The 144,179-nt window shown below is 46.2% G+C and overlaps 1 protein-coding gene and 1 long non-coding RNA gene across 6 annotated transcripts; one reads left to right on the top strand and one right to left on the bottom strand.

The window, feature by feature from the left end:
- Positions 1–64,897: 64,897 nt before the first annotated feature.
- KLF4 (KLF transcription factor 4) lies at positions 64,898–69,809 on the bottom strand. Of its 2 annotated transcripts, XM_004479737.5 has the most exons (5): positions 69,211–69,809; positions 68,963–69,083; positions 67,299–68,289; positions 67,032–67,196; positions 64,898–65,961 (listed from the first exon to the last, which is right to left on the bottom strand). In XM_004479737.5, the coding sequence occupies exons 1-5, from the start codon at positions 69,213–69,215 to the stop codon at positions 65,786–65,788; spliced, it is 1,458 nt and encodes a 485-aa protein (XP_004479794.2). In that variant the 5' UTR covers positions 69,216–69,809; the 3' UTR covers positions 64,898–65,785. The 2 variants fall into 2 exon arrangements, with proteins under 2 accessions (XP_004479794.2, XP_004479792.2); XM_004479735.5 differs by having other exon boundaries at positions 67,032–68,289.
- Positions 69,810–70,046: 237 nt separating this feature from the next.
- LOC101420530 (uncharacterized) lies at positions 70,047–122,965 on the top strand. Of its 4 annotated transcripts, none has more exons than XR_009186940.1 (6): positions 70,047–71,559; positions 72,242–72,296; positions 72,525–72,735; positions 110,366–111,579; positions 114,283–114,639; positions 115,480–116,519. It is a non-coding gene; the product is annotated as an uncharacterized lncRNA (long non-coding RNA). The 4 variants fall into 4 exon arrangements; XR_009186943.1 differs by having other exon boundaries at positions 70,072–71,559; positions 72,086–72,296; XR_009186942.2 differs by lacking the exon at positions 70,047–71,559 and adding an exon at positions 118,841–122,965 and having other exon boundaries at positions 71,569–72,296; positions 115,480–115,657.
- Positions 122,966–144,179: the final 21,214 nt, after the last annotated feature.

Genomic DNA, 144,179 nt, shown 5'->3' with positions numbered 1-144,179 from the left:
TATTGTCATTTGGGACTTTACAGCTTTCCTGGGTCGGCTCCATGGTTCATGGAACCCAGTTCTTTTTTCTTGTTTTTGCTGCTACAGTTTTTTAAGTAATTGTCTAAGACTTTTAAAAAAATTATTACATGAAAATATCTCTATGCTATCCATTTACCTGATGGATAATTTGCTGGATATGACACACTGGATAAAAACACATATTTTCCCCCTACCAAACCTGGACACTTTTGAGCTTTCTGATCTTGGGTAAGGTACTTGACCTCTCTGACCTTCAGCTTTCTCGTCTGTGAAGATAACAACTCCTTTCCCGCTGGGTGAAGTAAGGTGATGGCATCCTGTCACAGTACGCAGGACCGTAGCTGGCATGTTCCAAGAGATTAAAAATGGTGGCCAGCCCAGAGCTAAGCAGTGGGACAGACAAAGTTAGTGCTTGAGTTTTCACTCTCCCTTACTGATCCTTTCCACCATCCTTTTGGGATTTTGACTCTTCTATGTCTCCTAAACTCAAAGGAAGATGGTATATTTACTTATTCCAAGACAGTCAAAGTGTCGCTGGGAATCAGAATATTTTGCAAGATTTAAAAAATATATATTTACAACAGAAAATTTCAGACATATACAGAACTCAGAAGAATACTTAACACACCTCCATATACCCAGGTACAACAATGATCAACCCATACACAGATTTATTTCATCTAAACCTCCATGCATTTTGTGTGCCCTGCTTCCCAAACATATTGGGTCATTTAGAAGCAAATGCCACATCTCACATAATCTCATTTATAAATATTGCAGTAGGTATCTCCAAAAGACAAGAATTGGGGGGGAAAAGCCATACCTAATACCCTAATCACACTTAACACATTAAAAATAATCTTAGTACCATCCAGTCAGTGTTTACATATCCCTAATTGTATCATAATATTGCACTTCATTGATGTATCTCTTTAGTCTTTTTCATTCTAAAGATTTGGCCTCTCTCTTTTGTTCTTCCTCTTGCAACTTATTTGCTGTTGTTTTCTTCCCCTGCAATCATTGTCCTATTATCCAGAGTTTGCCACATTCTGAATTTTTCTGATCGCAATTGTGGTACATTATTAAATGCAGAGGCTGGATTTTCCATGCCCTTAGTGCAGGCTATACATGCGGATTCTCAGGAAGGATTGGAGAATGGAAAGTTTTAGATCCCCCTGAGGAAGAAGCTTCTTATAGCACCAAGAAGTTTGCTGAATGGAATTTGAACAAGGATAATAATAATAACTCTGGTGTCCAAATGGCTTTAAAATTTGCCCAGAGTGGTCACATTGTTGTAGAATTTGAGAGAGGTTCAATTATTTGCGTATAGAAAGGCCAGGACTCAGGAATGATTTTGAGAAGGAAAAATGGTTTATTGACGGCCGGCCGGATTCAGGAGCTTTCTGTATCAAACCCGAGCCCTGAACAAGAACTTTGAGTTCCTTTTATACAGAGAGGAAGGGTCAAAATGTTCTTTGTTTCAGTGGTCAATAGGCTTGAATTAGCATATATCGTCCACATCCTAGGTAAGCTTTTAGCATGGACTTCATACATTCTAGATAAGCTTTTTTAGCACATTTGGTTTGTATTTTCCTTGAATATTTAAAGTTTATATAGTTTGCATTGCTAAACTGTTTCCTGGAACTGGAGTCGTTGCCATGGTCACCAAGGGCAGGACTGCAGCCTCTTACTGTCCCACACCCACAAGTCATAGACAGCTTAGGTTATCTACAAAGAGATGAAAAGCCTCCCACCAACAGCCCACATCAACATAAGTTGTGCTCTTTAGTCCTGCAATAACTCTAGGGTCGTGTTATGAGCACCTTTTACGTATGAAAAGACAAACTTATGGAAGTGGATGTGGCTGAAGTGGTTGGGCATCCACTTCCTACATGGGAAGTCCCAGGTTCAGTTCCTAGTACCTCCTAAAGAAGATGAACAGACAACGAGTAGACACAATGAGAGGACATGAGTGGACTCCATAAGCAGGCACAACAAACAGACAATGGGTGGAAACAATGAGCAGACAGATGAGGGAGCCATCTCAGGGGGAGGTAACTTGGCCTTAGAGAAGGTAAGCAACTTGGTCAAGATCATGGAATAAGTGGTTGAGCCAAAAGTTTCCTATCCCTGAAGGCATCTAGTAGAGCCTAAATTGCCATTTGGCAGGATATCCAGGGAGAAATTGAGACCTTGGATGGTGGCTCTCCTTCCCATCCCCCCAATACTAGGACTTTCCATCCATCCATGCATCCATCCATCCATCTATCCATTTACCCATCCAGCCAGCCATCTACCCATTGCCCTTTCCTTTGACCATCTGCCAGACAGTCACTGAGTAGGCACTCTGACCCAGGCACTGAGCCAAGTGAGAGGGACAAAACGATGAACTGGTTGCAGCCCCGGTCCTCTGGGAACTCACAGAGAAGGAAGTGGCTGATTCTACTAGACTGGGGGTGATCACGGTTAAGTGCAAAGACAAATGGGGAGGCAGAAGATGCTGATGCTGGGCCTTCCTGCCTTCTGCTCCTCCCCCCACACATGGACCAAAGGGAGCAAGCTCCAAGCAGGGCTTCCCGAGTGGAAAGGCTTCTTGGAGGAAGTGACTCCTGTGATGTCTGCTGCTGGACTCATAGGAATCAGCCGGGAGAAGTAGGGAAAGGACAGAAAGGGCATTCCCAGTGGGAGGAACCTCAGGGACAGAGTCCTCAGATTTGGGCAGGTGGGGCTCCCCCCAGAGGAGCAGCAAGTGTTTCCGAATGGCTAAGGTGGAAGGTGTGATGGGCAGGGACAGATGGAGACCTGGAGGCTCCACGCACAATTATTTTCCAAGGTCAACCCTATATTGTATCATGCCTATTAAAAGTCACCCACATCCGGTATTAAACGTGAGTTAAATATAGCTATGTAACAGTCGAGTCCAGATGCAAAGACCCTCGACATAATGTTACATTTTGCAGTCATTTAATTACACGTTTTTTTCATTTCGACTTGGCAGACTTCCTCTAGGTTTATATTATTTTGGAGAACATGCATCTAAGTGGAAAGAGAGGCTTGGGCAACAAAGCTTTTTATGGCTATACCTGCAGTGCCCAATTGATCCATTAGCCAATTGAGAGCAGGTCACGACACAAAGTGTGTCCTGCCAGGGAGCTTGGCATGAGAATCCTGGAAGGGTTTTAAGCCGGGACTGGCGTGGGCAGCCTGGGAGGGGGCATGGGCGGGAGATGTCTGGAGGCAGAAAGCCCAGAGAGGAGGCCCGTGCCAGGACCAACCCGGAATGCCCGGTTAGAAAGAAAAGCCTGCCTCCGCTCCCAGGAGACGTGACGCGCTTTTCCGCTTCCCGGGCCCTGCCTCCGCCAGGCGCCTGGCGGCAGAGGGGGAGCCCGCCTCCTGCAGAGGGCGCGGCAGGACAGCTTTTCCCGGGCGCGGCGCCCGCTAGACCGGGACTGACACGGCAGTGGGGCAGGGCTGGAGGCCAGCACGGGGGCAGGTCCCTGCAGGGGGCTGGCCCGGGCGGTGGGAGGAGGGCTCGGCCTTCCAGGGCCAGGTTGAGGCCGAGCGCGACAGAGGAAATGACCCCGGCTGCTTCCCGCCCTCGGGTGAAAGTTGGAGACAAGCCAGACCGCCTTATCTTACCCAAGAGGAAACTGAGGCCGGCGCTGGCGGCGGTGGCCTGGGACCCCCGAGCGTGTGCGCGGCAGGCCAGGCCGGGAGGCCGGCACTCTCGCAGTCCCGCCCGCCTTTAATGACCCTGGCGCAGCCCCACTGCCGTGGTCAGTGACGGCAAACAATAATAAAGACCGAGAGCTCGCGGCCTGCCAGTTTCCCGGGGCAAACGCTTTTCCTGTGCGGTCTCCTTTCCTTCTCGTAGCTTCCACCTGCCTATCAAGAAACCGGAGACGCTGCAGGTCAAGGCCATGCCTTGCCTGAAATCACACAGCTTGGGCTGAACCGAGCTGGAGCCCCAGCGGGGTGGCTCTGACTCAGGCTCGGTTGTGATGTTAAGAGGAAGACAACATTACCACCTGACCTATTCCCGAGAAATAGGCAATTGTGTCCAAGGAAGTGAGTCTCTAGAGCTGGAAAGTGGATTCGTATTTATATTTTCAATCAGGATGTTGTACTTGGTTGACCTTCAACCAGCGAGTTAAATTAACCAGGACACCTCTTGCCCCAAGCACCCTGGCTAATTGGTTAATGGAGACTTTGCCAGGCCAGCTGAGTGGCTTTGGAGGACAAAACAGAGTGAACCGCCCTGAGCAGGAGTCAAAAGCCAAAAACCCAAATCCTCGCATTTTGGGCAGGAAGGGCCCTTACAGCTCAATACTTAGTGGCTGCTGTGACTCAGAAAGGGGCTGTGACCTGTCCAGGGTCCACAGCTGAGAGGCAGATGCAAGGCTAGAAACTTTTGGGTCCAAACCCTTAATCTTGAGGCTTATAATCCAACTGCAAAGCAACAAAAGGCAGGCCGGTTATAGCAGGCCATCTCTAGCAAGCAGAGAAGGCAAAACAAAGGCTCCATGGGAAAGTGCATTTATGAAGTCACACAGGGCAGAATCTTGGCTTTGAGGATCTTGAAGGCAAACAAAGGCTCTTGCAGGAGGCCCCCTGTGTCCCCGGGAAGACCACGGTGACTGAATGTACAAGGTTTCAGCCCTTAAGGAGCTGACATTTCAGCAGTGAAGAAAGGCTGGGGGGAAGAAAAAGCAAACGCAGTGTAAAGAGAGAGTTAAATGCTACAAAGACAATAAAGCTGGGTAATAGGATGAAAGGGGCAGAGTAGTACTGCTTAGTTGTCAGGGATGAGAAATTTCAGTTGAGCTCTGAATGACAACAATGAAGCAAGTCACACTGGAAAAAAAAGCATTCTAGGCAGGGAGGAGGGCAAGTGCAAAGGCCCTGAGGCTAGGAGGAGGCTTGGCATGTTAAAGAAATGTCTAGAATAGTGTTGTCCAAGAGAAATACAATGTGAGGCACATATAATTTTAAGTTCTCTTACAGTCACATTTAACAAAGTAAAAAAAAAAAAGGTAAAATTAGCTCTAATAATGTATTTTATTTAACTGAATATATAAAAGTGCATTAGTAAGATTTTTACATTCTTCTTTTCCTACTAAGACTTCCAAATCTGCCGTGTTTCAGGGGCATCGTTCAAGTGCTCCATAGACCATGCACCTAGTGGCTGCTCATTGGGAGGCCAGTGGAATGGGCAGGTGCCACAGAAGCCTTGGGAGGGCTTTAAGCCATGGCTCAGAACTAATGGATGTGACGATTCTTCCCATCTCAGAGCTGGTCCTTGGAATCCCTGCAAAGACCTGGCTGCCTCCGGTGCAGATGTGGCACCTGGGCTCTCTGGCACAGGTCAATGCACACAGAGGGGAAAGCCCTGGCTTTCCTCCCCCACAAGGCATTTTCCCTCCCTCCCTGGAGTCTTGTTCTGGGAAAGCAGAGTGCCTGGCCCTAGGCCTGGAACCACTTTCCGTGCCCACTCTGCCAGGCCCCATTCCAGATGCCTGTTCTGCCCAGGTGAGGTGGGGCCCCTCTGCCAGCCTCCCGCCACGCCCCTTGGCCGTGATTTTGGTTTTCGGGTGTGGACAGATCTACATTCCTCTGAAGAGGCCCCTCCGGCTTCATCAAAGCTGGCGAAATCAACAATAGCAACCCAGGGCATTGGCCTGCTGTTCCTGGGAGCGCCGTCAGGGGCGCAAGCTGCTAAGGCAGTGTGGCTGCTACCCAGCGTCCCCCTTCCCCCTCCCCAGGCCCACTCCAGCCTCGCTGGCCCAGGTCCGGCCCCTGCCTCCCCCCATGATGTTCCTTCCACCAGCCTCACCCCTCACCTGGCTGGACCAAGCCTCCAGCATTTGCCCAGATGCCCTAGTTTTCAAGGTCTTGAGCCTGTCTGCTAATAAGGGGGAGAGGGTGCCTGCTGTGAGCAGACCCCAGACAAGGAAGGAGAGATGTGCCTTGGGAGGCCCCTCTGCGTGGAGTGATGATAGGTGGAGGTCGACGGTGAATTCAAAGTCTGTGCATTCGAGACTGGAGCCAGGAGCAAAAGAGATTCCTCTGTTTGAATGTTTTCATCCCTGGAGCCGAAATAACAGCAGAGGCCTAACTACCCACCTGGTGTGTGAGGTCGGGACAGGACCCACATCATAAAGGCTTAAGCAGGGCAGGGCCTTTCCCATTCCATGATGCAATATCGTCATCCCAGTAACAACCGTACTCTCCAAGCTGACATAGATATACAGTGGATGCCTTGCAACTGCCCATTTTACGTTTTTGTGCCCTCCAATGGCATTCCCAAAACATGGTAAGACAATGCCTTGACTACTGGGGACTGTAGGCCTTAGAGGGACCCAGAGTTGGCTAATCCCTAGAGGCATCCAGAGTTGACTGATCCCTAGAGGGCCAAGAGATTAGCAGGCTAATCTTGTGTCGCCTCTTGGTTCCCTCTTGGTTCACCCTCCCTCAGCCATTTGTCACCAAGAGAGGGCTGTTTGGGGTGTGCTTTCTGGTAGAGAGGTGGTCTGTGTTTGTTGGCCTAGAAAAACTGTCCCTGGCATGCACATTGCCGTGCTCTTATAAGAAAGCACCCAACTTCAGAAGTAGCTTCCCCCAAACAGCCCTAATGAAACAGCACAGGCAGCTCACTGAGGAGTATACTAGCTGACATTTCCAAGTTGGTTGTATTAGTCAAAGGGGTGGTGATGCAAAATACCAGAAATCTATTGGCTTTTCTAAAGTGTATTTATTGGGGTAGAAGCTTACAGTTACCAGGCCATAAAGCATAAGTTACTTCCCTCACCAAAGTCTGTTGCTATGTGTTGGAGCAAGATGGACAATGTCTGCAAGGGTTCAGTCTTCCTCTTCCTCTCAAAGCTCCATGGTTCCAGCTTCTTCCAATACCTGCTGTAGGCTAGGATAAGGCTCATCTCTCTTCAGGCTCAGCTGCTCTGCTCTCCACAAGGCCAGCTGTTAACTCTCAGGCTTAACAGCTCGTCTCTCTTCCTGGGGCCTCTGCCGTGTCTAGGGAGCCATCTCTATTCTTCTTTGTTCTTCTACTGTGTGTCTACTTCCTGGGGCTCCAGTTCAAAACTCCCACTTCCCTCCTCTGTGGTGTGGTTTCTCTGTGAGTCCCTGCCCAACAAATGGGTGGGGACTCAGCATCCTACTGCTGTGGCCCAATCAAAGCTTAATCATTATTAAATCAAGTAAAAGTGAAACCTCTGAATCCAATATAATCTAATATGCCCAGAGGAACAGGCCAGTTTACAAACATAATCCAATACCTATTTTTGAAATTCATAAACAATATCAAACTGTTATACTGGTGGATGAGATAGAATGACTGCAGTTACCTGGACAGATTCCTTGTAGGAGGATACAAAGAAATCAAGTCTTGGTCTGAGGAGAGCACATTGAGGAGGTGGGTCAAAAAGAGGAAAGTCAAAGAAAACAGTCTGGAAGTAGCCAAGAAAAAGTTTAGGATTTGGAGAGGGGAGGAAAGAGAGAGGAGCTGCCTTTAAATAGGTGCCTTCTGTACCCTCTATTGGCAGGGTATTTAGTCCCTGTAGTAGCCCTCTGTGGAAGACTGAATTATGCAACTCAATTTTGACATGTTCTTCATCCTAACCTGCATTCCTGTGGTGTGAGCCATTGTAAACAGGACCTCTTGAGGACCTTATTTTAAATGAAGTGTGGCCCAACTGAATAAGGTTGGGTCTTAGTCCAGATTACTGGAGGCCTTAGAAAGAGGAAGAAATCAGAAGCCAGGGAGAAGCCAGAAGTTAACAGGGACCTGCAAGAGAAGGGAGAGGGTATCATCATGTGACGGGAAAGCCAGCACCAGAATGCTACTGACCAAGGGAGAGAGTGTGGTCTTGTCAATGCCTTGATTTGGGTTTCTGGCTTCTGAAACCATGAGCAAATAAATTCCTGTTGTTTAAACCAATTTATGGTGTGGTGTTTGTCATAGCAGCTTGGCAAACTAAGATACCCTCCAAGGCAGATACAAGTCCATAGTGTCTGCAATTCCAAAATCCAGAAAGCTCTGAAAAGTGAAAACTTTTGTCACCTATTTGGTGGTAAAACCTAGTCTGAAATGACATGAATCTTTATTTATCCCACTCTGTGAATATTCATGTTTGCTGCAGAAATTGTAGCATGTTTGATTTTTGAGGAACCACTCCATACTTGAACGGGATGGTATATAAAACATAATGTGTACACTTACTTATTGCCGTTCTCAAATCTGAAACATTCTGAATTCCAAGATATATCTGACCTGGAGGGTTTTAGGTAAAGGACTGCGGACCTGCATTATCCCCATTTTACAGGCAAGAAATCTGAAGCTTAGGGAGGGAAGCTCACTGTCCTAGGTACCAAAAAGAGCAGAGCCAAGACATCACCCCAGCCCAGTTTTAAATAAGGGGTCTGTGATTCCATCATTCTGTTCAAAGGCTGAGATGGAGAAGAGTTTGCATGGGCACAGACGCTGAGAATTGTTCCAGAAAGCAAGAGACAATACCTTTGTGTATTGGTCTGTCAAAGCGATGCCAATGCAAAGTACTAGAAATCTATTGGCCTTTATAATGGGGATTTATTTAGGGATAAAAACTTATAGTTCTAAGACCAAATCAAGGCACCAACAGAGATGCTTTCTCACCAAAATCAGCTGTTGATCCTGGTGTGTTGTCACATGGTGAAGCAAGATGGCAGCCAATCTCTGCGAGGTTTTTCCTTCCTCTGGGTTTCCTCTCTCAGGTTCAGCTGCTCTGCTTCCTTCCCAGTATCAGCTGCAAGCTGACATAGGGCTTGTCTCTTGGACTTCTTCTCTCTCTGGGCATAGGGCTTGTTTCTTTCTGGGCTTTCTGTATCAGTCTTGGCCACTCCGCTCTCTTCCTGATTTCAGCTGTAAGCTATCAGGCAAAATGGTTCATCTCTCCCCAGGACCTCAGCTGTTTGACCATTCTCCTTTCTGTCACATGGCAGGATCAAAATTGACAGAACTCTTTCTTCCTGCGTGTCTGTGTGAGTGTCCCTTTAGATCCGACCCAGCAAGGGGGTGGGGACTCAACCTGAGTCGTGCCCACCAATGTAGTCAAATCAAAAGCATTGAGCATTCTTAACAGGTAATCTAATCAAAGCCCCCTCGACTGAATTTAATACAATCAAAGTGTATCACATGCAGTGGAATAGATTAGTTTACAAACATAATTTTTCTCTTTTTGGGATTCATAAATAATCTCAAATGGCCACATCTTGAGAGAGGTCATTATCTCCAGAGTGCTGGGTCCTGGGCTTTGGGCAGGCCTGATGCTTCAGGGCACAACGGCTCTGAGGTCTGGATCCAGAGATCATTAGCAAGTTACTCCATCTCACTGCACCTTGGGGTCTTCTTCAGTGATGTGGAGATAGTAATAATATGAACTTCCTAGAGCTGGTGTAAATATTAAGTAAAATAGATTTGAAAGCACTTGGCATCATGTCTGGAACCTAGTAACTGCTCAGTAAATATTAACTGTTACTATTATTCTCAAAGCAGGGCACACTTGCCTTTTGGAGCATTCTATACTACAGGACGGACATGTGAATCTTCTTGGATTGCCAATTTTACTTGTTTCAAAATAACTTGATCACTTTTCTTCTTAAAACTTGTAGATAATTTAGGGAATAGAATGAAAAAGTACATGAATAAAATATGAGATTTCAAGGAGTTTCTAGCCTTCTCAGAGTCTGCTGCTTGTTCAAGGTCCTCTAGCCATTTGGGGGCAAGGGGAGGGGAGGGAATGGATTGACTGTGAGAACATAGAGAGGCAGAGTTCAAAGAAAAACTGATGAATACAGGAAATTCTCCCAGAGGCCTCATCAGCCCATGTTCCTGCACTTAGTCCAGGGTTATAGTTTGATGAGCTTTGCAAACATAAAAATAGGTCCATCAAAGTTCTACAAGTCTTCAGAATACTGATATTCATTGGCACACTCATCACATGTGTTTTAGGTTCTGCGCTAGTCATTACGGCAGAACAGACTTCAGTGTGACAAGATTCCTGGCCTCGAGGTTCTCCTAGCTAAGGATGGGAACACAAATGTAAAGAGATAACAACAAGCATAGACTGATAAGTGCACAGGGTTGTGCTTGGAGTTCTAAGAGCACAAGCTCAGAGTTTGAGGAAGGGTGCACTCTCTCTGCAAAGGGTGGCAGAGTTGGAGAGGGCCATATAAAAAAGCAACACCTGAGTGGGATTAAGTGTGTTTTCACTAATGAGTGGTTCTGTAATCTAAGTATGCATCAGAACCACCTGGAGAGCGTCTTAAATCACAGGCGACAGGGCCCCACAACCAGTGTTTCTAATTCAGTGGGTCTGGGGGGGGCGGGGGCAAGAATTTGCATTGCTAACAAACTCTCTAGTGATGCTCTTCCCGGCCCAGGGACCATATAGAGAAGTGCTGATCTAATCAAGGAAGGGAGGAGGGGAGGTGGGCAGGGGGCAGAAGGGGCATGTCAGGAGGTGGGAAACACATGGGCAAAGGAATGGAGTGGGGAAAAGCAACCGGTATTTGGAGAGCTGTGAGCAAATCCGTGAGGCTTCAGTATGATGGGTAGCTAGGTGCCAGGTGATGAAAGGACTCATGTGCCAAGTCTGGAAGTTTGAACTTGATCTTGGAAAGTGAAGGGCAGCCAAAGGAGATTCTTGTGGAGGGAATAACATGAACAGATGGGCACTTCAGCAACATCACTTTGGAGAACAGTTGGTATGGGAGGGAGAATGGAGGCGGGGAGACTGTTAAGAGGCTGTTGGGGGAAGTGGATTTGGCTCAACTGATAGAGCATCCACCTACCATATGGGAGGTCCAGGGTTCAAACCCAGTGCCTCCTGGCCTGTGTGGTGAGCTGGCCTACGTGTAGTGCTGATGGGCACAAGGAGGGCCGTGCCATGCAGGGGTGTCCCCCACATACAGGAACCCCATGCGCAAGGAGTGCACCCTTTAAGGTGAGCTGCCCCACGTGAAAAAGCACAGCCTGCCCAGGAGTGGCGCCACACACACAGAGAGCTGACACAGCGAGATGACACAACAAAAAGAGACAGAGATTCCTGGTGCCACTGACAAGAATACAAGCGGATATAGAAGAACACCCAGTGAATGGACACAGAGAGCAGACAACGGGGCGGGAAGGAGGAGGGAAGGGGAGAAAAATAAAAAAATAAACATTTAAAAAAAAAAGGCTGTCGGATCCCACAATTCTTGGGTGGTTGGGACTCAGGGCCCTCGTCATGGTTGGAAATCAGAAACCTAGTTCATATCAAAATGACAATGACAACAACTCACTGGGCCGTAAGTAGTGGACAAGGGTATGCCTCACGTCTGCAGATCCTCCTGACAGCCTTGTAGTTAGATGTCGACATTAAAGCTCGGAGAAGGAGCCTGACCAAGGTTAGGGCACAGCCAACTTCAAACCCAAGGGCAAAGCCCACTTTTCCCCACCTGTTCACAGTCTCCCATGGTCTGGATTCTTTAGGAGCATATCTCATTCCTCCTGAGGCTTTGTGGCTGTGTCTTGTCTTTGGGGAAATACGTTGTGAACGCTCGGCATGGGTGTCATGTGGGTGTATATGGTGGGAGTGGGTGCTCAGCTTGTGTGTGTAGTGTGGGCATGTATGGTGGGTGTGAGTGCTCAGTGTGTGTGTTGTGTGGGTGTATACAGATATGTGAATGCTCATGAGTGCGGTAGAGGTGTATACAGCAGGTGTGGGTGCTCAGTGTGTGTGTGTGTGTGTGTCGTGTGGCATGTGTAGTGGTTGTGGATGCTCACTGTGTATGTCATGTGAGTGTGCATGGTGGTAAGTGCTCAGTGTGTGTGTTGTGGGTGTGCATAGTGGATGTGAGTGTTCACTCTGTATGTTATGTGGGCATGTACGATATGTAGAGTGCTCAGTGTGTGTCTTGTGGGTGTGCATGGCAGGTGTGAGTGCTCACTGTGTGTCATGTGGATGTGTGTAGTTGGAATGGGTGCTCAGTGTGTGTGCTGTGTGAGTTGTATGGGTGTATATGGTGGGTACAGGTGCTTGCTTGGTGTGTGTGTCATGTGGGTGTGCATGGTGGGTGGGGGACTCAGTGTGTATGTTGTATGGGTGTGTACAGATATGAGTGCTCATTGTGTTGTGTGGGTATGCACCAGTGGGTGTGAGTGCTCACTGTACATCATGTGGATGTGTGTAGTGGGAATGGGTACTCAGTGTATGTCATGTCGGTGTGTACAGTGGTGTAGGTGTGTACAGTTGTATGGGTGCTCAGTGTGTGGTGGGTGTGTACAGTGGTTGGGTGCTCATTGTGTGCTGGGGTGTGTACAGTGGTGTGGGTGTGTACAGTGGTAGAGCACTCAGTGTGTTGGGGTATGTACAATGGTGTGGGTATGTACAGTGGTGTGGGTGCTCAGTGTGTGTTGGGGTGTGGACAGTGGTTGGGTGCTCAGTGTGTGTTGGGGTGTGTACAGTGGCATGGGTGTGTACAGTGGTGTGGGTGCTCCATGTGTGTTGGGGTGTGTACTGTGGTGTGGGTGTGTACAGTGATAAGGCGCTCAGTGTGTTGGGGTGTGTACAGTAGTGTGGGTGTGTACAGTGGTTGGGTACTGTGTGTGTTGGGGTGTGTACAGTGGTGTGGGTGCTCAGTGTGTGTTGGGGTGTGTACAGTGGCATGGGTGTGTACAGTGGTGTGGGTGCTCCATGTGTGTTGTGGTGTGGGTGTGTACAGTGATAAGGCGCTCAGTGTGTTGGGGTGTGTACAGTAGTGTGGGTGTGTACAGTGGCTGGGTACTGTGTGTGTTGGGGTGTGTACAGTGGTTGGGTGCTCAGTGTGTGTTGGGGTGTGTACAGTGGTTGGGTGCTCAATGTGTTGGGGTGTGTACAGTGGCATGGGTGCTCCGTGTGTGTTGGGGGGTGTACAGTGATGGGCGCTCAGAGTGTGTTGGGGTGTGTACAGTAGTGTGGGTGTGTACAGTGGCTGGGTACTGTGTGTGTTGGGGTGTGTACAGTGGTGTGGGTGCTCAGTGTGTGTTGGGGTGTGTACAGTGGCATGGGTGTGTACAGTGGTGTGGGTGCTCCATGTGTGTTGGGGTGTGTACTGTGGTGTGGGTGTGTACAGTGATAAGGCGCTCAGTGTGTTGGGGTGTGTACAGTAGTGTGGGTGTGTACAGTGGCTGGGTACTGTGTGTGTTGGGGTGTGTACAGTGGTGTGGGTGCTCAGTGTGTGTTGGGGTGTGTACAGTGGTTGGGTGCTCAATGTGTTGGGGTGTGTACAGTGGCATGGGTGCTCCGTGTGTGTTGGGGGGTGTACAGTGATGGGCGCTCAGAGTGTGTTGGGGTGTGTACAGTAGTGTGGATGTGTACAGTGGTTGGGTACTCTGTGTGTGTTGGGGTCTGTACAGTGGTGTGGGTGCTCAGTGTGTGTTGAGGTGAGTACAGTGGTTGGGCGCTCAGTTTGTGTTGGGGTGTGTACAGTGGTTGGGCACTCAGTGTGTGTTGGGGTGTGTACAGTGGCATGGGTGTGTACAGTGGTTGGCGCTCAATGTGTGTTGGGGTGTGTACAGTGGCGTGGGTGTGTACAGTGGTTGGGCGCTGTGTGTGTTGGGGTGTGTACAGTGGCGTGGGTGTGTACAGTGGTTGGCGCTCAATGTGTGTTGGGGTGTGTACAGTGGCGTGGGTGTGTACAGTGGTTGGGCGCTGTGTGTGTTGGGGTGTGTACAGTGGCGTGGGTGTGTACAGTGGTTGGCGCTCAATGTGTGTTGGGGTGTGTACAGTGGCGTGGGTGTGTACAGTGGTTGGGCGCTGTGTGTGTTGGGGTGTGTACAGTGGGAAGGACTTCTGATCTCGGAGTCAGGAAAGCAGGGTCAGGAGTCCCAACAGCTGCTTCCTGGCTGCGTGATCTGGGGCCAGTCCTTTTCCCTCTCTGTGCCTGTAAAATTCGGGAGATAGATTAGATGATCTCTAAGCTCCTTTCCCACGTTGGCAGTCTGGGCTTTTTCCTTTTAAATGTACTGGATTGTGGCTTTTTCAGGAAAACGTCAAACACTTCAAAGGGTAGGCTTCGGTGTTTGCCAGTCACCTTTGTCTTCTGTCTTCAGCTGGTCTTGTCTACATTCACATGCAGGGGATTTTCTATGATGTATGCATTTGCTAATTTCTCCAGCTATATTTCCTTGTTTGTACCTGGTTGACTGTTGTAGAAACAGGGACTGTTTTTTTAAGCAAATATGCAGCCCCACGCCAACAGGAATATCCTGTTGACAGGAGACTGCTTTTACAAGGTACCAACTATTTGAAAATATTTGTGTATTACCACATCAGAATATTCTCCTGAAAAGAAACTACCTTTTCTAGTAACATCATTTTCTCATGTAATCATATTATGGGAGTTGATGCTCTTTCAAAATGAAACATCCAAGGTAATGCCATGTTAGCCCAGCTTCTTCCCCACCTTCCTGCATTGATTTTCTCCAGGGGTTACCTTGGGGTTCAAGGAATTTCTCATAAGATCTTACTCTCCTAGAGCTGCTGTGATTAAGGACCACAAACTGGGTGGCTTAAAACAACAGAAAGTTATTGTCTCTCAATTCTGGAAGCTGAGCGTCTGACACCAGGCTGTGGGCAAGGCTATGCTTCCTCTGAAACCCCAGAGAGTCTCCTTGCATCTTCCAGCCTCTGGGATTGGCCAGCAGTCCTGGGCGTTCTGTAGTACAGCGCTCCAAGGTCTGCCTCCATCTCCACCTGGTTTTTCCTGTCTGCATCTCACAGAGATGGTGGTCTCATCTCTGCGTCTGTCTGGATCTCCTCTCTCCTTCTCCTCCTCCTTTTTAAAAAAAGACTCATTGATTTATTTATATTTATCCCCCCCCCCCCCCCATGGATCTCTTGTCTGTCGGCTCATTGTCTGCTCATCTTCTCCAGGAGGCTCCGGGAATAGAACCTGGGACCTCCCACATGGGAGGTGGGTGCCAACAGCCTGAGCCACATCTGCTCCGTGTGTGCTGTGGTGTCTGCTGGTTTATGGCATCTGCTTGTTGCAGCAGGTGCGGCGTATAGCTCTTGTAGAGGGTGCAGTGTCTGCTCATCTTCTTTAGGAGGCACTGGGACCCAAACCCAGGACCTCCCATTTGGAATGTGGGCACCCAATTGGTTGAGCCACATCGGCTTCCCTCCCCTTCTTCTAGGGACACCAGTCGTATTGGATTAGGGACCACCTTATTCCAGTAGGACTTCATTTTAACTTAGCTGATTCCATTGACAATGGCCCTATTTCTAAATAAGGTCACATTCCCAGGCACCAGGGATTAGGACCTTATTTTGGGGGACACAATTCAACCCACAACAGTGGCTATGGGTTCAGAGTCAACATGGACTACCCTGCTTTTGGAGTAACAAAATCCTCCAAAGGAGTTTGCCATGGGGAAGTTCATGTCTCACACATCTTCTCATCTGATACACACCCAGCTCATGGAGCTGGACTGGGAGAGAGGAGTTGTCCAACAGGCCTGGATTTGAATCCCAAGACAAACACAATTTGGGTGATGGTCCCCTGGTGATGATTCCCTTTATTCAGAAAGAAGGCTAAACGGCCTCCAAATTTCTGAACAAAGATGAAGGCTTGCTAGAATGTGTCTCATTGCTAAGCAACTGTCTTCTTCAACATTGATGTGAAAGTGAAAGACCCTTAGACAGTGTCATTCATATGCTTTTGGGGAAATATTTAGAAGACACATTGAAGCTAGACGTGTGTTCATGTGTTTACAGGTGTGTTGAGCACTGCCTGAGTGCCAGAAGTATGCTAACTAGCTCTGAATATATGTAGGTTGCCACAGGAGAAAACGAGCCCACCATGCCTGAAGCACCCATGGGGCACACCAAGGGGTATCAGCCATGAACCGTCACAGATTGCCAACTGTAGGGACTGTAATGAACAGAAGGCTCCGGCGGCTGCTCTGAAATCTATCACTGTGCTTGCACTGGCCCCACTTCCCACTGGCTGCTCCCAGCCAATGACTGAGTGCATCAGGGAGCCTATAGCAGCCCCATTCCTGGAGACACTAGGCTGAAGAGATCAGCTCAAGAACTTTCTATATGGATTGAATCATGTCCCCCCAAAAAAGAGATGTTCAAGTCCTAACCACCAGTCCCTTGACGTGACCCAATTAGGACATAGCTCTTGGAAGATGTTATTAGATGAGGCCAAACTGGTTTAGGGTGGGCCCTTAATCTAGGATGACACATGTCCTTATAAGGAGAGGAAATTTGGACACGGTGAGAGAGAGAGGGAAACAGAGTCAGCCGTGTGACAAAGGTAGAGACTGACTTATGCTGCCACAAACCAAGGTGCGCCATGGATTTCCAGCCACCCACCTAGAAGCCAGGGGAGAGACCTGGAACAGGTTCTCTCCTTTAAGAGGAAGCATGGCCCTGCCAACAGCTTGATTTCTAACTTCTGGCCTCCAGAACTGTAAGACAATAAACTCTCTGTTGTGTAAGCCCACCTATCTGTTGTACTTTGCTATAGTGGCCTTGACACTTCCATAGACTGCATGGAAGTCTAAGATGCTCCCAGCCTTCCTTCCTTCCCTCCTTTACCTGGGATCAGAACTGCATTTATCCTTGTCCTTCCCTTAAGACCACTCGGGACCACTCAATTCCCACTCCCATTCCTGGAGCTCCCCCAACATCCCACGTCTTTCCTCACAGGCATTTCTTCTCATAGAGTTCCCACATGTTTAATCCCATCTTAGCATCTGCTTCTTGGAGGACCCGACCAGCCTGGACTAACTGAGATGAGTAAGAATTAGCACCTGCCCTCAAGGAGCCTGCGGTCTTCAACGTGGTAGAGCACAGGTATAAAGAGAGGATGAGAAGAGTGGCAGAGGACATTCTTCTCAGGCCATCATGGATGAAAACCCTGTGCCATTTAAGGCAAGGAAAGTAGGACTGGATAGTGATATGGCATGATACAAAACAACAAGACTCTGACCTCTTGGAAGGCAGCAAGGTTAGAAGTCAGGAACCAAGTGGAATATGGTTTAGGGCTCACAGTCAAAAGGCCTGGACTTTAGTGGAGTGACAGGGTCAGAGCCTCTCCAAATGAGTCAACAAGTCACTGTGTAGACCTGGTCAAATGACAGATCACATGCCTCTAGGGACAGGGAGCTTCTCCCCCTCCCTCTCAGGCATTGAACAGTGCTGACTTGTTAGCAGGTTCCTCTTGATATGGAGCCCACTTAGGTTCTCCCTTGATTGTTGTCCTGCCTCCTGGGGCCACCCAAGATGCTCTCTTACCTTTCCCACCCCTTCTTCATCTGCATCCTAATTTTTCTTTGCATTAGTTTTTGTTGTTGTTGTATTAATTGTTTTCATTTTAGCCTCATCCTGAAAGGATGCTATTTACCACCAAAGACAGAGTCTCTGTGGAGGGTGGCATATTACAACTCTCCCCTCTACCAGTTTTTGGCAGAAATACCCCAAACACTAAATTCTGTTGAAAAGTGCCTAGGTACCTGGATGAAAGGGTCAGGGAAGAAGGGAGGGTGTTAATTCTTCAAAAGTTGTACACTAAATGGTCTGAAGACTTCTGGGTACCAGTTTGCCATTTTATTATTATTTTTTTAAAGATTTATTTTTTAAAGTTTTATTTTATTTATTTCTCTCCCCTTTCCCCCCACCCCACATTGTCTGCTCTCTTGTGTCCATTTGCTGTGTATTCTGTGTCTGCTTGCATTCTCAGTGGCACTGGGAATCTGTGTCTCTTTTTTTGTGTGTCATGTTGCTGCATCAGCTCTCTGTGTGTGCGGCACCACTCCTGGGTGGGCTGAGCTTTCTTTGTGCAGGGCAGCTCTCCTTGTGGGGCGCACTCCTTGCATGTGAGGCTCCCCTATGTGGGGGACACTCCTGCGTGGCAGGGCACTCCTGGCGCATGGCAGCACTGCGCGTGGGCCAGCTCACCATATGGGCCAGGAGGCAGATGCTCTATCACTTGAGCCGCTTCTGCTTCCCCAGTTTACCATTTTTAAAACCTGAAGTCTCCTAATCTTTCCACTGAATGGAGGATCTTCATTCATACCTCATTTCCAAGAGCTTTATGATTCATGTAACAGCAGGTAGTGAATTTGAAGTCATACTTATAGGACTGGTTTATTAATTCATAAGCTTGTTATTTGTTGGCAAGAGGAAGACAGAGCGTGGCAATGACTCTTAACAAGGTGAATCCCCTAAGGGATCCACTTTGATAATTTAGGTGCTTCCTTTGCCCCCCACCATATCAGGAAGGCACCAGATCCCACTTGTATAGATGACCAGGCTTTTCCATCTGAAAGATATTTGGCCAAATGCCCCACAGGCAGAAGGAGAAAATACATTTTGATGTTGATACTTTCTTTTTACCTTCCATCTTCAAACTGCAGTTATGGGAAGTAGTGAGAAACTTGGACCTTGTTGTCAAGGAACCCAAATTCAAATTGTGGCTCTACTATCTTGGGCAAGCTATATCATCTTCCTGTGCCTCAGTTTCTTCATTTATAAGTTGGGGATAAAAATAATGACTTTTTCATAAAGTTGCATTAACAACAGCTAGAAATAACTGAGCATTTTCTCTGTGCCCAGCATTGTGCAAAGTTCTTTACATGCATTGACCCATTTAATTTTCAAGCCCAGGACACTCTAATTCCAAAGTGGATGATGCTAACAACACTATAATATCATATTGTATTAATGAGGAATGTCTGTAAAAAATGTAAGCCCCTGGTAAACATTCAGTAGGGTGTAGCATTTTCCCTCTGTTCCTTCTGAGGACCTGAAGTTCAGAGAGGTGAAAAACTCTCTAGAAACACAACACCAGGAGGCAATAAAGCCAGGGCTCAGGATTGGCTCTTTCTTCCCTAAATCCAGTGCTGTTTCCTTTATATTGAATGTGCAGAGGAGCAGAAGAAATGTGCTGAGAGGCAGAGAGGAGGGGCTTTGAGCTGGATTTTGAAGGAGGAGAGATGGAGGAAGGGCAGAAAGTTCAGTCCAGGGAAGGGACTGGAATGACTTCAAATATAAATGGATTAAACTTTCCTGTCAAAAGGCAGAGATTGGCAGAATGGATAAAAAAGCATGACCCAGCTATATGCTGTCTGCAAGAGACTCACCTTAAAGTGAAAAATACAAGTAGGTTTGTGGTGAAAGGATGGGAAAAAATATATGCTATGCAAGTAAATTATTTTTTTACACATTTCAAATTAAAGTTAATAGATCACAAAGAACCCTACATTAAAAAACGTAAAAAACATAAAGAACATAAGAGGTTCCCATATAACCCACTCCCCACCCCCCACCCCATCATTTTTGTAAATTGTATTTTTTGAAGATATATACATGACAAAAAAAGTTACATTAAAAAACTTGAGGTTCCTGTGTACCCCCCACACCCCCACTCCATTCCTCCCACACCAACAACCTTCCCCATCATTGTGGCGCACTCATCACACTTGGTGAACATAAGTATACTATTAACCAAAAGAGAGCTAGGATGGCTATACTAATATCAGATAAAATAGATTTTAAGTCAAAAACAGTTATGGGGGTCAAAGATGGTCATTGTGTACTGATGAAGGTGACAATTTAACAGAAAGATTAACAATTATAGAGCCCCAAAATGCATGAAGCACATACTGACATATCTGAAGTGTGAAAGTGACAGTTTTACATTAATAGTAGGGACTTTAACACACCACTGTCAATAATGGGTCAAACATCAAATCAGAAAATCAATGCGCAAGTACAGGACTTGAATGAAACTCTAAACCAACTAGACCTAACAGATATATACAGAACAGTACACCCAAGAAAAACAGAATACACATTCTTCTCAAAGTGCACATGGATCATTCTCCAACATAGACCCTATGTTGGGTCACAAAACAAGTCTCATTAAATTGAAAAATATTGAAATCATTCCATGCATATTCTCTGACCACAGTGTGTGAAGCTAGAAATTAGTAACAGAGGGAGACCACACAAAAAAAGTGCAGCCTGGCCAGAAGTGGTGCCGCACACATGGAGAGCTGATGCAGCAAGATGACGCAACAAAAAAGAGATGCAGTTTCCCAGTGCCACCTGATAATATAAGTGGATGAAGAAGAACACACAATGAATGGACACAGAGAGCAGACAATGGGGGGGTGTGGTAGGGCAGGGGAGAGATAAATAAAAATAAATCTTAAAAAAAAAGAGGGAGAAAGGAAAAATTCACAAATACAAGGAAATTAAACAACGTACTCTTAAACAACCAATGGGTTAAAGAGGTAATAAGAGGTGAAATTAGGAAATATCTTGAGGTGAATGAAAATGAAAATACAAATACCAAAACTAATGGGATGCAGTGAAGGCAGTGCTGAGAGGGAAATTTATAGCTCTGTTTACATTAAAAAAGAAGAAAGACTTAAAATCAGAGACCTAACCTAAAAACTGAAAGAACTAGAATAAGAAGAGCAAATTAAACCCAAAGCAAGCAGAAAGAAGGAAATAACAAAGATTAGAGCAGAGATAAATTAAATAGAAAGTAAACAAACAAAAAAGAGTCAACAAAATCAGAAGTTGATCCTTTATAAAAGATCAGCAAAATCAACCAACTTTCAGGTAGAATGACAAAGAAAAAGAGAGAGAGGAAACAAGTAATGAAAATCAGAAATGAAAAGGGAATGTTAGTCCTGACTCAAATATAAAGGACTATAAGTGGACATTATGAACAATTGTATGTCAATAAATTAGATAACCTAGATGAAAGGGACAAATTCTTAGAAACAAATTACCTGCATTGATTCAGGAAGAAATAAAAAGATCTCAACAAACCAATTACTAGTCAAGAGATTAAATCAGTAATCAAAAACCTCCCTACAAAGAAAAGCCCAGGACCAGAATGCTTCACAGAGGAATTCTACCAAACATTCGGTAGCAGTTTGGCACTGTTTATGAATTCCAAAAATAGACATTGGATTATGTTTGTAAACTAGTCTTTTCCTCTGGGCAAAATAGATTGTATTAAATTCAGAGATTTCACTTTTACTTCATTAAGTAATGATTAAGGCTTTGATTGGGCCACATCAGTAGGATTTTGAGGCCCTGCCCCCTTGGTGGGCAGGTACTCACAGAGAAAACTACACGGCAGAGGAATTAGAGTTTTTGGATTCCGGGGCCCTGGCAAGTAAACACACAGGAGAGGAACACAGAGGAATAGAGATAGCTCCAGAGATAAGGCAGAGGCCCTGGGAAGAAAGAGAGCCTCATAGTCTGCAGCTGACCTTGTGGAGAGAACAAAGCAGCTGAGCCCTGGGAGAAACAAGCTCCAGAAGAGAGATGATACTTTTCCCACCCTACAGCTGATATTGGAAGAAGCTGGGACCACATAGCCTTAAGAGGAAGCAGAAGGCTAGACCCTATAGAATGTGAGCAGTCATCTTGCTCCAACATGTGGCAGACTTTGGTGAGGGAAGTAATTTATGCTTTAAGGCCTGGTAAGTATAAGCTTCTACACCAAATAAATACCCTTTATAAAACTCTACAGATTTCTGGTACTTTGCATCAGCACCCCTTTGACTGACTAATACACATTCCAAGAAGACTTAACTCCAAATCTGCATAAAATCTTCCAAAAAAATTGAAGAGGAAAGAACACTCCCAAACTCATTCTACAAGGCCACCATCACCCTCATACAAAAGCTTGATAAAGATAACACAAGAAAAGTAAGCTACAGACCATTATCTCTTATGAATGTAGATGCAAAAATCCTCACAAAATACTAGCAAACCAAACCAACAGCATATTAAAAGGATTATGTACAACAATCAAGTGAGATTTATCCCTAGTATGCAAAGTTGACTCAACATAAGAAAATCAATTAATGTAATAAATTAAGTGAATGATGAAAAATATCACATGACCATTTCAACTGATGCAGAAAGGCATTTGACAAAATACAGCACCCTTTCTTCATAAAAACAACAAATAAACAAAAACCAACCAACAAAAAAACTACTTGGAACAGTAGGAATAGAAGGAAACTTCCTCAACATAATAAAAGGGATATATGAAAAACCCACTGCTAACATCCTACTTAATTGTGGAAGACTGAGAGTTTTCCCTCTAAGATCAGAAGCAAGACAAGGAGGCCCACTCTGTCACCTCTATTATTCATTACTGGAATGGAAGTTCTTGCCAAAGCAAGTAGGCAAGAAAAAGAAATAAAAGACATCCAAATTGGAAAGGAAGAAGTAAAATTTTCCCTATTTGCAGATGACACAATCATGTATAAAGAAAATCCTGAAAAATCTGCAACAAATTTCCTGGAGTTAATAAATGAATTCAGCAAAGTGGTGGGGTACAAATCAATACCCCAAAAGCAGTAGTATTCTTATACACAAGCAATGAACAATCAGAAGAAGAAATCAAGAAAAAAAAATCCATCCGCAATAGCAACTAAAAGAATCAAATATCTAGGAATAAATCTAACCAAGGATGTATGGAACTTGTGCATAGAAAACTACAAAATATTGCTAAAAAAAAAAATTAAAGGAATCCTGAGTAAATGGAAGGATAGTCCAAGCTCATGGATTAGAGGAATTCATATCATTAAGATGTCAATACTACCCAAAGCAATTTATAGATTCAATGAAATCCCAATCAAAATTTCAACAACCTTTTTGCAGAAATGGAAAAGCCAATCATCAAATTTATATTGAAGGGTAAGGAACCTGAATAAAAAAGGCCATCATGAAAAAGAAGAATGAAGTTAGAGGATTAACACTTCCCTATCTTAAAACTTATTATAAAGCAACAGTAATCAAAACAGCATGGTGGGGAGTAGATATAGCTCAGGTGGTTGAGTGTCTGTTCCCCACATGGGAGGTCCTGGGTGCCTCCTAAAAACAGAAACAAACAAACAAACAACAAAAAACAAACAATAAGCAAACAAATGAAAAAAATAACTCAGGGGAGCTGATGTGGCTCGGTAGTTGAGCACCAGCTTCCTACGTATGAGGTCCTGGGTTCAAGCCCCAGTGCCAGTACCTAAAAAAAAGAAAAGAAACAAAACAAAACAAAAATAGCATAGTACTGATACAAGGACAGGCACATAGACCAAGGGAATAGAATAGAGAGAGCTCAGAAATCAACCCTGATCTTTATGGCCAGCTGATTTTTTACAAGGTGGCAAAGACCACTCAATTGGGAAAGAATAGTCTCTTCAACAAATGGTGCTGGGAAAACTGGATCTCCATTTGCAAAAAAATAAGGAGGACCCCTGCCTCACACCATATGCAAAAATCAACTCAAAATGGAGCAAAGACCTAAATTTAAGAGCCAGAGTTATGAAACTCCTAGGAGAAAATGTAGGGAAGCATTTTCAGGAAGTTATGTTAGGCAATGGTTACTTAGATTTTATAACCAAAGCACAAACAACAAAAGAAAAAATAGTAAGTAGGACCTCACTAAAATATTTTTAAAAATTGAAAAACAAAAAACCTTTTGTTCTTTTATTCCTCAGAGGACTTTATCATGACAGAAAAGGCAACCTACACAATGGGAGAAAATGTTTGGAAAACACATATCTGATAAAGGAGTAATATCTAATATATAAAAAGAAATCTTTCACTGTAACAAGTAAATGACAAGCCAATTAAAAAATGGGCACAAGACTTGAACAGACATCTTTCCAAAGAAGATAAACAAATGGCCAAAAAGCACATGAAAAGATGCTAAACATTATTAGCCATCAGAGAAATGCAGATCAAAACCACTATGAGATCTCATTTCACAGCCATCAGAATGGTTATTATTAAAAAGATGGAAAATAACAAGTGTTGGAAAGGCCAATGCCAAGAAAGAGAAACACTCATTCATTGCTGGTGCCACTGTAAAATGGTGCAACTGATGTGGAATAGTTTGGCAGTTCCTCAGAAAGTTAAGTATAGTACAACCATGTGACCTGGCAATCCCCCAGTAGGTATATACCCAACAGAATTGAAAGCAGAAGCTTGAACAAATATTTGCACACTGAAGTTCAGAGAGACATTATTCACAATTGTCAAAAGATGGAAGCAACCAAGTGTTCATCAACAGGTGAATGGATAAACAAAATGTGGTATATACATACAATGGGATATTATTAAGTCATAAAAAGGAATGAAACCCTGATAATGCAACAACACGGATGAACCTCCTGAAGACATCATGTTGAGTAAAATAAGCCCCCACCCCCCAAAAAGGACAAAATTTGTATGATCCCACTGATTTGAAATAATTACAATAACCAAACTCGTAGAGTCGGGATCTAGGATATAGTACTAGAGGATGGAGTGAGGTATGAAAAGTTAAGGCTTAAAATGTACAGGATTCTTTTTTGGAATGGTGGAAATACTTTGGTAATGGATGGTAGTGATAGTAGCACAATACTGTGAATGGACTGAAATACATACCGAGTATGATTAAAGGGGAAATGTTAGATTGCATATATGGAGATGTATTCACCAAATGCAATGAATGTCTCATGATGATTGAGGAGGTTGTTGTTATGGGGGGAGGAGTGGGGTAAGGGGGGTGGGGGTATGTGGGGACCTCATATTTTTTGAATGTAACATTAAAAATTAAAGACAAAAAAACAAACAAAAATATTATATTTAATATATTTGCATTGCTATTTATAAGTGACATCTCTTTGTAAATCTTTCCTTTTTTGGTACTTCTTCTAAGATTCATGTATCGATGTCATACTTACTTCATAAAAAGCATTTGAAATTCTTCTTTCTCCTCTTTAAACACTTAGTTTTTTGTGTGTGGGGTAGTTCCTTGATAATTTTCCCTTTTTGTACAAAAATTGTTCTATTTAAACTTTTTCTCTCCAGTGAGGTCACTTTTGGGAAACTATATTTTCCTAGGAAATTACCCATGTAATCTAGATTTCCATATTTATTTTGATATTAAATTCATTAAATTTATTAAATTAAAAGTATTAAGAGAGACTCATGATTTAAAATAAATTTTCATTGAAAAAAAAAGATTGCATATGTGGTAACAAAATAAAAATTATTTTAAAAGTTCCATGGAACTGTACTACACAGTGAATCCTAGTTAAACCATAGACTTTAATTAGTAGTGCAATTATTAAAATGTGCTATCATCAATTTTAACAAATGTTCCACACCAATGCAAGATGATGATGGTAGGGAGGTATATGAGAATCCTATATTTTGTGGATGATTGTTCTCCAGTAAAGAAAAAATATGAAAAAATAAACCCACAATTATGGAACATTTGCTTAGTGGAATACAATGTGGAATTAAACATGAGTGAATGATAGCCACATGCAATAACATGGAATGGAATGAGTGAAGAAAGCAAGCTGTATAAGAGTTCATAAAGTATGGTATCTTTTTATCAAGTTCAAAAACAAGCAAAAACAATAAACCAGCACAACCAAATAGATTATTGTCAGATATGTGACAATGTATATGGGCCCCTGACTGACCTGTATCTCTCATTCCCGGTATGTTGCTCTTCCTAAACCCTTAGTCATTTGAAAATACCCCCGGAAAATAAAGACTTTATATTTTTCTGTGGTTCATTCATAGGATGATTTTAAAAATAGTATTTCATTTCTTGCATCCTAAAACGATCTCACTCTCATCTGTCTTTCACTGAGCTATGCTTTCCAGGATTTGGGGCCTAATCTCAGAGTTCCCGCAGCACCCTGTGCCTCTCTGGGACTCACCCTCGTGGCTCGGCACTGAAAGGCTTATTGATAGTTTTGGCCTCTCTGCTAGAACGGCTGCTTGCTGAGGGCAGAGCCAATGGCCTTTCTCTCCACGTTGCCAAGACCCGGCACGGAGAAGTCACTAAATCAAGAGCTGAATGTTGGAACGGAAGAAACTGTTTCTGGATTTTTATCATCTACCGCTCCTTTCAAGCTTTGCCTTCTAAACTGAAGAGCCCTAGTTGTCCTCTCTGAGTTGCTGGCCTGTGCTGGATCTCCTAGCATCTCGAGAACGACTGAACGCCGCCTTCTCTAACCAGAGCGTGTTCATGTGTGCGTGCATGTATGTACAGGTGCATTAACATGCGATCCGGTTATTCTGGTTACACAGCATCACACTGAAAACCCCACAGCACCAGACTGGCCTCCTTTATAAGTTCAAGATAACAACCCCTTGCATTCATTTGAAAGTGTTTTATGGCTCACCGAGTGCTTCTGCGACCATGTACGCAGGTTAAAACTAAAACAATAACCTGGCAGGTGGGTACTAACCACTCCCCCTCCCATTTTACAGTCCAGTTCTCCCAGTTCCAAGTTCAGGGACTTTCTGGCACATGACAACACCCAGTATAATCCAAGTGGGTGTGCAATGCTGCACAGCGCCTGCTCCCTGTCCAGGGTGAATGGAGAGAGATGTAGCTGAATCGCACTCCTGCCCTGGCTTGTTGCTAAAGCGCCGTTCTGGATGGGAGTTTGTGTCTAGGCAGAGGCCAAACTGGAGACTGCAACTTCGCAGTAAAAAGCAGGGCCTTGTGCCTTGTGGGTTCAACAACTGCAGCTCCTCTGAGCCTCTACGCAGTCCAGCTCTGGGCTGGGCTGGTTGGCTTCCCAGTTCAGTCAACTGTGTATCCTCTGTCCAGGGACTCAAGAAGAGAAACTGGAGCCCTGGGCTGGAAGCGAGGGTGGGGGTCAGAGGAATTAAAGCCGGAGCCGGGTCTTCCAGGGTGAGTAGGCAAGAGCCGGGTAAGGCATGCAATGGCTGGGGAGAACAGTGGTAAGCTTGGAAGATGGGGAGGAGAGGCAGGGAGAAGGGCCTGAAGGTGGAGAAGCAGCTTGAGGGAAGACACACTTCTGGTCTTGGCATCCCACCTTTGTGATTTTTCTACACCTGACTGCCCCTCTAGGCAATATTTACATAGTCCTTTTAAATGAACTATTTCGGACATTTAAATGCACTTGCTTAAAAAGGAATGATGTTGATTTTCTACGGGTGCTGTACCCAATGATCACAAACTGAGTGGCTGAAAACAATAAACATTTATTTATTCTCTCACAAGTCTGGAGGCTAGAAGTCTGATATCTGGGTGTCGGCAGGGCCCTGTTCCTTCCGAAGGTTCTAGAAGCTCGCATTTGTGTCTGTCTGCCTCTCTGTCTGGATTTCCTCTTCTTATAAGAGCACCAGGCATATTGGATTAGGGCCTGTCTCTAACCATTTTAACTAATTACATCTGCAAAGACCTAATTCCAAATAAGGACACATTCATAGATACTGGGAGTTAGGTCTTGAACGTATTTTTGGGGGTCACAGTTCAACCCAAAACAGGAAATAAAATAATAATAATAATAATAATGGGGCGGCGGACTTGGCCCAGTGGTTAGGGCGTCCGTCTACCACATGGGAGGTCCGTGGTTCAAACCTTGGGCCTCCTTGACCCGAGTGGAGCTGGCCCATGCGCAGTGCTGATGCGCGCAAGGAGTGCCCTGCCACGCAGGGGTGTCAACAGAGGGGACCCCCACGCGCAAGGAGTGCGCCCCATAAGGAGAGTTGCCCAGCGCGAAAGAAAGTGCAGCCTGCCCAGGAGTGGCTCCACCCACACGGAGAGCTGACACAACAAGATGACGCAACAAAAAGAAACACAGATTCCCGTGCCGCTGACAACAGAAGCAGACAAAGAAGACACAGCAAATAGACACAGAGAACAGACAACCGGGGTGGGGAGGGGAGAGAAATAAATAAATAAATCTTTAAAAAAAAAACACACAAAGGAAATTGCCCTCAGCAATGTAATAAGTCTCCTCATCCAATCATTTGGAGGTCTTAAAAGCCAGAACTGAGGATTTTAGAAGTCAGAAAGAAGAGACAGTCAGGTTCTCCTAGGGAATTCAACTTCACCTTCATCAAAGTTTCCAGCTTACAGCCTGCCGGGGGAGAGAAATAAATAAATCTTAAAAAAAAATAATGAAAACACTATGTCATGGATGTTGGGGATTGAATCACATTCCCCACGAAAGGCATGTTCCAGCCTCAACCCCTGGTCCTATGGATGAGAGTCCATTTGTAAACAGGACCCTCAAATATGTTACTAGTTAAAATGTGCTGAAACTGAATGAGGGTTGACCTTAATCCAACATGGCTGAAGTCCTTTTATGTAAAAGAAACTGGACACAGAAAGAAGCCACAGTGAGTAGCCAGAAGCTAGAGGTTAAGGAGCTTGGAAGAGAAAAGAAGACACTGCCATGCACATTGCCATGCGACAGTAAAGGCAAGCAACCCCCAAAATTGCCCATCAGCCAGAAACTCAAAAACTGACCCTTGGAGGAAGTAAAGCTTCTAGACTTTGAAACCAAGAGCCAATAAATTCCTGTTGTTGAGCCAACCCATTGTATGGTATCTGTTCCAGCAGCTAAGAAACTAAAGCAATGGGTTTGCTAGTTTTTTTCCTCATACACCTTAAAATAAATACCTAAATATTCCATTGAAAAACACTCATCCTTTTATCCTTCTAAAAGCACCCAGTATTCCAAGAAAGAGTGGGCTTCCTGTTTGGGAAATAGTGAACCAAGGCATAACTGCGAGTGAGAATGTGAGTTGTGGGAGAAGGCTTGAAAGAGCATGTGTGTGGCAGACAGTTGCAACGTGAGGATGGCCAAGTGAACAGGACTTGAATTTGAAAGGGCTTGTATACCTGGCCAAAGAGCCAGGCTGAAACTACTTGGAGTGGGGAATGGTAGCCATTGAGGATTGTGTTACGGGCAAATCAAAAGGCAGGGGAAATCTAGAACTTCTTTCTTGTGGCTCAGGCATCCTTTGAAGGTTTTATTTTAAAGGCTTACTGTAAGCCTCAATTATCAGGAACACTTGAGGATGCAGATCTCTAACAGAGAATGAGCCTTAGAGTCAGAAAACCACCTCCTGGACAGGTAAACACCTTTGGGGAAGTCACATAAGCCTCTTGTAGCCGCAAGCATTCTGTCTGTGAGCTGGATGGAGGCAAAGGTGCCTGGGGCAGGACCTGGGAGAGGCAGGCCACGGGCCACCCTATCCAAGACAGGCTTGCTCAACCCCAGTAGTCTTGACATTTGGGTCTGGATGTTTCTTTGCTGTGGGAGGCTGTCCTGGGCAATGTAGGATGTTTAGCAACATCCCTCTTCTCCACATGTCAGATGCTATAGCACCTCCCCCGTTGTGACTACCAAAACTGTCTCCAGACATTGCCAAATGTTCCCTGGACGGGGAGGATGTCATCTAGATTTGTCTTTAGGGAGGTGGAGTGTTTGGCAAGTCCTGGTGGCTCAGCAGTGGTGGCTGAAACTAGGGCAGATGGCTGACTGCAGGTAGACCCATGCCTCCCAACTTCAGAACCCCGGAAGGGAGAGGACTTGTGGATGGAGTTTTTGTAGTTGACTTCCTCTCTCAAAGGGTGGCTGACAGAGGCCCTCTGCAATGTCCTCAGGGAAGGGGCCCAGGGAAGTTTCCATGATCCCTGGACTCAAGACCAGCACTTCCACTTGAAGCCTGCCCTCCATTGGAAGGCAACCAGCAGAAAAGAAGAGACCCCTGTTTGGAGCTCAAACAAACTATTGGAATAGTCAGAATGACTACTCGTGTGGCAGAGGACTCAAACGCTCTTTCCAGGTCCCAGAACCTGGTCAACCTGTTCTCTGACTCATAAAAATAATTAATAGTAATAGCATCATTCCAGCATCTACTGTGCACCATTGCACCCACTTACCTAATCTTCATGGCTGTCCATTATCATCATTTGGTCCATGAGGAAATTGAAGCTCCACAGGACTGGGGAACTTGCCCCAAACTGCCCAGCTATTAAGTAGAAGGTGTCAGGTACCAAGTGTGGAGAGCAGCCTTTGGGTGGTGTCTATCTGATTCCAAATCCTCTGTGCTCTCACTTGTGCTGGGCTACATCCAAGATCTCCTTCCTGGACATGCTTGTGAGAAAGAAAGACAGCTGATAAAGTGTGAGAAGTTTTAAAAAATTGTTTTTCAAGTTTTTTATTAGAGAGGTTGTAGGTTTATAGAAAATTCAGACATAAACTACTGAGTTTTCATATGCTAGCCTATTGTTAACAGCTTGCATTTGTATGGTACATCTGTTGCAACTGATGAGGGAAAATTTTTATAATTGTACTGCCCTGCTGGGACTTCTAATGGCCCGCAAGGCCGGCCTGGGCGGCTGCCTGGCCACGCTGGAATCTAGAGTCTTTGTTCTGTGCTTTCTGCAACCAGCCAGGCCGGAGAGAGGCTGCCTTGACCCTGGTCTTCCAGGTGCACCTGCCTTCTGTCACACCGGTCAGCTAAGCAGCAAGTCGGCACGCTTCTCTGTGAACGAACAGATGGCCTCATCACCGTCCCAGCTGCTCCAATTGCCTGGCTGGGGCAGAGGCATTGGGAAGCCCCCCCCCCCCAGCTCTGCCTTTGCAGAGTCACACAGCACTCACAAGTCAGCCTTCACCTTGGAATTGGAAGGGTAGCAATCTCTGCAGCGCCCTCTTTTTTTCCTGAGAATGAAATGTCAATAAAGATGGTTCTTTTCTTGGTTAAAAAAAAAAAAAGTACTATTAACTACAGCCCATGGTTTACTTTAGGGTTCATTGTTTGTGTTGTGCAGTTGTAAGGGTTAAAAAAAATTCTTTTTATCCTAGTAACATATATACAACCTGAAATTTCCACTTTTGACTACATTCAAAAATATACATTTCAGTAGTGTTAATTATATTCACAGTGCTGTGAAACCATCACCACTACCCATAACCAAAACTTTTCCATTATCCCAAATAAAAATTCTGTGCAATTTAAGCATTAACTCTCCATTCCTGCTGCTAAGCTGGCCCCGGTACCCTAGATTCTAGTTTCTGACTCTACAAATTTGCTTATTCTAATAATTATTTCATATCAGTGAATATTTATCCTTTTATTTCTGGTTTATTTCACTCAACTAGATGTCTTCACAGTCCATCCATATTGTCACATGTATCAGAGATTCATTCCTTTCATGGATGAATAATATTCCATATATATAGCACATTTTTTAAACCATTCTTCAGTTGATGGACACTGGGGTTGTTTCCAACTTTTGGCGACTGTGAATAATGCCACTATGAACATTGGTCTACATATATCTGTTGGAGTCCCTGCTTTCAGTTCTTTTGAATATATCTAAAAATGGGATGGCTGAGTCATATAGTAGATCTATATGTAATTTTTTTAGGAACCGCCAAACTTTTCTACAGTGACTGCACCATTTTACATTTCCACCAATGAATGAGTGTTCCTATTTCTTTACATCCTCTCCAACACTTATTTTTCACTTTTTAAATAGTAGTCATTCTAGTAGATGTGAAATAGTATCTCATTGTGGTTTTGATTTGCATTCTCCTAATGGCAAATCATGTGCTTTTTGACCATTCTTCTTTCTTCTTTGGAGAAATGCCTATTCAAGTCTTTGCCCATTATTTAATCAGGTTGTTTGTCTTCTTTATTGTTAGGGTGTAGGATTTCTGTATACATTCTGGATATTAAACCCTTATCAGCTATGTGGTTTCCAAATATTTTCTCCCATTGTGTAGGTTGTCATTTTACTTTCCTGATAAAGCTGTTTGGCACACAAAATTTTAAATTTTGATGGGATTCCATTAATCTATTGTAGTTAGCATACAATTGGGTTGTGCTTTTTTATCCATTCTGCCCATCTCTGCCTTTTGACTAGAGAGTTTAATCCATTTACATTTAAAGTCACTACTAATAATGCTGGACATCCGCCATTTTTCTATTTGGTCTTTTAAAGTCTTTTACCTTATTTTTTGACCTTCAACACCTCCATTAATGCCTACTTGCATATTTATTTTATTTTATTTTATTTTATTTTTTGTACCACATTGAGTCCCATCTCATTTCTTTCTGGATATATTTTCATATATTTTCTTTGTGGGTACCATGGGGTTAAAATTTGACATCTTGGGAGCCAATGTGGCTCAGTCGTTGAGTGCCAGCTTCCCACGTACAAGGTCTCAGGTTCAATCCACAGACTTGGTACCTCAAAACAGAAACAAAACCAAAACCAAAACCAAACAAAAAAAATCTGACATTTTAAATATGCAACAGTCATTTTTCATTTGATACTAACTTGACTTCAATAGTGTACACAAACACTATAGCTCTACCAGTCTCCCCCCACCTTTTTTTGTCCTTGTTACAGATTATATTTTTGTACATTGCATATCCAAAACCATAGATTTATCATACTATTTAAGCATTTGCATTTTAGTACTGCTAAGAAATAATACAATATGATAGGCATTTATATTACCCAAATGGTTATCTTTATCAGCAAATCTTTATTTCTTTATGTTGCTTTGATTCACTGTTTAGTATCCTTTCCTTTCAGTCTAAAGAAGCATTGCTTGTAGGGTAGAACTCTTTCAGCTTTTTTTTTTAATCTGGGAATTTTTAAAAAGATTTATTTATTTATTTTATTTCTCTCCCCTTAACCACCCCCCCCACCCCAGTTGTCTGTTCTCTGTGTCTATTTGCTGCATGTTCTTCTTTGTCCGCTTCTGTTGTTGTCAGCGGCACAGGAATCTGTGTTTCCTTTGTTGTTGTTGTTGTGTCATCTTGTTGTGTCAGCTTTCTGTGTGGGCAGCACCATTCCTGGGCAGGCTGCACTTTCTTTTGTGCTGGGCGGCTCTCCTTACAGGGCACGCTCCTTGTGTGTGGGGCTCCCCTACGTGGGGACACCCTTGCGTGGCACGGTACTCCTTGCACACATCAGCACTGCATGTGGGCCAGCTCCACACGGGTCAAGGAGGCCTGGGATTTGAACCGTGGACCTCCCATGTGGTAGACGGACACCCTAACCACTGGGTCAAGTCCGCTTCCCTAATCTGGGAATTTTTAACCTCTTCCTCATTTTTGAAAAAAAGTCTTGCCAGATATAAAATTCTTGGTTGACAATTGCTTTCTTTCAGCACTTTAAGTATTTCAACCCACTGCCTTCTTGCCTCTATGGTTTCTGATGCAAAATCAATATTTCATCTAACTGGGACTCCCTTGTACATAAAACATTGATTTTATTTTGCAACTCTCAGATCTCTCTCCTTGTCTTTTTTATTTGAGTGTTTGGCCACCATATGTCTGAGTAAATTTCCCTTTAGGTTTATCCTGTTTGTTGTTCATTAGGCTTCTTGGATGTGTCTATTCACATCTTTTGGCAAGTTTGGGAAGTTTTCTGCCAGTATATTTTTAAAATATTCCTTCTTCTCCTTTCTTCTCTCTCTGGGACTCCAATAATGCATATATTAGTAGGCTTGAAGCTGTGACACACATCTCTTAGACTATTTTAACTTTTTCTAATTCCTCTTTCTTTCTGATCCTTAGCCTAACTCAGTTGTCTTGTCTTCAAATCCACTGAGTCTTTCTTCTGCCAGCTCCAATATGCTATTGAAACATTCTTGGGAATTTTTCATTTCAGATATTGTGGTCTTCAATTCCAATAGTTCTGTTTGGTTCATTAAAAAAAATACTGGGAAGCAGACTTGGCCCAGTGGTTAGGGCATCCGTCTACCACATGGGAGGTCCATGGTTCAAACCCCGGGCCTCCTTGACCTGTGTGGAGCTGGCCCATGTGCAGTGCTGATGTGCGCAAGGAGTGCCATGCCACGCAGGGGTGTCCCTGCATAGAGGAGCCCCACACGCAAGGAGTGCACCCCTTAAGGGGAGCAGCCCAGCGCGAAAGTAAGTGCAGCCTGCCTAAGAATGGCACCGCTCACATGGAGAGCTGACACAACAAGATGACGCAACAGAAAGAAACACAGATTCCTGTGCCTCTGACAACAACAGAAGTGGACAAAGAAGTGGACGCAGCAAATAGATACAGAGAACAGACAACCAGGGCAAGTGGGGGAAGGGGAGAGAAATAAATAAATAAAATAAATCTTAAAAAAAAAAAAGAAGTGGGCAAAGAAGAACACACAGCAAATAGACACAGAGAACAGACAACTGGGGCGAGGGGGTGGGTGGGAAGGGGAGAGAAATAAATAAAATAAATCTTTCGAAAAAAAGTTAAAAAAATACTATCTCTTTATTGAGATTCTCCTATTATTCATTCATTGTTTTCCTGTTATCCTTTGGTTCTTTCTCTGCATTTTCCTTCATTTCTTTGAGCATATTGGAGATCACCTTTTAAAAGTCTTTCTCTAGTATGTCTATAGTCTAGTTTTCTTCATTGATGGTTTCTGAATTTTTGCTTTGTTCCTTTAGATGGGCCATCATTTCATGTTTCTTTGTCTTGTAATCCTTTTCATTGCACATAGTACATTTCAATATTTTAAAATGTTAACTCAGGGATTTAGTCCTTAACATGTCTGTTTCTTGAGTTTGTATCCAGCTAGTGATTATGATAGAGTTTCCTTGAGTCCCAAGAGCTAAGAAAACCAAACAAAGCAATGCAAAAACCACCTTTCGCAATTTTTGCAAATTCATTTTGCATTGGCTCGTGCTCTCCTTCAGAGTTTAGTCCCCCATCAAAATGGCCAGACCAAAGTAAATTCAAAGTTCTAGGTATTCCTATCTTTTCTGAGCCTGTAGCTTGTCCTATGTTTTGACTTGCTTGTTGTTTTAGGAATTCCCCTGTTTACAGGAATTTGAATGCCTCCTCTCCTCACTCCCTAGGAAACAGATCTCTCTCTCTTGACTGCTTCACCACAGGACTTAAAGCAAGTAAGCCTTTGCCCCTTGCCATAACCTCCCAGTTCATGTGTTTCTCACACAGATTTCCCTGTCCAAAGCTCAAGCTCCTTTTGTCTGGAGGGTAAATTCTGGGAGGGGTGGTGAGCCTAACAAGAGTATCTTCGGTCAGTCTTTCTCAGCTGGATGGATGCCAGGGATGCACAAAGGGAACGCTGGCCAGATCCACATTGCTCTGGGGAGAGGGTGAGGGAGGGTCCAGCAAGGGTGCCAGGCTTCTCCTACATCTCTCTGAAGCTGCATTTTCTTGATTCGGTACTTGCACAGTGAATGCAACCCTTTAATAGTTTTCCATATTTTTGAAGAAGGGTATTGTTTTTTTTTTTTTTTTTTTTTTTTGAGGTACCAAGGGCCAGGGATTGAACATGGGACCTTGTAGGTGGGAAGCCAGCACTCAACCGCTGAGCCACATCAGCTTCCCTGAGTTGGTTTTATCATTTGTTTTGCTTGATGTTTGTTTGTGCTTTTTCAGGAAGCACCAGAAACTGAACTCAGAACCTTCCATGTGGGAGGCAGGGGCTCAACTGCTCGAGCCACATCTGCTCCCCAAGGGTACTATCTTTAAGACATCTCTGTGACTTTTGCCTGAGATGGGTTGTGACAATGGCCACTCTCAGAACCAGGCCCCCACTGATCTGAAGCAGCTGATCAAAAGCAGGGATCTGTGATCAGAGTGTCCCTTCAGGGACCTTGGGGCACTAGGTCTTTATATCCCACCCCGGTACAGCACCATTTACCAGAACAGGTTGAGGATGTCACCGCTGCCTGCCACGAAGCCAAAGGACAGATGAAGGTAGCCACCACGTGGGTAGTGAAATTCACCAGTATTTACCACAATTTACCAGCCTCTTCCTTCTAATTTTCCTTGGATGCTGCACAGTGTTCTACTATATTCTGGAGTTTCAAAATAGTTGATTCAGACAGTTCCTGCCTGCTAAAGAGTTGTTTTGGTGCAGGGACTGATTTCTGGCTCTTCCTACTCGGCCATCTTCTCACAGTCCTCTTCCAAGTGTGACAATTTTGGAAACCACAATCACTGGTTCCTTAACTACTGCTTTGGGTGCCAGAGCTTAAAGCACATGCACATAAAACAGAAGAATTTTACCTCCAATTTTCTTAGCATTTTATTGTAAAATAAAGGTCAGACATAGAAAACCACATAAATGTAGAGGTTAGTGAATTATTATAAAGTGCACATCCTTTCAGCCACCACCTAAGACACAGAACTTTACCGGCCATCTCAGAAGCCATCCATGTGCCCCATCTCAACTGTAGTCCCCTTCCTCCTTTTGATATTAACCATGATTCTTGATTTTAGAATAGTTATTTCCTTGCATTTATAATCCAATTAGGTATCTTTAGACATTATAATAATTTCCCATTTTTTAAAGCTCGATATGTCTTTTAAGTCTATTTTAACCAGTGGGTTTCCCCTTCACCTTTTTCCTTTCCATATAGTTTATCTATTGAAGAACTTCAGGCCAGCTGACTTGTAAAGTTTCCCACAGTCTGGATTTTGCTGGTTCCCTACTCTTGGTGCAGCTCAACATGTCCCACTCTCCTTGAATTCCCTGCAAAGTGGCAGCTGGACCCAAAGGCTTGATCAGACAGAGATGTGATCCCTTTGGCAAGACAAGATTCATTAATTCATTTTGGGTTGGTGGGGGTAGTATAAAATGATTTTCCCATTTTTTCTCACTTTCTTCTTTTGTGTCTTCACCTTCAGCCTATCCACTCAATAGAACCTCCCATTATTTCTACATTCTTAATTATTCCATCTCACCTCAACCCTCCATGTAATAGCTACTACCCTGTTTCTCATCTGCATTTTAGATCCACGCTTTGGGAACACATTTTTTTTTTCATTATTAGAGAATTTTTATTATTTCAATAATAAAACAAAAAATGACAAGCAAATAAACAAACAAAAAAACCTCTTCACCTCTCAATCTCTCTATGCTTCCCCTGCTGTACATAGCTGCTATTCTGTTTCTGGCTGTCTAGTTTATTTGTATTCATATTTTGTGAAAACAGTCTTACATATGCAATATCACCCATATTCATATTTCATGAGGTTTTGTTACCAGATTTTATCCAGGTTCTTGACTATGCTGCAGAAATGAATTTCAAGAGCAGGCCAGGTGAGTTATGCCAGTAATTTATTCAGGTAGAGAGGAATAAGAAATGAGAGAAAATAACAGATCATAACAGATCAGGGGTCCCAGGTAGGGAGGAAGGGGCTGAAAAATGATAAAAGAGGGCTGATTTACAGACTATAATTCCCCATTATAGGTTATAAATGCCCAGGTTTTACTTCCGTGGTCCCCTAGGGCAGGGAAAAACAGCGACAGCGGTGCACAGAGGGCAGGAACAGGTGTCCACAGGCAAGAGAGAGCGCCAGCGGTCAGGCCTCTTGCCTGCTTTTTGAACCATTAATTATTCCACCCCTTTGCTAATGGCGTGGGAGGAGTTCCAGCTGTTTGCTGTGTTGACTGATTACCCCACCCATCAATCTCCCAGGAGGCCCTAATGATAAAGTCCTTGGGCAGTATCTGGGGCTTCTCCTGGCTTCCAGAGGAAGTCTTTGTTCTGACAGGCAGAATCTTGGGGAGGGTCTTTCAGTAGCCTTCTTGGGGTTACTGATGTCCACGTGGACTCTCTGCAGGTTCTAGATCCACCTATTGATTCCCTACCTTACTAGCTGGCTTCGATTTCACCCTGTTATACAGCGCCATGTTACATTTCCTAGCTTTCCTTCCAGTAACAGGTCTTTAAACTTTCCTTTTCAACCACTGTCATATCCATAAAACAGCTCTGCTAGTTACAAACGCTATGATATGTTTTCACTATTTCTATTAATTTCCAAAGATTTCCAAACAACCTTTTTACCAATTCTGCACAGATTAACTCTCTATTGGAACACATTCTTTATACTCACTTGGCTCCACTTATTTTTCCACTCCTTTCTTGACCCACTGATAGTTGGCTTCCATCCCCATCCTCCAAGAACCCTGCCCCATCCATGTTAGCAATAACCTCCATCAAACTAAATTCATGTGATATGAGTTTGGCCTTGGGAAGCGCTCCTCCTCCTCAAGGGAAGGCAGCACAGGAGGGTTATTTGGACAGGGTCACATATCATGAATTGCCTCAAACTTGTTTTTAACATCTCCAAAAGAGAGTGTGGTCCTGTGGTTGCACCAAATGTGTTTGTGTTCATGGCATCAACTGGTAGAATATAGTAGGATAGCTCCTCCCCCTCCCACCCCCCATTCTGGTCCCTCTTCCTTTTTTTAATAATCCAGGAGCCATGAAAATGGAGGGGACGCAGCTTCATTTGGTCTCTAAGAAGCCTCCTATTTGGGAGCTGGGCTGGAGTGACTCTGGGTTCCAGGGAGGAGTGGTGTATGCCAAGGGGAGGACCCCAATTCCCAGTCCATAGTCTCTCCTTCCCCTTTGCACTTTACCTCTCACCTGACCCGGTTATCGAGAGGCTCTAAAATACAACGAATTCACAAGTTATTCAGAAGAGCCACCTGGGACACTACCCAGCACTTTCTTAAATGAAATTGTAATAGAACAACACAGAAACTCTCAGAGGAAATTGCCTGTGGTAAGGGAAAGAGCAGAGCTTTGTGGAATTTGTTGCAGTTATGTATACATATGCATGAGTATATATTTGTATATGCATATACTGGTGGTGGTGTAAAGTGTATTTCTTACTTTGGTCACTTTTCTAAAAAAGTTTGCAAAACACTCTAGGTTATAGATACCCTTACATATATCATCCTTGGAGAAAGGGTATTGTCATCCTCATTTACAAATGAACCAATTCAGGCTCCGGGAAGAGAAGTGGCCTGGATAGAAACGTCTGCTTTATCCCTAAGGCCTCGGAAGTCTGTGCCTCAAACTTCCTACGCATAAAGATCACCTGAGGGCACCTTTTAAATGCTGATTACTGGTCCCGCCCCAGAGCTCCTGATGGAGGAGGGGCGAGGTGCCTTGCTGCTTTCGAGCTGGGTCCCTGGAAACCTTTGCCTGACCTGCTGCGGGGCAGCAAGGAAGCATCGAAACCACAATTTACTAACTTCATGCCTTTTTTTATAATGTCTGTGCATTTTATCATCTGCATACTTTCTTAGTACATCAGTACACGCGTGTAATTTGTAAACACACAAATATGGACATAAAATGGGAGCGTGTGATAACACTAGGGCGGATGCAATGCAAAAAGGAAGCGGGGATTGCTGCTTTTGAGGCACAGTCATCACCAACTGTCCTGTTTTCTTAAATAGGGCTGTTACCTGCTCAGGCTGTTCCATCTGAAGAGGCAGTGCTAGATCCTCGAGGGGCACTTTGTACTCAAAATACAATGAGACTGGACCCCGGAGTTGTGCAACGTGGAGACCCTGGTGTGTTGGCTGAGAATGAGCCAGAAACTTGGAGTTGGCCAGACTGGAGTTCGGGTTCAGGTTTGGTAGAGGAGCAGCCAGGGAGCTTTGGGCAGTGATTCCATCTCCCTGACTCACAACTCTCTCATGCGTCAAATGAAGAGCACCAGCCTCCAAAGGTTGCTGGGACGGTCCACTGGTCAGAGCAGCAAACAATTCCCACGCTTTTACAAGGGCAACTGGCATGGCCAAATACATAAAAAGGGTCACTCAGCGACCCTGTTCAACAGGTACTGTTGTTGTTATTCCCATTTTACAGGCAGGAAACCAAGGTAGCAGCAGGTTAGATACTTTGCTTTTTTGTTTTTGGAGGTACGAGGAATTGAACCTGGGACCTTATACATGTGAAGCAGGTGCTCAACCACTGAGCTACCCCCCACTCCATGATACCTTGCTCTTAATCACACCTGGTAAGTGACAGAGCCAGGATGGGAATCCAGACCGCCTGCCTCCATACTTCCATCATTTCTCCCTCACACTGCATGTCAAATGCTTTGTCCATAGCCTGTCCCACAGTAGGTACTCAAGAAGTGGTTTTTATTGCTTAGTTGTATACTCCCCTTACTACAGGGTCTATTTCCAGGGGCCTGCTCTCTTCCAGCACTCAACTTCTTTCACCCACATTACCTCCCTAAGTCTGTCCATGTGAATATTATTAAACCCATCTTACAGGTGCGGAAACTGAGGCTCAGAGTGTTACCGGATTCTATCTAGGTTCTTGGCTATGCTGGAGAAATGAATTTTAAGAGCGTGCTGGATGAGTTAGGCCAGTAATTTATTCAGGTAGAGAGGGAAGAGAAATGGGAGAAAATAACAGAGCAGGTAGTGAGGAAGGGGATGAAAAGGGGTGAAGAGGGCTAATTTACAAGCTACAATTCCCTGTTATAGACCATAAATCCCCAGGGTTACTTGCGTGGCCACATGGCAGAGGAAAAAGGGTGACAGCAGCGGCGTACGGAGCGCAGGACAGGCGCACAGGCGAGAGAGTAAGGCTGCGAGAGCAAGCTCAAGCCTGGAGGTTTGCTTTTAAATTGCTAATTATCCTGCCCCCTTGCTAATGGCAGGGGAGGGGGTTCCAGCTGTTTGCTGTTTGGATTGATTACCCCACCCATCAATTCCTTAGTAAGGACCCAATGATAAAGTTTCTAGAGAACATCCGGGACTTGTCCTTGTTCCCAGGAAGAAGTCTTTGTTCTAGGCTGCAGAATCCTGGGGGTGGGGTTCCTGCAGCAGCCATCTTGGGGGTTTCTGATGTCCACGTGGACTCCCTTGCCAGGTTCCAGATCCGTCTACTCCCCACCTTACTACCCTGCTCCAAGCAGAGGTAAGTAATTTGCCCATAAGAACGTATTAGAAGCCTTTTTATTTGCCTTTGTTCTGAAGATCTATTCTTAGGAGGCACGAGTCCTTCTGTTTAAATGCCTCTGGTGAAGGGACACACTAGACACCAGCTCCACCCTCACCTCAGCGGTATGGCTCCTTCTGAGCCAAACCGGATCGAGATGGCCCATCCATCACTGCTCAGAGGGGAGGTCTGAGCACCTAGGAGGGGAGTTGGAATCAGTCATTCAGTCAGCACTTGCACAGTCATCTGAGATTGTCCAGGGAGGTTGCTGGAGCCCTAGGAGGGACCAAGACAATGTAAGCTGGGGCAAGGCAACTATGTTTGCGGAGATAAGATAGAAAAAGGTGAATGTGGTAATAGATGCCCGTGTGTCTCTTTCCCTGTGTTTATGCAGTTTTGAAACACCTTGCTAATAAAACATCTATGGGTTTCCTTTTTCACTGTTGATACAGTCTGTGCAGTTCTTGCTGAAAGCTCACAGAGCCTGTTTTGTGGCTGACATGGACTCCATTTTAATCCTTTGGTGATGATGCCATTATTTTTACAGCTGTCTGTGCAACCCCATACATGATTTATATGCGAGGACTGGTCTCTCTGTCACACAGGTTTGTAGTGTCTCCTAGAAACCGTAAACTCTCACGAGGCAGGACCGTGTTTGTACACGGTTGGGGAAGGGGAAGAGAGAACCGCACAGGGATGGGAGTCACATGTCTCTAGACGCAAAGCCAGGTTCTCCCCTATACTGGTTGGGCAACCTTGAGTAAGAAATTTAAGGCATGAACCCCTAAAAGGTAATCAAACCATACCTGGTAACTATTATTAACCAAAATAGAAGATAGGGCATGAAGACCTGTCATGCGATTGACTTGATCTGTATCCTCAGACCTCGGTATTATACTACAGAGTGTTTGCTTGGAAACATTTACTCTGGAATCTCACTCTTAGCTTTATAGCACGCATGCTAACTGAGAAAGGATTTACAAGAGGGTTGCAGGTTCCTTGTACCTTTTTAGGTTTTTATTTTTAAATTTTTCTTTGGAAACTCTTTTCAAGCTCACAAAAAGTTGTCAAAGTAAAAGTAGTGCAAGTCAGCCCATATACCGTTTACCCAGATTCACCTATTGTTAAGATTTTATTTGCTTGAGGGTAAGTTACATACATCATGGCCTCGTACCCCTAAATATTTCAGTGTATATTTTCTAAGGTAAAGGATAATCAACTTCACCCAACTTCAGTTAACTTCATAAGTTTACATTGATCCAGGAGATGCAGGACAGTACCATCCATATATCAAGTTCATGAGTGGATTTAAGAGTAGGTTTTAACCGAATGGTGTCTCCAGGTGCCAGATTTGACCCTTGGAATTCCCAACTTGCAACCATGTTGAGCAAAATTTATTCTGATTTCTTTCTGTTTTCAGGGCAAGTGAATGGAGTAAGATAGAAGAAAAACTGAGAATTTATGATGAGTTGTCCTTAAAGATCTAGGCCAGTTCTTTTCAATGACAGGGGAGGGGGTGAGGTATGGGAGTGGTAAGACCTAAGAAGGGTAGGGGCTTGCCTTCCACCCTAAGGTGGCAAGGCCATGAGTGGATGAGCTAGAAAGAGAAACCAGGGTGGATTTGTCAAGCATCAGAGGCCCCAGAGCTTCCTCCAACCACCCCTTCTTTTATATATATATATATATTTTTTTCCCTTTCACCCGCCCCACCCCCCCAACCCAGTTGTCTGCTCTCTGTGTACATTTGCTGTGTGTTCTTCTGTGTCCACTTGTATTCTTGTCAGCGGCACCCAGAATCTGTGTCTCATTTTTTTGTTGCATTGTCTTGCTGCATCAGCTCTCTGTGTGTGCAGCGCCATTCCTGGGCAGCTCTCCTTACAGGGTGCACTCCTTGTGCGTAGGGCTTCCCTATGCAGGGGACACCTCTGTGTGGCACGGCACTTGCGTATCAGCACTGCACATCACAGGTCAGGAGGCCCGGGGTTTGAACCTTGGACCTCCCATGTGGTAGGTAGGCGGACGCCCTATACATTGGGCCAAGTCTGCTTCCCCCAGCTCTTCTTAGAGATGCTGTTATTAGCATTATTTGGAAACTGAACCTCAACTTTCACTCCTTCCCCAACAGCCAGGAAATGTGCCCCAGATAATAATAATGATGAACATAACTGGCATTTATTGAATTCCTGCTGTGAGGCAGACACCGTTAAACACTTTGCATGAGTTATCCTACTGAATTCTTATTAACAACCTTACTTTTAACAAGCCCTCTTGTTGTCCCCATTTTACAGATGATGAAGCAGAGGCTTAGGTGAGTTAAGTGATCTAGCCAAGGTCCACCCTTATAAACTAGATCTGTCAGGACCTCAGTCTAGGCATGCAGTCTCTGATTTCTTTAACCACAGTGCCATTGGAAAGGGAGTGGGTATCGTGGGCATTTGGGGGTCAAGATTTTGGAGGAGCTATAGGGAGGATCAGGTAGGGCTTCTCAGATGTGCTTCAAAACTCCTTCATACCAGGCAGGCATGCAGGGACACTTCCATTGGCTGTTTCCTTTCATCCCTCCAACTGCTGAGTTTAACGAGGATAAACATAAAGTCCAAAAGTTCAGTGAGTTCCCCAAAAGTCTCAAGGCTATTCTGTGACTGAGCCGGGATTTGAACCAGATCGGCCATGTTTTTATTCTACTACCCAAGTAGGTAGATGATAGTTGATCAGGCATAGAATGCTATGGTTAGGGATGTCAGGATGCTATATTACTGCAACAAATTCGTCAGCCCTCTGCTGATTCAAATACCCTCTTCCTAAGTGGCAGAACAGGTCAATGGTTACCACTTCTTCCAAGTCTTGAAGTTTTCAGATCACCTCATTATTTAATAGTTGCCACCATCAGTGACACTCAGAATTTGGGGGCTAACATTGGAAGAAACTATCTTCTCCATGTGGACTGGGGTGAAGCATAGAAGCAAGAGAACAAGATTTGGTCAAAGTGGGAACCTGTTGAGTCACCTGATTTCTCCCATGTTAGTTTCCTCATTCATTTATCCCTTCCTATCACAAATATTTATTAAGCGTTTACATGCCAGGCATTTTTCTGGATGTTGGTACCCCAGTGAGCCAAGGAAAATCAAGACCCTCTTCAGTGTTCATTTGGGAAATGCGAAACGTGCACGGTGGCAAAAAGCCAATGGAAGTAAAAGCGGTGGTTTCATTGATTTTTCCATATTTTATCTTTCTTCATTTTGACACTTAAGAGATGGATGATAGAGAAGAAACTGAGTCACAGTGACTGGTGTAGGCCTCCTGTTAGAAGAACAGATTCCTAGGTGCTAGAGGTCAGGAGGAAGCCTGGGTCCATATTTGCTTAAAATTCCTCTGGTGATTCTGATACAAAGTAGAGGCTAGAATTTCAAGCCTATCTTTCTGCCTAAGCCTCAATTGTCTGAGATCTAGGCTAGAGAGAAAACCCCTTCTAGGGTCTTTTGAAGAATTAAATGATGAAAGACCTCTAATTTATGTTTATTTATTAATGTTTTCCTCCGAGAATACTTTAGAGCCTATACTTTAAAGGACAGCAGGTAGTAAGAGGCCTTCTCTTTATAGGCACCTATGTGTGTTTTGTTATAACTTGTTTTGTCCCCATGAATGTAAGATAGCTCATATATCTATTTTCTAAATAAAATCATTCCTTTTAGGAGCAAGTGAGGAAAGCTGCCTTAGGATAAACATAAATAGAGTCAAGAAGTCAGTTTTGTCTTCGGATATAACTGTGGAGAGCTGAAAGAGTAGAGGCAGGGGAGCCACTTGACATGGTCTAGAAATCTAACAAGCCGTAGACCTGGCAAACTTTCATTTCCATTGTACACAGAGACCTAAAGACGAGGTTCTTCAAAGGCTGCAGTGGGTATCCCTGGCTTGGAAGAGAAAATGAGAAGCTGCTGAAACAGCAGAATGTGATCCAAAGGTAAGGATCAGACCTGAATTTGAATCCTGGCTGTGCTGTGAACAAGCGAATCCCTCTACCTCGCAGAGCCTCGAGTTCTTCATCTGCAAAGGGGGCTACGCAACCCGCCACCAAAGCTTTCCAGGCCTGTGAAATGGGCGCTGTGGTTACCCCCACTTCACAGAGGAGGTGCCTATGAGTGGGTCTCTCCTACTACTCTGGGAACCACAGGGCGCCAGAGACCATACCACGTGGAAGCTGGCACACTGCAATTACGCGGCCACTCATGATGAATGCATTCGGAAACTATGTACGACACAGAGAACGTCTTACATTTTCACAGCCTGGCACATACCAGTTTGAAGAGTGGACGCAGCTGCCTTGCTCCCAAGGATGCCGAGCCTTCTCATTTTGTTTGGCCACTGTGCATGTCCATCACCTTGAGAGGAACTTAGCTTTGCCTCCTGTGAATCACAGAACAAAAGGCACTGTCTCCAACCCTCCTGGGGCAGCTTTAAACCAGTGGCCCCATAATGAATAGTTTAAAGTAACAGCTGTCATGTACCTTGCCATAGTATGAAAGCTCCCTCATTTGTGCGGTGCTTCTGTATTAACGAAGTTTGAGTCCTATCATTTCTAAGAAATCTCAAAGAACCGCAGCCCGTCAGTGAAAAGGCCCAGGTCATAGTCCCGGCGAGCACACCTTTGTCTAACAGAGCAGAGGAGGCAGGACTTGAGAGGTGTGACTGTGTAGTGGGGAAGCAGGCTAGTAAGACAGGGAATTAACAGATGGATCTGGAACCTGGCAGAGAGTCCACGTGGACATCAGTAACCCCAGGATGGCTGCTGGAAGACCCCCACCCCCAGGATCCTGCTACCCAGAACACAGACTTCTTCTGGATGCAAAGAAAAGCCCCGGATGTTCCCTAGGGACTGTATCATTGGTCCTCACTAAGGGATTGATGGGTGGGGTAATCAATCAAAACAGCAAACAGCTGGAACCCCTCCCCTGCCATTAGCAAGGGGGTGGGATAGTTAACAGTTTAAAAGCCAGGCCCAGGCCTGAGTGCGCTCTGGCCCTGCTCTCTTGCCTCTGGACTTGTTCCCTGTGCACCACTCTTGCCATTTTTCCTCTGCCTTGTGGTCATGCAAGTAAACCTGGGGGTTGATAATCTATAATGGGCAATTGTAGCTTGTACATCAGCCCTCTTTATCCCTTTTCACCCCCTTCCTCTCTACCTGGGATCACTGCTCTGTTATTTTCTCCCATTTCTCTTCCCTCCCTACCTGAATAAATTACTAGCCTAACTTACCTGGCGTCCTCTTGAAATTCATTTCTGTAGCATAGCCAAGAACCTAAATAAGATCTGGTAACAATGGAAATGAACACTGTCCAGGGTCTCTCCAGCTCTCTGAGGTTCATCTGGGAAAGGGGCTGTACTGAGGGTCGAATGGAGATAAAGCATGTGGAAGCACACTCTGCTGGCTAAGGGCGCCATGTAAATATTAGGCACTTTTTCTTCCCATTTGGAGTTTCTCATGTGAGAGAGCTAGAGGTGCCGCTGAGATGGGTGCCTGAAGTAGCTGGCGTCATATCACATGCCCACAAAATGTATCACACTTGGGGGAGTGAGTGTAGCTCGGTGGTTGAGCGCCTGCTTCCTGTGTCCTGGGTTCGATCTCCCATGCCTCCTAAAAGGAAAAAAAATCACACTTGGATTGCTGGAAGAAAATATCGTTATACAAATGCTCAGAGGAAGCAGATGTGGCTCAAGTGAAGGCGCTTCCACTTACCATATGGGAGGACCCGGGTTCCATCCCTGGGGCCTCCTGGTGAAAAAGAAGAGAAAGCATGCCTGTGCGGCAAGCCAGTGCCCATGCGAGTACCTGTGTGGCGAGCCAGTACCTGCGTGAGTGCCCGGGTGGTGAGTCAGTGCCCGTGCAAGTGAGTCACGCAGCAAGGTGATGACGCATCCAAAAGAGAGACAAGGGGAGAGTCAAGGTAAAGCGTAGCAGAAACCAGGAACTGAGGGGGCACAATTGACAGGGAGCCTCTCTCCACATCACAGGTCTCAAGGATTGAATCCCTGTGAATCCTGGGGGAGAGAAAATGAGAAGAGAAGACAACACAACATGGACAGCAAAAACAGCAGGACCGGAGGAGGGGAAGGGGGGAAATGAAATAAACAAATAAATCCTTAAAAGTCAAAACAAAACAAATGCTCAGATTCAGGATGACCTTAAAGAACAGTTTATCCTCCCCTTCCCCCAAAAGCATATTGGCCACCAAAAACAAAACAAAAAGAATAGATTACCAGGTTATATTTTATACTGATCAACTTTAAAAAACTTAATTTTAAAAAAACAAACATATTGTGGTAATACATACTTAGCACAAATTTGCCGTCTTCCTCTTTTTTTCTTTCTTTTCAGGAGGCACCAGGAACTGAATCTGGGATCTCCCATGTGGGAGGTGGGTGCTCAACTGCTTGAGCCACATCTCCCCATCATCCCCATTTCTAAGTGGATATTTCAATGACATTAATTACATTTCACTGTTGTGCTATGGTCACAGTCATCACCATTACCGAAACTTTGTTATCACCCCATATAGAAACTCTGGACCCTTAAACAATAACCCACAGTTTCCCCCTCCACTCCCAGCCCCTTGTCTCTGTGAATTTGCTTATTCTAGATAGTTCGTGTAAATGGAATCATATAAAATTTATCCTTTTGTTTCTGGTTTATTTCTCTTCGCATAATGTTGTCAAGGTTCATCTGTGTTGTAGCATGAATCAGAACTTCATTTCTTCAGTGCTCCAAAATGTATTCATCAAATGCAATGAATGTGCCACACTGATGAAAAAAAAAGAGAAATCCAGTATTTATTTTAGTATCTATTTTTTTGAATTTAGTGAAAATGAACCTTTCAAAACTATTTTATTGTATTATGATACTCACTTTATTTTCAGTTGGCATAATTGCAATGTTTATAATTTCTCATGAACCAGTAATGGTGCTTTTTTTACTTCTAACACAGATGTATTAATAAGCTTTCATTATTGTTACCTTCCTAAAATGTTTTCCCAGGCTCCCCTTCTTTAATGCATTTTATAAATGGTTTGTAGTTTTCAAGTTATAAATCTTCCACCTCCTTGGTGGAATTTCTACCTAAGTATTTTTTTCTTTTTGATGCTGCTGTAAAATAAATTGGTTTTAAAATTTCAAGAAATGAAAGCAAGAACTTCATTCCTTTTTATGGCTGAATAATATTCCACTGAATGGATGTACCACAGTTTATCAATCAATCAAAACTGATGAACACTTTTGGCTAATGTGAATAACGCTGCTATGTATACTGTAGAAGTATTTGTTTGAGTCCCTGCTTTTGAATCTTTGGGGTATATGCCTAGGGATGCAATTACTGGGTTTTATGGTAATTCTCTGAACTCTCTGAGGAACTGCCACAGTTGCTATACCATTTAACATTCCCACCAGCAATGCATGAGCGTTCCCATTTCTCCACGTGCTAGTCAACACTACTATTTTCCCTTTTTTTTTTTAAAGGAAAATAGCCACCTTAAATGGGTATGACATAGTAGGTCATTGTGGTTTTATCTGTATTTCCCTTATGACTAATGGTGTTAAGTATCTTTTCATGTGCTTATTGGCCATTTCTGTATCTTTTTTGGAGAGCTGTCTATTCAAGTCCTTTCCCAGGTTTTTAATGAGGTTGTTTGTCTTTATGTCATTGAGTATACCATAAACTTCCAAAATAAATATCATCGAATAGGTTAAAGGCAACACTGTAACTCCTGAAAGAGCCATCACTGTAAAAGGCAACTTTAGAAAGAAGGTAGGAGTGGCAGGTCACAGGAGATAACATTAGACAAAGCCAAGGGCAGGGCAAACATCTGAAGGGAAGCTTTCCCAGGTATAGAACTCAGCAAAGGGGGAAGCTCAGCTCAATCCAACAATATTCATTGGCTATCTATTTTATTCTTGGAAAAAACATTGATAAATTAGTGTATTTCCTGAGTACCTCACAATGGTCCACTCAAAGGCATGAGTGCTGCATTCATTCATTTATTCATTTATATTAGAGAAGTTGTAGGTTTCTAATTACCTTATTTTTTGAAGATTAGGAAACTGGGAAGCAGATGTGGCTTAAGCAGTTGGGTGCCTGCCTACCACATGGGAGGTCCAAGATTTGGTTCCCGGTGCCTCCTAAAGAAGACAAGCTGATGCAGCACGTGGATGAAGCAAACAGACACAACAAGATTACACAACGAGATGATGCAATGAGGAGACACAAAGAAGAAACAATGAGAGATACGACAAGGAGGGAGCAGAGGTGGCTCAAGTGATTGGGCACATCCCTCTCACATGGGAGGCCCTTGGGTTTGGTTCCCATGTGTCTCTTAAAAAGAAGACAAGCAGACAGAGAGCACACAACGAGCAGACAGCAAGTGCAAACATCAGGGCAGGTGGGGGGAGGAAATAAATAAATAAAATCTTTAAAAATAAAATAAAGATAAAGAAACTGAGATCAGAGGGATTACGGGATAAAGAAAAGGAACTGGTAGGGCTGCCTTGACAGCCAGTTTTTTGATAGCACATCCCAATGCCCTTCCATTACTCAGGTCAGGAATGCATGCATGCCATTATTTCCAAGCCTACTAATGGGTCTGAGGCAGCTGTGTCGAAGGGAGAGGAAGTAGCAGCACCCCAGCAGCACTAGCTCCTGCAGCCAAAGCTGCCTTGTCGCACAGAGGGCCACAGGAGGCACCTGAGGTCGGCTGGTTGCTGGGGTTGGGCAGGGCTTGCCCTGAGCACCTACTGTGTGCCAGGAGCTCTGCATTTATTATGTTGCAGTCAGAACAATTATTCCATTTTGCACTGAGGTTTTAAGTTCAAAGAGGTGACCTCTGAGCCCACAGTCATAGGCAGAATTAGTGACACAGCAAGGCTGGATCACAGATTGGTGTTCTGAGGTCCTGGCTCCTACCTGGGGGGAAAGGCAGAAGCCATCTGCTGGGCTCCTATGGGTAAATCTACCCTGCAAAGACCTGCAACTCCTCTCCAGAGCTTAGCTGCCTCTTCATCACCACCATCATCAGCATCACCACCACCTCCACCATCACCACCATCATCAGCATCACCATCACCACCATCATCAGCATCACCACCACCTCCGCCATCACCACCATCATCAGCATCACCACCACCTCCACCATCATCAGCATCACCACCACCTCCGCCATCACCATCATCATCACCACCACCTCCACCACCACCACCACCACCATCATCACCACTACAATCATCATCACCACCATCACCATCATCATCACCACCACCTCCACCACCACCATCATCACCACCATCTCCACCATCACCACCTCACCACCATCATCATCATCATCACCACCACCACCACCACCATCATCACCACTACAATCATCACCACCACCACCATCATCATCATCACCACCACCACCATCATCACCACCACCATCATCATCATCACCACCACCTCCACCACCACCACCACCACCATCATCACCACCACCATCATCACCACCACCATCATCATCATCACCACCACCTCCACCACCACCACCACCACCATCATCACCACCACCATCATCGCCACTACAATCATCACCACCACCACCACCATCATCACCACTACAATCATCATCACCACCATCACCATCATCATCACCACCACCTCCACCACCACCACCACCACCATCATCACCACTACAATCATCATCACCACCATCACCATCATCATCACCACCATCTCCACCATCACCACCTCACCACCATCATCATCATCACCACCACCACCACCATCATCACCACTACAATCATCACCACCACCACCACCATCACCATCACCACCACCACTACAACCATCATCATCATCACCATCATCATCTCCACCACCGCCACCATCATCACCGTCCCTGCCTCGGACTGAGTACTGACTACACTGCCTGCTCTCCATTACCACAGTTAAGTTCAGCGGGATACTATCCACGTTAACCAGAGGGAGACCCACAAGTCCAGACCACCCGGCAGCAGGGAGCCAGCAAGTTGCCAGAGCCAGGGTGAGCTGCCACTTGAACTTGACTTAAAATTTCCTACCTTGGGTTCAGCCACAGAAGAGGAGGGGCGCTCGCGTGCCGCCCGAGAGCTGACGTGCACGCGGAGAGCAGCCGTCCCGAGCCGTCGTGCGCCGGGCAGTCCGGAGGGGGGCACTGCAGACCTGCAGACCGCGGGCCGCGCCGCGCCGCCGGGACGCGGAGAGCCGACCTGCCTGCCGAGGCATCCCCAGGTCTTAGGGCCGCGGGTCGCCGAGGCGCTTCACCTGTGGTGCCCCCGCGCCGCGCCATGCGCGCGCTCACACACCTCCGCCGGGTCTCGGAGTCTCCCAGGGTGCGGGCTGGGGTCCTACAACTGGACCCCGATGCACATCTGGGGCTTTGGACACGTCCGGTTCTGACAGGGCGGGAGACCTCGGACTCCGCAGGATCCCTCTGCGCATTTGTAGGTCGGTCCCCAGCTTCCCACCCCACCCGCCGGCGCTCTGCGTCTGCATTGCGATTGCACACACCGCACCGCCCACTCGCTCACTGAGTCCTGACTTTGCACCCCCAAACGGCCAGCTGTATTCCGGGCCCGGCCACAGCCGGCGGGCGCCCTGGTTCTCCGAGCCCCCTCCAGCCGGAACCGCGGTCCCTGGAGAGGGGACGGGAGCCCGCCCCAGCTGCCGGAGGTCTCACTCTTCGAAAGTTACTCTCGGAAGTTACTCTCGCCCCAGCCGCGGGAGGTCGCACTCTTCGAAAGTTACTCTCGGAAGTTACTCTCGCCCCAGCCGCGGGAGGTCGAACTCTCTGCAGTTACTCTCAGAAGAGGTGAGCGGTGCTCACTGACCTTGACCCTTCCCCGCAGTCAGCCGGGACACAGCCTTTTAAGGTGGGCACTGAAACCGGGTGATCACAAAGTGAAAATGGCCTAGGACAGCTGCTTGAATTTGAAGCCCAACTGAAGTTTTGTTTTTTGTTTTTTGTTTTTAAAAGGGGGATTTAATGAAATGATTACCTTCATAGAATTCTGTTATCCCTGAATGTTAATTGCTCATAATTACCTTGTTAAAATCTCATAGACCCACTGCAAGTTCTAAGAAGGCAAGGGAAAGAACGTTTCTTTGATTTACAGCTGGAAGGGAAACGTCACATTACTTTTTGCATTGGGTTATACATTAGCATATTTGTTGGATTGAATTTTCCGCTTTCACTTTTTAATATCTTTCCAATTTCCAGCTAGTCTCTGGAAATCGTACAAAGGGGCGGTGGGAGGACTGGTGATGTATATGCCACAGATGGAGGTGGGAAAGCTGCCCGGGACATGCTGACATTTAAAAAAAAAATTAACATCCCCTCATACTTTAAGACTATGTATTAGGAACAGAGTATAATGGCAAAAGTTACTCGCAGAACATCTGCTCCTTCCAATGGGAGGGTTTCTTTCCTGCCAAGAATTTATGAATTTTATATAGGAGCTCGGTTCTGTTTGGAGGAAGGAAGCAGGCCAAAGCAGCCCCTCAGCCGCACAGAATTCAGGGACAGTTTGCTCCTGACTTTTAGAAAGACTCTTGAAGCCACCAGGGAGGAAAGAGTCACCCTTCAGTCTAACATGGCTGAGAGTAAAAAAATAAAATCTTGAAACTGCCGCCCGTGGTTTCCAGTGACTCATTACCAGATCAAGGTCATCCGCTGGAGGACCATTCCTGGGAGGCCGAACCCTTTTTGGAGGGGGTTGGAGGGAGTTTATTGCAGAGATAAAACCTAACCAACTGGTATCAATTCATTTCAAATGTTCCTTTCATTCACATTGGTGCGATGCCTGCGGCCATACATCCTTCCCCAAAACTTCCCTCAGTCCCTTTCTCGGCAATCAATTGTCTTGTGCCGGCTCAGCTGAGCAGGTGACTGGAAGGCTTATCTTTCTAAACCCACCTGGGGTCTCAGTGTAGTCACCTGACTGAATAGAGCACTGAAAGGATTAGTAGTTGAAACAATGATTCTCTTTGCCCTCAAAGCAAGTTTATGTAGATTCCAAGGGTGCCCTTTTCTGCAATGGAAAGAATTTTCTGCTTTAGAGATGGAGTGTGTCCAGCATGGCTTTGATCCAACTTTTTGCATTTTAAAGTGGACCGTTTTTAGGTTCTTGACACTTACATGGAATAGATTTTTTTCTTTTTTACGCGAAGAGTGTCAGATGAAACCTGGAAAAAAAATCCGATCTATTTAAAGTATCAAGAATCTAAATTGTTCCTGTTTGGCAGCAAGACAAAACCACTACCACCACTGCAAACAACCACCAACATTAAGGGTTTTGATGCGTTCAGTCAGCAAATACTTATTAAACAACTATTATGTGCCAGGCGCTTTGTTAGGCATTGTCTTCCTCCTCATTCTAGAAAGACCCAAATAAATAAATATAATTAAAAAATAAAAGAGCCAGGTGATAAATAGATCTAGTATAGTATTATGTTACATTTCAGGTAATAGGAACTGCCTGGAAGAAAAATCAAGCTAAACTGTTGGAGGTAAAGAATCACTGGGGTCAGAGGTGGGTGGGCATTTTTCAGTAGGGCCAGGGAAGGCTGCTCTAAGGAATTGACATCTGAGTGGTCCTTCCAGACTTCCCGGTGCGGATATATCCCAGAACAGATAAACTGGATATATTTCAGCAAATTAGATGATACATTATGTCCCTCCCTCCCTCAGTTAACATCTCCTGAACATTACATTATGTCCCTCCCTCCCTCAGTTAACATCTCGTGAACATTCTTCACGTATAAAGAGTCTATGGCTCAAGAGCTCAAGTCTGGCTGGAACCAACTTCCACCACTTGCTGGGTTTGCTGTTCAAGGCAGGTTACCTAAGCGTGCTGTACCTCAGATTCCTCATCTTAAGATGAGAAGAATAATAACACCTACCTCATAGCATTATTGTGGGGACTAAAGGAGAAAAAAAATGAATGTAAAATTCTGAGTATAGTCTGGGCGGGCACAGAGTAACCCTTACTAAATGTTAGCCCTTATTTGTTATTGCTTAACAGGTCATTTGAATGAAGACTAGTAATCCAGGCTAAGGATGTACTTGGATGAACTGAATCCATGCTCTACTGTTGGGAAGAATTGGATAGAAACTTAACTCGTGGTATTAGTGGGTTAAAGGGGAAAAGTTATGCTATGTCAGTTGGCCCTTCCTTGGAGTTTGTGTTTCTATGTGATGAAGCTGGACTCAGATGTAATCTTTTTTCACAAGCCTCTCCTGTTACGTTTACCAGAACTGTAGTTGGGGCTGGGGTTTAATACATACCCAGAGGGTCTGAATCTCTGGACTGACCATATGATAGCCAGGCCCTGAGCCTCAACAGACTTCAGCTCCTACACTCTGGTTTATTGGACTGACCCCACTCAGTTAACATGGAATTGAAGGTCAACCACCACACCATGGAGCCAAGAGTGCCTACAACTGAAAGCAGGAGGATTGCATCCAGCATCCATGTGGAATCTAAGGCCCCTCTTGATATAGATGTGGAGTCGACACAACCAATCCAAGGTCCACAGGATGGAGGAATAGAGTATGGATTAGAGTGGACTTACTGATATTCTATTCATGAACTATTGTGATTAGTAATCAAAGAAAATGTGGCATTGGTGTGGAGAAAGCGTCCATGGTGGCTGCTGGGTGTGGGGAATGGGAGGAAGAGATGAGATGTGGAGGCGTTTTCGGGTCTTAGAGTTATCCTGGGTGGTGCTGCAGGGACAGTTGCCAGACATTGTATGTCCTCCCATGGCCCACTGGATGGAACGTGGGAGAGTGTGGGCTATGGTGTGGACCATTGACCATGAGGTGCAGCAGTGCTCAGAGATATATTCACCAAATGCAATGAATGTCTCATGATGATGGAGGAGATTGTTGCTATGGGGGGAGGAGTGGAATGAGGGGGGTGGGCGATATATGGGGACCTCATATTTTCTGAATGTAATAAAAGAATAAATTTTTAAAAAGGCATTCAAAAAAAAAAAAAAAACAAAAAACAAAGGAACAAAGACAGCCTACAACTGCGGGGAAAAAAAAGGGGGGAAAGTTAAACCAACAAAACAAAACAGAAAACAGCACAAACAAAACTGATACATAGAAAAAGATCCCATGTCCACACATTTTCTGGGAGAGACTCATTTCTTCCTGCCATTCTCATTTGTGCAGGAGGGTTAGGCAAATGTCCTTTGGAACCCCTTTCAGCAGGATCATTCATTTTCCTTCAGTATTGCCTAGTTCTCAGACTCTCCTCTCAGGCTCAGAAGAGTCTTTCCTACTTCTGAGATTCTGAAATGGCTCTCTGAGTCATTTGTTCATGCCCAGTGGCACTTACCCAGATCTATTTTAAGTTGATATCAAGTTTAGGGGAAAAGGGATTATCTTTAGCTATTGGGAGCATTAAGAGAATGTTGGCAGAGAGTTCTGGAAGACGGGCAAAGAAGTGGGAGCACTTCCCATGGGACATGGCCGAGAATGTGGGCTCAAAGCACAACACTGAAAGGTGCTATTCCTTTTGGTTAACCTCCTGCCCTGCGCTTTTCATTGAGGGGGACTCCAAGTGTTGTGCCCCTGTGCAAAAGGTACCTTCTCAGGCTCACCGCCAACTGACCCAACTATAGCAAGAGTTTCTAGCCTTTATCTAAGAGAGTGACCGTGTGTGTAAAATGCTTTGAATTTAGGGAATGAAATACCTGGTTAGAAAAGCCATGGTTTATTTACTCTTGGGGATTTTATAGAGGCTGTGGGTGCTATGACGAAGGGAAGGTTCTCCTTGTCTAGAGTTGTTATCCAAACTGGAGCCTGGAAGAATTTTGGTGTATTTCTAATAGAGTGGCAGATCAGATTAATTGTTTCTATCAGAAAAAGTGATGGGTTAGGGGAAGCGGATGTGGCTCAACTGATAGCGCTTCCGCCTACCCTATGGGAGAACCTGGGTTCGATCGCCTGGGCCTCCTGGTGAAAAATAAGAAGGGAAAGCATGCCTGTGCTGCAAGCCAGTGCCCACGCAAGTGCCTGCATGGTGAGCCAGGGCCTGCACGAGTGCCCGCGCAGATCCCCTCGTGGTGAGCCAGTGCCCTGCGCAAGTGAGTCATGCAGCAAGATGACGAGGCATCAAAAGAGAGACGAGGGAAGAGTCAAGGTGAAGCGCCGCAGAAACCAGGAGCTGAGGGGGCGCAATTGACAGGGAACCTCTCTCCCCGTCAGAGGTCTCTAGGATCGAATCCCAGTGAATCCTGGAGGAGAGAAAATGAGAAGAGAAGACAACACAGGCAGCAAAAACAGGAGAGCAAGGGGGGGGAATAAATAAAAATAAATCTTAAAAAAAAAAAAACGGGGATGGGTTAGGCCAGTCTTGTCCTTACAGCTCCATGTGCACCAAGCATAGCTGCTAGTTCCGTGGCAAACATACTTCAAGGAGGTGAGAAGGTGTACCCTTGCCGCCCCCAAAGGAAGTTAGCTTTGCTTTATCTGGGTGGCAGTGTCATATGGCGGAAAGAGCCAAAGCTTGGGAGTCGGCCAGACTTGGATTCAGTCACAGGGCTGTGTGACCTTGGAGCAGTCACTTGCCTCCTCTGGGCCCAAATCTCCTCCACTAAATAAAGGGGATGATAAATTCCTAACTATCTAGTCAAGTTCTTGGCATACCATAGGTGCTCTATAAATGTGAATTCCCTTTTCTCCCCTTCTACCTCCATGTCACTGAACCAGCAATTCCAAACCGGATTCCCCAGTGCATTCATGCCCACACTACACGTAAGAAATGTTTTCCAGTGGTCAATAACACAGCGTGAAAAAGAAAACAAACAAACAGATCACTGTGTCCTATACCCATAATCTGAGAAATTGTTTCTCCTCACTCAGTTTCTATTCCAGGTTTGATGTTGCCCATCTGGGAAACTTGTCAGAATTAGTGTTAGCTAAAAATTGTTTGCCAAAGGACAGGCAGTTAAACATCTTGTACAGCTGAGAGTATTGTTATCGCAAACCTAAATTAATTTTTTCAAACCTTTATTTATAAAGGAAGACACTGGACAGAAGTGTTCAAATATGCCTGAGGAAGTCAGAGGATCTTCCCTGCAGTTCCTTCTGCAGAACCACTGAATGATCAGACTTCTGGAGTGTTCCTTTTAACAAAGCTTTGTCCGTGGGTTCTAATTAAGGAAATAAATGAAATGTGGGTAGCTCTGCCGATGAGTTATTTGTCAGTTGGCAAAAAGATTATATGCTGTCACCCTATTCCTGGAGCCCAGGTATATTCCACCATTCACAGAGAAAAACCCATCTATCACACTTCCTTAATCAGTGCAAACATTCGGCTAGGCAGTTTTATCACATTTTTAACATACAATATCAATTGTGTATCAGGATAAAAAAATGAAAATAGTGAACTGTAAACTTGGAAGAGGTCATGAGTCTCCAGATGCAAATTGAGATACAAACATTAAACAATAGGCATCTTCTAATCCTTTACAAAGGCACAAATTGCAAATCAGACTCCTAGGCCAGAGCGACTTTGCCTAACAAAGTCTTTAATGCAAAGAATCCCTCAGGCAAAGCCTTCTCTGTTTCTACGCGCTCACGCCGCACCGGAAGAGCTGTGGCAAGTCAGTTAGGCTTCCTACCTGTGAAGTTAATTGTACCTAAAGTCAGGTTGTTCCCGTGGTCTGGATATGCCGTCTCCAAACCACAGAAACTCAAGGTGTCTTGTTTGCAGATTAAGCTCCATTCTTCCTGAATCATTAATTCCAACAGAAGTTTGTGATATTTTGTTGAATCAGGCTGAAACCTTCATGCTGAACCTGAATAACGCGTTTTGACGTGCCTTAACATGTACCTGACAAACAAGTTGGATGTATCTAGAATAATAAGCAATCAAGAAAATTGTAGGAGGAAAAGTGGTATAGGTGGTTGCAGTTAATATGGTTTAGTCCTGCAAACAATGACTATCTGATCACTTTTCTGAGAGAGGTAATAATTTTTTTCATTTTTTTCTCTATTTTTAAAAAAAATGTTACATTAAAAAATATGTGGTCCCTATATACTCCCCACCCCCCTCGCCTCGCTCCCCCCACATCAACAACCTCTTTCATCATTGTGGGCATTCATTGCATTGGTGAATGCATTTTGGAGCACTGCTGCACCACATGGATAACAGTTTACATTGTAGTTTACACTTTCGCCCAGTCCACCCCGTGGGCCATGGCAGGACATACAATGTCCATAATTTTTTACCCTTGCCGTGGTGCTGATTTTCATTTAACTTGCTCTTTATAGCCCTTGGGGAGCAGTTGTACTAGGACAAATATCTGTAGACATGTATATTTACATATTCTCATTCCTCTTTGGTTCTCTTCTTTGCATACTGCCTGGTATGGAAGGTTCTTTAGTGGAATGTATGTATCTGAAGGGAAAGTGCAGGGAAAGAAAGTTAATAGAACAAAGCCAGAGTTATATTTGAACACTCTCAGGGAATAATTGTCATATTCTCCATAAAGGGGACAGGGGACAGAGTACCAGATCTAGTTGACTGATAACAAAGTACTTAAAGCAGCACAGAGCAGCAATGAAATACTTTTCGGACATCAGAGTGACTTACGTTGAATTAAGAACTTTCCTTTTCAAAAGCATCCTTTTGGTGTGGGATTAAAAAAAAACAACTTTATTTCCCTCTCAGCTCCTCTTGGGTTGTCAGGTGGTGTAGACAGCTGTGACTAACCTGTTAAGCCAGATCCAGGCTCCATTTGGTGCTCAGGTCCTGACCTCATGTGACCCCGGATGAGTTCAGTCCCTCATCTGGACCTCAGTTTTCTCCTTGAATTAAATGGTCTTGATGACCCTTTCCTGCTCACACATCCTATGCAGTTTACACGCGGCAGTGCTTGCGATCTGTTTCCCATTCCCCAGTGAGGCAGCGGTGCCACAATGGCAGGGACGTTTGTCAAATCCATGCACTGTGTTCTAGAGTCGGTTTATTTAGGCATTTTCAGAATGTCATCCAAGCAACCAGGAGGGGCTTAAGCTTGAAGGCAGCAGACCAGGTGGGTGATTTCATAACCAGAGAGGGATGTCCCTTCCCTGTTCCCACGGACTCGCCGGCCAGTAGCCTGGAGTGTAAAGTGCCTTCTTTAAGCTTTTAAAGCATAATTTATGTTTACCGTCATTGTGTGTCATATCTTCATTTATACCCTTGTTCTTGGCAGGGGAACACAATGGGTCATCCAAGGAGAGGATAACAGTCCCATCCCCCAAATTCGGTGGAGGATGTGCCCAGTGGTCTCCAGCTTTCTGTGGGTCACCTGACACCCATCTGGTGCCCCAGCCCACAGCAAATCCCCCAAAACTCTTCCCATAATCAATGTAGAAAATCACTTGGCAAGGAAGAGTCCTCTAGGAAGAGGTGTCAGGTTTTTTTGGCTAAATGTTCAACAAATGATTAATTAAATCCAGTAACTATGTAGTCCATGACAAATAAGAAAAACTCCCAGTGCCCTTCAGGAGCTCAAGCCTGTTGGGGGAGCCACAACCACAAAGTCTTGTAATATATAGTGGTAAGAGTTTAAGGCCTGATCAGGAAAGTGAAAGACAGGGGGCTTTTTAAGAGCTGGGTTTTGAGAAATGTCTAAATCCTTGCCCCAGGGAGTATGGGCCTTCCCCAAAGCCACAGAGACACACATCTGCAAGCAAAGGCTCAGAGGCTGGAAAGTGCAGGGTGCATTGTGGGGCGGGAGAAGGGCAAGAGTGGTTTGCCGTGGTGGGTCCACTGGAGGAGGGGCTGGCTGGAGAGGACACTGGACAAGTAACTGGGGGCCATACTTGGAGGAGTGACTTTTATCCCGTAAGCACTGGGAACCCTGGGAAGGCAGTAAGTAGGAGAGGGGCTCGACCACATTGACCAGGTGAGACATGTGCAGGATGGACAGGGTCAGAAGTAAAGATGGAAAGGAAGGCTTTCTCTTCCACCTTGGAACTCAAAATGAAGATTGTGTTTATGGCCCAGTTACCAGCTCAGAAACATCTGCAGGAAGACCAGGCTTCCCCATTAGTCTACCTTGACAAAGAAAACAGTGCACTCACTGCTGGCAGACGGAAAGTCTGGGGCTCTTGATTTCTAAGCAGGCTTACTGGAAGAACCTGGGTGTTAGCAAATCCTTCTCTCTTGGGGTGTATCCATTTTGCCTGTAGCCTTACCTGCCCAGCCGACTGAAGACAGCAGTATTAGGAGCAAAGAGCTTTGAATATGTCAGCAAGAATGAGAAACACAAACACGGTCATCTATAAAGGGGACCTCAGTTTCCTCATCTGCAAAATGGGGATGGGAGAGGGAAATCCCACCACTACTTCTTGTCTTGAGGAATCAGTGGGCTAATAGAGGGTGGAAACGGTTCATAAACTTCACAGTGACCTGGGTCATAGATGAGGCATACTTATCCCTATGGAGAAAAACCTTTTCCTGCCCTGGTGTGTAAGGCACAGGGCTCTGCTTTCAAGGATTGCACCAGTTCATTTATCTCCTGAGCTTTCAGCAAGTGTATCCAGAGTTGTTGGATTTCTCTGCAAAGTTATTTACCCATTTTAGCTTTTTTTTTAATCCCCCCAACCCCCACTTTGCGGTTTTTTGCTTGCTATCTGCTCCCTGTGTCCATTCGCTGTGCATTCTTCTGTGTTTTTGCTTGTCTCCCTTTTTGTTGCATCACCTTCCTGAGTCGGTGCTCCACGGCGCTTTCGGGCTGGGTGGCTCTCCACAGCATGCGGGCGAGGCTGCCTTCACAAGGAGGCCCCGGGGTGCCAACCCAGGGCCTCCCATATGGTAGACGGGAGCCCAACTGAGTGAGCCATAGCCGCTTCGCCCCATTTTAGCTTTTATGTGGGTAAGCAGGTGCAACACCTAGGTGCATTGACGTTGTCTGTGTCACTGGGACCTGGCATTACTCATGATATGTCGAGGTGGTGCCAATTAGTACAGGTTCAAATATTATAGGTGAAATAGATATCAAAACCCCACTCAAACTCCCAGGAGACACCCTGGACTGGCTAGGTTTGACTGCATTAGTCGATTTAACTAGATAATTGTCAAACCTCCACAAAGGGCTTGCTTGCTCTATCCATCCATCCATCCATCCATCCATCCATCCATCCATCCATCCATCCATCCACCCATCCATCCGTCTCTATCATCTTTCTATCCATGTACCGTCTATCTAATGTTCTATCCATCTGTCCTTCTATATCTCTGTAAGGAGCTACTTCTCATTTCTTGCTGTTTAGATGATAACGTGTAACCTAGACAAAAGAAACATAAGAAGATGACAAATGGTCCCCACACTCTGAGGTGTTATTATACTTACTACGTTGCATCAGTGAAAAAATACTGTTACCCACACTCAGAGGGGATGTCAAAGGGGTGACTTTTTGTTGTCAAACTGGGTTTCTACTTGTTTCCTCGTTTTCCTTTAAGAACAAGTGGAGAAGGCTATTTGGGTGGAACCGTTGCAACCTGCTGACTCATCTAGGGTGTCAGAGCACCAAAGCCATTCGAAAAAGTGATATTACACCAAGGGCATCGTGGAAAACCATGAAAACGTGGAAAAACATGAAAATGATGGACTCCGAAGGGACACAATTCCGGAGAAGGAATTTGATGTTCCTACCCCCAGGCCCCTCCCTCCCTTCCCAACAGACTTCACTGGCCGTAGGAACCCTGATGGAAGCCTGAAAGATTTTTGTTTATGCTAGCCTGGGTGTTTCAACTGTGATCATGGCCTTGAAGCTCCTGGTACTTCTTAAGGTTTTAAGAATGTGTGGGTTTCTCAGGAGAGGGTGAGAAATATACTCAAAATTCACTTTAATGTTTAAGGTAAAGGTGGTTTATTTCCAATTTTTGTTTTGGTTTCACTTAACATTTAAAAAACAAACAAAAACCCCGGCTTTAGCTAGTTTCCATACAGCATTCTGATTTTAACAGCAGCTTCCTGGAGTTTTCACGGGTAGAACAATTGTGATCTATTCCACAGCATTCCTTATGAAGACATCTTAGTGATTTTATAGGAACTCTCATTGAATGATTGCATGTGAGCAATAAATGATAGTTTCATAAACAACCTTTAGGAGGCAGACACAGCTTTGGTTTAGCTCAATGAAAACGTGTCATACAATAGATTGCAGGAGGTGCTAAGAAAATGAAAGAAATAAAATAATGCATAAAACATATAATACATAATAAAATTTAAAAATGAGTAAAATGATCAAACAAAAAGATAAAATAAGGTTTCTGTAGGCTTGTGATGTGTGTATGAGAGAAGAAAAGGAAAGGGGAGAGAGGGGAATTATCTGGACTAGAAATCCATTTATACTTGTCTGTTATTGTACTGAATGGAGCTCCAGGGGCCAGAAGATATAATAGAACAGGTGGCTGACATAAGTTGCTAAATTTAGATTCTCCTATATATCAAAGTACAACAGGTATCACCATGTTGTGTTTTTTTTTCCCTACACAGTCTGCTTCAATATTTTCCCGGTGGATTTGCTTACAAAGGCTAAGGACTAAGAAAAATGAATAAAAATAAACAAAAAGAAAAGAGAAAAAGACCCAAAAAAGTAAGCAAAAAGAGGGGAAAAAAATTTAGAAAAGCATACACACGAAAAATAAAAGCAAAAGCTAAAGACTGCCTCACTTAGGCTTTCTTACATTTAAAAATTATTATTCCCAAATATGAAACAATATTTCATGCTTCTAAAAATGGGAATTTTTTTTTGGAGGGGGGAGTAATTTTTGAAAGTAAAGAATTATTTCCCTTAAACCATCCTACTTAAGATGGTGAAGAAGGTACCTATTTGGTTTTCATAAACCAAAACAGATTTATAAGAGTCAAATATTTTTGAGGTAGAAAGAATATTTTGCGGAAAAGAGGTGGACGGAAAGTCTGTTGTATAGGAAACACTGGTTACTTTTGTGTGTATGCATACACACAAGTTAAAATCTAGGACGTATAAAATGAAATATCATAAGAAAAAAAGTTAGCAGGCATCTCAATTATTAGGTACTCTTTATAATGTAGTATAAATGGTTTTGTAACTATATAATGACAGTACACTTAAGAGTTCAACCGGATAGGAACTAAATGGCTTCGCTATTTAGGCATGATGAATAGTGTTTTGTCCTGTTAAAGTTTTGGAAAATTTTCCTCATTCATTATAGACATTGAAGCTTTCTCATTTCAGGTTAGAGAAAGTTAATGCTGGGTCAAGTTATCCTATGGGATCAGAAAAATTTGAATAAATTTAAAATGTCTTAATTGTTTCAGAATGAATTTTTCTCTATGAGAAAGATGTTTTATATATATTTGCAATATGAAAATGGCAACACCCATTAAGTACACCTTTTTCGTAGACCTACTATGTGCCAGGAGGCTTTGCCTGAGGTAGATTATGAGAGCAACCAACCTCAATTTAATATAATGAGAAATGTACTAGAATATCTGCTTTCTTGTTTAACTACCTTATTAAGAATATTTTTCACTTGGATTCTTTAAAAAAAAAGCTTCATCATACTTATTTTAGAATATTGGGAAACTGCAGAAAGGAAAAATTAATCTAAGAAAACCAACAATAATTTGGTATTTCCTTCCAGTCTTTCCTCTTCATTTCCTGTTGTTTCTTTCCTTCAATGCATACACACACCGTTTAGCCTTATATCCTGCTTTTTTTACTTAACATACCATGAATATTTTTCCAGTCATTAAATATGCTTTGAATATGTCCTTGGTCATATAAAATTCCATCCTATTGATGCACCTGTTTTTTCTTAGCAAAGATATATCCCATGTTTTCCAGTCATGTTGGACTTTTAAAAGCCAATGGAAATACTTAGTATTGATCTACCGTGAGCCTCTTATTAATTCTAGCTCATTCCATTTGTGAAATGCCCTCAGTGTAAACACACCCTTGGCCACCAGATACAATGATAATAATTATAAGCACTTCAGAGAAGATACCAGTCAGCTCCCGTCTTCTGGATAGCGTTAAATATATATCAAAGTGTCGACAAATGATTCTAATCCACAAATGTTTTCATTTTGTGATAGTTACCTATTAACTTCAAAATCTGGGGTACTTACTTTTTTTTTTTTTTTTTTAATTGACTTTGTAATAATATTACATTAAAAATATATATGTGAGGTCCCATTCAACCCCACCCCCCCACCCCCCCCTCTCCCCCCCCAACAACACTCGTTCCCATCATCATGACACATCCATTGGATTTGGTAATGGGGTACTTACTTTTAACACTTGATTTAATATACTGTCAAGCCTCAGTAATGTGTTAATCTTTAATAACCTCAGAAATATAAATGCTACAAACTTAGAGAAACATTTAAAAATACATTTTATACTTAGTTTTTAAAGTTTTGAATATATTTTTAAAAATTTTGGAAGTTGTAGGTTTATAGAAAAATGCAGAAAATACAGAGTTCTCTTATCTTCCCTCCCCCCCCAACAGCTTGTATTAGTATGGAATTTTAATTCAAGCTTTTGTTTCAGTCTGTTTGCCCTCTTTAGAGGGACTGATGTTTTAAAGCAATGTTAGCAAATTTGGTAAGACTTCTTTATAACATAACCTGTAGAAATAAAATATCCGTAACACATGAAGCATAAATGAATCTTTAAATCCTCAGGAGGGCAGTGTGTAACTATGTTCTTGGGATTGTTGGCTGTGGATAGGTTATTTTGTTACTCAAATTGTGAGAAGTACAAGGCCAGATCTCGGTAGAAACAAGTTTGATATTTTCACTTAATTTTAATTAAGGACAAACCATTAATTTTTTTTAATAAAAAAGATTTTTAAAACTGTGAAACTGAAAGGAATGTTTATTTTCTGATTCTTTCCTATCAAACTGGGCAACCTCAAAGAAACTGCCTTTATGGACCTTTAAAGTAACAGTTGACAAGAAGCATTTGGAAAGAGCCACCCAGAACAGGGTGAGAGAATTCTGTAACTTATAATACACCAGGTTCTCAGCCTACAACCCTGATAGTACCCCTTATGGTAAAACTTAATTAGCTTGTCTTTTAGTGTCTGTTGTGAGAAAGTTGGCTTTTTAAGGTGCTTCTCACACTCCCTACACCGCTGAGTATTTAAACTGGAACTTCTCTTACAGGCCTTTTTCAAGGGGAAAGGGTATGACAAAACAACAAAAACATTATTCAGATAAAATATTATAGGTTTATTTAAAACTTAATTCTCACCTTGAGTATGCAAAATACAAACTCCACAAAATGTTCATTTTTTTACTTTGTAGTTTACAAATATACAAAATACATGTATGCTTAAATTTATATTACATATTTATTAAGGCAAGGAACTATATAGAAAAAAAACATTTGTTCTGCTTAAGGCATACTCGGGAATAAACCATTGTACAAATTATTGCACATCTGAAACCAGTGCTTAAACAGACTGTCTGCATAACAAATGTTAAAGTAAACCAGGTGTATTTACCTGACTTAGGTCATAAATGTAGATCGGAAGACAAAAATAGATTTTCCTTGTCAAAGTATGCAGCACTTTGAGAGCTTCCTCGTTTGGTACCTTTAGAACCAAGATTCACTAAGCACCATCATTTAGGCTATTAAAACGCATTTTCTGTACCTGAATTTCTTTCTCCTCTAATATCGTAATAATGGCTTTTCTAAGGCAAAGAGAATACAAGGTGATCTTTATGCTTATATTGCATCGAAACACAATTCAAGGGAATGTGGCCTTCCCTCCCCCAATGCACAGATCGAATGTATACCCTGATATCCACAACTTCCAGTCACCCCCTTGGCGGTTCCTAAATCCGGGAATATTCAAGTTGGGTTTAGAATTGGAATGAACAGAAGACGGAGTCACAGACCCCATCTGTCTTTTGATTTTTGTCCTTTGGTTTCCTCATTTCTCCTGATGATCCATTCACAAGTTGACGCGCTGGGAACTTGGCCAGGACTGTAGTGCTTTCCCAGCGGGGCTCCCCTCCCTCACCGGGAAGACAAGTGTGAAAGGTAGAAAATACTGAACGCTGTTCCGGCAGCGCGGGGCCGTCTCTGGGGTCCGGGGTTTAAAAGTGCCTCTTCATGTGTAAGGCGAGGTGGTCCGACCTGGAGAAGGCCCTGTCGCACTTCTGGCACTGGAAGGGGCGGTGTCCTGTGTGCTTTCGGTAGTGCCTGGTCAGTTCGTCTGAGCGGGCAAATTTCCACCCACAGCCGTCCCAGTCACAATGGTAGGGTTTCTCACCTGAAAAAGGAAAAAAACCCTTGAAGCTGTTGGGATAACAAGTGGTGGCCAGACAGTAAACCAATCCACCCCCCTCTCCCATTCTCAAGGAAGGCAGGACCCTCTGTCTGCCACCACTGAAGGAACACATTAATTCTCTGGTCACAGATAGGAATACGTGGTGTTGAGTGCAGTGTAGAGAATTATTTTGCTCATTTGTGTACATTTTATAGTTAAGTAATGAAAACACAAACACGCCTAAACCAATACTACATTTACGCAGGGTCAATGTTTTTATTCTTTTGAGCCAAGACTTTACAGTGGTGAGAATGGATTTGGAAATTATGACTGGTATTGGATCTCTCTCTCTCGCCCTGTCCAAGCCAAGCAATACTATCCTATTCCACTACAATCGGGTCTAGAAAGCCACAGGAAGATTTTTTTTTTCCTGTACCAACATTTGTTATTTTAAATAGGTGCTCCACCCAAATGACCAATGTACCTACTACTTTCGTCAACATGGAAATGTTCTGCAGTGACGATCGCAAGTTAGCATCTCCTCAGCAAAAGTAAACATTAAATGGTTGAAATTTAAATAAAAAAAATATTAAGACCAGAACTAGTGGGGAGGAGCTGTAATTCGGTGGTTGAGGGCCTGCTTCCCAAACAAACAAAACAGTAAATAAAGACCAGGGCTAGTAATAATTAAAGGGGGAAGGGGGAGCTGGGAAGGCAAAAACCGATGGGAACAGTCTAGGAAATTTCTAATGATGACGCTTGTGCCCTGCAAAGTAATACCTTTTTTGATTAAAAGGCAACACTCTGCTCAAGCCAAGAGACCCACACAGGGCAGAAATGCCCCTGCCCTTTAAAGGCCTAACAAAACTGCACGTCCAAGCACTGATAACATCCAACAAGGCAAACGCTCCTGGGCAAAAAAGGAGGCGCCAGCCTGCTCTGCTGGCCTGTGATCCCAGGAGATGAAGGAGATAAGACTGCACCCCATATCCCGAGGGAGGCCAGAGGATGCGTCCACACAGTTCGCCTGTGAGGCTTGACAGCAACCCCCCTCCGATCCGCGGCCCCCCTACCTGTATGGGTACGCAGGTGCGCCTTGAGGTGGGAACTCTTTGTGTAGGTTTTGCCGCAGCCCGCGTAATCACAGGTGTGGGTGGCCGTCCTTTTCCGCGGCCACGACCGTCTCCCCCTCTTTGGCTTGGGCTCCTCCGGCATACAGGAACCGGGTGGCATGAGCTCTAGGGGGGGAAGAGGGTGGGTCAGTATCATCCCGAGCGCCCGGGGGGCCGGCTGGGGCAGGCAGGGCTCCCCAGCCCGAGCCGCGAAGCCCAGGGACTGACCTTGGTAATGGAGCGGCGGGACCTGCGGTTGCATCTGGTCGGGCAGGAAGGGTGGGTAGTTGGGCCCCGGATGAGGATGGAAGCCCGGGGGGAGCGGCAGGGCGGGGTGACAGTCCCTGCTACTCAGCAGTTCCTCGGCACCCAGGGTCGGGGTAGTCCTGCTGGGGAGCTGCCGCCCCAGGGGGAATTCGTGCGCGGGCGGCCGGTGGCCGTTGCTCAGCGGGGGTCCAGTGCCCAGGTGCGCCTCCAGGGGCCGGCCGACGGTGCACGAGGAGACGGCCTCCTGCTTGATCTTGGGGCACATGCGCGGCGGCCCGCCGCTGTAGGGCGCCACGACCACCGGGTGGCTGCCGTCGGGGCTGCCTTTGCTAACACTGATGACCGACGGGCTGCCGTACTCGCTGCCGGGGGCGCTCAGCGACGCCTTCAGCACGAACTTGCCCAGCAGGCCGCCCCCTGGCGGCGGCTGCTGCTGCGGCGGAATGTACACCGGGTCCAACTCGGGCCGCAGCAGCTCGGCCACGAAGCCGCCCGACGGGCTCACGTCGTTGATGTCCGCCAGGTTGAAGGACGCCGCGGGTGGGGGCGCCGACTCCCGGCCATAGAGCAGGCCGCCGCCCGAGCCGCCCGGCGCCACGCCCGGGTCGCCCCCGGCCCGCAGCGGGTAGCTGAAGCTGCAGGTGGAGGGCGCGCTGGCCGGGCCGCTGCTCGACGGGGAGGACGAGGAGGAGGCTGACGCCGACGAGGACACGGTGGCGGCCACCGACTCCTGATGGGACAGCGAGTTGGAGAGGATAAAGTCCAGGTCCAGGAGATCGTTGAACTCCTCCGTCTCCCGCCGGGGTAGGAGCGCCGGGTTGCTGCCGCCGCAAGCCGCACCGGTCCCGCCGCTTTCCAGGTCGGCGGCAACAGTCGCCGCCGCCAGGTCGTAGGGGCGGCCGGGAAGCACCGGGGGAAGTCGCTTCATGTGCGAGAGCTCCTCCCGCCAGCGCTGCGGGCACGGGAGGGAGAGAGATCGTCAGTGGCCGTCCCTCGGTGCCACCCGACACGCTGGCGGGCCGGGAGCGTCTACACCGCGCAGGCCCGGGGACTGGGAAGACAGGCAGCGCTCGGGGATTCCGGGCGCCAGCGCTGCAATCTCGGCGCACACGCGGGTCCGAGCAGATGCGAGGTGCGGCCGCGTCAGGGGGGTTATGTTGTGTCAGTCCGAGGTCGTGCGAGCTAGTGCCGCGGATAGCCAGTCCGGGTCCTTTCCCCAGCCGGATGCCGGGGACGCTCCCGCCACCCCCGGAATTGGACACCGCGGCTCTCCCGGTGCGCTCTGGCCACTGGGCCGCCTACGCGCCAAGCTCATTCGGGATTAACTGGTGTCTGGAGACTCAGGCACCTCCCGCCCAGCCGCCCGCGAGCAGGGGGACGTGTGCCGGCCCGGCCTGAGTCCCCGGCGGCTGCGCAGCGCTGGGACCACACGCACTCAAAGCTGAGCCAAGCGCCCAGAAGCCTTCCCGCGCGGAGTGCGCGGTGGCCACCTCTTCCCTTCACCCAGTGCCTTTCGGTGACCCCAGGGCCCCGCCCGTCCCCCGATCTGCCCACCACTGCACACGACAGGACACCACACCAGCTCACAGGACGCTTCCGGTGGCGCGAGAAAAGACGACACTCACGTTATTCGGGGCACCTGCCGGACGCACTGTCTTCTCCCTTCCCGCCGGGCCGGACGCGAACGTAGAGAAGGACGGGAGTAGCGCGTCGCTGACAGCCATGTCAGACTCGCCAGGTGGCTGCCTGCAGGCCGGGAGGGGCGTACCCCGAGGGCAAGTGTCAGGGGGTTTGTGCTGGCCGTGGCACGTCCCCCAGGCCACCGGCCCTCGCCCCACCCTACCGTCAGCGCCCTGAGCCTCGCCCTACCTACCTCATTAATGTAGGGGGCCCAGAAGGTCCTCGGGAGCTCGAAGCAGCAGGGGTACCCGAACCCCAAAGTCAACGAAGAGGGGAAAAAAAAACCCTTAGAAACGAAGCCAAAACCAGAAATGCCCAGTTGCCCGAGAGCCTTCTTCTTTGGATTAAATAAATGAGATGCCTTTTTAAAAAACTTCCTCTGTATACAAAAGTTCTTAGAAAAGTTGTAAACTCTTAGAAAAAAAATAAGACAATCGGCAAGGCGAGTAAAGTAGGTCCGGTGGCCCGGCTGCGCTCTCCTCGACTCAGTGGCGTCCTCCGCCGCGGTCGCTGCGGCTGTCGCCGTGGGCGCAAGGGCTGTGGCCGGGGCGGCGGGCGGGCGGCGCCACCAGGTGAGACTGGTCGCGGTGGCGCGGAGTTGCAGGCGGGGCGGTGAAGTCCGGGGGGCTGCGCGGAGCGCGCGTGGCCATGGGCGCGGGCCTCGGGCGGGCGGGTGACTGGGTGGGGGGCCGGAGGGGGGGGCGGGGAGGGGCACTCGGCGGCTCCCGGTGCCGCCGCCGCCTCTGCTCCCCGCGCGCCCGCAGCCGCGCTCGCTCTCTCGGGCCGGGGAAGTGCCAGCCGCCGCCGCGCGCTCCTTACTTATAACTCCTCGGCTGCCGCCGGCCCCCGCCTCCTCCCCGCGGCGCGCCGTGGCCGGCCGCCAGGCCCCGCCCCTGCCTTTCTTCTCCCCTCCTTCCCGCGGCCCCCCGAGCGTTGCCATGGCAGCTAAATAAACAAACTCGGGCGCACGTGGGGGCGGGGGAGGGAGGGGCGCGGGCGGGGCCGGGCCGTGACGCCAGCCCGGCAGCTGGCGGGCAGGAGTCGCGCTGACGCCGGCGGCGGCCGCGACGGTCCGTGCGCCGGACGCGGGGCACAGGGCACGGGGCCGGCGGCAGCGCCATCAGGGCCGTCCGCGCCGCCACGGTTGGCTCCGTGCGTTCGAAGCCCCCGGGGCAGAGAAGTCGGGGCTTCGGGGTCGGGGAGCGCGCCCGCAGCCCTGCGCCCACCCCGCGCTGGGCGCCCTGGAGAAGGGCGCGCTGGTCCGCGTGACTCATCCGGCCCTTCCTCCCACCCGTCCGCCCGAGCCCGGCTCCCGCCTCGCCGCGCCGGAGCGGGCGCTGAGCCGGCCTCACACGGGTCCCCACGGGCACCTTGTGCCGCGAGCGGGGTGGGTGGCGGGCGCCCTGCACGGTGTGGCGGAGACGGCGAGCCCGAGGTGGCCAGAGGGGCGTTCCGCGTCTGAAAAGGGCGGAAAGAAGCCGGAATGGGAAACGGAGATGTTGTTTCGATGTTTGCAGATTTAAAGGAGCGAGGAAGGGAGTGGCAGGGCTCGAGATTTACTTTAGGGGGGGCGGGGAAGGGGCTGCGAGGCGCCGAGGCACCTTTGGACCAAGGATCTCAAAGCGCTTAAAGCTAAGCATTCTCACTCCCACTTTATGGAGGAGAAAACTGAGTCACAAAGAGGTGACAGGCCGAGGTAAAGGTCAGGCGACAACACGTTGACTCGGGTCAGGTCGAGCCCGTCCGCGGGCCTTCCTTGGCTGGCAAGTGGCCGGGGAGAGGGACATGGCGCGTCGCGGTGGGACCCCGGTTCCCGAAAAGTGCTCCCCGAGCTCTTGGCAGCCGTCCTTGCACACCGGGAGGACAAAAGGAAACTGCGACCGTTATTTCAGCCTTCCGACGCTGCCTTCCAGCCCTACCCCCACCCTCCTTCTCACTTTGTGATCAGTAATTTTCCAGCAGGGAAGTGCTGTCGCCCTCATCTCTGCAAACAGTACTTTATTCTTTTTTAACGGGAGTGTGGTGTTGGGTATCACTTGCTGAGTGGAGGCTAGCCCGGTGTTCACAGAAGATTTTCGGTTAAGAGTCAGGCTCCCGAGCGAGGCTCCGCCCTCTCCACCGAGCCCCCTCACTCGCCAAAATTGCCCCTTGCCACCGAGGGTCCGCCTAAGAAAAGGGGGGGCGGGGCTCTGGGGAGAGGCTGGGAACCCCAGCATCCTTCCCCTCCTAGGGCCCTCGTGCTCGCGTACCCGGGTTTGGAGTCCTGCGGTTCTGCTACCTTTTGGATTGCGCAGAGTATTTCTTGCCCCTGATTTTCCGCTCCTCGCTGGCCACGGAAGCATTCTTGGAATGCATGTCGCCCGAAGTGGATAGACTGCCGGCTCTGCCAACGCCCGGAATCCCTCTAGGTCCGGGGAGTTGGACTTCCGAGAGGATGACTTTGGCCCAGGGCTGCGAGGGCCTGCAGCTGGCCGAGGGGTGTGCTTCGGCGGGGAATCCGGGACCCTCCCTCCGGTCGACCCCAGGGGCTGAACCCCACCCGGTAAGACCAGAGCAGCCTCTTGAACTCTTTGAAAATGTTTGTCCTTTGAAAAGGACAACCAAAACAAGCAAGGCACCTGCTGCCTCCTTCTACCTGCAACTTGACTGTAAGGGCAAGAAAACTTGTGGGGATGCTAGCATTCCAGGGTTGCTTGGTAGTGTTCTCCATTTGGCCATTAGGGCCAAAGTGCCTAAACCCTATTGGCCTTGAATGGGTCCTTGATTGGCAGCCATCACCCTAGATCCGGAGGAAAACCTGTAAATCAGGATTGGGGATTTCCAACTTAGGTAGCCAGCATACAAGGGTTGTGTGTATGTGTGTGTTTTCTTTTTGTTGTGCTCTTATTTATCTAAGGCAGTATCCCTTCCCCTAAAAAGAAAAACAAAACAAAACAAAAAAAACACAAAACAACCACCACCATGAAAAAAAAAAAAGACACGCTATTGTAACATGAATTAGAAAGCCATTCTTATTTTTGTTCTATAATCAAGACAAGATTCTGAAACTCAAAAAGATGAACTTGTAGTTTCCCAACAGCCTTCTGGAGGATAAAAGCCAGTGATTCTTCGTGGCAGACAGCTCTGTTTCTTCCTCCGATTGCATCATAAAGGGAAATCTGTCTTTGCCCCCGGTTTCCAAAAGAGGCAAGGAACTTCCAACTCACAGATCCTCTTCTTTCAAGGCAGGTGCCCAGTGTCACAACAACTTCTAACCTTCCTCGGAGGCCTTCAGAACAGGTAGGTCCAGAAGAGTTAAATCCCTGCCCTATATAATTTATAAGCATGAGGCTGAGTAAACCTTTGATGACTAAATTGCACTCTAAAATAATAATAGAAGACACCCTTTAAAGAAGAATTAAATACTTACTGGTGACTTTATTTCACAAACCGATATTACAAGTTTTGTGGTATGGAAGTTAATTATGAATGTCCTTGAACTTATAAAATAGATTTTTCTTTTTTCAGCACAAACTGTATGAGTTGGCAGATGATGCGATGGGTGTGCTCGGGGGTGAAAGTGGAGCTGTGGAGGGAAGTGATGAGTGAAGAGGCTGAAGACGGATTTCTAGTGGACAACTCTGCAGGCAGCTCTGGGCACCCAAAGTCCCCTGAGCACTGCCTGCACCCCGACCTGGGATGGGTGTGTGTAACTGGCACAGACCTGCTTCTTTAGAAGGTGAGTGCAGGATAGGATTTTAAGTATTCAGATTGCTCTGAAATGAAATCCTGACTAATAACTCTGAGAAGCTTGTGGCTTTCATAAGGTGACCAAGCTTTTTTCAGCCTCCACTCTAATCAACTGCTCTATTTTTTCCCTTATTGTGGTAATATAGACAACATAAAACCTCCCACTTTCAAAGACATAATTCAGTGGTATTAATTATGTTCACAATATTGTGCTTCCGTCATGACTATCCATTACCAAAGCTTTTTCATCACTTCCAGCAGAAACTCTGGACCCATTTAGTAATCACTCCCCTTCCCCAACTACCTCCTCCCTAGTCCCTGCTCACTTCTAATCTCTTCTGTCGCTTTGAATTTGCTTATTCTAGTTATTTTGTGTAAGTGGAATCAGACTACTCTTTCTAGCCTCAATATTGTGTAGAGATTGAGCTGGGCTGCCTGGGTTTGTTATCTGGCTTTCCTGCTTTCTAGCTGGGCAGGCTACCTGACCTCACTTGGCCTGTTTCCTCTTCTGTAAAATGGGGGTAATAATAATAATAGCTACCTCTTAGATTGATGAGGATTAAATGAGATCATCCACATAATGCATTTAGCCCAGGACTTGACACTGAAGATGTGAGGGTGATTGATAGCAGTAGTCTTCAGGGCTCTTCCGTAAACATCATCCTGCCTAGCATCTGAAAATGCTTGGAAGTGTTTGTTGAATGAATAAATGAAATACTTTTTTTGAAGAGTCCATTAGTAGGGATCTGGGCTTTCCTTACAGCTCTCAGTGGAAGACTCATTCCCTTTCTTATCAAGAGGCCCTTCCCCTCCTCATCCCACCCCCCACAGTTCTCAGAAGGTCCCAGACTGAGCACCTTCCCTACCCTCCCTCCACCCAGACTCATAATTTTTCCTACACTATTTCATCACTCTTCCCCAGCATCCCAAGCTAGAAGCCTCAGTTTCCCTCACCTCCGCTCTCACTTCCCCTGGCCTTGGGCAGCCAGGCATCCACAGAGTTGAACCATTTTCCTATCTCAAGAGCTTTACTACCCAGGTACAGTGCCTCAGTTTACATGCCTCTCATTTATAGCTTTTGGCCATTGCTGCAGCCTCCAAACCATCCACCTATCCCCTGCCTCCATGGCACCCCCGGAATTGCCCTGTTCTGGTCCATTTTGCTCACAGACCACCACAGTTCTGCGTCTGCTGAAATCCCCAACTACCAGCCTGTCAGTAGCTGCCCTTTGCCCAGGGGTGCAAGACCAAATTCCTCAACCTGAAGTACCCAGCTCTTTCTGGTCTGGCCCTAGAAAGCCTTTCCAGAATCCTCTGTAGAGACTGACCCCACTTACCCTAACCTCCAGCCAACCGGATGCTCTGGCTCTCTCCATTGCCGGAAGACAGGTGTGCATTTTCATTCTCTTTTTCTTGTCTGAAATGCTCCTTCTCCCCTCCAAGCCCTCATCCTGCCTGTGCTCCCAAGGGCCTCTTGAGTTTTCTCGGGGCTCTGAGGCTCCTCTCCTCTGAGCTTTCTGCTATGACTGACCCAATGGTCTGCGCAAACTGGTTACTTCTTTGCAGCTCCATCTTTGGGAGGGAGGCCCAGTGATTCTTCACTGCAGAATGAATGAAATAAGCCCAACTGCCTTGATGAAGCGTTGTTGCCGTGAACCGGTCCTCATCTTGTCAGTAACGTTTCTCTGCTTGAGAGGTCACTGGCTTGGTACCTTGTATTCCATCCCTCCTCTTCCTTCACTCTTGCTTTGAAAAATTCTATGAAGGAGGCAGAAAATAAAGTCGGCTGTGACTTGGTCCTCTCTAAACAGCTGGGCCGAGTGCGAGATCAGCCCTGGCCACGGCATGATAATAAAACAAACTGGAAAACACAAACAGAAATCACCATGAGCTAAGCCAAAACCAAATGGAGAGTCAACTGTCTTCTGTAGCCAATTGCATTGGCTTTCAAAGTCCAAATGTTGGGTATGAAGTTTTCAGAGCAGAAAAGGAATCAGACATTTTTTAAAATCCTCTAAAACTCTTTTTCATGTACTCTTAAATTTGATCACTTAAGTTACATGATTTAGCAGCAAAGTCTCAGGTCCAATCCATTCTTTAAGCTATTTACAAAGAAAATCTAAACTTAATGGGATTATCTTAAAGACCTTTGAACTGTTCTGACCGGCATTATGTTAAATCCACCTTTTCAATGTCCTCAGCTTGCTCTGAGATTTTAACAAGATATAAAGAACCCCCTTTTAGGTTGCTTATTTTTAAATGTCTTTTTAAATAGAGGGTGGTATAAAAGTAAGATATATGGCAGTATTTCTCTTGAAAAAAAAAATCAGGGGCTGGTGCTTGCCATCTTTATCTCTGTGACTGTTTTTAAGGTCTTTGAAGAATCCTCTAATACTATATGCATTTGAAAACAAATACATTTAAAAGTAAATGAACTAACTAGCCAAGAAGGCAAGTCAGCTGAGAAAACCCATTGTTGGAATTTTTGCCTTCACTTCGACTGCCAAGTTTTCCCTACTTGGCAAGCTCTTCCCCAGGGGAGAAATAGCTCCGAAAGGGAGACCTATGACATTACACTCTCAAAAATTCTTCTTCCTTTATTTAAAAGCAAAGGAAAACCAAGTTTTTAACTATTTTAGTAAACATTTGACTAAACCGTCTTAAAAAACAATTTAGTTTAAATACTATAAGCAAAAGAAGTTCTGTAGAATTTTACCTAACAATAAACTTATTATTAAAAAAACAAAGCCCAGGGGAAAGCCACCCTTTAGACTTTCAGAGGAAAACCTGGTTCTCTGGTTCAGACAAAAACGGAGGTAAAATTTTTGCTTTATGAGAAGTATAGGGATTTTGAGGGTTTGAAAATGAATGCTTTACACCCTGAGAAATGCAAACATAGAAACAAACAATTCTGTGTTTAATTTTCTTCTCAGTTTGTGGGCCAGCCAAGAGGATAGGTTATTTTTTTTGCCAATTTGACAGTATGTACCCTGAGCCAGGGAAACGATTGAAAAAAAAAAAAAAATGAACAGCGCACTCGATTACCCTGTGGTTGATTCTTTTTCACAAACACTGTGTGTGTTAATCAGTTTTAATGTCCTGGCTGGTGGGAGAGTGTTGGGAGGTTGGCTGGGGCCAATGTTTAAAAAAAACCACACACACAAAATAAATTTTTGGTAGCACTTGGATATCTCATATTGTGCTTCATGCATTGTTTCAAAGTTGATAACTCAAATCTAGAGACTTGTTCCTTGTATATTAAGGGCCAATCAGCAGTAGTCTCCGAGGAGGAAGCCCCTTGAATAGTTACCTAATCTTAGAGGAATTTCCAGCATTATAGTAGCTATTCAAGAAGGTAATCTATTCACCTAGTGAACTCAGTCTATACGTTAGTTACTGATGAATCATTTTGATTACTGCATTTACCCAACAAAGCTTGAGTGAAATATTTGTGGGAAACACTGAACGGTTGAATTTCAGTATTCTGCAAGCTTAGCTCTCCATTAAAATAGAAGTTCTTTTGTGATTCCTTAAAGACAAGACAATACCTTTGGACTGAGTACAGATTAGAGTAAGAGTAACATTATCAGAGTTTATTCTTTGAGCCTTCCTGCTATAACTCAGTTATGGAGAGGGCCTTGACAGAATTCACTGGGTTACTGGAAGTGAAGGAAGTAGTGCTGGGACTGTGGTGGGGGTTGGGGGAGAGGGATGACTGGGACTTTGGCACCCAAGGATTTGGATATCAGACCCTGGGCTGCCTTTTACCAGGGGCGTGACCTTGGTCAAGGGACCTCCTTTAGCTGAACTTGTCCATAAAATGACTATAGCTGCTTTTTTTTTTTTTTTTAAGATTTACTTATTATTTATATCTCTCCCCTTCTCCCCCACCCCGGTTGTCTGTTCTTCTCTGTGTCTATTTGCTAGGTCTTCTTTTGTCCACTTCTGTTGTTGTCAGCCGCACGGGAATCTGTTTCTTTTTGTTGCGTCATCTTGCTGTGTCAGCTCTCCATGTGGGTGGCGCCATTCCCGTGCAGGCTGCGCTTTCTTTCGCGCTGGGCGGCTCTCCTTACGGGGCGCGCTCCTTGCGTGTGGGGCTCCCCTATGCGGGGGACACCCCTGCGTGGCAGGGCACTCCTTGCGCACATCAGCACTGCTCATGGACCAGCTCCACATGGGTCAAGGAGGCCCGGGGTTTGAACCGTGGACCTCCCATGTGGTAGACGGACGCCCTAACCACTGGGCCAAGTCCGCTGCCTGTAGCTGCTTCTTGAAGGCAGAGGCGCGACACTGGGTGTGGAAAAGGACCAGCGAGAGGGCCCTTGATGTTAATCTCTCCCTTTCCTTGATGAACTATGCTATAGCTAATCCCCGTTTGATAAACTTGAAATCAGTTCTGTAGGACCAAACGTTGGGGAGATGATGCAATATGCTGGTTTTAAGACAAACGCGTTGTTACGGCGTTTTCTTTTCTCCTGGATATTTTAATGTGACTGCAGATGCGCCAACCAAGGGCCAGGCTCACCTAAGACCTCACAAAGACATTGTTTCAAGGAGGGCCAGAGATACCTTAGCTTGGAAATCTCACTTCCTGGGTTTCCAGCATAACTTGCTAAGACTTTTTTTGGCTGTATCAGATCCAGAAAGTCAGGGACCTTGACCCTCCATAAGCCAGAGTTAGACTGGACAGAGAGAAACTTCAAAATCAAGTCTGTTGAAGGATTATACACTCGGAGTCGTGTTGGCAAAGTTCTAGCCTCATCTTTTCTTGGCAGAGTAATAGCACTAGAGGGATCATCTGTGCTCTCCCTCCAGGATTCCAGGAGAGCAGGGACATTTGAGTTAATAATTACCATCACAGCCCAAGTACCGTGCTCACCACTTCCGAGGTAGTAAGTCATTGCAGTTTCACAGCACCCCTCTGAGGTCGGACCTGCCGTCAGTGCCCTAGAATGCAAGCTTCAAGGGGCGTTGCCTGTCTCTCTCAGTCTGGAGCGCAAGGCCGTTTGCTGGCCCCTAATAGCTGCCCAATGCGTATGTGTTTAAGACTGAACACCACTTTACAGTTGGAAAAAACCACTGTGTAGACGGGTGGCCCAGGGCTGTGCAGGTAAGCAAGTGAGGAGGCTGGCATTTTTTGCGCCAACACAGGTAGCCTGTCCTCAGTCCACCTGGTTTGTGCCATGCCTGGCTACCCTGGGTCCAGGGTTTCTTGTTCAAGTTCTCCAGAGTAAACCTCTAGTCTTCAGCTCAGGATGGGAGAATCACAGGGACCCAGCTGCACAGGGCTGGGTAGGGATTTTGGACCTCACCGCTTATGTCTGTCTGTCTGTATGCAGATCATTGTTTCCTAGTGCCTTCTGTCATTTTCAATCAGTTATCCTGTTTTCACTCTCATGTACACCTCACCTTCCAAGTTACCTGCGATCTACATTTCCTGAGCCTTTCAGGGGTCCTGCATCTTGAAATCCGCCTGCTTAGTTTTCCACTTTGTCTCATCTAAGTTTGTGGCCATTTGCCCATCCCTGCTCCCACCACTCACTTGTCCTTGTGGGGTTTGCCTTTTTCATTGCTTTACTGCCCCTTTATTGCAGGGGTTCTTAACCTTTTGTCTTCCATGGGCCCCTCTGCCAGTCAGGTGGAAACCACGGACCTCTTACTAAGTCCACACTGTACTGTGTGTTATTTAATAAATACATCACACTGCACCAACACATCCCCACAAGAATAATGTTTTTTTGAATTTCACTTGAAACTCATGGAGCCCTTGTTAAGAACCCCTGCTTTAATGGCATTTCAGGAGGGAGCATCAGAAAAGATGTTTCCTTAATATGTCATGCTTAACCCCAAATCCCTTGCTCCTTTTATTTTTTGAAAGGTAAAATGCTATGTGATTTCCAAAATTGAAGGATTTTTAAAAAAAAATCAATTCATGTGTGCTTCAAGTTAAAAAAAAACAACTATACCCCACCACTCTGGAGATGACTGTAATGAACAGTTTAGTTTATAACCTTCGGAAGTGTTAATGCATATCTGAGAACATTAAAATTTATTTTTAAAACACAGATTGTCATTTGTGCACAGCTTTGTAAATTTGCTTTCGTTTTCACTCAAAAATGGATCCCAGATATCTATTCTTGCTAATGCAGAGATAGACATTATATTTTTCAGTACATCATAGTATTTCCTCATATTGGGATTTAGTCAGTCCCCTTTTGATGGACATTGAAATTGCTTCCACTTTTTCACTATTACAAAATGTCCAAGTGTACCTTTAGACAAATGTGATTATTTTCTTAGGCTAAATGTGAAGAAACTGATTTCCTGGGTCAGTGGGTATGGACATATGTTACCCTTTTTATATACATTATCAAATTGCTCCTCAAAATTTTACCTCACACACCCATCAACAAGGTATCAAAGGTACCGGTTTCCTTATATGTTTCCCAGCACTGTGTGTTATTTTCAACTTGTTCTTTTCTGGCTTCTGTATATTGGCATCGACATCAACGATGTTAAGCTTTTCATGTCAATTAGTTTGGACTTCCTCTAGACTTTGAAGTCGTGGAAATGGTACCATGTGAGAATGTGATTCAGAGGCCTTGGCTTTGCATGTTTGGAAACAGAGGCCTGGGGGACGGAGGCCACCTGCCGATGCGACACATGGGCAGAGCTGAGACCAGCACACAGGTGTCCTACTCCCAGCCAAGTCCAGACCTCTTTCGCCGCGTCAGGCTGCGCTGACATAGGAACCTCCTGAACCAGCACTTCTGGGAGCCCCTTCCCCTTCTGAAATCAGGAACACAGCCTTCAGGAAGGGAAGGGAATGTGAACGCGTTGCAAGCACCTTCTAAGGTGTAAGGGCTTCGGCTTAGGTCCTCTGCATGCTTGATGCCCGCAGTAATCCTGTAAAGTAGGTATATATTCATTACGTCATACGGAGGAGGGACTAGAACTGGAGATTAAGTTCATCAAATTAGTAATCTGCACGCAATATTGAGATGTAGCACTGGGGACTTGAGCAGATTTGAATGTTAGCATGAACGCCGTGGCAGGGTCTGAGTTGGCTCTGACGTGTCAGCATGACCAGCCTGCCCTGCTTGGGTCAGGGAAAGACAAGAAATTCTGATACCCTCTACTCCCCTAACACATCCTAAATCAGGCTTAAGAGTAAAAAACAAAACAGCAGCTTCCCAAGAGCACCGTCTAACTGTCTCAGGATTCGGCCTTGCTCGGGGCTGGGCACAAGTGGAAGGCAACGCTGGCTGGCCGAGCCCCTGTTCTGGAATGACTGAGCTGTCCAGCATGGCCAGTGTGTAAATGTCAAGTAAACACTAAATTCAAGTGCAATCTAACTATTGTGCTGGGACTGTTTGCTTTAGATATAATAGGCGGCAGGAAGGGAGAAGGAGAGGGAGGGGGAGAGATATATGTCACTCCATGGGCAAAAATGTGAAACGTAGTGAGCCCTCCCTTGGCCAACTTGAACGTGGCGTAGGAGAGACCAGTGTCAAATAAATAAAGAGGCTGCACTCCATGTTGCGAAAATAAGCATGTCCAGCTGCTTGAAAAAAAAAAAATTCAGATGAGGGAACATTTTCCAGTCAATCGCACTGCAGCAAAGTCATTCTGTTGAATTTGTGACTCACAGGCTTCTGTGTCAATAGCCAGTGAGGCTGGCACTATGACTTCACTAGGGATGAAGCAGAAGTCGGGAGAAGGCAGGACTGGCTTCAAAACAAGGCTCTCGGCCCCGATGATAAATAGCAAAGGAAGCTGACGGCTTGCAGGCTGGAAATGGCATTTGTTGTTTCTATGTCCTTATTTCTTGCTTTTCTCCTAGAAAAGATCCCATGTAAAAAAAATTTTAATTTTTAAAAATTTTAATTTTTAAAGCTTTCAATTACATAAATGTTAAATGAAAAGTCTTGGAGATTCCCATATACTCCTCCTCCTCCCCTTCCCACACTTTCCCCCATTAACAGCATCTTTCATTAGTGGGGTCCATTTGTTACAATTGATCAACACATATTGAAGCAGTGCTACTAACCATGGTCTGTAGTTTACATTATAGTTTACACGTGGCACCGCACATTGACAAAATGTTTAATGACCTGTATCCATCATTGCTATATTATGCAGGACAATTCCATTGTCCCCAAATGCCCTATGTTACACCCATTCTTCCCTCTCCCTCCCCGCAGAAGCTCTGGTGGCCACTGCCTTTATATCAACGATACAAATTTTTCCATTGCTAGAATAAGAAGTCTACAGCAGAATAATAAAAAAAAATAGTGATGTCCACTTTAGCCATGTAAAGACTTCATCCTTTCATTGCATAAAACATTGACAGAGGACGTGGTGATTGTAAGAGCCACAATTTATGGGGCATCTCCTGTGTCTGGTGCTTTGTATGCACTGTTACCTGGTTCTACCTATCAGGTGGTTGAGATTTGCATTATTTTACAAGTGAAAGTACTGAGGCCCATAAAGCCTTGGTAATTTTATAGACTTCTGGCCAAGCCAGGAGTCTAGCCCCGTTCTGTCTGGCTCTGATGTCAAATTCTGTGCAATTTTCACAACCTTCCATTTCTGTTGCCCTACTGTGAGCCAGACACTAGCACCCTATGGATGAATGAGACTTAGTTCCTGCTTGAGCTCAGGAGTTAGTTGTCTTGGTATTCAAGGCCATTGTGACACTGTCTGTTGAGTTTGCCTGAAACCAGTTGATACTTAGGAAAAGATAGTACCGAGAGAGCCACTGTTTGTTTTCCAGGTGGGTATTTGCTGATGTCTCAGGTATGCCTGAGGGGTAGAAAAACCACTAAGAGACAATAGACCATAGATTGTGCCTATGCAGAGCTCAAACAGGCGGATCTGAAAGCAAAGCTCATAGCCGGTGGGCTTTGTTGGGCGAGCCTGGGGTGCAGTGTCAGAGATGCTCTGTGTGGTTGTGTGGCTGCACAGCAGGGTGGGCAGGGGCGACCCCTGGCCATGGAACTGGAAGGCCTGGGTCCTAGTCTGGGCTCAGCTCCCCTGCTGGTGTGAGCCTGGGCCACTACTTAGCTCTGTCCATGTGATGGGCTCTTGGTCTGTAACACCAAGGAGGAAGTAGAGCCAGTCCCTTGCAATTCGAAAGCATTTTGCAGGATTGATCTGGGTGGTTGGGTTGTCTCTAGACTTTTCTTTCTGGATGGCTCTCACTGTGAGATGTTCTCACTGTGATGTTCTCACTGTGAGATGTTCTCACTGTGAGAAATGAAGAGCTACCGGATGTGCTGGCTCTCCAGCCTGAGACGCTTCATCTTCACTTTTCCCTGCACCTCTGCAGCTTTGAGCCTTAAAAAATTTGTCTGTCTAGAAGAAAGCAGTTCTAAGAGTGGCTTTGCCTCCATTTTAATATAGCCCAGATTCTTTGTTCTCCTTTCTTCTGTGGGCTCAGTGTTTGCTCAGCCTGCGGAGCGGTCAGTCTGTACAGTATAATCCCTGCTTGCCTCAGTCGTCTCTCCAGGCCTTTCTTCTCAGTGACTGGGAAGATTCTTGAAAGGACATAGTAGGGAAGTGGATTTGGCTCAATGGCTAGAGCGCCACCTACCACATGGGAGGTCCAGGGTTCAAACCCCGGGCCTCCTGACCCAGGTGATGAGCTGGCCCACACGCAGTGCTGGTGCACGCAAGGAGTGCCCTGCCACGCAGGGATGTCCCCCGCATAGGGGAGCCCCACATACAAGGAGTCCACCCATAAGGAGAGCCACCCAGCGCGAAAAATGTTCACCCTGCCCAGGAGTGGCGCTGCAGGCACGGAGAGCTAACATAGCAAGATGATGCAACAAAAAGAGACACAGATTCCCGGTGCCGCTGACAAGAATGCAAGCAGACACGGAAGAACACACAGTGAATGCACATAGAGGGCAGACAGCTGGGGATAGGGGTGGGGAAGGGGAGAGAAAGAAATTAAAAATATCTTAAAAAAAAAAAGAAAGGACATAGTACTCCTTTACAGTAGGATGCTTTTTAAAAAGTTGTTTTGGCTTTGTTGTCGAGCCATCCTAGAGCCCTGTGAGCGAGAATGGACATGCCATTTTGAATTTCTTCCTCTCTCCTTAACAAATGCTGTGTTTCTGCTGTAATCTGCCTGAAAAACAGGAGGGTTTGTGTCAACATCTGCGCCCTCCATGATATATACAACAACATAAGAGGTAGAAGATCAAGTGTGGGGGAGGGGAAGAGAAGAATTCATTCATTCATTCATTCTTTAATTCTTTCATTCATTCAGTAATTCATACAGCTATGTGTCTGGGTGCATTGGGAACAGGCAGGGGAACAAAGATAAATATGAACTCTACCCATAGGAGCTTACAGTCTATTGTCAGGAGAAAGACATTAATCAAGTAACCACAGAATAATAGCAATAATTGCTGTGATGGGAGAGGCACAGGGCAGGGAAACTTAAAATACAGGAAACTGGCCTCGTTAGCATGTCCAGAGAGTAGTGGGGAGAGAAAAGTCATACTCTTTGCGGCTCTGAACCCAGACATATGATTTTGAAGGCAGGTATTTATGTCCTTACATTTCTAAGCCTACCATGGTCTCAATGATATTTATTTCTTTAATCATTCAATGCCCCTGGACTAGGGGATCAATACTTTGGCTCAAAGACATACCCCTCAAAGAAATTGTAATACAAAGTGCCAAGTGTCATAAGTGCCGTAAGTGCCAAGAGGGTGTGTTCATTAATAAGTTCTCATGGTAAAAGATTCAAACAGTTAATGAAAAATGTAGAGTGAAGAGCAACAGGCGTTTTCTTCTCACCGCTAAATAGCAGATCCTTCTGCAGCTGCAACCAACAGGAAGGCAGTGACCCCTCCCTCGTGGCGTGGGTTTGGAGTGCAGCACCTCCACGAGCTGGAAAATCCACATGCGATTTTTTGGCCCTCCTTTCATACTAAAGAAGAAGTCTGAAGTTTTTTCTTTTTCTATAATGGGATGTTTACCGTACCTGATTGTAAAATTTGGGTTATTTGGTCATAGGTGATGTTATATAATACTATACCCATATTTTATGTATTGCTGAGTTTCTCAACTTTTTCTATGTCATCTGCTGGCCTGTGTATGTCATTGTGGCTTCCACAAAACTCCCCCCAAATTCCCATTTAATTTTTTTTTTTTTTTTTTTGAGTTACAGGGGCTGGGGATTGAACCTGGGACTTTGTATGTAGGAAACCAGCGCTCAACCACTGAGCCACGTTGTTTTTTTTTGTTTGTTTTGCTCGTTGTTTTTTGTTTTTTCTTGGAGGCACAGGGAACCCAACCTGGGACCTCCCATATGGGAAGCAGCACTCAACTGCTTGAGCTATATCTGCTAGCCCCATTTTCTTTCTTCTGCCAATCCTCACTATATTGAAACTGCAATGGGGAAAGTCCCAATGTGGAAGGAAAAACTGCAGTTCCTTGTTAGTTTTACTTTACCTTGCCACTCTTTACAAAGACTTGGGAGTGACTCACAATGAAGGATTTCTTTCCTCCTTTATACATTTAATAATATAAAAACAGAAAATCAATTCCATGGAAAAAAGAAGGAAGCGAGCATGCAATGTAGTTGCTAAGACTGATCCTCCAATCTAGCTCTTAGCCTCCTGGCGGCCAAGACAAAAAGGGAAGGAGCTGAGTTTTTGAGCTCTCATTACCAGAGAGAAAGAAGTCCATTGCTATTTTGGGCCTTAAGCCTCAAGTTGGCTTCTCATCTGGAAACCCACGTTGGGTTACTGATAGACACAATAATTAATGTTTGGGGCAGCAGTTTTGCCACACATGCCAATTTTTGTCTGCCATTTCTTGGGAAGGCCTTTGAGTAAGTTCAAGGGCTTAACACTGAAGCACACATCAGTGAGGGCTCAGCAAACCTGGTTCAAAGACCAACTGTAACAAAGTAGAATGGAATAAGGACTAGTTAGGGCTGTCAGTACCATGGCAGCTCAGAGGATCATGGGATGATTTGCAAGTTGGGGAAAGGAGAAAGCAGTTGGACTGGGCTTGGAGGACTAGGAATTGGACAGACAGGGGGCTAGAAGGAAAGGGCATCTCAGGTTAAGGAGCCAAGTGCAAAGGCATGGAGAAATGGCCATGCTTGGCCTGTTTGGAGAAGGTTAAGCTGTCTGGGGTTGAGAGAAAGATTCCAGTAAGACCTCCATTAAGGAGGCTGGATTTGCTGCTTGGACATTTTTTAGCTCTTCCAAGACAACTTTTTGTTGAGTTAAGGGAAAATGAATGAGAATCAGATGGACCACATTTCTCTTGAATACACACGGGCTTAAAAACGAAGGGGAAAAATAACTTGACAGAATGTGTCTTGACTTTTGCCAAACCCAAAGTATTTGAAAAATCATACAAGACACATCTCGAACCCAAACACATGCCTGGATTCTCCCACTCCTAATTGCAGCTGCAGTCATTTAATAAAATGAATTGTGTACAAGAAAATGGGGTCTGAATGGAGGAGCCTCATTAAGGAAGAATGACAGATGCATGGTGGTTAGCTAGTTTGCCCTTGAGAATGCATCTCATTGCCCTTGCAAAGAAAGAGAAGACCAATGTCAAGTTTGCTCACAGCTATTGAATTGACCTTTCTTATAGAACAATTAAAACCCCACAGTATTTAACTTTATTGTATCAAGTGTGGAAGGAATTTAGCATCTCGTTTCTCTTCCTGTCTTTCAGTTTTACATTCCAGAGTGTAATAATGAAAAGAAATATGTTTCGCATCAGTTTCTATTCACATGAGTAGAGGCCAATTAAGAGATGGTGGAAATAGAGCAAAATCACTAACTTGCACTTTATTCTGATTCTAAACTTGGTGGCTTAAGGACCATGGAGATTTGAAAAGTGGAAGGATTTATCCATGGTCCACAGTTGGTCCATTTTAGAGGTAGGACCCAGTCCTGGTACCTCTGATTCCCATTCTTTTCGTAGCACAAACACTTTTGTCAGGTGCAGGAACTGAGAATATACACGAATGCTCTCATATATTGATTCGTTTCTTCCCTCTCTCCTCTCCTTCCTTCTAAAACAGGTATTTGATGAGTGCAGATGATGGGAGAAACTGCCACAGAAAGTGTTGTTACAGTGTTTAGACATGAAAAAAGCAGCAACTGAAATGGGGTGTAGTGGGGGTGGGGGTGGGAGAGTGGACTTCACGGAAGCAACAGCACTGGAATTGACCTTAAAGCCTGAGATAATTTGCTGGATGGACGTGGGGGAGGTAGGAGAAGCCCAGTGAGGCGGTGTGGACAGATGGGTGAGCAGTGGGGCTATGGAATGTTGAGGCTCATTGGGAAGGGGTGGTGATATGTTGCAGTAGATGAGGGAGAAGTGGGCAAGGGTCAGGTCCCAAAAGGTCAAGTATTCCATGTGAAGGAGGCTGGTTGGCTTCATGGACTGGCCAGTCGAATGACTACTCAGAATCCATCGTCCTGACAGGAGAGTTCTTAAAGTGAAGGGAAAGAGTCTGGCTTCTGTTTTCATATGTCCCCTCCCCCCCTTTGATTTTCAATTTTTAAGGAGTTTTCATAAGGTCTTTAATACATCAAGATGGCATGCTTCTCTTTTTTTGTATGTAAGCTATACCTCAATAACAAGAACAAATGGTAAGCTTGACATAATTTTTAGTAACTTTTTAAAACAACAAGGTTAAACAAAGATCATTGAAACCAAGATGATGGCAAAGTAATTGCCCTTGATAGACTTATCTTTCTGGCCCCAGGGCTTAGAGAGTGTGACCGAAAGCAGCGGATGTACCACAGACTTCTCCAGCTTCATAAACCCCAAACGTCTTTCCCCTGAAATCTGCTCTTATTTAACCCAGAAGTCTGGGAGTTCCCTTAACAACTCTCTCTCATCCTTACCTTTCCTATTTAATTAATCTGTTAGCCCTAATGACTTCACTGTCTAAATACTTCTTAAATATGTCACTTTCTCCCTAGCCTTACTTTGGCTGACCTAGTTTTAACCCTAGTTGTCTTGCTCTCACTCTTGCACTTAAAAACGAAATCAGAGCGCCATCGTTTTAATTTATTCTACCAATATATGTTTATTGTTGTTGTTTTGCCTCCTATCATTTACCTGGAGCCTTGCAAGAACTCTCCAAATGACCTCCCTCCCAGTTCCTCCAAGCCCTTCTCCCCACCACTACCGGAGAGGTTATTTTAGCACGCAGACAACCTGCCACTGCCCTTCTTTGGGTGCGTCACATGTTCAACTCTATCAAGAACACCCTCCTCTGTGCCTCCGGGAGCCATCACTACGACAGCGACAGCGTACAGCCTCTTGAACACAGCGAGATGCTTTTTGTTTGTTTGCTGACTTGTGTTTTCTGTTTGCATTTGCTCCCTTTTGTCTTTGCCTCTGTGCCTTTTGTCCTACTGTCCTTTTGATGGGGGACACTCTTCTCATCCATCACTTACTGCTCCAAGGGGGACTTCCTGGAGCCCCAGGGATGGGTTAGATTGCCCAACGGCAACCTGCCAGAACACCAGGGTTTCCTTCTCGTCACTGTCATTGCACTTCCACATGACCGTGACCCCGTGTGCCCTTTTATAGTGTCTTCCTCCCTCCAGAGTGAGAGCTCTTTGAGGGCAATGGTTGTTTCTGAATCAGCTTTCCATCCTCAACACCTGGAATGAAAACCGGCCATTGTAGATGTTTAATTAGTGTTTCCTGAATGAGAGCATTCTCGATTCATGAGCACAGTCCAAGATGCCTGTTCATTCACTCACTCATTCATTGAGCTGTATGACCTCATTTGATCGTCACAGAAAGCCCATGGACAGGGTGACATTCATGAGACCCACTGCTACAGCCGTACCGCTTGTTACTATATCAAAATGCTAAATGCTTTTGCATCCATTGGTAAATAGCCTCTGTCCCAAGACCCCGGAATGCCCCCCCACACACACTGACCCTGGAGCCCCCTGCTCCTCCCTAAAAACCTAGCAGCTAAAGACTTATCTCCCAGCCCTGTTCCAGTGCCCCGGGCATAGGGGTGTTAAATACTTGCACAGTCACCCTGCCCAAAGTGGGGTTTCGCAGACCCCTTTTACACAGGGACCTAAGAGCGGTTAGGTGACCTGCCCTGGGCACCCGGCAGATGGGATTCCCCCACCTGTGAGTCCAGGGCTCGGCCCAGGACCATCCAAGCCTCCTTTTCCAGCCTCTTCCATCCTGTGCGGTGGCCCCACCCGGGTCCACAGCTGCTGCTCTATGTGGAGGGTGAAGCTCAGGGCTGCCAAATGTCAGACGCTTGAGAAATTCCCCGTAAATTTACCTGAGCGTAAAATACAACAAGCAATTGGGTCTTTCTTTTTTTCCCCCAGCTAAAGGTCTGTGTGTGTGTGTGTGTGTGTGCATGCATGTGTGTATGTTTTGCTAATTCGAGATCAGCCAGATTAAATTTAGTTCAACTCGTTCAAACAAAATTACATTCCCTTGGAGACACAGAGGGGCATTTCTGACCTGAAAGCCTAATTCTTTTCCTTCGTTTATGACTGTTTCCCCTTTTCCCACTATCCAAAAAAACAGAGGCCCTTTTCCAGTTTGTACTTCATTGAGGGAGAGTGGGCCAACGAGAGACAGAGCACAATATTCATTGCTGTTTCTGGACACGGGGTCCAAAAGTTCATGCACAAATAAAATTACATGTTGAAGAGCCAAGGTGTGCTCTGAAGCCTGGAGTTTCTGTCTGACTCGGCCGAACATTGGGGGGTTTGAAGAACTCCACATCCACCTTCTAGCTGCCCTATACCCCGTTCCTGGGCATCTCTCCATCCTCTGCCCCCTTGCCCTCCTGTCCTTCATGAACCTTCTTCAGCAGGACCTTGGGGCCGTCCTGCCACTCTGAGAGCCTTGGACACATGTGAGAAGTTCAAGGCAATACAGAAATAGTCATCTTGCTTTAATTGAGCCTGGGCAGTGTCCCAAACCAATAGTAAGCCTGCAAACATTGACTGAACATCTTGGCTGTGGCAGGCACTAGTCGAGGAGAGGGGCTAGTGTGTCTTTCATTGAATCTAGGACACATTTTTTTGTCTCATACTTTAACGTCTTTGAAATTGTGGTCAGTGGATGTAACCGTTGCCATTGGACAGGGGTCATCACGGTGTAAAGGTTAATGCCTTCATCAGTTGGTTTTATATATAAATGTTTATAACCACATAAGTGACATGAAAATCTGTTTCCACATAAGTCCATAAAAGCTCTTTCAGTAACTATGAAATACAACTTCTAAGTGATCAGAAAGCAATGTGTGGGAAGCGGATGTGGCTCAAGAAATTGGGCTCCCCTCTACCATATGGGAGGCCCTGTGCTCGATTCCTGGGGTCTCCTGGTGAAGGCAAGCTGGCCCACACCACAGAGAGCTGATCACCCATGCTGTGGAGAGCTGATCGCCCATGCAGTGAGAGCTGGCACAGCAAGATGACACAACAAAGGGATACGTAGAGGAGAGACAGTGAGAGCTGCCGCAGACCAGGTTGCTGAGGTGGCTTAAGCGATCGAGTGCCTCTCTCCCACACTGGAGGTCTCAGGATCAGTTCCTGGTGCCTCCTAAAGAGAAGAAGAGAAGAGAAGCAGATACAGGAGAACATGCAGTGAATGGACACAGAGAGCAGGCGGTGTAGGCAGCAAGGGGGGCAGGATAAATTCTTAAAAAACTAGAAAGCAATATGTTATGTTAGAGTTGGTCACATTTTTTTCCCCTTTCCCTTTTTTCCCTTACAATTTGGTGGCAGACTAAATTTAATGAACTTTGGTATCTGAGCTCATGTTTTAGCAGGGGGAATAGCCCTAAAGAGTTAAAGGCAGTGGATAGAAGTCTTCGAGCAAGGAAAGCTGAGGTGCTGAGGGCAAACTGGATAGAGGAGGGTCCTGGGGAGACTTTAAGGAGGAGGTGGCATTGGAGCCAGACCTTGAAGCATGAATGGCAGGTCATCAGGCAGAATGGGAGGGACATTCTAGCTGGAGGGAGATGCGCAAAGTCAAGGATGCACGTCCTGTTGGGACAGGATGGTTGGTCTGTTTATATCAGAGGTAGTGAGCATGGCGCCCTTTTAGGAGATACCTGGGATTGAACCAGGGACTCTCTACGTGGGAAGCAGGCACTCGACCACCTGAGCTACACCTGCGCCCCTGGATTTTATCTTGAGTGAGTTGGGGAAGTTCCCGATCAAGCCTGCGTTTTAGAATGATACTGACCTGCAGCGGGGCAATGGCAGGAGGATGACTGCAGGGAGGGGGGTGTGGTGAGGCAGGGAGAGTCTGGCAGAGGAGGGCGAGGGTCTGGGCCAGGAAGGAAGGGCGTGACTGGCAGCTGTGAGCCTTGCTGATTGTGAGACCTTCTATCTCCTTTGTTCCCCACGGCTGCTCTGGGAGGTGGGAATTATCAGGCCCATTTTACAGTTGAGGAGACTGAGGCTAAGTGAAGTCTCTGTGGTTTGCCTCAAAGGACGAGTGGCGAGGCCAGGATGGCACTGACGGAAGGGCAGCTGAGTCACGGCCAAGGGGCTTCCCAGAGGCGGCACAGCTGTGGAGAGGACTCCAGGGCCTTGGGGTCTAGAGGAGGGACCCTGGCAGGTTCAGAGGCTTGGTTAGTCCACCAACTGGGGCCACTTCAGCTCTAGGGTTGGGGTTGCATTCACCAAGTTCTGAGATATGGAGATGTATATTGCACTCTGTTCCTTTGGTTAGTATATTGTACTGCAATTCTGCAGCTACTCTACCATATACCATCTCACATGCCATGTCATGTCATATCATATCACATATTGACTTACAATGAAAAATATAAATGCCTCCGTGAGGACAATACCCTGGTTGTCCCTGTAGAAGCCCTGTCCATCTTTATCCTGTCTGTCTGTCTCAACCAGACGGGAGGTCTCTGGGACCGAGAGAGTTGCCAGTCTTCTTTTTTTCTTGAGAAGTGTTCAGTGAATGGCTCATGGATGAGCCAAACCTGAATGGTTCCTTGAGAAGGCCTGGGGTAGAAGGGGGGGTGTTGGGGAAAGCTCTCCCCTTGAAGTAGTGGGGGCCATCTGAGGAAGGCTGCTGGTCCCTTCAGAGCAGGAGGAAGCTGGTGAGTGAATCTGTACAATTCTGGCGCCTTCATCACTCCCCGTGTTGGTTTGTGTCATCCTCTGTTTCCAGTGGCGATGAGCAGTAGCTTGCTCAATGCTGGTGATCTCTTTAGGGAAGGCATGGAACGGAGGACTGGGCGTGTTCATCCCCTGCTTGGCCTCCTTCAAGGTGAAGAGGAGCCCCAAGGTCAAGTGTGAGGATCTGGCGTTTCTGAAGCACCCATAGGCCAGGCATTGTGCTGGCTTCATCCATCTGGCTTCACAGGATCCTCCTAACAAGCCCATGAGGTCTGCATGGTCATCTCCATGCAGTCCCTGAAGTCCGAGTTGGTACCAGCCAGCCCGGGGCCACGCTGTCCCCAGGTGGGCTGTCCCCATGGCCGTGGTTGGCATTTGGGGTGGTGTAACATCAGGCAGGGCGGGTTCCTGTGCACTGGGGGCCTGAGGTGACCCAGATGACATGGTTCCTTGGCCAGGGCCACTCAGCTCAGGCCTGGCAGCCTCCAGCAGGGAAGGGCTCTCCCTGACTCATGGTAGGTCTGGGACCCGATCCCACTATTCAGGGACCTCTTGCCTGCTCAGGAGGCCCCAGAAAGGCTGGGAAGAGTTGATTTGTCTTAGGGAGAGAATCCTGTGCCTGGTCTGCTACCCACTGTCTACATCCTCAGCCCCTGCCTGGCCCTTGGGTCCCCTTGCAGGCATCAGTGTAGGAGTCACTCCAGCCCAAGGTCCTGTTCTGTATCCTGCCACTTACCAGCTGCATAACCTTGGGCAAGTTACTTCTCCTTTATATGTCTCAGTTTCCCCTTCTATCAAACAGACATATTATTGTACCTACCTTAGAGAGTTGATGTGGGGTTTAAAGGAGTTGATAGGTATGAAATGCTTAGCACAAAACTGGCATAGTACAGCCTCAATAAATATTAGCTCCCATTATCATGATCCCTTCTAGGGGTGGCTTCACCACCTGGTATTTCCTTATAGTCATTCTGACTGTAGGCCCATCTCCCCTGTAACCTCCTCCAAGAAGTCTTCCCTGATTCTCAGCAAAGGGTTGAAGCTTCCACCAGACCCCAAAATGCTGTTCACCCTCTTCCTTGTGGTGCTAGTTCTAGTGAGCCTGGATCTCCCTTGATGAACTGCAAGGTTCTCTGGGCCGGGATGATTTCTTTTTCCACTCTGCAGGCTGCACAGCATCAAGCAGGTTTCCCCTCCATCTTCTGGGCCTTTGATCTTGAGGCCAGGTGGAGATTCCAGCACTACATGGGGGTCAGGAGACCCAGGAGCTGGGTGGAACCTCACTGAGCAGTTTTTGGGCACGTGACTTTTCTCTAGGCTGTGGGTCTCCAGCTGCTCGACAAGGAGGCGGGATTGAAGGCTCCCAGGTCCTTTCTGCTTGGCCATTTTGGTAAAGTAATAGAAGGCATCCCCCAGTCCTTCAGGAATCCTCTCTCCCATTCGCCAAGCTGGCCTTCCCTGCCTCCAAAATGCCATCTCAACACCTACGTGCTCATCATTGTAACTTAGCTCTAGGGAGTGGGAGTCGCAGAGAGCTGGGGTTGAACCTTGGCCCTTAGGAGTGATGACAGCAGGTGTTACCTCCTATTCTCCAGGACGCTCCCTTTCCTCATCCGTCCGCTGGGGATGAGGGTGACAACCTTGGAGAGTTCCGTGAGAATTACATAGGTAACCACTGCAGGACCTAGCACTGTGCCCAGCAGGGCATGGGCTTAATCAACTATTTCTCCAACCCCCGCAGAAAGATGGGAAGGAAGGAAGGGAGAGGGAGGGAGGGAGGAAAGGAGGGAGGGAGGGAGAAAGGAAGGAAGCTTGGTTCCCAGTCTCACAAGTCAGCAGCAGGAACTGGGGCTCCTGTGGCCCCACCTTCCACCAAACCATCACACCAACAGCTAAACAATGCTGTTTCAGAGGATGGAGCAGAACACGACAGCAGCAATCATATGCTAATTTCTTTCACTAACAGTCTCCAAAAAAAGGTAGTCCCTGGACCAGTGGCTGCCATCCCTTGACCTGGACTCCCTCCCCATCGCCTTGCCCTTCCCACCTACCCCTCTAACTACCTGTTTTAGGCTCAGACCTCCACACCCAGCCAAAGGTAGGACTGGATTTATGTTCCATTGGGAAAAACATGGTCACACCTTTTTTTTTTTTTTTTAAGATTTATTTTTATTATTTATTTCTTTCTCCCCCCCCCCCCCCCCAGTTGTCTGTTCGCTGTGTCTATTTGCTGCATCATCTTCTTTGTCCACTTCTGTTGTTGTCAGTGGCACGGAAATCTGTGTTTCTTTTTGTTGTGTCATCTTCCTGCATCAGCGCTCCGTGTGGGTGGCGCCATTCCTGGGCAGGCTGCACTTTCTTTCACACTGGGCGGCTCTCCTTACGGGGCGCACTCCTTGTGTGAGGGGCTCCCCTACGCAGGGACACCCCTGCGTGGCACGGCACTCCTTGCGCGCATCAGCACTGCGCATGGACCAGCTGCACACGGGTCAAGGAGGCCCAGGGTTTGAACCGCGGACCTCCCATGTGCCAAACCTCCCATGTGGTAGGTGGATGCCCCAACCACTGGGCCAAGTCCGCTTCCCACACCTTTTCTTTAAAACAAGCTGACACCAGTAGTGACCGAGACCCGGTCTATGCCAGGCACCGGGATAAGAGCCTTCTGTGGATTAGCTCATTAAATCCTCTGTGACATGCTCTGCAACAGGTATTACCTATTGCACAGGTGGGTGAACTGAGGACTAGATAGGTCAAGAGATTTGCCGGCGATCACAAGGCTGGCATTAAGTGGTGAAGCCAGGGTTTAAATGCAATTTCCTTGCCTTTCCCCAAGGTCAACTGGCAGAACTTATCCCCTCCCCTGACAGTGTAAGGAGGCTCTTGGTGGGTAATGACAGTGAGCAGAGGCATTCAGAGGACAGCACAGGGGCTGTCAGGCACCCTCCCCTCCTCCCTGGTGTGCCGGGGCTAAGTTCTCCTTGTCTCCTGCACTGTCGCAACAGCGGAGCTTCCTACTGGTCCAAGCCTCGAGTCAGTCTGCCATCCTGGGCTGCCAGAAAAATCCTGCTGCTGCCTACATCATTATCCTGTAATATCATCCAAACACACACAGACAACACAGAAATGAGTGGGGGAAAGTATACGTCGTTTAATAAATGGTGTTGGAGCAACTGACTACCATTCAGGAAAAAAACAACCCATATATATATATATACACCCACATATATATGCACATATACAAGTGCAAACACATAGATAGACACATATATTCATACACGCACACCTGGATTCCTACCTCATACCTCACACAAAATAAATTCCAGGTGATTTAAATATTTAAACATAACAAATTAAACCATATTTTTAAAAATTTGTAACTTTTTACCGTTTTGTGATGGAAAGGGCATTCCTAAGCATCTCACAGCAATGCAAAAGTTATAAAAGATTGACAGATTTTACTATATAAGCATTTAAAATTCATATATGTAGAAAATATACAAAACTGAGCAAAAACCAAATATTGGGGAAGATATTTGCAATGTATGTAACTGATATAAAGTTAATATCCTTGCTAGAAAGAGCATTCTTTTTTTAAAAATTATTTAGAGAATACTTTATTTCTGTAATAAGCATTCTTTCTTAAATGATAAGAAAAGGTTTGAAATGTGGAAAAAATGTAGGAACTGCCGATTTACAAAATAAAGGAAAATGACCAATAAGCATATTTAAAAGGCTTAGTCTCTCTAGTAATCACAAAGACGATGAATAAAGCAAGGCACTCTCTTTCACGGATCACATTGGCAGGCGTGGACCTCTGGTGGCAGGGTAAGGTGGTCCCACCTTTTAGAAGGACAAATTGGCCACTTCTGAATCTCTAGAGAAATAAAAATGAAGTTAACCGTGAGTTCGAGGGATTCCTGTGGGGAGACACTTAGGAACAGTTAGAAAGCTTTGGCTCTAACAGCGGTAAGAGAAGGCGGCGATGTGCGTAGGGGGAGCCTGCTTGTTCTCCCATCTCCAGGAAGTCGGGTGCCTGGCCTCTTCAGAGTTGCGTCTTTTTCCCAATGGTGGCCACAGGCTCTGACAAAGCACGGAGCGGAAAAAATGGCTCACAGCGGATTTGATGCCTGGGCAAGTGAATAGAAAGAAGAAAACGAATAAATGGAGGCTTCTGTTCTGAGGATGGAAGAAGGACCCTCCTGCCAACAGCCTGAGCTGCGCAGGTTGCTAATGACTGGGAAGGTTCCTAGCACTCCGGTCAATTCCCCGAGAGCCGAGAAATTTTAGCAGCTCCTATTAATTTACTTCCTGGACGTCAATTAATCCAGTTCTAAAAACAATTCAGTGGATGAACCATCATCTACCCCCTGCCCCCAGCAGTGGAGGAGGGTTTGAGTCGTTCCCCATTGTTGCCAACACTGGGAAATGTACACTTAGTGTGTAGGAGCATCTCCTGGGGGTTGTAATTTGCATTTTCCTTATGCATCATTTCATGTTTATTGGTCACTTGGATATGCTTTTTTTTGGTGAAGGGCTCATTCAAGTTTCCCTCCTCTCTCTCATTTTCTTTCTTTCTTTGCCCATTTTCCTTTTGGGTTGTTCGTCTTTTCCTAACAGACTTGTAGTTCTTTGTATATTCTGCGTACAAGTCCCTAGCTGCAAATATTTTTGCAAATATTTTTCACTTTCTGCTTCTGCCTTTTCAATACCTTAATGGTGTCTTTTAGTGAACAGAAGTTTTTTGTTTTGTTTTGTTTCTGTTTTTTTAAGGGGGTACTAGGGATTGAACCCAGGACTTCTTACCTGGGAAGCAGGTCTCAACCACTTGAACTATATCCGCTCCCCCAGAAATTATTTTAAAGTAATCAAATTTTTTAAAAAAAGAAAAAAAATCAAATTTATTATTTTTCCTTTATGATTAGTGCTTTTTATAACCTATTTAAGAAATCTTGTCTACTCCAAGTTACAATCTCTTATATTTTCTTATAGAAGCTTTCCTGTTTTACCCTTGACATTAATATCTATCATCCGTCAGAATTGATTTTTTTTTTTAGGATAGATATCTTTTTTTTTAATTGTATTTTTTTGAAGATACATAGATCACAAAAAATGTTACATTAAAAAATATAAGAACAGCCTTCATGTTACTCAAATGTGGCCAGTCTTGAAGCCAAACTCAGCATGTAAATGCAATGCCTTCCCCCCAGCGTGGGACATGACACCCGGGGATGAGCCTCCCTGGCACCGAGGGATCACTATCAACTACCAACTGATGATGCAACTGGAGAATGACCTTGAATGGAAGGTTCAATGCGGATCAGCAGAATATCCCTGTCTACATAAAATAACATGACTTTAAAATGCTGTTTGACCTAATCTAAGGGGTAAATGGAAAGGAGAAATGAGTTTATATGACTAAGAGTCTCTAAAAAAGAGTCTGGAGGCTGTCAGAAGGATTGCCCTTATGCACAACTGAGCAGAGTCTAAGAGACAGATAAAGTAGATACAACCCCCAGGTATTGGTTCCTTTGAGGGCTAAAGAGGCCCATGGGTGCTATGGTCATGGCAGATGGGGTTCACTGCCGTGTCAGATGGCCCTTCTTTGGAGCTGGTGTTTATGCGTGATGAATCTGGACTCAGATGGGATCTCTCTTAAGACTTTCATGCAACTGTGCTGGAGTTGTAGTTGGGGTCGGTGTTTAAGATATATTTAGGGGATCTGAATCTCTGGACTGACAATGTGATAGCCAGGCCCTGAGCCTCAACAGACTCCAGCACCTACAATCTGATTTATTGGACTCACCTCACTCAGCTAAGATGGAGTTGAAGAAGGACAACCACCACAACATGGAGCCTAGAGTGCCTACAACTGAAAGCGAGAGGATTGCATCCAGTATCCATGAGGAATCTGAGCCTCCTCTTGACATAGAGGTGCAATGGACACAACCAATCCAATGTCCACAGAGAAAAGGTGGCATTGGAGTGGGAAAAGTGGACATGGTGGACGATGGGTATGGGGAATGGCAGGAAGAGACGAGATGTGGAGGCGTCTTAGGGACTTGGAGCTGCCCTGGATGGTGCTTCAGGGGCAATCACCGGACATTGTAAATCCTCACAGGGCCGACTGGATGGAATGGGGGAGAGTATGGGCCATGATTTGGACCATTGACCATGAGGTGCAGAGGTGCCCAGAGACGTACTTACCAAATGCAATGGATGTGTCATGATGATGGGAATGAGTGTTGCTGGGGGGGGAGTGGTGGGGTGGGGGTGGTGGGGTTGAAGGGGTCCTCATATATATTTTTTTAATGTAATATTTTTACAAAATCAATTAAAAAAATAAATTTAAAAAAGAAAAAGAAATATAAGAGGTTCCCATATATCCCACACTCCCCCCCCCCAATCTGGAATTGATTTTAATGTGATTGAGATTTTTGTTCATGTGTCTATCTTATTGATCCAGCACCATTTATTGAAAAGGTCATCCTTTCCCCCTTGGCATTGAAGCGACACCTATGTCACAAATCAGTTAACATATTATGAATCTGCTTTTGGATTCTCTCTTCTGATCCCTTGGTCTATTTGTGCCAAACTCACATTGTCTTCATTACTGTAGTTTTTATAATATGTGGTTATATAAGAAGTCAAGCTTTGCTCTTCGACACCATCTTGGCTTTATTTTGGCCCTTTGTGCTTTCATCTGAATTTTAGAATAAGCTTGTCAGTTTCTACAATCACCTGGAAAATTCACTATTGGTGAACAATTCCACCCTACTCCTAGGAAATAGTCAACAGAGAGAAATACACAAGAATGTTCAATGCTGCTCTAATCCCAAGACAAGCCAAATATGCATCAGCATGGTACAGTCATGGAGTGGAGTGCTACACAGCGGCAGGGATGAATTAATCAGTGCTACCCGGAACAGCAGGTTAAATCTTCCATACAAGGTTTAATGAGATCAGCCTAGATGAGAGAGCGTTCAAGCTGTGCTCATCTAGGCTGTAAAACGTCAGGGACATCATCACATTTGTGGAGGAGGGGTCAGGGTGCAGGGCTTCTGGGGGTGCTGGCGATATCCTTCCTGCGCTTTGTGAAAATTCCTTGGGCTCTAACAGTTATGAAGTGTGCCTTTCTGCCTGGGTCTTACACTTCAATAAAAAGTCAGCTTAAAAATGAACTCACTGCCACAACAGAATAAGGCTTACTCTGTGGAGGGAACTTTGTCCTCCGCCTGTGTTGGGGGTAGCTATCTGGACGAATATGAATACAATGGGTTACTGCCTTGGGGAAATTTGGGGTTGAGTAGGAGGGAAGGATGGAGGTATAAGTCTAGACATTTTTACAAAGCATTGTGGGAGCAAAGAGACTTCTCAGTTTGCCTTGCCTGGAGTTGGGGAAGTTGTGTTGGGTATTGTGCTAAGTAGGATTTCCAGGGGCCAAGTTAGTAGTGTTTGTTTGTTTTTCCTTTCTTTTTTTTTTTTTTTCAAAGATACATAGATCACAAAAACTGTTACATTAAAAATAGTTTTATTTTGTTGTTTGTTTGTTTAAATGTTTATTTTACTGACTTATTTCTTCCTCACCTTGTTGTTTGTGCTCGCTGTCTGGCCACTGTGTCTGTTCGTTGTGTGCTCTCTAAGTCTGCTTGTCTTCTTTTTAGGAGGCATCGGACCCGAACCTGGGACCTCCCATGTTGGAGGGAGGTGCCCAATTGCTTGAGCTACACCAGTGCCCTTCTTGTTATGTCTCTCATTGTGTTTCCTTTTGTGTCTCCTCGTTGTGTCATCTTTTGCATCAGCTGGCCACTCCAGCTTGCCGTCTTGCTCATCTTCTTTAAGAGACACCGGGAACGGAAACTCATGTGGTAGGTGGGCACCCAGCTTCTTGAGCCATATCCCCTTCCCCAAGTTAGTGTTTTTGAGGCCAGAAAATAGAAAGATATGAAACTAATATGCTAAATTTTATTTGAAACAAGGTTAAAGTTTAATTTAAACCCTGACTAGTTTCCCAGGAACTCTGGCAGGTAGGGGGTGTGTTGTAATCTGGGATGACAGATGAAAACACCAAATTCTGTAATAGGAATCAATGGATCCCTTTATCTTCTATTTTCTGGTACACTGAACAAGTTTCTAACTAAGGTCACTGGGTAAACGTGTTTCACAAATGTCATCGAATGCAAAATGCAGATAAAGTAGTAAAAACAAACAAACCAAAAAAGCCCTACAAAACACAAAACAAAAACAACCAAGTTTCTCTGGGGAGTAAAGAATTGCAAATAAGAGAGATGTACCCATAGATAAAGCAGAATTTTCTGCCAGAAGGACCAAATAATCTGGAAGAAATTTTCTGGAGTAAGAATGCACCCAACTTAGACCTCTTAGCTTAATTCAGGCCTTCTGGAACCCGCATCGTCATGAAGGGTAGTTTGATTGCTTCCTTAGAAATGTAAACCAACTTGATTCCACCAAATGTCCCTCTGAATTAGGCAGGGAAGGACTCGGTAATTTATGCAATGCAGGCTGGTAGGCTACAGATGGAACTAACTGCTGTTTCAAAGCCACTTTGTCGCAAGGCTTCTCAGTCCCTTGGAAAAAGTGTGTAATGGAAGGGCTCTGAGATGGATGGAGAGAAGGGCTCCTTATCTTCAGAGCTGGGTCATTTACTGGCTCTGTGACCTTGGGATGAAAGACACTTCATGACTTCCCTGTGCCTCAGTTTCCTTTTTTGGAAAAATGAGGATAACATTCACCTTGACGTCGTACTCTGAGAGTGAACTTTATTATATATTCAAATTGCTTAGTCCAGAGTCTGGCACAGAACAGGCCCTAACTCAATAATCATAATATTATTTTCACAATGCTTTCTGGCTGATGTCATGTTGGAGAATAAATGCAGCACTGAGCATCTTCTTTTCTAGGTCACCGTGTCCAGCAGTTAGAGAGTTGCGCCAAATTGCATGTGCACTGGGAGCCAGGCTCAGTTCTCAGAAAAACAATGGAAAATGGGCAATTAGGCTAGAGCAGTATCAACCGATTGATAATCTGTCTGTACTACTAGCCTTGAAAACTCTGTGTAGTGTGTTTCAAACTCTTTTTAAAAAACTAACATTTAAAAAAACATATTTTGTGTTATATCAGTACGTCTTTATACATTAATAAAAGTGTCACAAAACTTATGCAACTGGATATTTCATATTCTAAACTATTTCACAATGCTAATCCCCACCCCCCAAATTGTTGTTTGCAACCCACTGTACTGATTACATTACCTGTGAAAGGGTCAAAACTTGCACTTTGAAAAACACTGCTCTCACTCAGCACCGCAGAATGTATAAAAGGAAATAGAGGAAACGGACTTTGGCCCAGTGGTTAGGGCGTCCGTCTACCATATGGGAGGTCCGCGGTTCAAACCCCGGGCCGCCTTGACCCGTGTGGAGCTGGCCATGTGCAGCGCTGATGTGCGCAAGGAGTGCCGTGCCACGCAAGGGTGTCCCCCGCGTGGGGGAGCCCCACGCGCAAGGAGTGCGCCCGTGAGGAAAGCCGCCCAGCGTGAAAAGAAAGAGCAGCCTGCCCAGGAATGGCGCCGCCCACACTTCCCGTGCCGCTGACGACAACAGAAGCGGACAAAGAAACAAGACGCAGCAAACAGACACCAAGAACAGACAACCAGGGGAGGGGGGGAAATTAAATAAAAATAAATAAAAATCTTTAAAAAATAAAATAAAATAAAATAAAAGGAAATAGAGACACAGAGAGGGGGAAAGAAGTTGCTTAAGGAGAGTGATAGCAAAGGACTCAACCTGGATCCATGGACCCCAAGACTCTGGCTATTTCCAAAAATCACTGCAGAGAGACATACCCGCAGTTTCACTCAAAAACAGCAACCCTGCTAACCCGGAGAGGCTAGAGGGGACATTTCTTTTTTAATTATAAAAGAGTCCACAGAGGATCTTAGGCACAACCATTTCTAGGGCTGGATCATTGCTCAAAGGAGGCCCTAAAATATTTCTTTCCTGGAGCCAGAGACTTGCCTTCACCTGCCAGACGCAGGCTGAAGCTGCATGCCCGCCAGGTAGCCTCCGCAGCTGTCCAAGTCGTGGTCAGAAGAACCAGCTTGTTTTTCTTGAGGAATTGAGTGGTTCAAGAGCTTGTCCTTTCTGCAAACAGAAAGGGGGCTTGCCCTGGCAGGAAGCAGGTTCCCAACCTGCCCCCAGGCCCGGACATTGCGGTGCTAGAAAAAGGATGCCAGACTTCAAGGAGCAACCCTGCAGGGAGAGTTCCCTAGGGGCGACTTCCGGTCAGCTTCCTGCATGGGCTGCTTGACTGTGGATTTCCCTGTGGGTGGCTCTTTCACCTCGACAGGAGGGGAAGGGAGCGTCTGAATCCCAACTCTCTGCTCCGGGATAAGGCAGTGCTGCTTCGTCTCGCTTTCCTCATTCTGCTTTGTGTGGATTACTCCCATTCTAGTCCTAGCTTCCCTCTGTGACACACACTCGGAATCTTGCTCCTTCTGATACCACAGCCAGGACTTGGCTCGGTTAATGGGGGTTGAATCAAAGTGAGCTGCCAGATCCCCCAGGAATGTTTCCCTTGACTTTTTTTTGTCTTTTGGTTTTGTTCAGGGAAGGGCGTGGATTTTCGCCCTCATGGCAGTGCCCATTCCACGTAAGAAGCCGGGTGTCCCCAGCCGGCGGTATCCAGAGCTCCACAGGGCTAAGGTCTCTGAGGCTGAACACGCAGGCTTCTGCTGTGGCGGGGGTTCTTGGGCCAAGTGCTCCCTGCACCTTGGCCGTGGCCGCCACCTGCTAAAACTCCCGAAACGGGCTAAAACTCCTGAAATTCTGCTCTTTTCGGTCAGCGGGGAGCTGGACACCGCTGATCCGCCACTAACTGCCCATCAGCCGTGACTGACGTTTAGCCATCTGTTCTTTCATTCTCAAATATTATTGGGGGCCTCGTCAGCATGCCTTTGTGGGAGACACAAGAGGCAAACGGGACAGGCAAGGTCCCCGGCCTGATGGTATTTCTATTCTAGAGACGGAAAGACACAGCGATGTGTGAACAGATGAGGTCAGTTTAGACAGTGTACTAATGCTATGACGAAAAAAAGGCTAATGAGCTAGAGGGACTTGGGGGTCAGGAAGGCCACGGAGCAGAGGCCTGAGTGCTCAGCGTGGGGCCCTCTGGGGTGAGGCAGGGGAGGGCCAGGAGGACGGCTGGCCCGGGCAGCTGGAGGGTGGCAACGTGGGGGAGAGAGGCGAGTGGAGCCCTTCCTCAAGCACTTCTGGTCACGTGGGTGCCTTTAGGCCCCGGTCAGGAGCACAAGGTGCATTTGGAATGCGGCAAGAAGCTATAACTGCAGCAGCTTTCTGATTTTTCTCCCTACAGCCTGCAGTTCCTTTCTCCACCTCCCTAAGACACCTTAAGGTGTCCTCAGAGCCAGCTGCCACTACACCTCAGAGCAAGGTTTGACTCTTCTTTTTAAATGAAAACAAAACACAACAGTATCTATCCCTTGTGCAAACAACATTAGAGGAAGGGCCCAAGAAAAGAAAAACCAGGAAGTGGATTTGGCCCAATGGATAGGGCGTCTGCCTACCACATGGGAGGTCCAGGGTTCAAACCCCAGGCCTCCTGATCCATGTGGTGAGCTGGCCCACGTGCAGCGCTGATGCAGGCAAGGAGTGCTGTGCCACACAGGGGTATCCCTGAGTAGGGGAGCCCCATGCGCAAGGAGTGCCCCCTGTAAGGAGAGCTGCTCAGTGCGAAAAAAGTGCAGCCTGCCCAGGAGTGGTGCCGCACAGACAGAGAGCTGATGCAGCAAGGTGATGCAACAAAAAGAGACACAGATTCCCAGTCCCGCTGACAAAAATACAAGCGGACACAGAACACACAGCAAATGGACACAGAGAGCAGACAATGGGGGGGGGGGGGGGCAGGCGGGGGACGACACGGGGAAGGGGAAAGAAATAAATTTTTAAAAAATCTTAAAAAAAAAAAAGGAAAGCTATCACTTCCCTCTCCGTACACTAACTAGCAATGCAATTCTCTTGTCTCTTGGCTTCCAGCTAATGTTTCAGTTCTCGTCAATGTACATAGTTTTTATCTATTTTGTTGGGTGGGAATGCCACAAGGTTTGGACCAGGTAATACATTTACTGCCTCCCTCCATTCCTTCCTCCATCTCACCCACCTAGGGAAGGTACGGCTGGGTCCTGGGCACTGGGCTAATTGTCCTAATTGCATTAACTCCTGTAATCAACCTGACCCTGTCAGGTGGGTGCTATTATTATTCCCATTTTACAGAAGAAAAACCTGAGCCTCACAAAGATTAAATACATTGCTCAAGATTATGCCACTTGTTGCCAGCAGTGACACAGCCAGTTTTCAAATCTGAGATCCCCCAAGGTCTGGGCTGACACTGATCCAGCCCCCTCTGTGGTCCCCTCATTCACAGCGGGCATCCTAAAACGTGGTTCTTTTCTCAAGAAACTTTTGCCCCTGCCAAGAAACAGGCTGTCACATTTATTTCAGTTACTGTAAATGCTGCTGACCGGTAATGTGTTCAACTTTGCAGACTAAGTCTTTAACAAAGGCTTTCAGATAGATGGCCTTCCTTGATGCTCACGCAATTACGGTGGGGTGTGTGTGTGTGTGGGGGGCTCTCAGTTTCCCCAGTTCACAGCGTAGGGGGAAGGCTCAGGCACCGGCAGGAACCAACCCAAGTCCGTCCAGATTGCAGGGTTCTTTGGCTGCCAGACCAGGAAGCTGCAAAAGGGAGTGTGGAGTGGCGGGTGGCTCATGTTCTCTATCTGTAGATAGTAAAATTCATCATCCTTGTCCATGGAGCTTCCTGAGGTTGACATTATGTCAGGAGAGGGAGTGGGAACAAATGTCCTAGAGTCACTTCTGCATAAAGAGAAGCTGCTATCCAGCGCCCCAAGACTTGCCCCGACTCCCGACTTTGAGAAGCTCCCAGCAAGAACCACTCCATGGCACCTTGCAGCAGCGGTTCCAGCTCACAAAAGGCTTCGTCTATCACATCAGCGGCCGGAGCAGGGCCCGTCCTGTAGCCGGGGGTTGGCAGAGCTGGGAGCTGGCACTGTCCGAGAGGAACTGAAGTTCAGTGCATGCTTTTTCCACTACCCCGTGGCCTCCTTTTTTATTTTATTTTAAAAAAATAGATCTGAAACCCGCAGCAGCTCTAAAATCGCGTGTTTACTGCAGCCCCCCACCTCACAGGTCTGTTTTCCAGGCAGCTCTGAGCATCTGGCAAATGGCAGAATCTCGCCCCGTGGCAGCTGGGGACCGGGGCGTGAAACGTTTACCCGGTTATTGACATAATGGGTCTGGGTGTTTGTGTAGGCATGGGCAGTTATAGATTGCCTTTTAACACTGTTTTGAAAGGAAAATAAATGTGACAATAAGCCCGAAATGGCTCTAATAGAATGTCAAGAATAAGCAATACTTGGGCACGATAAGCTGAAGTCTCGGGGTGGCGAGCCAGGGGCTCTGCCCGAGGGCTTGGGGGGTGAGGGGGAATTCAAGAGGTCTTGGAGGAGGAGCTGGAGGAAGGGCCGGGGCAGGTGTGTGCAGGGGGAACAGGGCAGAGGCTGGTGGAGGGGTGAGAACTCTGGAGTCCGGCAGCCCTGGTGCCGCATTAGGTGGGTGGGCGATTTCACACCAGACACGGGATTCCCGGGTGCTGCAAACAGGAGCAGCGGCCACTTCAGTCCATGGGCTCGCTCCCAGGAGTGCAATCCAGACAAGCCCGAGTGGATGGGGCCAGAGATATGCAAACCTGGAAAGAGACGGAGCAGCTGCGGGACCCAGAGCGAGGCTGTCTGGAATGTTAACGTATCTGAAGGAGGAGGTGTCCATCGAAAGGGGACTTAGTCATTCCTGGAATCTTGGAAAGCAGGAAACTGCAGAGGCTGATGGGGCCACGTCCTGGGAAGGGGAGCGCCCCGTGGACTTACAGTCTTTGTTCGAGGTCCGGGGAGATTTATGGGGCACAACATATTAGTGCGAAACTGCTGGACTTCCAGGGCACGGGACTCTAACCCAGGACCCTCCAGGGCTGTCTTCAGGGAGCACATCTGGGACTGGGGAGACGGGTCGCAGGTAGTGGGGACCCGGGCGCTAGAGGACGTGGAGTGGGGACCCGGGCGCTAGAGGACGTGGAGTGGGGACCCAGTGCTAGAGGACGTGGAGTGGGGACCGAGGGCTAGAGGACGTGGAGTGGGGACCGACGGCTAGAGGACGTGGAGTGGGGACCCGGCGCTAGAGGACGTGGAGTGGGGACCGAGGGCTAGAGGACGTGGAGTGGGGACCGAGGGCTAGAGGACGTGGAGTGGGGACCCGGGCGCTAGAGGACGTGGAGTGGGGACCGAGGGCTAGAGGACGTGGAGTGGGGACCCGGCGCTAGAGGACGTGGAGTGGGGACCCGGGCGCTAGAGGACGTGGAGTGGGGACCCGGCGCTAGAGGACGTGGAGTGGGGACCCGGCGCTAGAGGACGTGGAGTGGGGACCGAGGGCTAGAGGACGTGGAGTGGGGACCCGGCGCTAGAGGACGTGGAATGGGGACCGAGGGCTAGAGGACGTGGAGTGGGGACCCAGTGCTAGAGGACGTGGAGTGGGGACCCGGCGCTAGAGGACGTGGAGTGGGGACCGAGGGCTAGAGGACGTGGAGTGGGGACCCGGCGCTAGAGGACGTGGAGTGGGGACCCGGCGCTAGAGGACGTGGAGTGGGGACCCGGGCGCTAGAGGACGTGGAGTGGGGACCGACGGCTAGAGGACGTGGAGTGGGGACCCGGCGCTAGAGGACGTGGAGTGGGGACCCAGTGCTAGAGGACGTGGAGTGGGGACCCGGCGCTAGAGGACGTGGAGTGGGGAACCGGGCGCTAGAGGACGTGGAGTGGGGACCCGGGTGCTAGAGGACGTGGAGTGGGGACCCAGTGCTAGAGGACGTGGAGTGGGGACCGACGGCTAGAGGACGTGGAGTGGGGACCCAGTGCTAGAGGACGTGGAGTGGGGACCGACGGCTAGAGGACGTGGAGTGGGGACCCAGTGCTAGAGGACGTGGAGTGGGGAACCGGGCGCTAGAGGACGTGGAGTGGGGAACCGGGCGCTAGAGGACGTGGAGTGGGGAACCGGGCGCTAGAGGACGTGGAGTGGGGACCCAGTGCTAGAGGACGTGGAGTGGGGACCGACGGCTAGAGGACGTGGAGTGGGGACCCAGTGCTAGAGGACGTGGAGTGGGGAACCGGGCGCTAGAGGACGTGGAGTGGGGACCGAGGGCTAGAGGACGTGGAGTGGGGAACCGGGCGCTAGAGGACGTGGAGTGGGGACCGACGGCTAGAGGACGTGGAGTGGGGACCGAGGGCTAGAGGACGTGGAGTGGGGACCCGGCGCTAGAGGACGTGGAGTGGGGACCGAGGGCTAGAGGACGTGGAGTGGGGACCCGGCGCTAGAGGACGTGGAGTGGGGACCCGGTGCTAGAGGACGTGGAGTGGGGACCCGGCGCTAGAGGACGTGGAGTGGGGACCGAGGGCTAGAGGACGTGGAGTGGGGACCGAGGGCTAGAGGACGTGGAGTGGGGACCCGGCGCTAGAGGACGTGGAGTGGGGACCGAGGGCTAGAGGACGTGGAGTGGGGACCCGGCGCTAGAGGACGTGGAGTGGGGACCCGGCGCTAGAGGACGTGGAGTGGGGACCCGGCGCTAGAGGACGTGGAGTGGGGACCCGGGTGCTAGAGGACGTGGAGTGGGGACCGAGGGCTAGAGGACGTGGAGTGGGGACCCGGCGCTAGAGGACGTGGAGTGGGGACCGAGGGCTAGTGGACCTGGAATAGGGACCAAGGGCTAGAGGACAGGAGTGAACAACAGATGTCCGAGGTGGGGAGATGAGAATTCAGACCAACACCTGACTGTTGCCACTCTGGATCGTGGCGACCTTGGAGAGAGCCCTTTGGGTGGCAGAGTGGGCCCAGTGCCAGCTGGGGGGCTGGGGGGAGGGGAGGAGAGCGCTGAGGCACAGCTGGGGGGGCTGGTGAAGGGGCACGTGTGTCTTCCTGCAGGGAGGGCCGTGCCTGTGGAGTGTTGGTGGAGGGGGCAGATCCCGTGCTCCGCTGCTGGGGGGGGCATGGTTGGTGGAGAGGCTGCAGGAGGCGCAGGTGGGGGAGGGAGGGGACAGGAGGGGACCCTGCGTCCCTGAGATGTGATTGGGGGTGTGGGCGGAGAACGCAGAGAATGTGGGTCCTCCTGTTGAGAGGGGTGGGGCGTCCTGGGGGGGGGGGGAACGGGCTTCCTGCGGGGCGTGTCGGGGCCCGCGCTCTGGGCGCCCAGCGCCGCGGGCCCCCTCGTTGGGCCCCCACCGCGCGGGGCAAGGGCCCCGCCGTCGCGCAGGCCGCAGTCTCTCCCTGCCCTCTGTGATGCAACCGCGAGCAGGAGTCGCTCAGCTCCGGGCTCCGCCGTCACAATGGAAGCGAGCTTAGCGAGGAGCCCGGGCGCCCGCCGCGCTGTCCTCCCTCCTTGGCCGCCCCCTCCCCCCGCGGCCTTGTCCGCGTCTCGCCCCTCCCGCCCAGGGCAGGCGGGCGCTGAGGTGTCCGAACCCCCCTCTGCTCACAGGTCGGGGCCCAGCTGACGACAGGCGGGCCCCAGGGAGGGCAGGAGGAGCCGCGACGAAGCTCCGGTCCCGGCGGTGTGGACCCCGAGTGGCCGCACTTCCAGGGCCCCGGGGCTGGGGGTGGGAGCTGGCGGGCTCCCCAGCAAGGGGGTGTCAGCGGGGTGAGGGGACTGCTACTCTGGGGCCAGCTCTTAACCTTCAGAAGGAATCTCCATTTGCCTCGTAAACCACCAGCGGGACTCCTCCAAGTGCCAAGGTTCCCCGGCCTTTCCAGTAGGACACGGCTCAGTGGGTGAGCGCCTGCCTCCCACATACGAGGTCCAGGGTTCAATCCCCGGTGCCTCCTAACAAAAGTGAAAAAGAAATGAGGGTGTCGATATCCACATAAACAAGGACAGGAACGCATCCTGGGCCTGAGGACATGGGCCGCTTGGGTGAGCCACTTCCCATGGGAGGCAGCGGGAGGTTGGAAAGGGAATTTTGGGCAGGCGAGAAGCAGAGGATTCAATAAAATGCACCCAGTGCTCTCAGAGCAAGAGGAAGGCTTAGTCCATTGGGGAGCAGAACCCTGGTGACTGGAGCTACTGCTGAGTGGCTATTGGGAGGCTCAGGAAGACTTCTGAGGCAGAGGGAACAGCACAGAGGCAGGGACCAGCATAGAGGCAGGGACCAACATAGGGGCAGGGAACAGCACAGGGGCAGGGAACCACACAGGAGCAGGGAACAGCAGAGAAGCAGGGAACAGCAGGGAATAGGAAGCTGTTTGGAGAAATTGCAAGGAAGTCTAAAGGGCCAGGACCTTCTATACCCTGTATCCCCACACAGGCCTCTTGAAGTAGGGTGGAAGCTGTGAGTCATTTTGGTTCCTTTTCCCTCTTTTCAGGGCTTCCCTGGGTGGTGATTAAGAGCAGATAGGGAGATGAGTAATCCAAGGCACTGAGACAGAGACCAGGAGCCTGGGATGGGCAGAGGCAGTTCTCTTACATGAAAGATCCCACATTCAGTTGCATAAGAGAGAAATAGGAAAGCAGGTTTGCCTGTACCCTCCTTTTCCTCTAGACAGCCTTTCTTCTCCTATTTTGCAGGTCTAGATGAAAGACGCTGCCTAAGGAATCAGTAAAGTGAAAGCAAAATTCATGTTTAAATTTCCTCTCCCAAGTCTCAAGAAAAAAGCCAACAACAAACTCTAGTGGTTTTTAAAAATAATTTTTTAAAAAAAGAGTTTATTATTTATCTCTTCCCACCCCCTTGTTTGTCCTTGCTGAGTCTGTTGTCTTCCTTGTTTCTTTAGGAGGTACTGGGAACTGAACCCTGGACCTCCAATGTGGGAGGGAGGCGCCTAATTGCTTGAGCAACCTCTGTTCCCTGCTTCATCGTGTCTCTCATGTCTTTTCTTCTCGTGTCATCTTGTTGCATCAGCTTGCTGCTCCTGCCTGCCGCATCAGCTCGCTGTCTTCTTTAGGAGGCACCGGAAACCAAACCACAGACCTTCCACGTGGTAGGAGGGAGCTCAATCTTCCCTCTAGGGGTTTTTCATTCTGAAAATGTAGCTAAAATTTTAACATATTACAGGTGGAAAATAGTCCTTTTATTAAAATCCAAACCCTGTTGCCATTTAGGTGGAGCTCCTTCCTGCCTCTTATCCCCGTAAGTTCGGTGTTTGACCCACGTTCACTAAGAGGGCTAAGTAAGGTCCCACGCTTTGGTTCATCTCTATTTCAAAATGTTCCTGCTCTTTGTACACCTAACCCCTCTATTTCTACCCCAGATTTGGAATGTGCCTAATAATCATTTCTCACAGTTAAAATCATCCGTACCATTTCATTAGTTCTGATGACACCAGGCCGGGAAGGTAAGGAAGTCGAGATTACACAGCGAGAAAGCGTTCTGGACCCAGCGTGGCTTGGGGCAACACAGGCTCCATTGCTGGATGCCTTTGGGCTGGGTTTCCTCATCTGGAAGGCAGGAATATCAGACCTTACTTTACAGGCATTTAGGGTGAAATGAAATAGATTTGAAAAATAACTATGTACATTTGGAAAGGAAGAGAGATTTATGATTGAAAGAGGAGCTCAGTGCTTTACCATATATATATATATATATATATATATATATGATGTGTGTGTGTGTATATATCTCACCAAGGTTAAAAAAGTCATATTTAAATGTCCTCCCCCAGGTCTCCTGTCCTGGGCACATGACCACGTTACAGCGTGGTGGTACAGGGCATGGACTGTAGCACCAGGTAGACCACGCTCCAAACCCCAGCACGACCCAGCTTGGCTTAGCGGGTCTGATCCTCAGTTGTTTTTTTTTTGTTTTTTAATCAGTGAAATGAGTCTGATAATACCTGCTTCATGCTGTAGCTGTGAGGATTAATAGTGTGCAGCTTGGCATGATAGAGTGGCACTGGAAGTCTGTAATCCACATATGCCATCCATCATCGCTATCATCATCACCTTCACATCATCAACTCTGTGAAGCCCTTACATTGTTTCAGTTTTTCTCTTCAGTGAGCTTTCTTTGATCACCTTGATGGCTGGTGCTTGTTCTGGCCTTCCTTTACTCCACAAATATTTATGGAGTGCCTGCTATGCGTTAGGCACTGTGGGGCACTGTAAAGTTTTGAATGAAAGCGTATTTGTAGGCAATTGTACTTCTAATGTGAGAAAAGCCCTTTTTCTGCTCTCATAGCCCATCGTCAAGTTTCAGATGCTTTAAAGCAGCAATTAACGCATGTTTAATCCCTTATTGAATTCAGGAGGAAATTGTGATCACATTTAAGAAAATAGTTAGGCATAGTTATCTTCTATCTAACATTAAACAATCCTGTTCTGCTTTTTTTTTCTTTTCAGAAAAGAGATGTGAAGCAGCATAAACTAGAGCCAGTAAAATACGAAAACCAGATCAAGACCATGAAATATAACAAGGCAGTTGATTGATCCAGATACACAAGATAAAAACATCTATTGCAATAATACACAAATTTAGCACTGAGCTTCCTAGCAGAAGAAGTGAAAATGGAAAAAGGATAAGTAAAAAGTCATACTGGACAACAAATACAAGTGAACCTGCCTATCAACAGTACTCCCTGCCCCCGTCTTCAATAGCAAATGGTTATGAGATAAAGATTTAAGGAACATTGAAATGACAAGTCCCCCCCAACCTAGAACTGTTACCAAAAAATAAGCCTGTTCTTCGTGTGGCTATTTTTAAGAAATAACACCAAGACATGACAGGCACCTGGTGAATTAAAGGGTCGGCGTCCTGTTCCTGACAGGCTTTCTGGTGCTCTGTGTCATGGAGCCTTCAGGGGCCTTCATGGCTGCAGAGAGACAGGCTTTGCAATCTTTTGGATTATTTCCTGTTAAGTGTCAGTTGTCTCGTGGGCTTGTGGCAAGGCCTGGCAAGCAGCAAACCGTACATCCAGTTACAGGTCAGCTAGATTATAATTAATGTTGCTGAAAGAGACCAAAGCATGGAGACTAAAAACACTTTTAGGACAAATAAAACTACCTAACTTGTGGATTGAAGAAACTTTCATCTTCCCCAGTGGACAACTTTAAAAATATTTGATAGCAACCAGAAACTTCAAAGACTTTCTTACACCTCTTTTTATGCTTGTTATTTTTGTGATTCATTGTGTGCAATCTATCATTATGGGTGGCTTTGTTCTGATACTAAAAGGACAACTTTCAAAAACATTAAGTTGAAGCGGCAGGCACAGAGTTTCCCGCAAGCCGTAACCACTCACATCAGGAGATCAGGCAGCTGAAAAGTTACGAGTCTACATGAAGACTTTATGTGGGATGCTACGGCCCGAGATTTTCAGATTCCAACTGGACTTGAAAAACCTGCCACATTCCAGGAATAATTTAGTTTGGAAAGCTTGCCAAATGTTTTAAAAGATGGGCCTAAGATACCCAGGAACTCTCTCCTTGGTTAACAGTATTTTTCTGAACTGAAATGAGTCTTCCTTTGCCCATAAATAACCACTCATCAGATATTACTGAGTAGCCGCTCTGGGCCAAGACCAGGCCAGCGGGTGGCTGTGGTGATGGGTGCAAAGGTAAGTCAGCCTCGGGGGGCTGCGGGAGGGCACTGAGGCAGAGGGTGCTGTGCTGACCGCCACCGTGCAGGGTGGCAGCAGGTGTCGTCAGGATCCAGAGGAAGGAGCTCTGTATCCATGCCTGAGCTGGAGAAGACATTCCTGATGTCTTGAAGGCCGAATCTTGAAGCCTAAGTAAGGGTTCCAGGTAGGGAAGAGAGGAAGTACATTCCAAAATGAGAGGACAGCGTGGACCACAGTGCGGAGACATGGAAGGGTGTGATACAAAGAGGGAACAGCAGGGAATCCACCTGGTGTGAATAGAGGGACCAGGGTGATGCGAGGCCAGGCTGGGAACTGGTCAATTCTTTTCTTTACTTTTTCTAAAGATTTATTTTATTTATTTCTCTCCCCTGCATCCCCCACCATTGTCTGCGCTTGATGGCCATTTGCTGTGTGTTCTTCTGTGTCTGCTTGCATTCTCGGTGGCACCAGGAATCTGTGTCTCTTTTTGTTGCGTCATCTTGCTGCATCAGCTCTCCATGTGTGCAGCGCCACTCCTGGGTGGGCTGCGCTTTTTTCATGCAGGGCGGCTCTCCTTGTGGGGCGTACACCCTGTGCTTGGGTTTCTCCTACATGGGGACACCTCTACGCGGGGGACACCCCTGCGTGGAAGGGCACTCCTTGTGCGTGGCAGCACTGTGTGTGGGCCAGCTCACCTCATGGGTCAGGAGGCCCTGGGTTTGAAGCCTGGACCTCCCATATGGTAGGTGGACGCTCTATCAGTTGAGCCACGTCCGCTTCCCATGGTCAGTTCTTGAAATGCGGGTTTCTTGTGGGAACTGCTGCTGGCGTTCCAGCCCTAGGGTGTCCTCGAGCCCTAGGGCAGATGGGAAGTCAGTGATGTCTCTACCCACACCAGGGCCTGGGGCTCTAGGTATGGCACCATCCTCTTACATTCAGATTCTGGTCCAACATCCCTTCTTGGCTGTTGACCAAAGAATTTGGTCTGGTTTTGGGAAGGTTGAAGGAGGGGTTTGGACACTGTCCTCTCGTAACCCACTGGCGTCAAGTTTAGGAGGAGAGACTGAAGGCAGGGAGGCCTTTCGGGAGGTTTCCCCATTCGTGTGATGTCTTAGTTTCCCAGGACTGTTGTAGCAAAGGATCACAAACTGGATGGCTTGAAATGCCAGGAACGTATTCCCTTATACTTCCGGAGGCCAGAAGTCTAAAATCAAGGTGTCAGCAGGGCTGTGCTCCCTCTGAAACTGTAGGGGAGAATCCTTCCTTGCCTTTCCCAGCTTCTGGTGTTGGCGGCAAGTTGGTAGATACCTCCTCCTGCCTCCTCCATCTTCCCCTGGCCTTCTCCCCTGTGCTAGTGTCCCATGTTGCCTTTTGATCAGGATTAAGGAGGGGCCCACCCTAATTCAGAATGTCTTCATTTTAACTTAACTAATTCCATCTGAATTTCCAACTAAGGTCCCATTACGAGGTACCTTTTAAAGGTTAGGACTTCAACATATGTTTTTTTCCCGGGGGGGATACAATTCAACCCATAAGATACTGTGAAGTTCTGCAAATGTTGAAATTTTTAATTAAAAAAAAAAAAAAGATATGGTAAGGTGATGAAGGCATGATTGGGACAGGGGTCGAAGGAGCGAACTGAAAAAAGCCACCAATTGATGGACCTGATGGACTGAGGATGACAGTCATTGCTGACTTGAACAAAGGAGTGGTTTGGTGTCCCAATTCTTTGAGAGAGGTGGCATGTGAAGAAGAGGATTTGGTAGAACAAATAAATTTATTTTTGAACATGCTGAGTTCGTGGTGCTCATGGGACATGGCCCAGTGGAGAAGTCTTGAGGTGATTAGATATATAGGTTTGGAGCTCAGGAGACAATGATTTGGGAGTTATCAGTAAGAGGGTGGTCATGGGAGGACAGGAGCTCATGGGGAGGCTGTGTGGAGTAAGAGAAAAGGGTTTAGGACAAATTCCTGGGGAACATGGACACTTCTGGTCAAAGAAGAGCCTGGAAAGGACAACCAGAGATTGACCATATTGGCTGCGGAACAGAAACCAGAACTTTGTTGTAAGCCCAAAAAAGAGCAACTAAAGCACAAGGCTCTTCCCAGTATACCCCCTGAATCTGACAGAGTGAGGAAATCCTGTGTTACCCCTTTGGTACAGCAAAAGACCTGATCTTAGTGGCTGACATTTTCTTTTTGTTGTTCTTTCTCAGTTACTCAGAGTGCGCCTGAGCCATCCTGTCTTTTTTTTAATTGAAGTATATCATTCATATATGAACATACATAAACAATAAGTGTATAGTAAGAGTTGTGAACGTACAAAATAAACACGCATAACATACAGGGGCCCCATACATCACCCCTCCACCAACACCTTACATTGTTGTGATACGTTTGTTACAAACTATGCAAGAGCATCATCAAAATATTACTACCAACTAGAGTCCATATCGTACATTTGGTGTTTTTTTCCTCTAACCCACCCTATTTTTAAACAGATCAATTTTATTGATACATATTAATAAAGCATACAATTTTATCCAAAGTGTATAATCAACGGTATTTGGTATAATCACATAAGTAGCTGAAGTTTTTGAGTGTTTACTATTAATACATGTCAGACACTAATAAATCCTTCACCTGAAGTAAGTGTATCAATTGTGATAAATTTACACCATTAATGTCTGCATTTCACAGATGAAGAAACTGAGCTACAGAGAAGTTTTAGTACCCTCTTCAGGTCGACTTTGAATGGCGGGCTCCAACCACTGCTCTACACGGCCTCTTGCACAAAGCACCCAGCACCTGTAGCTGATGGAGGTGAAAGGCCAGTGACGCTCTTGGGTGTGGGATCGAGAGGGCACCCCTGGAGGCAGACGGTCAGGTTTGAACCGCAGCTCTCCCATCTGCTGTGTGAAGTTCCGCAGGGCCTGGAACTCTCTGTGCTTTGGTCTTGTATCTGTGAACTGGAGATAGTAACTGTCTGCCTGCGCACTCAGTGAGGGCCGAGAAGAAGTGACACATGTAAAGGGCTGACAACCATGCACGCAAGCAGTGAGTGATCAATACGTGTTGTTATTTTCCCCGCTATTTCACTTTTTATGTGGCCATCAGAGTCACACCTGCTAGAACACAGGAAGTCACACGTTTGAGGGTGAACGGAGGACCTGGTTTTGAAACTCATTCGCTCCTCGGGACCTTCCCAACCCTTCCTTTTTTTTTTCTTTTTAAATATATATATATTTTTAGAGACGCTGTGAACTTACAAAGCAATCAAGAACATGTGTGACATCGCCATCCAACACCCTTCTACCAACACACTACATTGTTGTGGAACATTTATTGCCACTAAATATGGTCTATTGCATACATTTGGTATAGTTTCCCCATACCTCCCTATTATTAATACGATACATCTTGGCATTGATGCAAGAATACTGCAGTATTGCTATAGTCCATAGGTTACAATAACCACAGTCCCAACCCTTCCTTGACAAAACAGCCATAATGTGGAATGCTTGTTCGGTGTACAGAATCCCCTGGGGCCTGGACCCCACAACCCATCCCACAGAGATTGTTAGGTTTGTTCTGGGGTTCTGCCTGGGCATCAGGTTTTTACAAGTTTCTCCAGGTGATTGATCGTCTTTTACAGCCAGAGCAGAAAATCTGCTTAGAAGGTTCCTGTGGAGACACAGTGGAAACTCTAGGAAAGGACTTTGTCAATGTTAAATTACATTTGCAACTTTGTCTTCTTGTGCTGGCTTGGGATTCTCTCCCATAACACTTTGTTTATTTATTTTAAAATTAATTAATTAGTTTATTTCCCCCCTTCCCCTCCTCTCGTCCTATTGTTTTTTTGCTGTCTGTGTTGTCTTCTCATTTTCTTTTCTCTAGGATTCACCGGGATTCGATCCTAGAAACTCCTGATGTGAAGAGAGGTTCCCTGTCAATTGTGCCACCTTAGTTCCTGGTCTCTGCTGCGCGTCACCTTGACTGTCCCCTTCACCTCTCTTTTGTTGCGTCATCATCTTGCTGCGTGACTCGCTTGCGTGGGCACTGGCTCACTGTGCAGGTACGCACGCGGGTCCTGGCTCACCGTGTGGGCCCTTGCGCTCACTGGCTTATCATGTGGACACTCGCATGGGCGCTGGCTTGCCATGCGGGCACGCTTTCTCTTCTTCTTTGTCACCAGGAGGCCCCAGGGATCGAATCCAGGTCCTCCCATATAGTAGGCGGAACCTCAATCACTAGAGCCACATCAGTTTCTCATCTCCCGTAATACTTTAAAGGGAAAATAAGTCCCATACTTCCAAAAAGAACCCTCTTTCGGTGCAGGCAGTAAGATAGAGCAGAAACTTCCTGAGGCTTCATCTTTGGTTCTGAAGGAAGTCCAGCCCCATCCTAATAACAAAACACCAACAGAGTTTTTCCTCAGCCGAGCAGCCGTTGCTCGGTCACCAGGGAGCACTCTCCAAGCCTCCAGAGGCTCCAGCAGGCATGGGACACCCCGTGTGGGGAGGGACAGGAAGAGTCACGGAGGAGGGCAGCTCACGTGGAGCAGGGCTTCCCACGACCGAGGCAGTCGGGCCGCAGCATCCTGACTGCAGCATCCTGACCAAGGGGGTGCTGGAAAGGCCCCTGCAGGGCGAGGGGACGGAGCAGCCCGCCAGGGAGGCAGGCTGGTGGGCCCCATGTGTGCTGCTTTGACAAAGGGCGAAATTTGCATGTCGAAGCCCTGACGCCAAGAGAAGTGTTTCCATCCGATTTCAACAGTATTTCCTGTACCTCTCCGGTGTCATGGTTAAGAAGTCTAGGGCGGCTGCAGGGATTTCCTCTGTGGAGCTGCATCTACGCTCATCATTACTTAGAATTAGACTCACTGCCAGATCTTGTTATTTAATGCAGTAATAAAGAAGCCTGTATTTCATCAGAAATTTGTTATTTAATGTTTTGATAATTGGATGTTTCATATACTAATTTTCCTTTGCAATCTTATGTATGTTATTTCATGTAAACAAGTTATTTTTGAAAAGATGCCCAGAGATTGCCAAAGAGGTCTGTAGCACCACCACCAACAAATATATATTTAATCGTTTAAATATAATTATATGTATATATTTAAATGATTAGGAATCCTGTCCTAGAGCAGGGGCAATGCCTCTGGGGAAAATGCCAGCCTCCCAGGCTGCTGACTGGCCTTTGCCTACTGATGTTCCGGGAAAGTGGAGGAAGCATTGGAAATAACAAGGCAAGGGGGAGAGCAAGCGTAACAACAAATGTGGGGAGGCAGGGGGCCTGGGAGAAAGGGCTTTGGGGCTTAAACCCCAGCTCTGCTGCTGACCTGCTCTGTGGCCTTGGGCAAATGTCCCTGCCTCCCTGAGCCTCAGTTTCCTCCGCTGTGGAGTGGTGATGGTAGCATTTACCCTGTAGGACTGGTATGTGATAAGAAGGACATCCCTGCGAGGAGCCTCTGCCTAGCCCTACTGTACACTGGCACAGCCATGGCCCGCCGGTGAGAACCAAAAAGAGGGACGCAGGGGCCCAAGCTCTGTGTCCCCTGGGACGCAGGCGGCGGTGGCAGCGAGGCTGGAGAACGGTCTTCTCCTCCCCCCGGGCGCGGCTGGCCTGAGGGTGCCCACGAGCTCCCCGGGAGCCGGGCCGAGAGCTGACCACGGGGCGCTGGAATCCTCGGGGCTGGCACTGGGGACCTGCAGAGCGGCCGAAGCGCTCGCCTACTCGGGTGCCAAGGCCTGGCTCTTCAAAGGACTCCGGCGCCCCGAGGTGGTCAGGCTTTGTGGGGCCCGCGGTTGGACCCAGTCCGCCTCTCCCCCACTTAAGGGAAAACGGACCTTTGACGGGGCTGCCGTGGTCGTGCTGGAATTCCAAGGCCCTGCGGGCACCTTGTCCTCGGCTCACCTGCGCCGTCCCGGGCTGAGGAGCTGGAGCTTCCACACAGCCGGCTCCCGGCGGCTGCCCCTTCTGGGGGTGCGGGGTACGGGGGGCACCGACACCCCCGAGGGGGACCTGGGGAGCCGGGCCCGCCCCGCCCCGGCGCGCGGCAGAGGGGCGCTTGGGACGCACGGCTGGGGGAGGCCCCGGGCTCAGAAGGCGCGTCCTGCACCCGCAAGACCCCAAGGGTGCTGGCGGCCCAGTCCCGGCCCAGAGTCACCCGCGAGGAGGGGACGCCGCAGACCAGCCCTTTCCAGAGCTGGCTTCCTACCAACACCACCCGAAAGACTGGTTAAAACGCAGGATTGCTCCAGAATCGGGATCTGCGGGTGGGGCGATGGCATCTGTAGCTTCAGGTGGTTCTCACGGAGCCAGCTTAAGGGAGGTGCAGGCAGGGTATTTCTACCCCATTCAGGAAGACCTGTGCTGTTTTCAAAAAGCACTTTTCCAGGCACCAAACTTACTTGATTTTCACAACGTCCCTTTCCTGCCTTCCAAGAGGAAAATCACCTGTGTCATGTGGCAGAGCCAGAAGTAGAAGGATTCATTCACTCAACATGGATTAAATACCTACTGATCATTGCTTGGCCTTTTGGCTACGATCAAGCATAAACAACCACTGAGACACCTCAAGGAAATTGCCACTTGGTGGAGTACACACACACACCCTGACGGCTGTGGAGCTCAGAGGAAGGGGCAGCAGGGAGTGTGTCGGGGCCCAGTGGTCCGAGAAGGCTTCCTGGAGGAGGTGTTCAGCTGGGCTTTGAGGGACAAGTAGGATTTCAGTATTTATGGAATGTCATTCTTGCAGTGGGACCTGCCCATACAAAATTCTGGGGCCTTGAGAAAGTCTAGTGTATTCAGGGAATGCCGAGTATGTGGGTATTAAATGACACAAGGCTAGGTAGGTAGGCTGGGACCAATTGCTGAGTTTGGATGGTCTCCTTCAGGCAAGGTACAGCCAGTTGAAAGGATTAGGACAGAAGAGTGACATCAGGTGTACGGTTTAGACCAGTGTGTACCAAAATTAGTGTGTAAGCAAATCTCCTGGGATCAGGCTAAAATGCAAATTCTAATTCTGTAGGTCTGGGTGGTACCTAGGATCCTGCTTTCTAACAAGTTCCCTAGTTTTGCTGATGGCATTGATTCCTGGAACACACTTGAAGTAGAAATATGTTTTTTTTTTTTTGAGGTACCGGGTGCCAGGGATTGAACCTGGGACTCCACATGTGGGGAGCTGGCACTCAGCCACTGAGCCGCATTGGCTCCCCTGAGATGTTTTTTTCTTTCTTTCTTTTTTTTTTAGGAGGCACCGGAAACCGAACCTGGGACCTTCCCGTGTGGGAAGCAGTCACGCAATCACTTGAGCCACATCCGCTCCCCTGAAGATGTTTAAAAGCTATTATTATTTTTAATACTTTCTTCTTTCTTAAGAAAATTTTTTTGTTGTGGTAACATTCATGTAACATGAAATATGCCATTTTAACCACTTTTCAAATTTACATCGCCACCATCCATATCACTAGTTTTTCATTACCCCAAACAGAAACTGTGTTCTAAGCAGTGAGTTCCACCTTCCATTTTCCTATTACTTTCTGTCTTGGTGAATTTGCATAGTCTACGTATTTCATGTAAGTGGGATGATACAATCTTTGTTTCTGGTTTCTTTCACTTAGCATAATATTTTCAAGTTTCATCCATGCTGTAGTATATTCATTCTTTTATTATTTTTAGGAGGTGCCAAGGATTGATCCCAGGGCCTCATACATGGGAAGCAGGCTCTCAACGGCTGAGCTACATCTGCTCCCCAATGAGAGTTGGTTTTTTGTTTCTTTTGTTTGTTTTCAGGAGGTGCTGAACCCAGGACCTCGTACATGGGAAGCAGGTGCTCAGCCACCAAGCTACACCCACTTCCCTGCATTGCTTTTTATGGCTGAAAAATATTCCATTGCATGGATACACCACAGTTTGTTTAGCTATTCAACAGTTGATGATTAAAAAGCTATACTTTTTAGGGCAGTTTTGTAAATGGGCTCATGAGGGGAAAGGCTGGTATCAGGAAAAGCATGACATGAAACAAAGAACTGTGGTTGGGAGGGCATCGGTGGCTCCACTCAAGAAGACTCTTGTTTCTCTATTCAGCTTATGGAACTACTGTGTCAACCTGGGTTTTGTCATCCTCTGTGTTTCTCCCTTCCAGGATGGGGTGGTGATAGGGGGGTCAGCATCCAGTTTTGCTCTAGTCTCTTTGGATGGTGAACTTCAGCATCCGACATTATAGTGCCTTTTGACACTCACCATAGCCCACTGATACTCCACTGCAGGACTTAGAACAGTTCTGCTAGCAGAAAATATGACTCTCGTCCATGCGGTGGTCAAATCGTTCAGCCACAAGCACAAGAGCCATAGAATATGGCCAGCTGTTTCAGTGGTTTTCTGTTACTATTTGTGAAATCTTCATTCCTGTCATCTGCTAGCACAAGAGTGATGGCAGTTGCCAGAGGTTTGAGGAAAAAATCATGGGAGAATTTACATTTGAGAAAAATTCCATTCATTGATTTAATTATTTCTGGGAATTCAGAAAAGACCACCATGATCCTTTAGCCACGAAAACAATTGGGCCAGCCTTGGAAAGACTTGGAAACCCTGCAGGAGCAGATTTTGAGAAATCCTGTACTGTGCAATTTTTCAGCCTATTTTTATCTGCACTTAAAGTTTTTAGAATATTAAATAGTGCTATAGCAATATAAGGTGAAATTAACACAGAAAGTGAAAACAATTAAAATTGGAGGGGCAGTGATCAATCTTGTAGTCATCGTCTTCCCATACTTACACATCGCCGTTCCTGTTCCTCCCCCAGTCCTCATCCGTAGGCAGACTTTTTTTTTTAATGCAGTTTGTGATTACATTCAATTCTTTTTTATGCTTTCCCTGCTTAGCATTGCAGTGTAACTATTTTTCCATGTTTTTACACAGACCTCATAATCATGTCCATGAGTTCTATAATTCACTGGCTAATTGTGCCATAGTTTATTAAAACCCTGTGATTGGTTATTTCAGTCAGATGATGCCATTAAAAATGGAATGAGCAACACTGTTAGTGGGAGGATGAAATGATACAGCCCTTTTGGGAAAGCAACTCCATTTCTGGGAATCTCTCATAAGGAAATAATCCAAAGTACAGACTCAGATCCATCCCCCTAGATAAAAACTTTACGTAAAATAGAGAAAAACTTGAAACAACCTAAATATTCAGACATAGGGGAAACATTATGTGAATGGTTACAGAGCTACTCAACAGAATATTATGCAGTCATTAAAAATGTTTATGAAGAGTTATAAATGGAAAGCGCTTATGTAAGAATTGAAATAAGCAGGATGTTAGTAGTATGGTTCCAGTTCTGAAAAAAAAGTTCTCCAATGTGCATAGAAGAAGACTGGAGGGAGATACTAAAATATAAACAGTGGGTAATGGGAATAAGAGTAATTTATTTTTCTTTCAAACTTGTCATGTCTTTTAAAAAATCTTAATTTTGTTATGATAAAAATTAATATGCATCAATTGAAAAATGCAAACAAGAAAGAAAGAAGTAATGTGGAAATTTCATTGCCCATTTTGCATTTGTCTAAAACATGTTTCCAAAGTCAATTTAGTGAATGTCACACCAAATTCTTTTTAAAGCAATTGTATATAATTCTTTTTACCTTGTAGAATTCCCTTGATTTTTCAAAATAGACATATTTCTTCAGACAATTCAAGTTCTACATAATCTGATTTTTTGGCAGTCAGCATAATAGTACCTGGATTTTTCTTTGCAAAGAAGAGGAAGACAATATCAGCTACCAGAAAACTTTGCACTGGTTATACTCATCAAACAGGCATTACTATCATATTCCAAATTTCTTGGGTGCCTTGAATGTTGAGTAAAATATTTGTTGTTATCCTAGATAATACATATTTATTGATATTGATTGAAGTTATTTTCATGAGAAAATTAAAAGAGAAAATCTCTGTATTCAACATTTTCCAAATATTCTACCTGACCAAATATTTATTTTATAATAATTAGAATCTTTACAATACACAGACACATAAGCAAGCTTTTCAAGAAAGGATGGAGGGAAAGGGATGTGGTTCAAGTAATTGGGCTCCAGTTTGCCATATAGGATATCCAGGGTTCGAATCCAGGGCCTCTTGGTGAAAAGCATGCTGACCCATGTGGTGAGCTGGCCTTAGAGGAGTGCTGGCCCATGCAGAGAGGTGGCATAGCAAGATATTGTAACAGTAAGAGACACAGAAGACCAGGGAGCTGAGGTGGTGTAAGAGACTGAGCACCTCTCTCCCACTCCAGAAGGTCCCAGGATTGTTTCCTGGTGCTGCCTAAAGGGAAGACAAGAAGACACAGAAGAACATACAAAGAGCAGACAGTGAGTGCAAAACAACGAGGGGCATGGAGGAATAAATAAATAAAATAAATCTAAAAAAAAGAGAATAGATTAAATAAATTATTGTAGATACACTCAGTGGAATATTATGTAGTTGGTAGAGACAATGCCAAAACTCCGCTTGGCATTGGAAATATGTCTACAATATGTTAACTAAGTGATAAAAGGCAAGCTATAAAAAAGCACAGTATGAGCAAGTTTATAAATAACATTTTCAGTACAATCACACACACAAAATACATAATACTCTGCAAGAGGATTCACACAATAGTAATAGTGATTACCAAAGTGCTCACCTTGTCATAGGGTATTATCTCAGTGGGTGGAGACCCACACAATAAAGAAGGAAATATTAAATTCCTATCCTCGAGAGTCCTGTTAGGGTCTCAAAAAGAGGATGAGGATCTCTCAAGAACATAGGCAGTGCCTATTAAAAGAAGATGGACCAATATGCCAAACCTTTACTATTGATATATGTAACTGTGAACCTTACTCTTCAAAAAATTGTAACCTAGTGGTTACCATGGGTTCTGAGCGGAGGAGGAGGGAAAAACAGATGGAGCATGTGGCATTTTTAGGGCATTGGAATTGTTCTGTATGATCTTGCAATGACAGATACAGGCCATTATGCATTTTTGGAGAACTTATAAAAGTTTATGGTACGGAAAGTGAATCATAATTTAAACCATTGACCATGGTTAGTGGCAACGCTTCAACATTTGTTCATCAATTATAACAAATGTACCAAACTCATGTAAGATGTTATTAATAGGGGAAAATGTGAGAAGGGAAGTGGGTGGAGTATATGGGAATCCCCTATCTTTTCTATGTGACTTTTCTGTTGCCTAAAGCTTCTTTCAAAATCAAGTGAAAATATAAGACACAGGAAGAACATACAGAAGAAATTGTCATTGTACATACAAGATAGCAGATCTTACAGGAATGAAAGACACAATGCAAAAGCAATTAAAGATTTTAATATAAATTTTTTATATTTTTATTTTGTATTTTTATTTTTTTTATTTATTTATTTTTGGTGTTTTTGGAGAGGGTTTGGGATTGCAGAAGTGTCACAACTGTGGCAGAGAAGGATCACTGGTGTGGGGTATTGGTGGTGGGGGCATGTGTGGGAAGGGGTGCATCTGGGGGATGCCTCTATGGAATATGAATGCGTTAAAGTGGTCATGGGGTTTTGACTTGGTGAATGGAGACCCACACAATACGTGAAAGAATATTGAATTCCCATCCTGGAAAGTCCTGCTATATTCTCTAAAGGAGTGGCAAGAATCCCTAGAGTACACGGTCAGGGTCTAGCAAAGGAGGACAGACCAATATGCCAGGCCCTTGATATCGATATTTGTACTTATGAACCTTGTACTTGTGAAATTGAAACTTAGTCTAGTATTATATATTGCCTAAGAGTTGCCTCCAGCTTCTCTCTAAGCCAAACTCAGTATAAACACTCACGGCCTTCCCCCCTGGCATGGGATATGACTTTCAGGGATGAACCTCCCTGGCACCAAAGGATTATTACCAAGCCCCAACTAACAATGCATTTGAAAAAATACCTTGACCAAAACAGGGAAATATTAAATACAAATGAGTTCTTATGACTAAGAGATCTCAAAGTGAATCAGGAGGTCATTCCAGAGGTTATGCTTATGCTGTCTCAGGAGGATCTCACTGACTGTCTCAGTAAACAGAGCCTCAGCTGGGCGGATGGGGTGGGCTGAGGGCTCTAGAGATATCTGAACACTACAGGCAGGGCAGACAACCCCCAGGAATTCAGCACCCTGTCAGTGGCCCTTACCTTGGAATATATGATAACCCCACGTATTGGAGTTGGACTCATTTATAATTTTCCTGCATGTGGCTCTTATGCCCCTTTTATTTGAACATATAATTAGCACTATATCTGTTAAATATGTGTCCCAGAGACTTAAATCTTGTGGCTGTTATATGCCAGTTGAGCACTGAATCTCATGAGAGGTGGTGCCAACACCTACCCTCTAATTCATCGGACTTACCCAGGACAACTAACAAAAGGATGATGATGGAAAATACCCATCCCCCAAAACATAGAGTATCTACAACCGCAAGCAAGACAGTCCCACCCATCTGCCCCATGGGATCTAAGCCCCTCAATCAGAAGTAGAGCAGGCATCACCATCCCCAAATCCTCAAGATTGAGGAATGAACAAACATAAGGAGGGAATGGAATTATGGACTAAAATAGGCTTGTTATTATTCTAGCAATGGAAGAATTTGCATCATTGATATAAAGGCAGTGGTCACCAGAGGTTCTGAGGGGAGAGAGGGAAGAATTGGTGTAACATGGAGCATATTTGGGAACATTGGAATTGTTCAGCATGTCATTGCAACGACAGATACAGGCCATTAAACATTTTGTCAAAACGTATAAAACTGTTCAGTGTAAAGAGTAAACCATAATGTAAACTATAGACCATAGTAAGTAGCAATAGTTCAGTATGGGTTCATCAATTGTAACAAATGTACCACGCTGATGAAAGATGTTGTTAATGGGGCAAAGTATGGGAGGGGGAGAGGGTGAAGTATATGGGAATCCCCTATATTTTTGATGCAATATTTATGTAATCTAAAGCTTCTCTCAAAATAATAATAATAATAAAAGAAAAAATATATATCACATATACTAGAATTCAGAAAAAAACATATTTTGTTCACTAGTAGAAAACCAAGCTTGAAACTAAGTATTAACCTTATGAAATGAACTAATAGGCTCTAAGAATAAATTTGAGGTTTTATGGAAAAAAAGAAAAAGGCTATTGTATCAAAAAATACATAGTGGGTATCTCCAGGTGGTAGGATTTAAGTGATTTTAATTTCTTTGTTTGTTGGAATATTCTAAAATTTCTACTGAACACTCCCTATTTTATTTATTTATTTATTTATTTATTTATTTTAATGATTTGAATACTCACAATTTGTGTAATTTAGAAAAACAGTTTGAAAACCTCTCAGACATCATTAAAGAAAAAAGGAGAGAAGAAGTAAGACCGAGTTTTCCATGGGAGACTAGGAGGAGTTGGAAGACATTTACTCGAATCTACTTTCACTAACATGATTTTCCACTAAGGCCCTCAGGGCTCAGATATATGTTCCTGCCCAAATCAAACTACTCACTTCTCCTGCTGCCTGCCCCATTTCTCACTGCTTCTATCCTTCCCTGAATCTTAGTTATGAGGTCTACCTAGAGAGTATCCCTTCCTCCAGGAAGCCTTCTCAGATCTCCTTCTTCCCACCAAAATGCAAATTACTACAACCGCAGAATTTTCACAGCCTCCCACCTGCTTCCCTAAGTCTCTTGTCACTCTGTTTAATAGTTAAGATACTGTTATTTAAGATACACTATTTAAGATATTATTAACAACCCGAGAACAAGGTCCTTCAGAATGAGGTCTTAACAGCTACAGCTCTGCTTCTCCCATTATTACACAGGGCTTGGTAAATAGTAGGTGCACAATAAAAATTTGCCGAAGTTCTGAAAGGATGACATGGGATCCTGTCTTCTCGAGAAGAAAGGGTTCCTGAGAGATGATATCCACAGATAAATGTACACTAGAGAAATAAGCCAGCAACATCATAGGACCTGGTGGAATAACCCAGCATGTGCCAGGGATTGCAACGGGCACTCTGTTTCCCTCGGCCCTTTCAACCTTTCAATAACCCTGGGAAAGAGGTACCATCAGTCCCCAATTGACAGATGAGGAAATGGAGGTGGAGGTCTGCACAGCCAAGGAGTGGGAGGAGGAGAGCCCATTGACCTGTGTCCGTCTGGCTCCACAGCCTCTGACCTTTCTACGAGACAGGAGAGGCGCCAAATGAGTGACTCAGGAAACGGGGTCAAAGGCTTCCCTCTTCCGAGACAGGTGCCGTTTCATGCCAGGTAGCTAATTAAGGCTGCCCATTTCATTTCTTGTCGCCTGGGTGTCTTCTGCACCGGATTCCACGTGCTGGTAAGCTGCTAAAGGGAATTGGCTTTTTTTTTTCCATAATAGCACGTTGGCACCTGTCTGCCCAATTAAGGGTTTAATTTCCATTCTGCAGTTCCCAGGCTAATGCCTGCATCTGTTCAACATAACCTTTCCCCTGAACAATATAAAACAGGTCAGGATGCTTCCCTACTAACGAGCGTTGAGAAACGGTTGTTTCTCGCTTACCATTCTCGAGCACCAATGCTGAGCTGTACTAAGTTATATGCCAGGGATTGAGAAAGAGGACGGGGACAGAGAGGCAGATGCAAATGTATCAAAAGAGTATATTTTATAACTTGTTTACTTCAAAACACTTCACTGCATCAACAACTGTTGGATGAAACGTCTGGAGTACCGCGGAATTGTTTGATACTTACTCGCAAGGCTGGTCTAAGATACCCTTTTGTGAAAACACCTCTCCTCCAGCTGCCCGGCCATGGACGGGGATACCAAGCCTGGGTGACTCAGGGAAAGGGAGCAGTTGCTTTCTTCATCTCTGTAGGCTCCTCCGTAATCCCTTCCTCAAATTCTTCTCTTTGCGAGAGATCATGTTTATTTTCAAGACAAGAAAACAATAGTGCGTGTAAAGCTTTGGGCTTCACCCAAAATATTATAAAATGAGCTATAAATCCTGGGAAAACCATGTCTGCACATTGTAGCTTTCCAGAAAATCTAGGCCAGACAACTGGATGCGGGTGTGTGTGGGGGCAGACGAGTGGGGGAAACAGAGGATAATTTCTCACACTCTTCAAACATGAAGAGCCTCTGCCACAGGCTCCTGTTGAGTTTCTCCCTCAGCTCTCACCAGGACCCTGTGGGCGGGCAGGGCAGCAGTTATTGGAGTTGAAACAGAGATTGAGTTGCATTAAATCATCTGGCTACTTAGGGTCCAGCAGTGCCAGTGCCAGGTCTTCCTCCCCCACCCTCCCCAAATGTGGGCTTTTTCTTTGAGTTTTGAGTGAAATAAATGGAATCGTTCCCAGATGTTGATATCGATATATCTGTAGTTGAGAAGACCAACAATCCTTTCTAAGCTTCAAGATGTTTGTGCATTCTTTTCTTTCTCTACTCTAGTTTCTTTTTTTTTTAAATTTTTATTTATTTTTATTTCTCTTCCTCCCCCCCCCCCCCCCCCCCCGCCCTGTTGTCTGCTCTCTGTGTCCATTCTCTGTGTGTGTGCTCTTCTGTGTCCACTTGTATTCTTGTCAGCGGTACCCGGAATCTGTGACTCTTTTTTTTTTTTTGTCTTTATTTTTTTAATGTTACATTAAAAAAATATGAGGTCCCCAAATACCCCCCACCCCCCTCACCCCACTCCTCCCCCCCATAACAACAACCTCTTCCATCATCATGAGACATTCATTGCATTTGGTGAATACATCTCTGAGCACCACTGCACCTCATGGTCAATGGTCCACATCATAACCCACACTCTCCCACAGTCCACCCAGTGGGCCATGGGAGGACATACAATGTCCGGTAACTGTCCCTGCAGCACCACCCATGACAACTCCAAGTCCCGAAAATGCCCCCACATCTCATCTCTTCCTCCCACTCCCTACCCTCAGCAGCCACCTGGCCACTTTCTCTACAGTAATGCCACATTTTCTTCAATTACTAATCACAATAGTTCATGAATAGAATATCAGTAAGTCCACTCTAATTTATACTCTTTTCCTCCATCCTGTGGACCTTAGAATGGTTATGTCTACTCCACATCTATATCAAGAGGGGGCTTAGATTCCACAATGATGCTGGATGCAATTCTCCTGCTTTCAGTTGTAGACACTCTTGGCTCCCTGGTATGGTGGTTGACCTTCTTCACCTCTATGTTAGATGAGTGGGGTAAGTCCAATAAACCAGAGTGAAGGAGTTGCAAGTCTGTTGAGGCTCATGGCCTGGCTATCACATGGTCAGTCCAGAGATTCAGGTCCCCTGGGTATACATTAAACCCCAGCACAACTACAGTTCTGGTAAAAGTAACAGGAGAGACTTGTGGACAGAGATCACATCTGAGTCCAGCTCCATCAAACAGAAACATAAACTCCAAAGTAGGGCCAACTGACATGGCACTGAAGTCCATCTGCCATGACCATAGAACCTGTGGATCTCTGTAGTTGCCCTCAGAAGAACCAGTACCTGGGGTTGTATCTACTTTATCTGTCTCTGGGACTCTGCTCAGGTTCACGTAAGGGCAACCCCTCTGATAACCTCCCAGCTCTTTTTGGAGACTCATAGCCATATAAACTCATTTGTCCTTTCCATTTCCCCCTTTTATTCAGGTCAAAAAGCATTTTTAACTCTTGGTATTATATGTAGATTGAGATATTCTGCTGGTCCAAGTTGACCCTTTTATTCAAGGTCATTTTCTAGTTACAGCATCAGCTGGTACTTCGTAGTAATCCCTTGGCGCCAGGGAGGCTCATTCCTAGGAGTCGTGTCCCATGCTGTGGGGGAAGGCAACACATTTACATGCTGAGTTTGGCTTCGAGACTGGCCATATTTGAGCAACATGGAGGCTCTCAGGAGGTAACTCTTAGGCACCCTGCAGCTCTAGGCCTTGTTCTTATTTCAGGTGCACAGGCTCTGTGACTCTTTTTGTTGCGTCGTCTTGCTATGTCAGCTCTCTCTGTGTGCGGCACTGTTCCTGGGCAGGCTGGACTTTTTTCACATTGGGTGGCTCTTCTTACATGGTGCACACCTTGCCCGTGGGGCTCCCCTATGTGGGGGACAGCATTAGCACTGTGCGTGGGCCAGCTCATCACATGGGTCAGGAGGCTGTGGGCTTGAACCTTGGACCTCCCATATGGTAGGTGGATGCCCTATTCATGGGACAAATCTGCTTCCCTACTCTAGTTTCTTGAGCATTTTGATATGCCAGAGAGGGGAGTAAGGGATTCTGGGGGTCCAGAGGTGGGTAAGCCCTGGCTCTTACCATGGTGGAATTCTGATCGTCTAGAACAACATGGCCCAATAGAAATAGAATGTGAGCTACACATGAAAATTTAAATTTTCTAGTAGCCCACAGAAAACAGAAAAGAAACAGGGGAAATTAATTTGAACAATATATTTAAAATACTCAATAAAATATTATCATTTTAATGGGTAATCAATAAAAACTGTTAATGAGAGATTTTATATTCTTTCATTCATACTAAGTTTTCGAAGTCCAGTGGGGGGATTTTCTCCTGCAGGACAACTTGATTTGAACTTATCCTATTGGAATGCTCAATAGCCACTTGTGGCTAGTGGCTACCATTTTGAATGGCACCTGTCTAGTGGGAAGATATTTCTAAAGTAACATGGACACCACCATGAGATGTTTTCACATTGAAAGGCTGTACATGGTATCCTGGGAGCAGAGCAGAGGGAGCAACTCACCTTGTCTGGGAAAGGGGTGAAGTCTTCCCAGAGGATGGGAGTTTTGAGTTGGGACTTGATTGTACCCAGAAGGGAAGGACATCCTTGACAAAGGTAGGAGCACCCATCTGGGGAGCTGGAGATAGGGGCTCACCTCTTCCCTGAGCTGATTTGGTCCTGATGTCCTTCTGGTTGGCTTGTGTTTTGAAGTGGGACCAATTTCCTGTACTGATGAGTCTGCTCAGGGCAGTTGCTCACTTTCATGACATGGCATTCTCCCTTATGTCTGTCTGTGTACAAGTCTCCCCTTTTTATAAGGACACCAGTCATAATGCATTAAGGTCCACTCTACTCCAGTTTGGCCTCAATTTAAATAATAACCTCTTCAAAAATGCTATTTCCAAATAGGGTCACATTCCCAGGACTTGAACATGTCTTTTTGGGCAACAACATTGAACTCAAAGCAGCAGGAAATAGGGGGCCCTTCATGTTTTGGGGTTGCTGAGCCACATCTAGTTTTTTTCTGCTTTAGAGGAATCTCATCTCCTCAGTGCCCTATGATGGGTGCCTGGAGGCGGGGTAGATGAGAAGAATCAGAGTTAAGACTCAGGCTCTAAGACCACGTTCTTCAATCAAGCTCAGCTCCACCCCTTAACTGACACGTGACCATGGCAAGTCACTTCGCCATTTGGAAGTTCAGTGATAATGAAGATGCTTCCTGCTGAAGATGATTCTCCTCTCGTCTCTCCTCTCCTCTCCCATTCTTTCCCTTTTCCCTCCTCTCTTATACATGGCTCAATGAGAAGATTTTTAAGAGGTCCTGGGTGGAACCCTGAAACTGGGTCTTGGCATCCGGGTAACAGGTGACTAAAAGGATGGGGAGTGGGGGTGGGAGAGAAGGACTCAAGGCAAAGCCGGTTGCAGCCTGCGGCATTTCATCCAATACCTGGATGCCCACAGCTGGTGAAAGGCAGGTCATGCACCCATGGAGTGCCAGCCCCTGTATTTGCGCCAGGAGGACCATTACCCTGTTGGCTCCTCTTGCTGCTATTATTATCTCACTGCCCCAAGTTCCTAATCTCCGCCCAGGAAATAATTGAGCAACTGCTGAGGCTGGCAAGGGGCCGAGGCCAAACCTGATGAAGGCCAGCGAGCTTGCTAATCTGAAGGGAAGTCCCTGCCTGCCGTTGGGGCCTAGCTGCCCTCACCTCTGCAAAATAGCAAGAGAAACCAGCGGTGACTAAAGAGGGAAAAACAAACTTTCCGAGTTCACTTTGTCAGAGGGACTGATTAAAGGACCAAACGACAGTAAATCTAAAAATAAGGCCTGGGAAGGACTGGGTGTGCTTTTACCTTAAATGTACAGAAAATTTCTCTTTTCCACCTGCCTGGGGAACAATACAATCCAGCAGGCACGTTTTTGCCTGACTTTGCTGTGTAGGACCTAGAAAAGTTCAGGGGAGGAGTTCCTGAGATTGTAGCTCTTTGCTTGAAGATCAAACCCAGGGAAAGTTATTTTTATACCTAGTGTTTTTTGTATCCCCCCTCCCCCTGCTTTTCAACTGCCTGGCATTTATCCTCATAATGAGGGGACTTCTCTAGATAAACAAGGTTTTTTTTTTTCTTTTTTTCTCCTCTTGTTTAAAAAGAAAGGCATGTTCCTTGTAGGAAATTAGAAACTACCAAAAAGAAGAAGGAGGAGGAGGAGGAGGATAAGAAAAGAAGGAGAAGGAAAGCAAGGAGAAGAAGGAGGAGGAGGAGGGGGGAAGGAGAAGGAAAAGAAAAGAAGAAGGAAAGGAAAAAGAGAAGGAGGAAAAGGAGAGGAAGGAGAAGAATGAGGAGGAGGAGTAGGAGGGGGAGAATATCTGCCACTCAAAGATAACCATGTTTAAGGTTTCAAAGCATTTTCTTCTAGACTTCGGTATGCCTCTTTATTTTATTTTATTTTTTAAGCTTTATTTTATTTATTTCTCCCCCCCCCCCCCCCATTGTCTGCTCTCTGTTTCATTTGCTGTGTGTTCTTCTGCATCCACTTGTATTCTTGGTGGCACTGAGAATCTGTGTCTTTTTTTGTTGCGTCATCTTGCTGCATCAGCTCTCCATGTGTGTGATACCGCTCCTGGGCGGGCTGCACTTTTCTCACGGGGGCTGGCTCAATGCGGGGTGCACTCCTTGCACATGGGGCTCCCGTACACAGGGGGCACCCCTGAGTGGCATGGCACTCCTTGCACGCATCAGCTCTGCACGTGGGCCAGCTCACCACACAGGCCAGGATGCCCTATATTTGAACCCTGAACCTCCCATATGGTAGGCGGACGCTCTATCAGTTGAGCCGTGTCCACTTCCTGGTATGCCTCTGTTAAATAGTTAAGTCCATGTGATGCATCCAGCTTTGTTTCACACGCTTGTAATGAAATATTTCAAACATGTGGTAGAATGCACTCATTTAAGGAGCAGATCATTATCCATCCAGTGGAAGCCTGCTTCCCTGTCACATCTTCCTCTCCCCTCTTCCTCTCCCCAGAAATAAGTGCGTTCATCATTCCTTTACTTTTTAAAAAAGATTTATTTTATTTATTTCTCTCCCCTTTCCTCCCCCCGCCCCATCCCTGTTGTTTGCTTTCTCTGGCCATTCGTTGTGTGTTCTTCTGCATCCACTTGCATTCTCGGCAGCACCGGGAAACTGCATCTCTTTTTTGTTGCGTTATCTTGCTGTGTCAGCTCTCTGTGTGTGTGGCACCACTCCAGGGTGGGCTGAGCTTTTTTTTCATGTGGGGTGGCTCTCCTTGCAGAGCACACTCCTTGTGCATGGGGCTCTCCTATGTGGGGACGCCCCTGTGTGGCACGGCACTCCTTGTGAGCATCAGCACTACACATGAGCCACAGCACCACATGGGACGGGAGGCCCTGGGCATCGAACCCTTGGACTTCTATATGGTAGACGGATGCTCTATCAGCTGAGCCATGTCCACTTCCCACATTCCTTTACTTTTGTTTCATTATTTTCTTGCATATTTAGGGGTCACTAAACAATGTATTGTCAAATTTCACATGTTTTTAAGGTTTTGTATAAATGCCATAAATATTTTATATCAAAGCTCAGGAATGCCAAGAAATCTTACAGGGATCGATTCCTGGAGCTCCTGGAGGGATCATACCAACCTTTTTTTTTTTTTAAGATTTTATTTATTTCTCTCCCCCCGCCCCCATTGTCTGCTCTCTGTGTCCACTCGCTGTGTGTTCTTCTGTGTCCTCTCATATTCTCATCAGGCGGCACTGAGGATCTGTGTCTCTTTTTGTTGCATCATCTTGCTGCACCTGTTCTCTGTGTGTGTGGTGCCACTCCTGGGCGGGCTGTGATTTCACGTAGCGTGGCTCTCCTTTGTGTGGGGGCCAATCCTTGCGTGGGGAGTACCCTTATGCAGGGGCATCCCTGCGTGGGCCAGCACTCCTTGCACGCAGCAACACTGCACTTGGGCCAGCTCACCACATGAGCCAGGAGGCCCTGGGCATCGAACCCTTGGACCTTCTATATGGTAGGCAGATGCTCTATCTGTGGAGCCACATCTGCTTCCCCATGCCAACCTTAAACAGCCTTGCTGACCTCAGGGTGCTCTATAAACAGTAGAGATATTATCGTTTTCTACGAGAGCCAAGATATACATAAAGGTTGGGGGGCCATTGCTTTTGTTGTAAAGTTCTCTCAAAACTGAGTTTGTGAGATTCAACCGTGGTGTGATGTTTATCTCTAGTTCATTCATTTTTGTTTTTTCACTGCTGTATAGTCCTCCATTGCATGAACATACCACAAGTTACTTGTCCATTCTCCTATTGACAGACCTTTCGTTTATTTCCAGAGTTTGATTATTTCAAACAACGCTGCTGTGACTATTCTCGGGTCTGTCTCCTGGCTCACCAGTGTGAGAGTTCTTAATTCAGGGCATATGCTGGGCCATAGGGTATGTACATCCTCAAAGGTACTAGGAAATGGCAAATTGCCTTCCAAAGCGATTGCACAAATAATTTCAACTCCCTTTGGCAAGTGTGTGAGGATTCCTGCTGCTCCAGATCCTTGGCAATGCTGGGTATGGTATTGTCAGACTTTTCAAATTTTGCCATTCTGGTGAGTGAAAATGATATCTCATTGCAATTTTAACTTGCATTTTCTTGATTTCTGATGAGATTGAGTACTTTTAAAAAATATTTATTTTTGTCATTCAAGTCCCCCCCCCCTTTTTTTTTTGGTAAAGTCTTTTGCCCATATTATTTTTCTTAGGGTTATCTATCTTTTTGTAAGAGTTCCTTGTAGACTCTAAGTACTATACCTCTGTCAGTGTTGGAAATAGTTTCTTTCAGTTTTGGCCTAGTCTTTTCACTTTTTTAATATTGTATTTTGATGAACAGAAGCTGTTGAGTTTATCAATCTCTTTCTGTATGGTTTATGCTTTGTTTTGTGTTTTTGTATGCTACATTTAAGTAACTCTTCCCTAATCTGAAGTCATCAATATATTCTATGGTTCTTTGAAAAGTTTTGAAGTTTTACTTTTCATTTAAGACATTAAAATACCTAAAACTAATTTTATTTTTATTTATTATTATTTTTAAGTTTATTTTATTTTTATTTATTCCCCCCTTCCCCACCCCTGCCATCTGCACTTGCTGTCTGCTCTCTGTGTCCATTTACTACGTGCTCTTCTGTGTCTGTCTCTCTTTTCTTCTCATCTTCTCTTTAGGAGGCACTGGGAACTGATCCTGGAACCTTCTGGGTGGGAGAGAGGCACCTCAGCTCCCTGGTCTGCTGCGTCTCTCACTGTCCCTCCTCTGCGTCTCCCTTTGTTGCATCATGCTACGCCAGCTCCCTACGGTGCTGGCTGTCAGCTGTCCACAGCCTGGGCCAGCTTGCCTTCACCAGGATGTCTAGGGAGTTGAACCCAGGGCATCCCATGTGCTAGACAGGAGCCCTATCGCTTGAGCCACATCTGCTTCCCTTAAAAAATTATTATGGTAACTTACCTATAACATCAAGTTTCCCATTGTTACTACTTTCAAGTATACAATTCAGTGGTGTTAGTTACATTCACAATGTTGTGCTACCAGCAGCACCATCCACTACCAAAACTTTTCCATCATCCCAAACAGAATGTGTTCTCCTTAACCTTGAACTTTGCTTTCCCCATCCCAGGTTCTTCTCCTGGTCTTAATTTTGAGTATGGGTGAAGTTGGGGTCAATTTTTTTTTTACCTTCCATCTGATAACTGTACTAAAACTGTTTTAGTGATTAGTCCATCTTTATCCACTGACCTTCAATGCAAACTCTTTCCTATCTTAGGTGTTCATAAATTTGTGGCTGTTTCTGGGCTCGATTCTGCCCCATTTGGTGTATATGTCTCTCCACATAACAATATTGCAATCTCTTAATTTTTATAATCTTATAAACTAAGTACTGACATTTGGAAGGACAAGTTTATCTATTTTGTTATTCTTCTTCAAAATTGTCTAAATTACTGTTGGCTTTTTGCTCTTGTTCATTCATTTCAAATTAGATGTTCAAGCACCCTGAAAAACTCTGCTGGTACTTTTTTATTTCAATTGTTTTTAATCTGCAGATAAATTTGGGGGACAGTTTGCATCTATACACTGACACTTCCTATCCAAGAATGTGGTTGCTCTCCATTTGTTTAGGTCTTTATAAATGCCATCTTTAAAGTTTTATAACTTTCCCCATAAAGATTTGGATAGTTTTTTTTTTTTTTTTAAGATTGGTTTTGTTGCCATTATAAAATGTATGTTTAAAATTACCTTTCAAAATGTTGTTGGTTTGGGCGGCGGACTTGGCCCAGTGGTTAGGGCGTCCGTCTACCACATGGGAGGTCCGCGGTTCAAACCCCGGGCCTCCTTGACCCGTGTGCCATGCGCAGTGCTGATGCGCGCAAGGAGTGCCCTGCAGTGCCATGCAGGGGTGTCCCGCATGTAGGGGAGCCCCACGCACAAGGAGTGCACCCCGTAAGGAAAGCCGCCCAGCGTGAAAGAAAGTGCAGCCTGCCCAGGAATGACGTTCCACACACGGAGAGCTGACTCAGCAAGATGACGTAACAAAAAAAGAGACACAGATTCCCGTGCCGCAGACAAGAAGATTCAGCAAATAGACACAGAGAACAGACAACCGGGGTGGGGGTGAGGGGGTAAGGGGAGAGAAATAAATAAATAAATCTGTAAAAAAAAAAAAAGTTGGCTTATAAAAATGCAATTTAGATTTTTGTTTCCTGATAACAATCTTGCTAATTTTCTTATTTATTCTAATAATTTTGAGTTCATTTTGGCCTCTTTCTGTAGACAATTGTTTAATTTGGGAATAGCAATTGTTTTTATACTTTCATTTTCTTTATCTAATTGCACAGGCTAGGCTGTTCAATAAGATATAAAATATAAACCAGGATAGCAGTTTCCTTGCTGACTGTAAAGGAAATTCTTCTAATAATTCACCATTAAAAACTTGGATTTTTATAAATAACTTTTTTTCAAGTTAAAGAAATTTCTTTCTATTCTTAATTAGCTACATTTAAAAAAATCATATAGCAGTACTGAATTTTTAAAGAGCTTCTGTGCATCTACTCATATGATCTCGTGATTTATTGCCCTAGTATTTTACTATAATGAATAGCAGAAATAAGTCCTGTAATATTAAGATAACATGGCTTTTTTTGGATAAGCCAAATTTGGTGATGTATAGTAACTATAATTGCTACATCTGCTTTGATAAAATTTTTGCTCTATGTTCATATTGGCCAGTAATTTTTCCTTTTTAATATTATTTTTACTTCATTTTGATACCAAAGCTATACTTTCCTCTTAAAATGAGTTGGCAGTCTCTTCCTCCCATTCTCTGTAATAGTTTGAACTTATCTGTAATTACTTGTTCCTTGACATTTTGTTAGAACTTACTTTTACAGACATTTGGCCTGTGAATCCTTTATAGGATGACTTTAAAAGATGGATTTAGCCTCCTTAATGGTTAAAGGAAACGTCAGATTTCTAACTTTTGAGTCAATTTTGGTAGTTTTTTCCATTTTATCTAAGTTTTAACATTAACTGGCATCAAGTTGGTCAGAGTGTTTCTCATCTTTTCAGTCTCTACCTTATTTTTAATTTTTTGTCTCTTTTATTATTTCCTAACATTATTTATTGGGGCCTGCTGTCATTTTCTTCTTGATCATTCTCACCAGAATTTATCAATCTTATTATAGTTTGTAAATAATCAACTTTGACTTTGTTAAAGCTCTCTATTTTATTTTTGTTTTCTTTTTAAAAAATATTTATTCTGCTATCATATATACAACCTATCTTTCACTAATTTCTGCTCTTGTTTTTATTACTTTCTTATGCCTACTTTCTTTGAGTTTGTTCTGTGGTTATTTTCTGATTCCTAAAATTGAATATTTAGCTCATCATATTTCAGCCTTCTTTTCTCATTTAAGCATTTAAATATTTATCCTTAAGTGTTGATTTAGCTGTGTTCAATATCTTTCGATATGTAGTATTTTCATGAACTTTTGGTTCTAAATATGTTCTCATTTCCACTTTAATTTCTTCTTTCATCTTTGATGTATTTAGAAGTATGCTCATCAATTTTCATAATTGTAAGGTTTTCCTTGTTATTTTTGTTATTTATTTCCAGCTCTATTGCTTTGTGGTCAATGAATGTGATACACATGCTATGCCTATGGAGTCTGTTGGGCTGGTTTTATGGTCTGGTAGATGACATTTCATGTATTACGTAAAAACCACTCGTGTGACACCTTATATACAGTATACTAACTCCACCCAATAACAATTCCATATATGAAATAATGCTTATCTAACAGATGAGGAAACTGAGGCTCAGGGATGTAAGTGGGAGAGGTAGGTATTAATTCAGGTGAGTTTAGCTCAAAGAGTTTTTCTACTCATGTATAGCTTAGTCATTATAAGGTAAGATCATCATCATTTTCATTATCACCTGGGATTATTAGTAAAATATGAACTTGAAGGCTATCTGGGGATTTCATCTCATAGCATCAGGGCCAGCTCTTCATTCAGTTTCTCTGTCCATTCACAACGTCTGTTGAGGTCGCCCAGGCCTGGGTGCTAGGTTGGGCTCTGCATCTAGGCACAAACCAAGGTCTTTGTTCCTGAGATGTTCATGCCCTAGTTGAAAAGCAAAGACCATTTGGGTTCCTTTCCCCTGACATGCCTTTTTTTTAAAAAAATGTATTTTAAATTTATTTTAAAAAGAGACATAGATGACACAAAATGTTACATTAAAAATGTAGGAGGTTCCTATATACCCCACTCCCTACACCCCACCCCCACTCCTCCCACATCAACACCATCTTTCATCCGTGTGGCACATTCATTGTATTTGATGAGTACATTTTGGAGCACTACTACATAGCATGTGGATTATAGTTTACATTGTAGTTTACACTCTCTCCCAGTCCATTCAGTGGGTTATGGCAGGATATATAATGTCCTGCATCTGTCCCTGGAATATCATTCAGGACAACTCCAAGTCCTGAAAATGCCCCCATATCATACCTCCTTTTCCCTCTCCCGGCCTTCAGCAACTCCCGTGGCCACTGTCTCTACATCAATGACATAATTTCTTCCATTAATTCTCTAGTAGAATACAAGTAAGAGTCACAATAATTCTCTAGTAGAATACAAGTAAGTCTACTCTAATCCATATTTTATTCCTCCATCCTGAGGTCCCTGGAATGGCGATGCCCATTCCACCATCGAGAGGGGGCTTCAATCCCATGTGGCTGGCAGATGGGACTCTCATGCCCTCAGCTATTGACTCTCTTGGTTCCTTGTGATGGTTGTCCATCCTCACCCCCCTGTCAGCTAACCTGGGTAAGTCCCATGAACTGGAGAGGAGGTGTTGCAACTCCGCTGAGGCTCAGGGCCCAGCTCGTACATGGACAGCCCAGAGATTCAAGTATCCTGGGCTAACACCAACTTCAGCACCAACCACAGGTTCAATAAAAGGGACAGAAGAGGCGTGTGTAGAAAAGTCACATCTGAGTCCACCTCCATCACACTCAAGAGCACAAATTCCATAGTAGGACCTACTGGCAAGACATCAAACTCTGGAGCCATCTGCCATGACTGTAGGACCTGGATGTCTCTGTAGCCCTCAGGAGTACTACTAACTGGGGTGGTATCTACTTTGGCATCTCTGAGATCCTGCTGAGACGTGTGTAAGCATGGCCCCTCTGATAACCTCCCTACTCATTTTGAAGTCTCTTAGCCATATAAACTCATTTGTCTTTCCCATTTCCCTCTTTCATTCAAGGTCTTTTTCTAGTTGCGTCACCAGCCAGTGCTTGGTAGTAATCCTTTGGCACCAGGGAGACTCATCCCCGGGAGTCATGTCCCATGCTGGGGGGGAAGGTAATGCATTTATATGCTGAGTTTGACTTAGAGATTGACCACATTTGAGCAATATGGAGGCTCTCAGGAGGTAACTCTCGGGCACCCTGCAACACTAGGTGAAGTTGAAATTTCAAGCACAAAAGTTTCTTAAGCTTAGTCATCAGTATCAAAGGTCCCTCATTGGACCATCCTTCTTCACTGGTCATTGCCCTTGCACTTGGGGGACTGTTGCTGTTCAACTGGGGAGCTCCCCAGGATGGGAACCCAGCGCTCCCTCAGTTGTTATATGAATCTCTACTCCCTGTGTCAATACCCAATGTATATCCAAACATATATATATATATATACACACTATATGTATGCCCAGGCGAACTCCCTCCCATGCATCCCCCATCAATGACATCCCACATCAGTGCTCCTCCCCTGCCACAGCTGAACCCCTCTGTGATCCAAAACTTCTTAAAAAATGAAGCCTAATATATCGTCAACTTCAATTAATAGGAAAATGACCTGACATGCCTCTTGATATTGTGAGATCATTTATTCTTTTAGTGATATCTATATCTATATCTATATCTATATATATACACATAAACGTATGTATAAACAAATGAAAAAATTGGAAGCTTAGAGAGGTGAAGATTTGCTCAAGGTCAAGGTTTGGGATGCCAACTCAGGCCAACCTCCAAACTGGCATTCTTTCCCTTTATTCTTAGAAAGCCTGAGGTTACTGACTGGTGACCACAGGCAAAGTTAGCAGCCATCTCAGGACCATAGTTCTATCATCTTAAAATCAGGGAGACGCATGTCTACCTTCCACTTTCACAGGATTTTTTGGTGTTTCAAAGAAACTACAAAGCTCTTTCTAGAAGATCCAACCCTGTCTAAATGCAGATAAATCCCTGTGAGATGCCTCTCTGGGTTTGTTTTCTGTGCACGTCCTGGCTCTTGGAATGCAGTGTCTGGAAGAAATCCCTTCCTTCTCAGCAAAGAGAACAGCCTGTGCAAAGGGTTGAAGTAGAGAATGGAGCATTTGGGAAATTGCAAAGACCCCAGTGGCTGGACAAGGGATAGTGAGAAACTGTTAAGAGGTGGCACTGAGAGGCAAGCATGACTTAGGATTAATGAACCATACTAGAGACCTTGACTTTTTTTTTTTAAGGATGTATGGGGATTGAACCCAGTACCTCATACATGGGAAGCAGGTGCTCAGTCACGTAGCTACACCCACTCCCCGGAGCAAGTACGAAGGGAAGACAGTGAAAGCCTTTTAAGCAGCCAAGATGATGAGAGTAGTGACGCTGGTGCTGATAATAGCCAATGTTTATGAAGTGCTAGGCTTTTCTTCATTAACACATAATCCGTATGACAACCCCATATGGGGTAGATACTATTATTATGGTTTTATAGATGAAGAAGTGAAGGCTCAGAGATGCTCAGCAACTTCCCCAAGGCCACCCAGCTGGCCTGTGGTTGAGCCAGGCTTCAAACCCAGGCTGACTCCTGAGACTGTGACTTTCTCCTCAGTGATCAGAGCTGCTGTGCGACCTTGTTTGAAATTTCAGATGGTCTTGTAGGCAGGTAACTGCATGGAGGATGACAGCAGGAGTGTTCGCAAGCAGGGAGAGTGCCGGAGTCCCCGATCTCGGCCAAAGACACACCAACGACGCAGGTGGTCTCGATCAGGGAGGAGTTTGGAAAATTTGAGAGGTGTTAAGACTCTCAGATGAACAGGATATTGATTCATTCGTTCTGCAACAATTCATTGAATGCCTAAGATGTGCCAGGTCCTGAAATGGCCAGGTCTTGGTTGGGGAGCATTTAGCAAGGGTCGGGGGTCTGGGAAGGAGAGGGGGAATGGGGGGTGGCCTCCCCAGCCCTGGAGGGCTCTTGGTGAAGTGGGAGGGCAGCCCAACCGATGCCTGGAGCAGGGAAACTTCTAGAAGGCTCCCATCCCCCTGGCGGGAGGCACAGGCCATCTGCTAACTGGGCCTCCTACGGGTTTCCATCAGGCTGTGACGGGACCTCTTGGCTCCAGGATGAGGTTAGCCTTGGCTTGAGTCCTCGGCTAATTACCCGCAGAGGTTAATCCTATAAATGTCAGAAATGACCCAGGAGTTCGTTTCGCCCTCTCTGCTCTGCCTGCTTCACTTTTTCATACATACATATGCATTTTTTTTCCCTTTAATAGGCCATCCAAGCTTGTTAGAATGTTTACCTAACAAAACAGGATGAGAAGAGACATCAACAAATACATTTACCTTGTCCAAGGATCTGGAGATAGAACTAAGGTGAGAGGAGTAATTCGCAGGTGAATAATTACTTGGAAACCTCAGTGGGGAGACTTGCTGGAGTTCTCTAATTACCTATCTTCTCCCAATTTTCTCTTCTTTGAACTGCCCGCGTGGGGGTGGTTGGGGGCGGCGCGGGGAGCGGGAGATGTTATTCTGGACTTCCCGTCTCGATTGTGAAACACCTCCTCTCTGCGTAGACTGGGGAGGGCCTCAGCTAGGTTGGCGCCTGGCATGGCACTTTCGCACCATGAGCTCATTCGGATCCTCTCGACGGCTCGCCGAGGGGGATGGCACTGCTAGCCCCGAAGGCAGGGACAGACTGAGGGGGCTCCCCACAGGCCACCTCGCTCAGACCCGGGCTTCTGTCTCCTCTGGTCTGGCTCTCACCTGCCTAAGTCTTCTCCCTTCCCCAGGGGGGTCTCGCCCCCTCCCCAGGTACCCCAGGCTGTGCGGCTATGCCCCCGTGTAGCCCAAACGCTCTCTTCCCAACAACCTGTTCCATCCTCCCCGTTGGCTGGTGGCCGGGCCCCTCCCTTGCGTGGCTCATTTTCCGTTTTAAGATTTCCTGTTTGAACTAAAGGGCAAAGATCTCGGCAGTATCAGCCTGGAGCCGGCCTTCTGTGTGTAAAGGGGAGCCTTGGCCCCTGCCCTCTACTTGTCCACTGGCCTTATCGACGGAGCCCAAGTCCCAAGTTCACAGGCTCCAGTTCCTTCCCGATTTGCAGGGTAAAGTCCGGCCCTTCCGTGCGGGCGGCCGGGGCGGGTGGCCAGCCTGGAGCCAGCCGTCATTTACGGCGGGGCAGCGCTTCCGTCCTGCCTGGCGAGCCACGGGCCGCGGCCGACAGACGGGTGGACAGAGCTAGGCGCTTGGGGATGCCTTCTGTCTCTCCCTTCCTCCTCCTCGCCCTCTGCCCTGGGCTGACTCATCTGGGGCCCTGCCAGCCTGGGCCAGCCGGGCGCCCCTGTGAGGAGGACTGGCCAGGGAGAAGGTCTGTGTTCCTGCAGCCTCCTCCCAGCAGCAAATGTCCTTTTGGGGCCACGCCGGCGCTCCAGGCCTGCGTGTGCGCACCTGTTGACAACATTGTCATGCACAAGCTCCCACTCCCGGTAGAACTGGGAATCTCCATGGCTGACTCCTTTCCCAGAGGGAAGCCCTGAGCCGGTGCCATTTCTAGGGAGGATAATAAAAACGACAGGTTGCTCAGTCCAAGGTCCTCTCCTAGGGCTCATCGTATCTGCAGGACAATCAGGAGCGGTCCATAGAGTCAACACCTCCGTTATATTAATAGCAATGATCGAATGACCAAATGGAGCTCAGAGTCAATGGCTCCGTTCAATCATCCCTTTATTCTGCAAGAATTTATAGAACCCTCATGCCTACCAGGCGCTGGCAATGAAGAGGGATTAGATGCAAACCCCCGGTGTGTTCAGGAAAGCCAGAGAACAAAACCAGTGATGGCAAGGCAGGGCACAATGCCAGAGGGAGCATCTTGGGGTGCTTTGGGAGCAGGAAGATGGGGTACAGGGTGGGGGCTCAAGGAATGCTTCCACAAGATTTGTCCAAGATGCCAGTGAAGTACAAGGAGACCAGAAGAAGGGCTGCAGTTCTTGATGATGTCTACCGGCCATCCCCCACCTCCCAAAGACCAGGCACCATTTATGCACACAGGCCCTGTGGCGTTGGCCCCCAGAGGATACAGTTTCTCTTTGCCCGACTGCCAGCTCCTTGAGAGGAAGGGTTTCATGTGTTTTGGGAACTGCTTTATCTCCAGGACCTTAACAGGAGCCCTGCCCCAAGGACTCAATAAATATTTGCTGTTGAATGAATAGACACACATGCCCACATGGTGCATGCCACTCTAGACTCAGAACCATGGAATCGACCAACTGAAGGAAGCTTCTAGACTAGTGCAGATTGCTAGGCTGGGTGCAGTCCTGATCCTGGGTTTCCTATGCTTCCCCTAAAGACTGTGGTTCTAGGCGCGACACCCAAATTCTGGTGTCATTTACATCTTCCAACTTGGTGTACTCTTATTTTCCTCATTGCTGAGTACGAAGGTCTGTTGGCTGACTTCCCTGTGCTAACATCTGGCGACTGTGGAGTGGGCAAAGGGTCCCAGGCAGGGTTTTCTCTGAGCTGAGGCGACGTCGTCCTCTTTCTAGTCTGTAAAAGCAGGCTTCTATCTCCGACTGGTCTCCTGTTGCCAGCTCTGCAGCAGGATCCGTAGCCAGCCATGGTGGCTAGAAAGAAGCCTGGTCTACAGCCTCGCTGCCTGCTTACCCTGCCGCCTCCTGGATGGACTTGCGAGCCGCCCAGCCATCCACGTGCTCCGACTCTCCTTGCTTCAGCCGCCCCATTCCCTTCCCCAGAAGGAGGAGCCTGGGGACACGGTGGCACGGGCTGCCCTGGGCTGCAGTCGTCCCAGAGCCTGGGGGGCTCTGCAGCCTCCTGGCCGCCGCTGCCCCGTCTGGTTGGCCTTTTCTGCCCCATCTGATGGCTGCTGAGTGTGGTGCAGCTTGCAGCCCGGCTCCCAAGGCCTCGGAGCGCCCAGCAGGTGCTCCACCTGCAGCTGCCATCCTCCCTGGAGGGCAGCACTTTGAGGGCTCCTGGAGAAGAAGAGCTGTTGCTTCTGTCTGCCCCACCCCCAGCCCAGCCACCCGCTCCCTCATCGAGCCTTTCCAATGCCGTCCATTTCCCCGTCTCCATCGTTTTTCTCCTCTCCTCCCATGTGGTTCTTTTCCATCTCCCCCCGTGGAGGAACCTGGTAGGGTGGATCTTGAAATCCGGAGCCTTTAAATCCCAGCCTTGCCCCAAACCAGCATCACCTGAGCCTCAGCTGTTTTTTTTTCAATTAAAAAATTAAAAAAAAAAAATTTATTTCTCTCCCCTTCCCCCCGACCCCCCACCGTGTTGTCTGCTCTCTGTGTCCATTCGCTGTGTGTTCTTCTGTGTCCGCTTGCATTCTCATGAGTGGCACCAGGAACCTGTGTCTCTTTTTGTTGCATCACCTTGTTGTGTCAGCTCTCCGTGTGTGCGGTGTCCATTCCTGGGCAGGCTGCACTTTCTTTCGCGCTGGGCGGCTCTCCTTACGGGACGCACTCCTTGGGCGTGGGG

Source organism: Dasypus novemcinctus, chromosome 8 (genome assembly GCF_030445035.2).
Source record: "Dasypus novemcinctus isolate mDasNov1 chromosome 8, mDasNov1.1.hap2, whole genome shotgun sequence".
Taxonomy (NCBI): domain Eukaryota; kingdom Metazoa; phylum Chordata; class Mammalia; order Cingulata; family Dasypodidae; genus Dasypus; species Dasypus novemcinctus.
Note: the sequence above shows the minus strand (reverse complement) of the source record. Positions and strands in the feature narration are given on the sequence as shown.

Excerpts from the sequence above, each read along its gene's own strand:
- KLF4 (XM_004479735.5), bottom strand. Across the intron at positions 68,290-68,962 it reads CGGCAGGTGCCCCGAATAAC|CGCTGGCGGGAGGAGCTCTC; the intron begins GTGAGTGTCGTC and ends CCGTGCCCGCAG. Across the intron at positions 65,962-67,031 it reads GCACCTGCGTACCCATACAG|GTGAGAAACCCTACCATTGT; the intron begins GTAGGGGGGCCG and ends TTCCTTTTTCAG.